Here is a 142,920-nt window from a genome sequence, read left to right on the forward strand (position 1 = left end):
TGGGCTCCTGTTGAGGTTTTGTCTTTTGCTGTTTCTCGGAATGCCAAGTACTAGCCCCACCTAGCGGCTGGGAGCCTGCCCCTAGTTAATTCTGATTGGTAAATAAAGATGCCAGCAGCCAATGGCTAGGGAGAAGAGAGATAGGCGGGGTTTAAGTCCCCCGCCCCGCCCCACAAACCTTGAGGAAGAGGAGACAAAGAGCTGCCACAGAAGAAGACCGTGTAGGAGGGAGGAGAGACGACATGTAAAAGGGTCAAGAGAACATGGCTGAGAGGGGGCTGCTCAATTGGGTCAAGAGTAGCCAAGATGGAACATAGAAATTAGTAAGAAGTAACTCGGAGTTATCGTTAGGAAAGTGGATTCTAACAGCATGGAGGTTAGGCAGTTGCCCAGCTATTGTGCTGCTTACGGCATATTAAAATATAAGGCCGTATGTGTGTTTCATTCAGGAACATGAATGGTCAAAGGCAGGGAGGAACCCGGCGCCGGTATTTATTAATTATTTAACTACAGACGCCCACTCCACCACACTCTGCACACCCTTGAAAGGGTCCACTGCTTTCCCACTCCTTGGCTTCCTCATCACCGGGTAAAAGAGTTCAGCCATATTAGTCACGGCCGCTTGCAGAGACCACTGACTCCCTCCTATGTCCCAATGTCCCCTGGAGACTCCGAAGCATAACCAGCTGTACTGCTTGGACTTAGGACAGCTGGTGGCGATGACTGGTCAGTTTCATTGAGTTCCAGACTGACCAATTCATCCCAGATGGCTGGGGCTTTCCCAGTTCTCACTGGAAGTTCTATACTCCAGGAATACAAATGGAGGCAAACCAAGATGGCAGACCACCCGGGTGGTCAATTCCTTTTTAAAATTCTATAATCATCTGTCCGGGCTTTGCCATTCATTACCACCTTGGCAGATTTTGCCATCGTTGGTGTGGAACTTCTTACTCAAATACATCTACTTACAAAGTTTTTTCACAGTATCATGTCAGTGGCCACTACAAGCCAGGTCAGCTGAGAAAGATAAATACTTCCCATAAAACAAAGCTAGAGGGTTTGGGAGATGACTCAGTCAATCAAGTGCTTACAGTACAAGCATAGAGGCCCGAGTTCAGTCCCCCAGAGACTGCGTTAAGAGGCTGGGCACAGAGGGGTTTGTCTGTAATGCCAGCTTCAGGGAAGTGGAAAGAGGAGGAACCAGCAACTCCCAGGGGCCTATCTAATCAAAACTGATCAGCTCTCAATTCAGTTGGAGGCCCTGTCTCAAAATTATAACACGGGACTGGAGAGATGGCTCACCTCATCAGTTAAGAGCACCGATGGCTCTTTCAGGGGTTCTGCGTTCAATTTCCAGCAACCACATGATGTCTCACAACCATCTGTAATGGTATCTGACGCCCTCTTCTGGTGTGTCAGAAGACAATTACAGTGTACTCATATACACAAAATAAATAAATCTTAATAAATAAATCAATAAATAAGGTAGAGGGGAAAGTGAAGCCACCCACCGATTTGGAGCTAGGCCCACCCAGGAGGCTTCTGGGAGCAAGGCCCACCTTCCCTACTGAAGAAATCTATGAGCAAGAAATTAGCAATGTAGTAAAATGGAGGCTAAAGAATCTAAGGAGTGGTGTTAGGCTTTGATCCCTTGGCGAATCTTGTGATTGATGAAGGTATGGGTGTGGCAACTCGTGGACAGCCCAGTTAACACTGGAATGGTAGTCAAACAAGGAGACAGTGAGTCACGTTTAGAAGCCTCAACACAAGCTTAAATGAGGCCTGATCAGCAGAGAAACCCATATTCCTCCCCGGAGGGCTTGTTTTACTAATGGCACCAAATGGGGTCATATACACTTTATATGAAACTTTTTTTGCTAAATAAACCTTTATAATACTCAAAAACTGAGAGCTGTGGTGGCTTTATGTTTAATCCCAGCACTTGAGAAGCCTGTACAGGCTCTCTGTGAGTTAAAGGCCAGTCTGGTCTGTGTGGAGAATTCCAGGAACTCTAGCGCTACATAAGATGCTGACTCAAAAAAGAAGGTAGAGAACAGTTAAGATACCTGATGCTGGCCTCTGGCCTCTGTACATATGTGTATGCATAGACTCCCACACATGTGTTTACATACATATGTAGAAAGGGGGGAATGTGGCTGGACTAAGTATCACAAGTCTAGAGCGAACTGCTTCCTCTACACGGCCTGGCTAGCTTCTGTTCATTCTTCGATATTCAGCTTAGATAGCACTCCTCTGGGATACTAAGATAGAGGCCTTCACACACACACACACACACACACACACCTGTAAACCCCATTGCACCCCAAGCCCCTGTTCTTTCCATTTCAACATTCGGTACAACAAGGCCTCACTTCATGAGGCAGACTCAAGCAGGCTGCAGCTTCCCTGGAGACAAACAGTCACGAGTGTCCACACACCTCCTGCACTACCCAAGGGTCTAGCTAGCAGTGCCACGTGAATATTATTGGGAGACCAAGCAATAACCAGGAGAGCTACTCCCAAGCAGTCACCAACCCCAAGACCAGGGTCACACGCCCAACCCCAAGTGATCCATTTTCATTCGCTCCAAGATCAAGGCCTCCTCCCTGTCCGCCTTCTCCAGGAAGGCAATAGTGTGCCTTCTGGCCACAGGGAGAACGTGGTATCTGGTGACACTACTGGGAACACTGACAAAAATGTGGCCGTAGTGGGCTCCCCGGGCTCTCAGGAAGGACTCAGTATCAGTCACACTGCCTCACACACAGGAAGAACATGAGCTGGTGCCGGCGGAGCAGGACGGCCCGAGCCTTTGGTCTTGGCTTTCCCCTCCTGAAGTATTTTTATCCATCCGGAGAGGCCTGCTGGCCTTGTCACCCATGAGTGTGTGTCTACCCAAAGTAGCTATGCCCTGAATATGTTCAGTACCGAGCCTTAGATGGGCATTCTTTGCCATTTCAAAAAGACACATGACGTCAAAGACTCAGGTGAGAACATCCAATACTATCTGTCTCCTCAGAGGGGTGAGAGCCTGGTTTTGTATATTGTTTGGGTTTGGGTTTGGTTAGCAGCCCTGAGAATTGAACCTAGAGCCTCTTACACCCTAAGGGCGCACTGTGCCAGTGAACTCATACACACACACACACACACACACACACACACACACACACCCCTTTGGGTTTTCAAAGAAGGATTTTCCTGGCTTTCCTAGAACTCATTATACAGACCAGGCTGGCCTCAAACTCAAGAGATCTACCTGCCTCTGCCTCCCAAGTGCTGGGGATTAAAGGCGTGCGCCACCACAGCCTGGCTCCTAGTCCTTTTCTTTCTTAATTTTTAAATCAAGGTCTTGCTAAGTTGCTCAGGCTAGCCTTGAACGTGGGATCCTCCTGCCTCAGCTTCTTGAGTAGCTAGAATTACAGACCCTCACCAACAGGCCTGGTTTGCATTGTTGGGTTTTTATGGAAACATCTACTTTGCAAATGAAAAAAGAGGAAGGTGTAAGACTCTCAATAAATGTAAAGGGACAAGCTACTCAGAAATGGCAGCAAAGACTGCAGATTCTATGTCTAGTGTCTCTGAAGACCCAGGCCCCTGTGGCCATCTTTTCAGGCCAGGCCTGAATCCCAGCTCTGACTCATCCTTTCTCTCCAGAGAGCTGCAGCCATCACCCTAGCCTTAGGAGCTTAGTCTTTGTAGGGAGAGCACGGAAAGGTTCATAGGATTTCCAGCCACACAGGTGAGCGTGTGTTCCATGCAGTATACAGAATGCAGGTGCAGCAGAACTGTCCCAGAAGGGAGAGAGCTGCCACATGATGAGAGGCCAGGTGCTTGCCAGATTCTAGAACTGGAGGTCTATCAGTTACCCCAACACATACCCAGGCTCCACCCCCCAGTCTATAAAGTGATCATGATGGGAAGATGGAATCCTTGGCCGGATCTCCTGGTATCCATATGAAATAAGAGAAAGCAGAGAGAGTCCAGTTGATGTGGAATTCACTCGGTATGCATTGGCCAATAGTTGCAGTAGAGGAATTAAGACTATTGTTCTTTAATCTTTTCATCTATATTTCTATTATCGTTATTGTTGTGGTTGTTGTTATTCCCTACTGCCGATGAAAATGTATCAGGCATCGTACCTGAGATACAAAGAAGAATGTGGCAGGGCTGGAGAGATGGCTCAGCAGTAAAGAGCACTGACTGCTCTTCCAGAGGTCCTGAGTTCAATTCCCAGCAACCGCATGGTGGCTCACAACCATCTGTAATGGGGCCCAATGCATTCTTCTGGTGTGTGTCTGAAGACCGCTACAGTGTAGTCATATAAATAAAAATAAGTAAATCTTAAAAAAAAAAAAGAATGGGTCAGCCTAGCCAGTCTTCGGGTGCTCACTGTATGTGATTCAAGTTCAGAGAAAGTTCACTGTCAACCCAATGGCAGGCAGGTGGAATTGTTAAAGAACTAGAAAAGATGTGATGGAGGATGATAGAGAAGCCGAGGCAAGGAGACGGCTTATCCCTGTCCCACCTGGCCAGCGGTTGGACTCGAGGATAAAAATCAACACAGCCCAGATTCTGTGTTTTGTTCCAAGCTGGTAGCTCCGGCCCTGAAGTCTTATTTCCAGAGGCCATTCTTGACAAAGGGATAACTAATTGCCGAAACGACACCAGATCAAAGTGGATAGTTTTCTTTTTATGCCCAGTGATTTGGCTAGTTAGCCAGACTGGGGATAAAACCGAATCTGTCACTGTACGGAGATACCAGAAAGTGAAAGGCGAGGGAAGCTCGCTCGAGGCAGGAATTCTTATCCGCCCTGCCGCCCCTTCCAAGCGTCTCCTCGGGTGGAATCCTGTAGTCTGTCTCCTGGGAGCGGTTCGCTCTCCAGAAAATATGACACTATTTCCTGCCCTTGTTTGTTAACACACCCCGTCACCATCCGCCTCGGTTTCATGTAACTGCCAAGCGGTATTAACACCCTCCTCCTCGCTGAGGCAGAAAATAGAAAAGGAAGAATTCAACAGACACCCCCTTCCCCCGTGTCATCCTCAGAGGCACCAAGATAACCAGGCCAGAAACCACAATTGGAGCTATGCTCCCTCCGCCCAGGCACGCTAAAGACAGACGGTTTAACCACCTTCTGCATTTTCCTTCAAAGAGAAAGTGTATTATTTAGGCTATATAGACTCTCTTCTTTGCAACAGAAAAAGTTTTTCTGTTGTTGTTGTTGTTGCTGCTGCTGCTGCTGCTGCGGTGGTGGTGGTGGTGGTTTTTTGTTTTGTTTGTTTGTTTTGTTTTGTCTAAATACAAAGCAAGAGGGGGAACCATCAGCTGGAGTCTGCAGCAATCAGGTGAGCCGCCCGCCGGCGCCTGCAGCGGAGACACACTGACCCCTAGTGGCCAGCCGAGCCCTTACAGCCCTGGGCCCACCCTTGCTCAGTAAACTAGCCCTTGTCACAGGCAATCCCCTTGAGTGGGCGTGGCCCGTGCTGTGTCTCCACCACCTGGCACAGCATACTCACGCACACGTGCACTCACACACACACCTTTTCCCTTTTTCCTTCTGAACAATAGAAGCAATTTCCCCTCCAGAGAACAATTTCCTAGGTACCTTGGGAGTGGCTCCTAGGCTCAGCAGATTTCTAAGTTCTGGGGGAGTTCATAAGAAAGATAAGTGTGAGCCGGGCGTGGTGGATGCCTTTAATCCTAGCACTCGGGAGGCAGAGGCAGGTGGATTTCTGAGTTCGAGGCTAGCCTGGTCTACAAAGTGAGTTCCAGGACAGCCAGGGCTATACAGAGAAACCCTGTCTCAAAAAGACAAAAAAAAAAAAAAAAAAAAAAAAAAAAAAAAAAAAAGAAGAGAAAGATAAATGTGTGTCCCCCACCCCACCATCACCACCCCACCACCCCACCCCACCCCCATATAACCTGGGGCTGGAGAGATAGTTCAGTGAATTAGAGCACTTCCTGCTCAGGCATGAGGATCTGAGTTCCAATCTCTTAGCACCCATGTGAAAACCAGAAAGAGTGCTGAAGAAACGACCCAGTGGTTAAAGCACCGGCCGTCCAAACATAAGGGCTTGAGTTTTGATAAGGTAGAACCCACGGAAACGCCAGGTGGGTACCCCACTCTACCACCCCACCCCACCCCCTGTTACGGGTGACCTCCAGAGGGAGCTGGCTAGCCTGTGGGTGAGCTCTGAGTTCAGGTGAGAAATCCTGCCTCCATTAATAGAGTGGAGAGCCTCTAAGGACGTTTCTCAGGCTTCCACACATGCAAACACCCATGTACACACAGATGCATACATTAAAAAGATAATTTTAAAAAATAGGATCCAGGTGCACCTGTAAACCCAGCATTAGTGTGAGGGGGGGAACCACAGGTATACATCCACACACATATACACACACTTTTTAAATTATCCATGTGCAATCTATATGGAGTTAGAACTATGCCACCATTTCACAGATGAGCAAACTGAGACCTAGAAAGGCTTAATAATTAAGGGAGGATGTGTCCAGCAGTAAACCCAGGTAGCCTATCTCTCAGCCACTGCACTTGCCTCTATGATTTGTGGGTAGATACCAACAAAGAAGAGATCATGGCAGGGTGTGGCAGGGCTCTAGATTCCCAAGCTCTTCTCCGTGTGTCCCCTTTAAGCCTAAGGAGTAAGGACCAGAACAATGCAGGATGAAGCCATAGAAAGAAGTGATATGCGGGAGGCAGTGCAGTGGGTTCCTTGGCTTCACAGAACATCACTCATTTTCAGAGCCTCAGGCCTGGCAACGTAGGGTGTTCAATCAAACCTGAGCTAGACAGATTTTGAAGAGAAGGTTCTAGCAAAATGGAGGAGCAAGGGGGGGGGCTGAGAGCTCCGGGAACCATAATGCTGAGGGGGAAACAGACCTCATACTCTGGGGAGTTGGGGGGTGGGGTCAAGCACACCCTCAGTATCCTTCATCTTGGAGCTAGTACGAAGGAGGTGAGGGAAACCTCAGCTCAGCCCGCACACTGCCCTGAGGCACATCTGAAACCAGGATCCATTCTCCTTCATTTTTCATTTCATAGAAGTCTTACTACACAGAAGTAAATAGAACCACTAGGGTTTTTATTTTTTTAATGTTTTCACCATGTACTGTATGTCTCTGTGGAGTAGGGGAAGGTATGCGTGTGCTGCAACCCACATCTGGAGGTCAAAAGACAACTTGCAGGTGTCTGTCTTTTCCTTCCACCATGTGGGTCCCAGGGATTGAACTCGGGTTGTAAGCCTTGCCGCAAAGCCCCTCGGCCCACTGAGACAACTCAGAAACCCACCAGCCTTGGGTTTTTTTTTTTCCTTGAAAAAAATGCAAGTCTCTACCAAATGGGCTCAGTCAGTGCCTCAAGGTTCCTGGGTAATGAGCAGAGCCTGCACATCCTGAGCCAAGCAAGCTGTCTGCCCTTTCTGTGACTGTCAGTCAGGCCCCTCACAGGGTGGGAACCCAGCTACCTGCTCCCCCCACACACCCTCTAGCTGTTCTATAAGGCTTGTTCCTGTCTGCAGACCTTTACCCGAGCCGTTCCCTCAGCCGAGAGTGCCCTTCCTGTACATGGATCTTCACGAGGTTGGCTCCTTCCTGTCATTCCGGTGTCAGCTCAAGTGTCACCTCCTCCGAAAAGCCTTCCCTGTGCAGCCAACCTAAAATAGCCTTCCAGTTACCCACGGTTGCATCACGGCAGTATCGCTTCCCAGCAGTTATTAATCTTGGTAGTGTCCAGTCATCCTTGGTCGCTTCAGCTCGTGTGTAATAAGGGTGTCTGTTACACAGCAAAAGCCTGCCATGGGCCATGGGGGGATCCTAACGCTTCACCCACCGGGGCCCATGACAGTAGGTTCTACCATTATCCCTACTGGATAGAAGAGGAAAACAAGACAGAGAACATTCTACAACTTATCCAAAATTCTGCCCTTAGTAAGCCTTGTTCTCCCCCACACACACACTTTTTTTAGATTTATTTATTTATCTTATGTGTATAAGTACTGTCTTCAGACACACCAGAAGAGGGCGTCAGATCCCATTACAGGTGGTTGTGAGCCACCATGTGATTGCTGGGAATTGAACTCAGGACCTCTGGAAGAGCAGTCAGTGCTCTTAACCATTGAGCCATCTCAAGTAAGCTGAGCTAGCCCCAAATAAGCTTGCTCTCAGCATGACAGAAACATTAGCCCATCAACAGCAAAAAAACAATTAAAAATTTTAACAAGCACAAAGCTTGGAGATTCCTCCCCCCTAAAAGATACAGAATTGGCCAATAAACAAATGGAAAGGCGCTCAGAATTATTATTAGTCATTAGAGAAATGGAGATCAAAATCCCCAACAAACTCCCTTTCACAACCACAGAGAGTGCTTAATTATTTTAAGCGGAAAATAGTAAGTTATTGGCAAGGTCGTGGGGAAGTCCCCGTGTTCAGGGGTTACTGTTGGGAGGCAGCTGCCCTACAGACGAGTACTTCAAAAAAGTTCAATATACTGCCGGGTGGTGGTGGCGCACGCCTTTAATCCCAGAACTTGGGAGGCAGAGGCAGGCAGATTTCTGAGTTCGAGGCCAGCCTGGTCTAGAGAGTGAGTTCCAGGACAGCCAGGGCTACACAGAGAAACCCTGTCTCAAAAAAAAAAAAAAAAAAGGTTCACTATAGGGCTGAGGAGAGGGCTCTGACTGAAAGGTGTTTGGTTTGCCTTGCAAGTCTGAGGACCTGAGTTCAATCCCTAAAACCCATTAAGAAAGGTTTTGGGTTGTTTTATTTTCAAAGCTGGCTGCAGGGCGGTGGCACACTCACTTGTAATCACAGGTAGACAGGTAGAAACCGGTGGATCCATGGAGCTCACTGGCCAGCAGCTCTGGCCTAATAGGAGAGACCCTGACTCAAAGCAAGGTGAGTGGAGTTCCTAAGGAATCACACACCAAAGGTGGGCCTGTGGTGGCAATCCATTGAGCACACACAGGTGTGTAGCTGCGCGTGCTTGTGCACACACATACTCACACACACACACAATTTGCACACATAGAATATCAACAATGCTCAGTAGAAATCACATATGACCCAGCAATGCCCACGCTGGGTAAAGACCCAAAGAAAGTGAAAACAGTTACCCAAACAAAGACATGTGCCTGAGTGTTTATACCACTGAGGAAGGCTAAGAAGTGGGAGGAACCCAAATGCCTGTCAATTAATGAACGTGGAATGGGATATACAGCCATGCAGTGGAATATTAGTTGACCCCAAAACGGAATAGCAATACATGCTACAGCAATGATATCCTTGAAATCATGCTATGTGTAAGAAGTCAGTCAAAAACGATTATAGGAGTCGATGGATATGAAATATCCAGAATAGACCCAACCCATACCTAACAACCAGCTAGGTGTTGCTGAGTACTGTAAAGAAGGGGAAATAGAGAGTCATCACTTAAGGGACATAGGGTCTCCTCGGGGTGTCAGAATGGTGGGAACGAGACAGTGATGCTGGTAGGAAACACCACTGAGTTCTGTTGGTTCCAAGAGGGCTACGTAGAAGTCTCAGCAGAGAAAAGCCCTTGACAACCTGTGTTCAGTACATGGAGGCCATGTAGTAGAAGAAGAGAACCGACTCAGGCAAGCTGTCCTCTGACTTCCAGGTTCACAGCATGACATATATGCAAGACAAACAGACAGACAGATGGGTGGATATGGATGCATGGATAGATAGATAGACAGACAGACAAACCACCCTTCAGATGAAGGAAAGACACCTTGAACAGTCAATCCCTTGCTGCAAAGTCATGAGAACTTGAGTTCAGATCCCCAGCAGCCATATAAAAAAAGGCAGATATGGCAGTGCGCACCTGTAATCCCAGCTCTGGAAGGTGGAGACTTGGAGGTTTGATAGCCAGCCAGACCAGTCCATCAGTGAGATGGGGGCTCAGCAAAAGACGCTTCCTCAAAAAAGACAATGGCAAACTACTAAAGAGGGTTTAGTAGTTTCTGGGGTGTGTGTATACACACACACACACACACACACACACACACGCAATCTGCTTTGCGTATTTTGTTCATCACATCCCTGGACCTAGAGCAGTGTCAAGTATATAACATAGAAACCATTTCCTAGGATGTGAATGATAGAATGAGCATCCACATCCCCCAACACATTCAGTCCCTTTCATGAAGTTCCAGGAAGCTCTGGGTCTATGGTTCCCAAACTCCAAATGCTACTGGAAAACCCCACTGATTCAGATGACTGGTGAGGCCTGGGAGTTTGCATGTGTGACTCAACATCTGTCCTTCCCCAGGGCCATGCCTGAAGAACATGGCTGCATGCATTACATCCAGCCACAAAAGAAGAGTCTCAGAGAAAAGAGATATCTAGAGGAAGAGCACAGCCCAGAAAGTGGGGGGGGGGGTTCAGTTTCATACTGAGAGATCTCAAGCAGGGTCTTAAATTCTGTATGTTACAGAGGGAAGTTACAGGCTCAGGAAGGGGCAAGACAACCAGATGCAGACTCCAAGGGCCTGCCCACAGTGACCCACTTCCTTCAGGTAGGCACTGACTTCTAAACTTGTGCCACTGGCTGTCAATCAAGCCTTTCATTCCATGCTGGTGGTACTGTTTTAAACTATGCTTCAAACTCACTGTGCAGCTGAGGATGACCTTGAACTTCAGGTCCTCCCACCTCTAGCTCCTGTGGGAGCTACAGGCATGAGCCACCACACCCAGTTTTATGGAGGGCTAGTGGCCATATCCAGGGCTTTCTGCATGCTATCTGGTCAACTCTACTAGTCCACCTCTGAGTCACCTCTCCAACCCAGTACAGAAGTCTTCTGGGAACATCTCACATCCAATAATACCATGCTTCTGTGTTACCAGGGTAAAGGTTTGCAATTCAAGGCTGAGCTGGGGTGGGACAGGACAGGGAGAGGATTCACAATTGAGCAGATATTTACTGTGTGCCTCCTCCCACTGTGACAGAGTGTTGGGGCCCTTCCCAGAAATGTCTGCCAACGCCTGACCTATAGTACAGCTCTCTGAATGCATATATGTCTCTCCCAGTGTGTAGTAAGATCATTTGAACGGGGACCATACTTATCTCTAAGCATCTAAAAGAGCAAACTCACTTCCCGGCTAGAGGCTGTGCTGGCTAAATGGAAAATGAAATATGAAAGGCAATTTCTCGCCGGGCGTGATGGCACACACCTTTAATCCCAGCACTTGGGAGGCAGAGGCAGGCAGATTTCTGAGTTCAAGGTCAGCCTGGTCTACAGAGTGAATTCCAGGACAGCCAGGGCTATACAGAGAAACCCTGTCTCGAAAAACCAAAAAAAAAAAAAAATAAGAAAGAAAGAAAGGCAATTTTTACTTTTTTCTTACATCTTTGTGTGTGTGTGTGTGTGTGTGTGTGTGTGTGTGTGTGTGTGTGTACGTGCATGCGCGCATGATTTCTCCTGGATTGAATTGTCATGCTGATTCGTGTGTGGTGTCTGCCAAGTAGACTGAACTACAGCTGCCGGTTCATGTTTGGTGTTTGCTACTGGACTGGACTGAGAATAACAAAGATTGGAATCGCCCCCAAAGAACTATCTCTAAACAGGTCTGCTTCCCCCATATCCTAATAACCTTTCTTTTCCACTACCTCTGGTGGGCGGTGGCTAGAGAGGAGGTTGAACTCTTATTAAAGTAGGTTGTGAAAAATATAAGCCTACAACACCCACTCCAACAAGGCCACACCTCCTAATAATGCCACTCCATATGGCCAAGCATTCAAACACATGAGTCTATAGGGGCCAGGCCTATTCAAACCACCACAAGAACTTCCTGTGTACGGTTTCAGTGGCCTTTGTCTGAGGTCTACTAGATTTCTTCATGACAGTACTATCAGGCGATCATGTGGGAAAACCCTGCTGAACAAGCTACCAGCTTTATTTACTATTTTGTCTTTGTAGGGCTGACACAGGGGACTCCATTTTTGTCCTGCCGGCTTTCTTTCACATTGTTATTCCGAGATGCAGTAACTCTCTTCCTAAAGAGGCCCACCCCTGACACCACTCAAGGCAACTCCCCTGCCCTGCTTCAGCTTTCATTATTTAGTCTCTAATTCTGGGACCGAGGTACAGCTGAGGGCTGTGGGGTACAGAGCAGCACCCCGCTCTCCACAGGAAATGTCTCCCCTGCAGGAGGGCTAGGTTTGCATTTAGAGTTGTCTGATGGTTCTTTTGGGATGACCTTGGGCAAATATTTTCTTTGGGGAGGGGTACAGAAAGTAGCCCTTTGGAGTTCATGTTCCCCTTCATTTTCCACCTTCACTACATGTTCATTTATTCCGTGTGCATGCCTATCCTATCTGTGCACATGAGTGGGAGTATGCATGCCACAGGATGCTTGTGCAAGATGAGGGATGATCTACAGGTGTCCATTCTTTTTCCCCATGTAGGTCCTGGGGATCAGACTCAGGTCATCAGGCTGAGCAGCAGGCACACTTACCCACCACCTCACCGGGCCCATTCATAGACTGAAGAAGAGGATAGGGGCTGGAGAGATGGCTCAGTAATTAGGAGCACCTCCAGCTCTTGCAGAGGACCCAGGTTCAGTTCTCAATGTATACACACACACACACACACACACACACACACGGTGGCTCATAATTATCTATTACCCCCGTTCTTGGGGGTTAACATCCTCTTTCTGGTGTCCCCCAGTACATGGTGTACATACAGTCAAACACTCATACACATAAACTAAAGATAAATTAGTCTTAAAAAATAAAGATTAGTATGCTATCTGGACCTGGGTTTACAAAGATGAGCAAGGGAAGGCACTCTCCAGTACTCTCCTCATAGGAAAGAGATGCACAGAAAGACTAAGCACCAGCCTTTATTAGTTCAGCAAAGAAAGGAAAATGCAGATGACCCAAAACTCAGCAGCCCCACGTGAGGCACTTTCCTCTTCTAAGGAAGGACTGGGTTCTGCCTACACTTGTGAACTGGCAGGAAGGCCGTCAGGAGCTTCAAGCCGTTAGTTTTCACAATGTAAGCGGGTTAGTAAAATGGAGCAGAATACATGTTCATCATTTCTCCCCAAGGCAACTTCCGGCCTGCTCACTAAGGGCCACGGGTTCTTGAGGTCAGAAGGCATTGTTTCTAAGGCTTCAGATTAAATAGAAGATAAGCTTCTCTCTGCCCCAGCAGTCTCTGGATCACTGCCTGTCAGCGTGCTTGCTGGAAAAGAAAGGAATGAGAAAATAATGTTAGAATAATGGTGGTGGTGGTGGTGGTGGTGGTGGTGGTGGTGGTGGTGGTGGTGATGGTGGTGGTGGTGGTGGTGGTGGTGATGGTGGTGGTGGTGGTGGTAGTAGTGATGTCGGTGATGGTGGTGATGTCGGTGGTGGTGGTGGTGGTGGTGGTGATGATGATGGTTGTAGTGGTGGTGGTGGTGGTGGTTGTAGTGGAAGTAATGGTAGTGGTGGTGGAAGAAAGAGGAGAAGAAGCCACCAGCTGTTATCTCCTAAAACAAACAAACAAACCCCGTGTGTGAACCAATTTTTAAAGATTTGTTTTATTTATTTATGTATTTGTGTATCTGTATGTGTACACATGTGTATAGATCAGGTGTGCCAGGAGTCCAGAAGAAGGCATCAGATTTTCCTGGAGCTAGAGTTACATAGGAGATTGTGAGCCTCCTGCCATGGGTGCTGGGAACTGAACCCAAGCGGTCTGGGAGAGCAGCAAGCCCTCTGGACCACTGAGCCATCTCCAACTTCTTGGATCCTTGGGACAACAAAAGGAGAGGCTGCCACTCTCCGCATCTCACAGGGGAAACAGAGAGCAGTCAGGCTGGCTTTTCACTACTACACTCAGGATCCACAAGCTGTTGATTCCAAATTCCAGACTCAGCCACCTGTGTCCCTACTGCTTCCCACTCTCCATGTATGTGGGAGCTGTCTGAAATGACACCTTTGTGGAATCCCATGATTTCCTTTAAGAAGTCAGTCATTGCCAGGTGGTGGTGGTGTACGCCTTTAATCCCAGCTCTTAGAAGGCAGAGACAGACAGATCTCTCTGAGTTCTAGGCCAGCCTGGTCTACAGAGTGAGTTCCAGGATAGCCAGAACTACACAGAGAAACCCTGTCTCAAAACAACAAGAAGAGGAAGAGGAGGGGAAAGGGGAGGAGGAGGAAAAAAAGAAGGAGAAGGAGGAGGAGGAAGAGGAGGAGGAGGGGGAGGAGTCATTCACTGAGGACCAGGTCCAAAGACAACATCATCCCAATGTGTAGATGCAGAAACAAGGGCTGGAGAGACTGCTCAGCGGTTAAGGGCACTGGTTGTTCTTCCAGAGGTCCTGAGTTCAATTCCCATCAACTGCATGGTGACTCAATAACCATCTGTAATGGAAATCTGATGCCACCTTCTGGTATGTCTGAAGTCGGTAACAGTATATCCACATACATGAAATAAATAAATAAATCTTTTTTAAAAAATAGCCGGGCGTGGTGGTGCACAACTTTAATCCCAGCACTTGGGAGGCAGAGGCAGGCCGATTTCTGAGTTTGAGGCCAGCCTGGTCTACAAAGTGAGTTCCAGGACAGCCAGGGTTATACAGAGAAACTCTGTCTGGAAAAAACAAACAAACAAACAAACAAACAAATAGATTCAGAAACAGAAACTGAAAGAGAAGTAGCTTGCTACAGAGTTAAGATGCAGAATGGTCAGCCCACTCTAGCCAGAGTCTAAGCCCCTAGGCACCCCACAATTCTGTTTCCTTTTTGGAATTTGTGTGTGTGCTCGTGCGCATGCGTGTATGCGTACTGTGTATGTGTGTGTGTGTGTGTGTTTGTGTGTGTGTGTGTGTGTGTGTGTGTGTGCATGTCGCAGTATAGATGTAGATATCAAAGCACGAGAGTACATTGTGTGGGAATCCTCTCCTACCCTGTGGGTCCCAGGATTCAAACTCAAATCATCAAGCTTAACGGCAAGTGTCTTAGCGTTAAGTGTCTTTGCCAGCTGAGCCATCTCACCTGCCTCCACAGTTCTGTTTTCTAGAAGAAACCAAGAGTTTTCTGTGATGGAAGACGAGGCCCTTGATCTAGGAGGAAATGGCAGCCTGGAAGTCATATGCAGCCATCCTGGCAGAAATAAACATTCTACGGAGACACTTGTGGAGCTGACGATAAAGCTCAGTGGTTAGAGCACTGCCCAGCATGCATGAAGCCCTGTATTTGGTCCCCAGAACTGCACAGTCCTATAATCACAGTACTTGGGAGCACTGGAAAGATGGATCAGAAGTTCAAGGTCATCCTAGTCTACATACAAGTTCTTCGAGGCTGGAGAGGGAAATTGAAATTTCTCTAGGATACCATGCTGGGAGAAGGAAGGACTGAAGCCCAGTGCCTGCGAGAGGAGGAACTGTCTGCAAGGAAGAGATTTCACAAGGTTTTGTCCCCTTGTCACCTTGTGGCAGAGACTGGAGCTTAGACACGGATGATTGACAGACCACACTTTGACCAAGACCCCTTAGCAAAGCATCCCTCTACTTAAACTAGACCTCAAGTCAGGACCCTAAAAGTGAACACAGGAGTCACGGGAGTCACCACTGTGCCCCTTCCCAGGGTGCTCCCATGGTAGAAGTCTCATTTTCCTGCCTTTCTCCATTAATTGTGTCTTTGATTGGCCTATTGAAAACAAGCAGCTTGTGGAAGCTGCCAAGGCCCGAACTCTGAACAGAACAACTCTAGTTAACCCCAGGCACATCAGAGGAAGCCGACTCGGAATAGGGCTCTGGTGCCAGAAAGAATGGAAGAGGGGAGTTAGCCCAACCCTTGATCCTCCAGAGTAGAACTTTGCTCTCTTCCACATCCTCTTGCCCTCTGCAAGGCTTCGTCCCAGGAACATCTTGGACAGGACCAAGCAACAGTCTGCATTCATTCCATACCAGCCCTTTCTGTGCCTGGGTGCTCCATAATACCCAGTCAGCTCCTCCATAAAATGGGGTCAAAGTTCACGCCATCAATGACACCAGGGTAATAAGGTGGTAGGGAGAAGGTCTACAAACTACCAGGTGATATTCTGAAGGGAGCATTCCTGTACCATTACAGTAGAGAAGGGGCTGGGAGAGGGAAAGAGATGGTTCAACTGTTAAGAGCACTGGCTGATAACTCAGTTTCAATTCCCAGCACCCACATGGTGGCCCACAACTGCTCTAACTCTAGTCCTAGGGGATCTGATGCCCTCTTGTGGCCTCTATAGGAATTGCATGCACAGACAGATCTTACCTAGCTGGTAAATAGGGTATCATCCCCTCCCCATCTGAGATCTCTTGGTGACCAGTAAGTTCCCTGCTTTCCTCCTTGCCTGGCTCCCTTGACACCCCCTAAACAACACGCAACCGACACACTGACCTCTGAGCACACTGCCCCCCCAAGAAACCTCCCTACCATGAACATATTTCCAACAGTCACCGTCTCCAACAGAAGGCCTAGGACATACCGAGCTGGCCCCAGGTCCTTCACACAGGATGGACAATGTTCCTGTCACAGTGCGGCTTGCAGTGAGGATTCAGCCAGTGCTCCAGAAACTGCTCCTCAGCACGGTGCTCCAGGGCCAGGAGATGATGCATATACTCCTGAAGAGACAAACACACGGCATTGAGAGGCTCCTGGATCTCACTACATAGACCAGGCTTTGCCTCAAGCTCACAGAGATCTGTCTGCTTCTGCCCCCAAATGCTGGAATCAAAAGTTGTGTGGCACACACCCAGCTGGCCCCCTTCTTACCTCAGGCTTTCACACAGTCCAATGAGAAGCCAGCCAGCAAGGGAACCAAAGGGGGACAGCCTGCAGGGGTCAACCCCACTCAGAAAGGACCCTGGATGCTATAACCATGAGGTGTGACTCACTCCAAAGGGTGTGTGAAACAGAACCACAAAAATATTTTAAAGTAACGCTAAAAAAAAAAAAAAAAAAAAACAGTGGCTGTTAACCAAAAAAGTGGTATTTCACCATGGGAGAGAGTGGACATATTTAGTAATATAGTATTTGTGACGAGATTAAATGCTTTTGATACGTGTCTATATCAGAAATATCTTAAGCCTTCCTACAGCACTGAAAAGCCTTTAACAGAGGGTACAATTTGAAGTTTTGATGTTTTGAAAATGTCCTCTAGGAACTCTACAGCCAGAACTAAACAATTCTTAAAAAAGAAGAAGGTGAGCTGGCTGTGGTGGCTCATTCCTTTAATCCCTGCACTCAGGAGGCAACGGCAGGTGGGTCTCTGTGAGTTCAAGGTCAGCCTGGTCTACAAAGAGAGTTCTAGGAGAGCCAGGACTGTTACACAGAGAAACCCTGTTTCAGAGAGAGAGAGAGAGAGAGAGAGAGAGAGAGAGAGAGAGAGTAAGAGAGGAAGAAGAGAGGGAGAGAGGAAGAAGAGAGGGAGAGAGGAGAGGAGGGGAAGAGAGGAGAGGAGAGGAGAGGAGAGGAGGGGAGGGGGGAGGGAGGGGAGGGGAGGGGAGGGGAGGGGAGGGGAGGGGAGGGGAGGGGAGGGGAGGGGGGAGGGAGGGGAGGGAGGGGAGGGGAGGGGAGGAGAGGAGAGGAGAGGAGGAAGTCCTGAGTTCAAATCCCACAACCATGTGGGGAGCGGGTGTGGCGGCAATCCCAAAGGCGCCAGGGACTGCAGCTAAGTCGTATGACTTGCACCTGACTTCCTCATATAAGCCACAAACATCGAGAGAGCTGCGCAGGTGTACCAGGTTACTGGCGAAGCCATTTTGGTGGAGATATGCCCCTGCTGCCCTGATTAGCTGAAGCTGCGTGCCTGGTGAGGTGGCGTGGCCTGCTGTGCATGGATGAGAACTGATAGTATATAAGAGAGGCCCAGGGCTCAGGGTCTTTCGCCTACACAGTCAATGCGCAGCCCAATAAACGTATGCAGAAGGATCCTATTGTGGTGTCTTTCTTGCTGGCGAGTCAGGCGTCCCACACAACCACATGGTGGCTCACAACCACCAGTAATGAGATCAGATGCCCTCCTCTGGTGTGTCTGAAGATAGCTACAGTGTGCTTACATATATATAATAAACAAATAAATCTTTTTTTAAAAAAAGAAAAAAGAAAAGAGAAAAGGGGATGAAGCTAGAAAATAGCTCAGTTGGCAAAATACTTGCCATACAAGATTAGGACCCGAGTTCAGTTCCCAGCCCCTGCACTAAACAAAAACAGGCATGATAGTGCATGCCCATAATTCCAGCACTGATGGGTCAAGGACAGAAGGATCCTGAGGATCTCAGAATAAGTGAACCCTGGCTTCAGTGAGAGCCCCTATCTCCAAAGCACAAGGTGGCGAGCAGCTGAGGACCTCTGGCTTACATGTGCACACAGCTGTCCAGGCATAGCTGCATAGGAAAACATTCGCGCACGCACATCATATAAGTGAACACACACTCATAGAAAAGCCAGCCGTCGTGGCTGTGTGCTGTATGTAAACCCAGCACACTGCAAGCCGAGACAGGAGAATCACCATACACTCAAGGCCAGCCAAGCAACAATAGATTCCAGGCCAGCGTAGGCTTAATGTGAGGTCCCACCTCAAAGAAAAAGAAAAAGAAATGAAGTATTCTGTGGAACGAGATGTTTAACATTCCTCTTGACAGGGGCCTAAGGCACACACACACAGATAAACCATTCCCACCCACTTTGTAGCATCTACTGCTTTTTCAGAACCAGAAAAATTTACACTGAGTGAGGTTACAACCCAGACTCAGAAAGACAAGCAGCGCATGTTCTCTTTCATATGCAGATTAGATCTATGTTCTGGCCTCTAGGAACACTGCACACACATGGTGCACATACATGCATACATACATACATGCATACATACATACATGCATACATGCAAGCAAAACACCTCTATACATAAAATAAAAAGAAGTCCATAGAGTAATTTTTAAGTAGGGAGAGGGCTACAGAGAGAAACAGGGTCTCAAAAACAAACAAATCCCAGGCTCCGAGGATTCTCTACCTTGGTCTTCTGAAGAGCTAGGACTATGGCACATGCTACCCAGCCCAGGATAGGTTTTATTTGTGCATTTTTTTTTAGGACAACAGCCACGGTACACCGAGTGTGTGGTTTAGTGCCTGGTACACAGTAGGGCCTCAGTACCACTCGCTGAAGAGATATATAAATGAATTTACATGAAGAGGTTGCTTTCTGTCTCACTGATGCCTCCTTGGAGGGTCCCTCGCTGTCTGTGTCGATTGTCTTTGCTGTAATAGCCAAATCTACATAAAAGCAAAAGTCAGTGTCTGTCTCACAGCAGCTGAAGTCATCACTGAAGAAAAGCCACCAAAATAGACACACACTGAGAACAAGAAAGAAGCCAGCCCCGGTTTCCATGACACTTCAGTATTTATTTTAAATGTTGGGGAAATGAATCTGCCACAAAGGCCTGAAAGCAGTCATTAGTCAAAGATGAAAAGCCCAACTACAAGTCAGCTAAAAACCACAAATTCAACAATTGCATTGGCCGAGTCAGAAGTGACCCAGTACTAATGACCCTCTCAAATGTTCCTGGACTAAGAAAGGAGAGGGAGATGGAAAACAGGTTTTCATTTCTTTAGATTCCCTTCTCCAGGGAGGGAAGAAATTAAACAAAAACAAAAACTCGTATTTGTGTTCCATGTCAAATGCTCATTGTAATGATTTAAAGTGAATCTTTTCCCAGTAATTGGAATGGAAACTACACTTAGACCCTCCCTGGAGTGGCATGATAATGAAATGAGAAGCTCAGCAGAGCCTGACCTGACCCAAGAATGACATAGCAAACAGCCTATCAAGGCATGAACTCTTTCCAAGATGTCTCCATCCTTTCCTATGACATTTGGGCAGGATTACAGGCCCATTGACATTCGGGAGGATTTATTTTGCTCATTAGTCAAAGGTAATCACACAGGCTGGAGGATGGCTCAGAAGTGAACTGTCCTGGATTCCCCTGAAGGCTCCGCGTCCCAGGAAAGCCAGTATGCGCTGACATCTCAGCTCTTCTGAACCATCTTTGAGATCATGGGAATAAAGGGGTGGTGGAGTTCCTGGGACAGTCATCATGGTGCTAAACATGAAAGCATATATACAAAGGCCACTTACCTTAAAGCCAGTGTGATTTATCTGCACCCAGTAAGAGCACACCTGAAAGGAAGACAAGCCAAAGACAGCCCAGCTTCCCAGAAAGACAAATCCCCAGGGCACAGGAGCACTTAAAAACAGAGATGATCACAAAGGACATGGCAGAAGCCTCAATGTCATCCTTCTTAAGGAATCTGCCTGGTTCTGCCTGGCAATGGGCAAACAAATTCTTCCCTAAGATTTGGCAAGATGAGAGGATCTTAATGAGTTTAATTGAGGCAACTGAAGAGATTTCCTTGAGATTCACTCAAGGAAAAATTCTATCCTGCTGAGTACACACACACACCCCAACCTCCCCAGGAAGCAGAGACACGGCTAGCATTTACTAAACACCGATCATTGGCTTGGTTCTGGAGGCTCAGAAGTGAAACAAACTGTCCATCTCCTAAAGCGATTTAGAACAATCTAATAGGACAACCAATGTCAAAATTGAGGGCTGGGGTGGCTCAGTGATTAAGAACACATAGTGTCCTTGCAAAAGACCCAAGTTCAGTTCCCGGAACTCAGATATATACACATGTATACACATACACACACATGCATGCATACCTACACACAGACAAGCACACAAAGGCATAATTTAAATTTTTTTTAAATAATCTTTTTAAATAAACAAAAATTTAAGTATTAAATATAAAGATCACCAAAGCACCAGCTTCAACACTCAGCGAGATGGCAGGGTTGACAGTTAACCCATTATCTCTCTGAGCCTTTTTCTAGAAATCCGCTTTCACGCGGGTGTGTTTAGTGAAGTGTACAGCATTGTTTTGTAGATGAGTAAGACAGTCTCGCGATCCACAGGAGATATCTTCTCAGCGCCCCCTAGTGGATGTCTGAAAACGCAACTGGTGCTGAATTTCCACAGACCGTATTTTTTCCTATTCGCAAAGGCCTATTAATGAAGTTTAATTTACAAACTGGACCAAGCAAGAAGTCAATGACAATACTTAATTATAAAATAGAATAACTCAAATGTTATGCTACAGAGCTGGAGAGGTAGCTCTTGTCAGCAAAGCCTTTACCTCCACTCGGGGAAGGGCTTGCCTCAGGAGAGGCTGGGTGGGTCTGGGTCTGTCTGTGGAGAAAGTTACTGAACTTATCCATAATAATAAAATAGAAAACTGGCAGATCAGAGAGTTCCATTGGTAAAGTCCCTGCCTCGAGAGCATGAGATCCTAAGCTCGCTCCCCAGAAGCCACATTTAAAAACCCAGGCATCATAGTGTATACTTTTACTCCCAGTGCTGGGGACACTAAGTCAGGCAGACCTCTGGGCTCACTGGCGAGCCTGTCTAACCTACTTGGGGAACTCCAGGCCTACAAGAGCCCCTATCTCAAAATGCAAGGCAGACAGCTCCTGAAAAACGATACTCAAGGTTGACCCTGGCCTACACACACACACAAGAATACACGAAAAAGTATAAATGTACACACACACACACAAATAAAACAATATAATAAAAGCTTTGTAGATGCAGTCTGTCACACACATTCGTGCATGCACATGTACAGATGCACAGACACGTGAACATGCACACACACGCACACACACACCCTCAGCTCTCAACATAGCTTATTGGGTTGTGCTTTCCCTTCTTATTATGAGAACATAAAATGGTGTAATGCCTGTGGGGTAGAGAGACACCGTGACCAAGGTAACTCTTATGAAAGAAAGCATTTAACTGAAGCTTGCTTACAGTTAATCTATGATAACCATGGTGGGAAAGAGACAGGCACAGCCATGGAGCAGTAGCTGAGAGCTTTACATCCTAATCTCTAGGTATCAGTCAGAGATAGACAGATGGACAGGGAGGGGGAGGGGGAGGGGGAGGGGGAGGGGGAGGGGGAGGGGAGGGGAGGGGAGGGGGAGGGGGAGAGGGAGAGGGAGAGGGAGGGGAGAGTCTTGGCCTGGTGAGCGAGCAGAGGTCCTCAGTTCAATTCCCAGCAACCACATGATGGCTCACAACCATCTATACAGCTACAGTGTACTCCTATGCATTAAATAAATAAATAAATAAATCTTTAAATAAATAAATTGCTACTTTACCACAGTCCATTACAGCAGCCCTAAGAAATAGATACACACAGCCGGGCAGTGGTGGTGCACGCCTTTAATCCCAGCATTTGGGAGGCAGAGGCAGTCAGATTTCTGAGTTCGAGGCCAGCCTGGTCTACAAAGTGAGTTCCAGGACAGCCAGGACTACAACAGAGAAACCCTGTCTGGAAAAAAAAAAAAAGAGTAGAGGAAAGTGGGCTACCAAGATGCATCACATCAGAGGGGAAAGGTGCTTGCTATACAAGTTTGGTGACCAGTGTCCAATCTTTGGAACCCACAGAAAGGTGGAAGAGGAGAACCAACTCCACAAACTCTGACCACCAGATAAACACCGTAGTGCACCCACAGACACTCGTCATGAACAAGCACAAAAATAATAAATAAGTTTTAAAGGAGTATAAGATGCTGGGTGTGCTGGCTGGTTTTGTGTGTCAACTTGGCACACAGAGAAAGAAACCTCCCTTGATCCAACTGTAAGGCATTTTCTCAATTAGTGATCAAGGTGGAAGGGTCCATTGTGGGTGGTGCCATCCCTAGGCTGCTGGTCCTGGGTTCTCTAAGAAGGCAAGCTGAGCAAGCCAGGGGAAGCAATCTAGTAAGCAGCATCCTCCATAGCCTCTGCATCAGCTCCTGCCTCCAGGTTTCTGCCCTATGTGAGTTTCTTTGGTGATGAACAGCAATGTGGAAGTGTAAGCTAAATAAAACCTTTTCCTCCCCGACTTGCTTCTTGGTCATGATGTTTTGTGCAGCAATAAAAACCCTGACTAAGCCACTGAGCATGGTGACGCACATCTTTAATCCTAGCACTCAGAAGGCAGAAGAAGGTGTATTTCTGGGTTTGAAATCAGTCTGACCTACTTAGCAAGTTCAAGACAGCCAGAGCTACATAGTGAGACCCTGTCAGAGAGAGAGAGAGAGAGAGATCGAGAGATCTTATACACACTGAGGGCAGACCTTGTTACAATTTGGCAGTACCTAGTATAATGGAAAGCATATGAAACTCTGAGAAATTTCTTTTTTTTTTTTCACTGAACCTGAAAAACACACAAGTGTACGATGAGTTTTATTTCATTGCCTTATATGTATGTTTATTTGCCTGCATGTATGTCCTGCCCCATGTGCATGCCTGGTGCCCTCAGAGGCCAGAAGACAGCATGGCAATGAATCCCCTAAGATTGGAGTTACAGACTGCAGACAAGTGCTCTTAACCTCTGAGCCATTTCCCCAGCCCCATGTGTGGGGAGTTCTATCACATAGGGTTGATACCTAAAATGCACTTTGTTCAGAAAAAGAGCAAGTAAGTTGTAATACGGTTCTAAGGCACATCACTTACTATTTAACGAGCTGGAATACATTGTGTTGAATGGAAACAACCACACTGCAGAAAAAGCCTAAGCACGACCTAGTTACCACCCCTGCAAGCAGGTGAGCTGGCCAAGGAGTGTCCTTCGGATGACATGGTGGAGGCACAGTACAGCAACCGGCAAGGCTGGAGCAGAGTCAGGACAATAATGATGAAGGACCAACAGGCCTCTGTGCTTATAGATCCTCAGGAAACTAAAGGCTGGAACGAGAGGACTCAGTGGGGAGGCACGAATGTCATACACAGGGCTACTGCTTGTTCTACTCATAGCTGTCACGAGGACAATGGAGGATGAGGAGCCGGGCTCCAGAATTGGGGTGGTGCCACGCACCCCAATGTGGAAGGCTAGAGCCGTAGCCATTGTGAGTAAAAAAATCAGAAATTCCTTTTGGAGCTGTGACATCAGAGATGCCTATTAGATATTCAAGCACAGTTAGGGAAGTTGGATTCAACCAGTCCAGAGCTCCTGAGAGAGGTCAGGCGGCAGGCAGAAGCCTGCTGCCATCTCTTTGGTAAAGAGGTAAGAGTCAAGCCACAGGACTGGAGAACAGGGAAGGCAGAGCCCAGGATACTCTGGCATCTAAGCAGCATAATGCTAAAAATCTGACAGGGGGAACCCAGCTGCAGAGCCGTGAAACAGAAGGAGAAATGGGGGGTAGGGGGGTGGGAAGTGCTTGGTATGGAGGTCCTAAGAGACTTAGCAACCAGAGCGCCAGAGCCAAACAGAGAAGCCAGGTGTGCTGGGAAAGAAAAGGAAAAGCCAACAGGGCTATAACCCCTCTCCTGCGGGGCAGAAGTCATTCCGTGTTGGTTCCTCTCACATCATTGTGACCTCAGTACCTAGGAATGATATAGGTTGGACAGACAGCCCAACGGTTAAGAACACTTACCACTCTCCCAGAGGACCAGAGTTCAGTTCCCGGCGCCCATGATGGGTAGCTCTCAACCACCTCTTACTGCATCTCCAGGGGAATCTCTTAGCTCTGACTTTTTGGGGGCACCTGCATCCACATGCACATCACCCCACACAGGTACAGGCAAATACGAATGACTGAAAATATAGATAAAATCTTTTTTAAAAGAAGATTTAGGGGACTGGAGAGATGGCTCAGTGGTTAAGAGCACTGACTGCTCTTCCACAGGTCCTGAGTTCAGTTCCCAGCAGTAACATGGTGGCTCACAGCCATTTGTAATAAGATCCAATGCCCTCTTCTGGTGTGTCTGAAGACAGCTACCGTGTATTTAGATATAATAATAATAAATCTTTAGGCTGGAGCAAGCAGGGCCGACCGGAGCAAGCGGGGCCGACCGGAGCGAGCAGAGAGGTTCTGAATTCAAGTTCCCAGCAACCACACGGTGGCTCACAACCATCAGTACAGCTACAGTGTACTCATACACATAAAATAAATACATAAATCTTTAAAAGACCTATGGAAGATTTATTTTGGCACACAGTTTTAGAGTTTATTTAGTCCCTCTCGGTGGGGAAGACATCGCCGGTATCAGTTCAAGGCAGCCAGAGTGTGGGACAGTTCCTGTCATGAGGAACCGAGGATCAGATAAAGCAAGGCAGGAACCAGGGGCCAGGTCTAACTTTCAGAGGTATACCCCTTTTGTTTTGGGGGTGTTTGCTTTGTTTTGCTTCCACCACCAGCCGGGTCTCAGTGCCAGCTGAGGAACAGATATTCAAAACATGATCCTGTGGGGACATTTGGGCTTCAAACTGCTTTCCTGTTCTGCTCTCTCTTCCCGTAGCCCCATCTTCATACCTGCTCTCTCTTCCCATAGCCCCGTCTTCATGCCTGCTCTCTCTTCCTGTAGCCCCATCTTCATGCCTGCTCTCTCTTCCAGTAGGCCCATCTTCGTGCCATTGTCTTCAAACAGGGTTGGGTTATGGGGTTGGTCTAGGCCTCTGTAAGCTCCATGAGGCTCCATTAGGCCCCCAAGTCCTCTGACACAGTAGAGTCACCGTGACAACTCAGTCAAATCTACCTGTCTCCGTGTGGCATGTCCCTAAATGAACTGCCAGCCCTCGGGGAGCTCTCACCCCATGTTCGTGAAGTCCAGACCCTACTCTCCCAAATCTCCAAAAATCTGGAGGCGAGTTAATGATAAACAACCGTCACAGCCAGTCACAGCCTGTTGCTCTACGACAGCAGCTTCTAGATTCTAGGGGTGACTTTCCTCTCTTGACAGCCACGATCACCCCCATTGTGTATCACCTGCCAGTATCAATTCCTTCCAGAAACCCGCTAACACGGATGGCTTCGTGTGGTTGGGGATTGCGGAGGAAACAGCACGCTGCGAAACTAGCTTCAAACCCAAGGCCAAGTGTGTTCAGACCCGGGTGTCAGCTGTTTCCTAGACCAGGGACCAGCCACCTGCCCCTCTCTCTGGCCTCTCTCTTTATCTTCCCCACACAGTGGTCCTTATCCACTTGCATCCTGGCTGCCTCCATACATTTAAAGTCTCCCACCTCACCCAGGGCCTTCTCTCTCCCTCTTAATATCTGTTCCTTTTTCCCTCCAGGCCCCCAACTTCCTCCATCAAGGGTCCTGTTCCCCCTGCTTCCCCCAGGTAGGCACTAGCCTGAGCATCACTAGCGCGTGGTCAGGGGCGGGAAACACACAGGAACTGCTTCAAACAGTCAAGGCCACGGTGTGCATGGGTAGTTTGAACCTGTGTCCAATAAGCCTGTGACTCTGCACACGCCAGCCTGTTCAGTGTTGAAGCCAAGGGTCACAATGACAAACACCGCACCTGGCCCTTCATGAGGAAAGACTGCAAATCTCCACAAGTGTTTTTCTTTTGAATCAACACACATCCCTAAAGCGCCACCCATTATCTTCTTCCATGGTTCTCTGTTCTCTGAACCAGTTTTCTTCTAGCTAGTCACTTAGCAAGAAACAACATAAGACAACCCCACTAGTCAACGTTTCAGCACCATAAGTTGACAGTAAGCATAGGGGTCTCCAGGCTTAGTTTCCAGGGGCACATGCCTTCCCCCGCCCCAAAGCTGTCAACTGTACTCATGTGCCCAAGTCCACCAAGTCCATGACGAGGAGATGTAATATATGTCCTACAATCTCCCTGGCTATTTCCCACGTACAGCATCTGAAGGCCAGCATCTAAGAAGCTCTGTATTCTGAATCTCTGATTCACTGACCTAATCATTATCAGAACCCTGCTCGAAACCCCTGGATGGTTCCACCATGTGTGCAACACCAAACCCCAACCATGTTGCAATGATGTCCAGGGGACACCCAACCTGACCCTGAGAGAGCCTTCTGTGGGCATCATTCCAAGTAGCCCAAGGGGCTCCAGTCAAGGCCCAAAGAGAAACATGGAGAAAGGATAACAGATAGTCTGACACATATATTCTGCAAAAGCCTTTTTCAGAACCCATAGGTGTAAGCCAGACATGGTGGCACAGACCTTTAATCCCAGAACTCAGGAAACAGCGTCAGGTAGATCTCTGTGAGTTCAAGTTCAGCCTGATCTACAGAGTGAGTTCCAGGATAGCCAAGGCTATGTTGAGAAACCCTATCTCAAAAAAACAAAACAAAACAAAAAAACACAAGAGAGAAAGAGAGAAAGGGAACATCGGAGAAAGGGGACGTCGGAAGGAAGCCATGACTCTTCAGGAGCCAAGGGCCCGTGGATGATGTCCACCCACTGTACAGCTCTGACCTCCAGCCCCTGACCCTGCCTGGCCCTGGGACCTCACTGACATTCCCATGGCACGCTGACAAGCACAGGGCCACTATGCTTTGCTCTGAAATCCAGTGTGTGTGTGATCTCAGGGGTTGAGGCAGGCCATGGCCCCAAGCCAGGAAGAGGCACAGTGTCAGCAAAGGAGTGTGTGTACTCAGAAGCTTCTAAGAGGCAAGAGGACCACACAATGCAGAGTGCAGGGCCAAGGGCCACACCGTTGCAGGAGACAGGAAACTGAGCTTCAACGGTCCAAACACCTGCACATAAAGGCCTACGGAGAGCCCTCAGGAAGGGCCAAGGCTGTTTCCCCACAGAGTTCAAGATGAGCCAGGTGCAGGTGCTGTCAGAGAAAACCTCAGAGATTGGGATGTTAGCTTATGGGTAGAATGCTTGCTTTATACATGCAAGGCTCTCCATTCGATCCCCAGTGCAGGAACGGCAGCTGCGGGTAATGGTGTATAGTAATGTAAGGAAACTTCCCCCATACACACTTAGAGAATCAAGAGATTCAAGCTATGTGCAGGGCTCAGCAGGTAAAAGTGCTTGCTGCCAAGCCTGATAACCTGAGTTCAGGCCTGAGCCATACATGATAGAAGGAGAGACCCAGCTCCTACAAGTGGCCCTCTGCCTCCGTGTGCACACGCGCATCACTAAATAAGTAAATATAAAACAAACGAAGAATGAGAGAAGAAGCAAAGTGAACAGAAAGATTCAAATCTAGTTTGACCGTCTTTTTTTGTTTTTCTTTCAATGCTGGCCATCAAATCTAGGACCTTGGTTCCAGACAAGCATTCTACCACTGAGATACATTTCCAGCCCAGTAAAAGTCTTGGGAGGGCAGTGGGGAGCAGGTTGTATTTCTGTATTTGTGTGTGTGTGTGTGTGTGTGTGTGTGTGTGTGTAAGAACAATTAAAGAAAAGTAGAGCATGGTAGCCCATGCATTTAACCCCACTTTAGCAGGTAGATCTCTGTGAGTTTGAGGCCAGCCTGATCTACAAAATGAGTTCCAGGACTGTTATACATAGCACAGGCTGAAACCCTGTCTTGGGGAGGAGGGAGAAAGAAAGAAAAGAAGGCCATGAAGTTGAGAGAGAGAAAGGGGAGGTATGTGAGAGGGGAATAACGCAATTACATTATAATTGCAAAAAAAATTAAAAATATATACAATTAAAAAATAAATAAAAGCTGACGCCCAGATTAGATTACTTTCTGGGTTTTTTTTTAAGATTTATTTATTATTATAAGTAAGTACACTGTAGCTGTCTTCAGACACTCCAGAAGAGGGCGTCAGGTCTCATTACAGATGGTTGTGAGCCACCATGTGGTTGCTGGGATTTGAACTCTGGACCTTCAGAAGAGCAGTCGGGTGCTCTTACCCACTGAGCCATCTCACCAGCCCCCTTTCTGTTTTTCTTAATGGCTGTCTAGAACCAGTCCATTTAATGGTACTGCTTACATTTAGAATGCGTCTTTCCCCACCTCAGTTAGCTGAGTCTTAAAACTCTCACAGACAAACCCAGAGGCTTGTCTTGGAGGTGATTCTAGATCCTCTTAAGTGGACAATATTAACTATCACAGATGCCCTGGGTTCAAAAAGATGATTTGAGAAAACAGCATAACCCTGCAGGGCAGAGCTGAGGACAAAATCTGTAACCAGGGGCAGCTGCTATGAAGATTCTGCCCAGGGAGGCCATTGCTGGTGAGGATGCTAGTCTAGTTGGCCTGGGGTCCAAGAGGCAGGCAGTGGGTTAGCATCGGCCAAAGAGAGCAAACAGCTCCTAAGCAAGCAGATCGGAGGAGGGAGATGCAGGGCAGCCCACTCAGGACGCTAGGACACACGCTCCACATTCCTGTAGATCCTGCTATTTCTGTGTTAAGTAGGTGGGTAAAGCCAGCATCTCCAGGAGTAAAGATCACACGTCTTACTCCTGAGTCTGTAACAGAACGGTCCATCTCATAGCCTACCCTGCAACCAGCCCCGAATGAATGCCCATTTAGAAGATAACGTGCTCTATAAAATTGCCCAGGGCCAGGCACTCACCCGCATGGGCTCGTCCGGGAATCCAGGTTTGTTGGGCCTGTCCTGTCGCCTGGACCTCAGGAGCTGTTTCGCCTGCTTTTCTGTCAGAATCGGGGAGGCTTCTGGAAAAAGCAGGAAAAGCATTTGAGAGATTCCACACTCCACCTTAGTATTCCCGAGAGGATTTACAAGTCTAATCTCCTTTAAAATACAAAAAGAAGTCTGTCCCAAAGGATGTGGCATTTCTGAGGACTCAGAAATTTTACATTGTTTCTATTCTAGTTAACTCAGAGCAAAAGCTCGGGGGTTTAGATCTACGCACTCCCTGCAATAACCCATTTATTTGAAGTGGACATTTATGTAACACGCGGTTTGATTTTTCTTTGTTTTGTTTTGTTGTGCTGCTTGCTTGCTTGCTTCTGTGTGTTTTGAGACAAGGTTTTGTGGCTGGCCAGGCTTGAACTCCATGTCTAGCTGGGAGGAACTTAACCTTCGGATCTTTCTGAATACTACAGTAAATTACAGTTGTTTACCACCGTGCCAGTTAATGTCATCCTGAGACTAAGCTCAGGGCTTCTTCACAGATGCTAGGCAAGGACTCTGCCAACTGAGCTACACCCCCAGCCCTGAATATGGTTTTAAAATATATATATATATATATATTTATTTCCTGTTCTATTGTCTGTGGCAGTTAAAAATGCGTTAAACCTGGTCTTCACACATCGCACTGAGAAGGTATGGTCACAAAATTATTAATGAGGAGGGGGTAATCACATGCAAATATTAAAAGATATTAGCACAGTAAAAGAATATAAAACTTCTGTGATCTCACACGAACTTTAGAAGAAGACGCAATTGAAAGCTTGTCAGCGTTTTTTAAAATAGTTCTCAAACACTCTTTAAGACTTAAGGGAATTTACCTCCCTTTTAACAAATAATAATTCTACAAGCTTGCTCTTACAAAAAGAGAGGGCAGGAAAATGTCAATATACACTATATATCATTATGTCAGTGTAAAAATAGGTCGGGCCCTTGGGGAGAGGAGAACCTACCTGAGGAGAAAGCCAGCAGGGCGAGAGCAGAGACCAAGACAAACAGCTTCTCCATGATGCCAGGCTCCTCTCCGCTGACTGCGCTCTCCAGACCGGTCCTACCTACTTGAAAGCGGGGGCCCGTCAGATCCAATGCTGTGTAGTTTTCCGCTAACACAGTTTGCCTTGTGAGGCTAAGCACATCTGACTCTGAATTTGCAATAATGACTGCTAAAATAGTTCCCTCCGAATTCCTGCGAATTTTCATCCTGAGACAGGAAATGTGACCTCCTGAGTGCGGCTTGGAGAGCATTCATTTCGTGTAAACAGGTCTACCTAGCGCATTCTGTAATCATTTCTGAAAGGGGTGGGTTTTTTTTTGTTTCACTGAGATAGCATCCATCTCTCTTTTGACATTTAGTTATTTTGTGTGTGTGTGGGCACTTCCATGCCTCCATGGAAGAACATAAGTCAGGGGCCAGTTTGTCCTCTCCCTCCACTGTGTAGATCTTGGGGATTGAACTCAGGTTGTCCAGCTTGGCAGCAAGCACCTTTGCCCACTAAGCCATCTCACCAGCCCTAATTGTCTCTTCTATTTGCATATTTTATGACATTTTCCCAAAATCCATCCATCTAAGTTCTCACACACACACACAACACACACACACCACACACACACACACACTGATAATTCAGATGTAGGTAAGGAACCAAGCAAGGAGCAAGATGAAGGGAATAAAAAGATTTTCCACTTGACTTTGGAGCCAAAGAGACCAACCATTGAATCCTGACTTAACCTCTCTTTCTCTCTCTCTCTCTCTCTCTCTCTCTCTCTCTCTCTCTCTCTCTCTCTCTCTCTCTCTCTCTCTCTCTTGGAAAAGAAGCCAACAAAACCCATGCCCTCATAGGGTATGATGAAGTATTGGTGAGAAGTCATGAGCTTCACACTGTAGGTGTGACCACTCACTATTAGCCATCTCTTCCTTAAAAGTAAGGGAATTAATTAAGATCCAGAGATGATAAAATCTAGTCCAGGTTCATAGGTAAGTATCGAGGGAGAATCTAAATCTGTCTTCACACCTAACGCTGCGTGTTCTCATGATGCTCCATGTTGTAGCTTAGATGCCAACTGCTCATAAAGGCCCATGTGTCAAAGGTGTAGACCCCAATAGGCCAGTCCTGGGGGGAGGGAACAACCTTTAAAATGTGGAACCTAGCCCAGATATAGTGGTGCATGACTTTAATCTCAGAACCCAAAAGGAAGAGGCAGGCGGATCTCTATGAGTTTGAGGCCAGCATCATGAGTTTTAGAGAGCCGAGGCTTTTGGTAGGGAGGAATTCTGGGACCTGGCTCCACTCCTCTTTCTCTTTTGCACCTGGATCATGACAAGATCTGTTCCATTCTGTGCTCCTGCCATGATATACTGACTCACCACCCACGTGCCCAATCCAAAGAGGGACAATGAGTCACCTGCTAGAACCCCCTACACTGTGAGACCAAAGGTACCATTCCTCAGGGCCAGAGCAGTGTCTCAGCAGTCACGAGCACCCACTGCTCTTGGGGAGTACCCAGATACTGGTGTCCCTCAGTTCCTGGTACCCACATTCATAACTCCAGTTCCAGGGCATCCAATGCCCTCTCCTGACCTTCCCAGGCACCAAGCACACACATGGTACCCATGAACACATTTAGACAAAACACTCATATATAAAACAAAATAAACATTAAAAAAAATTTTTTTTTTAAGGAAAAGAAACCATGAACTGAAAAGAGACCAAATCAGGCAGATACACAGGAAGGCTTAAGGGGGTCAGGGAAGGGGAAATTATGTAATCACATTATAATCTCAAAAAAATTAATTTGGGGGGGGGGGTTCGAGACAGGGTTTCTCTGTATAGCCCTGGCTGTCCTGGAACTCACTTCATAGACCAGGCTGGCCTCAAACTCAGAAAGCCACCTGCCTCTGCCTCCCAAGTGCTGGGGTTAAAGGTGTGCGCCACCACGCCCGGCTAATAATTTTTTAAAAGCAACCTTTTGTCTTTATAAATTGATCATCTCAGGTACTCAGTCACAAGGACATAAACTTGACTAACACAACCATAACACACTTCTTCCTTCACAGGGCCTCAGGAACTATCAGTAAGACCCTAAGCAGCTTTAATTAGACTTAAGGTTATCGTCATAAAGATCAGAAAGCCTGCTGGGTGTGGAGGCATACTGCAGGGACCCAGCTCCTTCCAGGGAGAAGCCAGAGGATCGGGGGAGCTTAAGGTCCTCTCCACCACGTAAGAAGCTCAGTGCACACCTGACTCTTGTGACTCTGTGTCAGCCAAAAAAGAGGCTCCAACTTGGTACCGTGGTTCTCTGAAAGTCATCAATAAACATCATATGAAGAAATCATCAAATACGTAACAAATGAAGGCCGGAGGGGACGTGCCATTTCTTTGTATAATGCTCTCCATTCAGAATAATGGCTGTTGTCCTGTGGTCACTTTGCCAGCTCCAAAGAAAACAGAACCTGAGCCACCGTTGTCGGAGGCCATGCTAATGCCTGGTAACTGATATTAAATTGAAATATCCCCCAAAAGAAAAGACAGAAGAAAAAATAAACAGAGTTTTTAGACTGAACTATCCTGTCACTGGTTTAGTATACAGAGACTCTCCCTCTCTCTCCCTCTCTCCCTCCCTCTGGGTCTCACTGTCCTACCTGAAACTCACTCTGTAGACCAGGCAGGCCTTGAACTCACAGAGATCCGCCTGCCTCTGCCTCTGGAGTCCTGGGATTAAAGGCACACACCACCACTGCCGGGCTTTGTTTTGTTTCATTTTGTTGGTAAAATGAATACTAAGCCTGACAACCTAAGTTCAGTCCCCAGGATCTACAGAGGGAAAAGTCTGAACCAGCCCTGACCTCCCCACAAGTGCCAAGGCACTCTTGTGCCATATGCATTTGTATCTACAAAAACACACAAGTAAATAAATAAATAAATAAATAAATAAATGTAATAAAGTATTTAGGTATCTTGTCTTTTATCCACATACCTATTTTTTTTTATTTCTTTTGTTCTTTGTGGTTGGATAGAACACTGTTGTTTTGTGCTATCAAATAAACTTCTTCCATCCATTAGAGAAAAAAAAATCTATACTTAGCTAGAAATTGCTAAAAATGTTCAGTATGGACTCACTCTGAAAGCACCTCTCTGACCTAGTAACTTCTGTCCAATAAAAACACAGGGGGCTGGCTGGTGATGGGGTACACTTTTGATCCCAGCGCTCCGAGGCAGAGGCAGGTGGATCTCGGATCTCTGAGTTCGTAGGCCAGCCTGGTCTACAGAGTGAGTTCCAGGACAGTCAGTGCTACACAGAGAAACCCTGTCTTGAAAAACCAAAACCCAAACAAACAAACAAAGTCACAATGTGAACCAGCCACAGATATAGCACACAGCCGTAATTAATCCTCCGACTCAGCAGACTAGGTAAGGAGAATTGTGATTCTTCAAGTGGATACATAGAGAAAGAAACTTTTTTCACCCAGCCTCTGTCCCAGGTCCCCAGTGGTCCCCAGCATCCTACTGCCCAGGTCAAACTATCCTCCATCAAATAGAAACTCACCCAGGTAACGGGGCACACAGCTTTGAAAGGCAAAGGCAGGTGGATCTCTGTGAATTCAAGGCCAACCTGGTCTACATAATGAGACTGTGTCTAAAACATTATTTTTAAAAATTGAAAAAAATAAAAATTCTACTACCTTCCCAATGGACTCAAGACAAAATCAGGGTCTTTAACTTGTGCTGCATGACCCTGGACTATATGCATATATTTTTTGCAACCCCACTCTCACCACCCCTCCAACCCTTCCCAGTCATGAAGTATTCATAAAATATATTCATATTCACTTCGTGTTGAAGGCCCCCCAGTGATTACCACTTTTCTGCCTCAGGACCTTGGCATGTGCTCTTTTCCTGACCACCTCCTCATCTTTCATGCGTTATTAATTTGAAATTTCTCCCATTTGGGTAACTCTGCCCCTTGTAGCCTTCTCAGTAAAATCCCCCCGCCTCCTACACCCACTTCTGCCCCACAGTTTATCAATATGTTTATTTGTTTGCTTTTTAAAGGCTGTCTCCTCCACTGGTGGGCTGTAAGCTCTAAATTAGTGTGTATTTTCTAGTGGACTGGAAAAGTGAGTGCCAGAGCCTCGATCACACCCTGAGATGCTCTGGTGGAAAGGACCTGGTAAGTGTAGCGCTAGGAGAACTGAAGCTAGGTGAGCTATTTCAGTTTCGCCTCTCAGAAGAGGATGCAATTCCAAATATGGCCGCAAGATGGCAGGATAGAGAACAAGACCCCACAACTAAAACCAGAGGGAAAATGAAGCAAGGACACAAAACTTTCTGTTCTTGATGTACCTAGGCTCCCAGGAAATCATTGGTCACAGGAAGAGGTGACACTCCAGTGCCCAGGACTATTTCTCTACTATCTAGTCAATGTACTACTCGAGGTCATTTTATTTTATTTTTCAGTACTAGGTCTCAAACCCAAGGCCTTGAGCATAGTAGAAAAGTTCTCTACCACTGAGCCCCACCTCGGACCCTTACTTGAAGGTCTTCAACAGATGCTAAGGGCTAGAACAACTCAATTACCCATTTTACAACGTCTTAGGACATAGGAGAGTGCCATCCAGGCTTGGAGGGGCACACTTGTATTCCCAACACTCACAAGGCTGAGGCAGGAGGATTGTGAATTACAGACCACCAGAAAGCAAGACCCTGCCTCAAAATAGATGATAGATAGATAGGTAGATATGATGGACAGAGATATGATAGATATGTAGAAAGATAGAGAAATAAAGAGATATGATAGACAATCAGAGATGTGATAGATATATGATTAATAGAGATAGGTGATAGATAGATAGATAGATAGATAGATAGATAGATAGATAGATAGATAGATAGGACGGAGATATGATAGATGATTGATAGATAGAAATATAGATAAATAGATAGATAGATAGATAGATATGATAGACAAACAGAGATGTGATAGACAGATATATGATTAATAGAGATAGATAGATAGATAGGTAGATAGATAGATAGATAGATAGATAGACAGACAGACAGATAGATAGATAGCACCCACCACCCATAATCTCAGGACATTCACCTAACTAATGTTTTCATGGGAGTTCTCCATTTTCTTTTGGAAGTGATTCTAAAATTACCCAGATATTTAGGACTCTTTGATAGAGCCAACACTATAGAGGTCTCAGCGTCCTCCTGCTACATGATATTTTAATAGCAAGAGAGATTTTAAAATTCCAGGAACTAAAACAATTTCTAAGACACAGGAACTCTATTTGGGTTTTTGTTTGTTTTATTTCAGAAAGACACTGAATCTAACCCAACCAAGAGAGTTAACATGTGTCCAAATTGTATACGCCCAGGGTCGGCCACAGTTCTTTTTATTTGTTTGCTTGGTTGGTTTTGTTTTTGTTTTCTGAGACAGGGTTTCTCTGTGTAGCCCTGACTGTCCTGGAACTCACTCTGTAGACCAGACTGGCCTCGAACTCAGAGATCCGCCTGCCTCTGCCTCCCGAGTGCTGAGATCAAAAGCGAATGCCACTATGCCTAGCAATATAGACTTCTTCTAAGGAGTGGTGACAGCAGTGTTATAAGCTGCAGGTCCACACGTACCCACATTGGTCAGCAGCTACACTGTGCGGACAGATGTCAGGTTTGAGTGGTCGTAGGTAGGTTGAATTACTAACATCACTTCTTCACCGTTGACACCTGGACTCCCGACTGGACCAGGCCTTCATCAACCTTTTGTAACAGGGACCACTTCTCACTCAGTACATCTGTACAAGATCCAGCTATACAAATCAAATGGTTACTGAAAATAAACCATAAAGGAATTTATTTTAAAGCATTTCTTTCATATACAAATGATTTTAGCAATAATATTAAAAAGTGTACACTAATTATGTAAATGTTATGTGTTTTTCAGGGTGTATTCAACAGTTTTCAGAGATAATAGATATTTTGATTTCATAATTGTCAGGGCTAAGAACATTACTCCACATAAATTCACAGCACCAAGTGATACAGTGTGCTTAGGCCCACTTCGGAAATTGTTGGAAAGTATGCCCTAGTAACAAGTCAAATTCACTGAGCATTTAACAAATTCTTTTATTAGTAGGGCAGTGGTGGGGCTTGCCTTTAAACCCAGCACTAGAGAGATAGAGGCAGGCAGATCTTTGAGTTTGAGGCCAATGTGGTAGACAGAGCTAGTTCCAGGACAGGCAGAGCTATGCAGAGAAACCCTATCTTTAAAAAAAAAAAAAAAAAAGAACAAAGTAGCCAGGCAGTGGTGGTCCACTCCTTTAATCCCAGCACTTGGGAGGCAGAGGCAGGCATGTTTCTGAGTTTGAGGCCAGCCTAGTCTACAAAGTGAGTTCCAGGACAGCCAAGGCTACACAGAGAAACCCTGTCTCCGGGCGGGGATGGCGGGGCGGGGGGGGGGGGGGGGAGTAGCATAAAAAGAACAAAGAAAGAAAAAAATTTTTCATTAAATAGTTTATTTCGGTGGGGAGTCATACACCTGCCAAAATATATAGGTAGATGTCAAGTGGTTAGGCATCGTCATCGTGGCAAGCATCTTTATCAGCTGAGACCCTTTACTGACCCCAAAGCGGAGACCTTTGCACGTCCAGTAAAAACACCGCGCTTGCCAACATTTCAGTGTCCAATCCGAGCGGAGGGGACTCTGGCAGCTGTCCTTGGTGTCTCGCAGCGTGACACATGCTTGTGTTCAAACCGAGTCTACAGTGACGTGGGACCTGAGCAGTGCGCGGAAGCTCAGCCAGAAAGGCCTCGAGTTTATGACACATTTGATTCTGAGTCGGTGCTTTCAGAAATGTTTTACTGTCACCAAATTTTCCACAGCCTGATATTCAGATGGGAATCACAGCACCCACTTAAAGGAGCTAAGGGATGGACCAGGTCTCTTTGGGCAATGTCTCTTTGAACAATGGGACCACCGCCGATATGACACAAATGAGGTATGCAATATGTTTGTGAAGCTATTCATTCAAGGAGATCCACCTGGGTCAGCCAACCCTCCCCCAACCCACAGAGCCGGGCAGTATATTAACACTATTAATAAACCCTTGGCAGAATGGCATCCAAAAGCAAATGAAAGCATCGGGGTAGGCAGGGTGGTCTAATGGCTGCAACTGTGGCTTTTGGAATCATCTCCAAACCCGGGTTTAGCTAGGTGTGGCGTCTGCCTGTAATCCCAGCAATTAGGAAAGAGGAGAGTCCCAAGCTTCTGGCCAGCTACATGTGGTGTGACCTTGTCTCCAACACACACACACACACACACACACACACACACACACCAGGGAGGAGAGGGTTGTAAATGGTTGCTCTTATGCTTCCTCTTTCTCTGTGTGAAGCCATTCTTTCTTGCTTTGCATACATGCATACATTCTCAGACTCCAGACAGAAGGACAGAAAGTCGCACAACCAGCCAGGAATGGCAGGGCATACTATGCGTGGAATCCTAGCACTTGGGAGGAGGGGACAGGAAGGTCAAGGTCATCCTTGGCTACTTAGGAAGTTCAAAGTCATCGTGGAGAACTTGAGATCCTGTCTTTAAAAACAGAAAGGGGGAAAAATGAGCCTGTGAAACCGTTTCTGAGGACCAAAGATGCGAGCGGAGGTTAGTCACGCATATCAGGATACAGAACAGTATACACTGTTTATTAGAAGAGACTGTGGCCCCTTTTTAACTCGAGATTACTTGCCACACTTACATCCACCTCAAGTTCCCTTTCCTTTGCCCAAGCACACCCAGGTTCCCTTCCTGTTTGGAACTGGAAAACAATGGTGTGGTGTTTTGGCCTTGGACAGAGGCCTTCCGGCCTCCTGAGTACTTCCACAAATGGCCTCTAATTTCTCCTCTGGGTCCAGATGTTGGCCTCACTTTTGTGTCTGCCCAGCAGGTGAAGACAGCCAAGGTCAGCAATGGTTCTGATGGCCAGAGCCAGCCTGCTATCCAAGCTAAACAGGAAAGAGCGGCATGTGGGCAGAGGGGCAGGGATGTAGGATGCAGAGGGATGTTCAAAGGAAAGTGCACGGCCTGGAACTGGGGGACACAGCATTCATTCTGGAAGAAACACCGAAGTAGACATAGTTCTTCTGGTGGTATCACTCAAGAAGTCAGGCTGACAAAACTTCTGAGACCAGGGGCCCCCAACAGTGCTTCCTCAGCATCTGACACACTCTGATGGAGAAGACAGAAAAAGAAAAGAGATGTAGATGTGGTGTGACCTGGTCTCCAACACACACACACACACACACACACACACACACACAAAAGAAAGAGCCAGGGGAAGTGGTGCATGCCTTTAATCCCAGAAGAGGGAGGCAAATCTCTGAGTCTTAAGGCCAGCCTGGTTTATAGAGTGAGTTCCAGGACAGACTGAGAAACCCAAGTCTAGAGAGAGAGAGAGAGAGAGAGAGAGAGAGAGAGAGAGAGAGAGGAAGGAAGGAAGGAAGGAAGGAAGGAAGGAAGGAAGGAAGGAAGGAAGGAAGGAAGGAAGGAAAGAGAGAGGAAGGGGAAGAAAGGAAAGAAAATTCTAGACATTAAACCAAAGGGCTGGTGAAAGGGCTTAGTAGGTAACAGCTTTGAACTTGATTTTAATCTCCATATCTATCTTGAAAGAGGAGAGCTAAATCCTGAAACATCTCCCCTAACCTTCAAGTAAACACTTTGGCTTGTGGGCACATGAGAGCGCAAACATACATACACACACACATACAGACATACATACACACACATATGCACACATACACACATACACATACACGCACATATACACACATATGCTCACAGATATGCACACACACACAAATTAAAAGATTTTTTAACACAAGAGCAGACATTGAAAACTTAATAAAAAGGATTTAAGAGAAAAACTAAAGAAATCTTTTTAAACTAAGGCAGGAATGGCAGGGAGGCTTAAGAAAACAAGAAAAGTATGTTTAAAAGAGAGGTGTCTACCCACACGAAAAGCTGCACTCAGATGCTCACTCATCCTTACCACAGCCTGGCAGCCTTCAAGAGGCAGATGGGCAAATGATCTGGAAGAAAGACAAAACGGAACAAAGAGGGAAAAGAAAATGTTAACAGTAAGTAAAGAAAGCCGGGTATAGTCAGAGTGCCTCCTATACCTGCTACCACAATGCATCTGGACACCCAGAGCTGTGGGGGCCCCTGATCCCCAGCACCTCACCCCACTACCAGAGCCACATGAACATACTCAGTACCCCATAGCATCCTCCCTCGGAGAACATATTTTTGTCAGACTATACCCCTACCTGGAAATTTCCACCATGATGAGCTATCTTCCCTCACCAGGTCTTCCCTTGACTTCCCAGGCTGGAATCTTCTCTGGGAAGCTGAGTCCATGCTCTGTCCCCGAGAAACTCAGCTTAAATCCCCCAGGACTCAGCTTAAATCCCCCAGGAGTTTCACAGAGGAGGGCTTTATGGCTACTCCTGGGTAGAGCTAAGTTGGGGCTTGTTTCACAGTTTTTCAAAACGAAACTATATTGTTTAGAGATATTGGGCGGGGTGGGAGGGGTGGTCAAACCAAAGAAGAGCAAAAGAAATGAAGACCCCAGGACAGGTGTTTCCTATGACAGGGACAGAGGGAACAATACACACAGAACTGCTGTTCCTGTACATTATGCCCATCTGGGTAGTAGCTTCACTCGTGTCTGTTCTATGACTTTTCAAGCTGTACGTCTGTGTGTGTGTGTGTGTGTATACATAGAATCATATGTGTAGAAGCCAAAAGTTAACCTTCGGTGTTTGTTCCCCAGGCTCTGTCCACCTATTTTGGTGAGACAGCCAACTAGCCAATGAGCCCTAAGAATTCTCCCTAGCACTGGGATTACAAACACAACCCACAACACTTAGCTTTTATTAACCTTAGTCATTATTTTATTTTATGTGTATGGTATGTTTGTACACCATGTGCATGCAGTACCCTAAGAGGCCAAAAGAGGGCACCAGATTCCTCTGGGACTGGAATTATAGCTGGTTGTGAGTTGCCTTGTGGGTACAGGGAATTGAACCCTGGTTCTCTGAAAGAGCAATGACTTCTGTCCAGGCCCAACGCACTCAGCTTTATATATGGGTTCTAGGGATCAAGGGCAGGTCCTCGTTTTTGGACAGTAGGCACCGTACAGGTGAGCTGCCGCCCCAGCCCCCTGCAGCCTGTAGTTTTAAATTCTGATATATGAAATATTTAGGAAATTAAACGAGTTATTTGTTTTACAAGTTATTTTTTTGAATAGATAAATGAAAGAATGACCTGGATGGAGATCTTGTAGGGAATGGAGATGCCTATCTCTGCCATAATCTGGTTAAGGGGACCTGGGCAGGAACTAGGGAACCCAAAGTTTTAGATGATATTACAGATAGCCTTCAAAAAGAAAAAAGAAAAAAAATATCACCAGGTGGTTGTGGCACGCGCCTTTAATCCCAGCACTTGGGAGGCAGAAACAAGTGGATCTTTGAGTTCAAGGCTAGCCTGGTCTACATCTTGAGTTCCAGGACAGTTAGAGACAGAGAAATCCTGTCTGGAAAAACAAAACCAAACAAAGGCTAGCTAGGTTAAGAACATCATAGCTTTGGTGTAAGACAATCTCAGGGTCAAAGCCCCCCTTCAGTTAACTGGGACTGTGTAATAAGGACAAAAATTCCTTCACACATAAAATGAGGATGACGAGCCAGGTTGTGGTGGTGCACACCTTTCATCTGAGCACTTGGGAGGCAGAGGTAACTGGACGTCTGTGCGTGAGGTTAACCTGGTCTACAAAGCAAGTTCCAGAACAGCCAGGGTTGTTTACACAGAGGAATCCTGTCTCGAAAAACCAAAAAGAAAACAAAAACCAAACAAAACGACAAAAATAACAACTAAGAATAATGATGATGACGGTAGGACGATGAATGCGAAGTGTCTAGACAGCAGTCAACACAGTTGGTTATGGTGATAATAAGTAAGGACTAGGGTGTGGCTCAATGGCATATCTCAGTGGAAGTACATAGACAGCACACAGGAGACTCTTGATTCAGTCTCACAGGAACAAAGTAAAATTGCTTTGAGGTGGGAGTTTCTGTGAAACTTTTCCTGTTTGGGCATAATTATCAGATAATATTAACTTATCAGAGACTACTTTCGTTTGGTTAAGCCAGATTCAAATTGGCCTTGATATCACTAGGAAGCCGAGGCTGGCCTCAAACTTGAATTAATCCTCCTGCTTCAGCCTCCCCAGTGAGGAAACAGGTGTGCACCACCACACTCAGAATATTATTCTTTAAAGCTTTTTTCTTTAAGCATTAATCTTTTCACCGCCTTTACATGCATGTGAGAATCTAAAGAAAGCATGTGGGACAGGGGGATGTCTGTAATAGCACATACTTGTAGTGACAATTTGGGGATTTGGGGTTCTTTTAAAAAACGCAGAAATATTATAAGGAGGTGTTTTTGTTTTAATTTCAGGTGTGGAGATATGGGCTGCTTCGGACTGTCTGCAGCAGCCAACTATGATTTGCCTCGTGCTCTAGCAGAGGCATAGTTTACCCAGCTGCAGAGAGTTTCTGCATGCGTGTGACGTTTGGAATTCTGGTGGGAACTTTTCAGAGAGTATGCTGTTAAAGCCTGGGTAACTGCTGTCTAGTTAGCCATTTTGTGCTGTTATTATTGTTACAAGGAAACTTTCTCGTGTGCTATTACTACTGTTGCTAGGAAACTTTCTCATGTGCTATTACTACTGTTGCTAGGAAACTTTCTCATGCCTGAGTTGATTGCATATTCTGCTATGTTCTGTGCTTTGGTGTTCTTGGAAATCAATCATAATAGAGGTCCGTTAAAAACTACTTTCTATAGTTAGCCACAATACGCTTGGACCCAAACCAACCACCCAGCAGCACTTCCTGCACCTGTGTAGGAGAGTTTTTTTGTTTTTGTTTTGTTTGTTGGTTGGTTGGGTTTTTTTTGTTTGTTTGTTTGTTTTTGTTTTGTTTTGTTGGTTTTTTGATACAGGGTTTCTCTGTGTAGCCCTGGCTGTCCTGGTACTCGATCTGTAGACCAGGCTGGCCTTGAACTCAGAAATCCGCCTGCCTCTGCCTCCCAAGTACTGGGATTAAAGGCATGTGCTACCACTGCTATGTATGAGCTTTCATGGTTTCTGCCTTTGTAAGCTGCTCCAGGAATGGACCCCAACATAAGAGAGTCCTGCACCAATATAAGAAGCTATTTGGAATAAGCTTTCCATTTTGAGTAGGGGGTTAAGTAAAGTTTTATGTTCCCAAGACCTCCCTGGGAATTGACATCCTACTTGGCAGAGTCATGTATGTGGGTAACTAGCATTCTGGTTAGCAAGTTTAAGACATGAATGTTAAGCAAGACAAGTCTCCGCTACCACATTTGAATATCCCAACCAATAGGAACAGGATAAGTGTTCCACAAATACGTGTACCTGAGGAAATCCTATCCATAAGTCCTGATTGGTGAAATCATTTGGCACAGATGTTTGCGGACTTCAGGCTTAAAAGCTCTGCAGAATCCTGGCTTATCGTAGCAGTCAGCTCCTGCGTCTGCTCTGCGGCCCTGATCAATCAGTCCTGAGGCAAATGCTCAATAAACCATCCCTGTCTGACTGAGATCCGTGTTCTTGTGGTTTGTGGGGTGACTCCTGGACCCCAACATATATCAATGCTAGTGCCCCCTCGGTGGGTCTGGGTGCTTGCTGGTCATTTAGGGAAGCTGTCTCAAAGAGAAAATAATCTCGGGTCTCTTCCTTGAGAAAAGGGGGATCAGAGCCTGCATTTTACAGAATTATAGAATCCTAGCATAGAATGGTAGAACAAATTATAGAAACTCGTTCATGACCTAGATAGACTAGATCTAGATAGAAGCTAACCGGTATGCCCAAAGTAATTTTTTTAAGATTTATTTATTATCATATGTAAGTACACTGTAGATGTCTTCAGATGCACCAGAAGAGGGCGTCAGATCTCATTACGGATGGTTGTGAGCCACCATGTGGTTGCTGGGACTTGAACTCAGGACCTTCAAAAGAGCAGTCGGTGCTCTTAACCACTGAGCCATCTCTCCAGCCCCCAAAGTAATTTTTTTTTTTTAAACAAGAAGTTTATTTAAACAACAAGACGCTTGACTTGAAGGGAAAACTATCTAGGATCATTTTGTTCAAGAGTAATTTATCCCTACTTAAAGACAGATTGCCCTACATGTAACAGCTACGTACAAAAAAGTTATAAAATTGTCCTTGGTTTTACAATGATAAATGAAAAACATTAAAATTCTCCAATCGAACAAGGTATGCAAGGATTTGGTGTTGTTGGGTTTTTTTGTTAAAACAATGAGAGCAAAATAACTTACTGGAATATAAAGATAAGAGCTGAATGAGCATGCCACTAATGGAGAAGGGGGTATTTTCACAAACCCAGTATTTTTCCCCAGACCATCTCCATCTGATGTCAACCAGAAAAGAACATCGGCCATTTAGTTTAAAAAAGGAAAAGAAAAAAAAAAAAAAGAGCACTATTCGTGTGCACATACACCAGTTACTTTATGTACAATAAAGAAATGGGGACAGGGAAATGAAAGAAGAGAAAACTATACTGTAGTAGTCAGGATGTGGTGGGACCAAATTGTGGCTTTCTAATTGAGAATGTATTCTTGGTCTATAACAAAATTCTGGAGTAAAGTAGCAGGCTCCCTTTTTAGTAGACACCTCCAGTCTGCTGCTGGAACACATCAATCGTATCTTCATCCTCCATTTCCAACTGTGCAGGTGTGTCTGTTTCGTTGATTGGCTGCCCATCAAACCGGAATCTGATCTGCCTCATTGACAAACCCTGCCGTTCACAATAGGCTTTCATTAGTTTACTAAGTGGTGTATGCCTCTTAATCTTAAACTGCACCACAGAACCATCCTGTCCCGCCACCTTCAAATTAATATGGTCGTTCTCAGTCTTGACTCCTTCCTTGGGTTTCTCGTCGGCCATGGCGAGCGCCGGAGTCTCCTCAGCTGCCGCTTCACAAAAGAGGCACCGGGTCCGCACTGAGGGAGCACACAAGCAGCACCCCAAAGTAATTTTTAAAATTATATTTACTTATTTATGTCTGTGTGTGTGTGTATGTGTGTATGTTTGTGGGTGCTCACATGCCACAAAGAGTGTTTGGGTCCCAAGAATCAAAGTGAGGCTGTCAGGCTTAGCAGCAGGTACCTACTGAACCATCTCTCTGGCCCATGAATGGCCAAAGTAAAACGAAGTGATTTGGGTTGTGGTGAACTCTTATCCCTGGGGTTGTTTTGGTTCGGGTTTTTTTTGTTGTTGTTGTTGTTTGGCTGGAGTTTTTTTGTTTGTTTGTTTTGTTTTTTGTTTTTGTTTTTCAAGACAGGGTTTCTCTGTACAGCCCTGGCTGTCCTGGAACTCACTTTGTAGACCAGTCTGGTCTCGAATTCAGAATCTGCCTCCCGAGTGCTGGGATTAAAGGCGTGCGCCACCACTGCCCCGCTTGTTTGGTTGGTTTTGCTTTGTTTTGTTTGTCTGAGGCGTAGTCTTACTGTGTTACAGTAGTCTTAGGCGTGAACTCGTGTTAATCCCGTCAGTAGAGAATAAGACCACTACCACAATTTAAAGCCAAATTTAATGTAAGCTTTAATTAAATACTGGCCAGGGTGATGGGCTCTCAGGCCAAGTTCATCTTGGGGTTCCCAGAGAATGGCCTCAAGTCGATATTTGCAGGGGCTTAAAAAGGCAAAACCCAAGCCGGGCGTTGGTGGCGCACGCCTTTAATCCCAGCACTCCGGAGGCAGAGGCAGGCGGATTTCTGAGTTCGAGGCCAGCCTGGTCTACAGAGTGAGTTCCAGGACAGCCAGGGCTACACAGAGAAACCCTGTCTCGAAAAACCAAAAAAAAAAAAAAAAAAAAAAAAAAAAGGCAAAACCCACAATTCACTGCATTTCCCGTCTGGTTCAATTAGGGGCAAGCGTAAATCTTGATGTATTTTCAGCCTACATGTGACCCTGATTTACTTCCGGTCCACATGTGATCAAGCACATCCGTGCAGATGGGTCAAACAAACACAGGACAAACAGGAACTTATCCTTAAATACAAACAGAACTCTTAACCTGTATGCTTTATTTTTCCTGTTTTGGTCCTCACACTACTTAGATCAGGCTGGCCCTGAACTCACAGAGGTCCATCCACATGTGGGCCACATGTCCAGTTACTTTATTATTTTATTATATTTATATAATACACTGGTGACTTTTGGCAGTCTTTGACTTGTGTTCTGAATGAACATAACACCTTCAAAAGAGCCAGTTTTCTCCATCCAGGATTCCCCGATATCCAATAATCATGCCAATCCCACCTTCTCCTTTGAGGAAGGGGATCAGGCTAAAGGTCAAATACTGTTAAGTCACTTATGGTGGAACTTCCTTTGGTTCTGAACTTATGATAGTCGATCATGTACACTAACATTATTACTCCGCCCCTGATTTCCCTAAGCCATGCCTCGTTCCACACCATCTTATCCGTTCCTCTGCTCATCCTTTCCTAGATGGTCCAGACCCTTGAAGTCTTTCAACTTTCCAAGCCACCTCTTAGCCTCCGCCCCGCCCTCATACCTGACCCGCTCCCACCCAAGGGGAGCGCCGCCGCGAGCCCCGCCCTACACCTGGTCCCGCCTACAAATTTTATCAGCGCAGACCCCGCCTTTTCTCTAGCCCCGCCCACCATCGGAAAGCGCCGCCATTGGCTTTGTCCTACCTGGCCCCGCCCATGTTGTGGGCGCGTCAGGCCCCTCCCAGCCCTCGCCGAGCTGCCGGCCGGCGTGCGGACTGCGCAGGTGCGCTCCTCAAGCGCGGCCTCCTCATCCCACGCAGATCTCGCGGCCTGAGGGTGGGACGGCGGCCGGAGGCTTGGCTGTAGGTGGTACCCGGACCGCGAGAGCGAACTGGGAGGGTGGGGTGGGGGGTCTCCGGAGACTTCGCGAGAGAGGCACGGGCGAGGCTCAGCGCGACAGCCGTTGTGAACGCAGTGGCCGCGAGCCAAGCCTGTACTGCACGGAGCCCGCGAGTGCGACCTGCGTCTTTCCCGGGGCCGAGGCCACGCGCAGCCTCCGGACGAGCCGCAACCCCACGCAGTGAATCCGAAGGCAAGCTTTCTGGACCCGACGCTCTGTAGGCCACGCCTGGGCCTGAGAAGATGGAGGGGGACCAACGGTCCGGCCCACCCGCCCAGAGCCTGCTCCCCGATGGCCACTTGGTCCTATGGACGCTGTGCTCCGTGCTGATGCCGGTGTTAATCACCTTATGGTGTAGTCTGCAGCGGTCGCGCCGGCAGCTGCACCGCAGGGACATCTTCCGCAAGAGCAAGCATTGCTGGCGAGACACCGACCTGTTCAGCCACCCCACCTACTGCTGCGTGTGCGCGCAGCACATCCTGCAAGGAGCCTTCTGCGACTGCTGTGGGCTCCGCGTGGACGAGGGCTGCCTCAAGAAGGTCGACAAGCGCTTCCCGTGCAAGGAGATCATGCTCAAGAACGACAAGGCCGCAGATGCCATGCCCCACCACTGGATCCGCGGCAACGTCCCCCTGTGCTCTTACTGTGTAATCTGCAGGCAGCAGTGTGGCAGCCAGCCTAAACTGTGCGATTACAGGTATGGCTTTTGTGGGAGGCAGGATTGCAAACAGTGGGTGGTGAGACCTAAATTCATCTCAGCAAATGGCCCAAACTACTCACGGCATCCCTGGCGTTTGAAGCAAGTCTCATGTAGATGTTGGTTGGTTTTGTTTTGTTTTGTTTTGACCCTTTGTGAGACAGTCTCCCCTGTGGCCCGGGCTAGCCTCAAACTCACTAAGGATAGCAGATGACCTTGAACTTTTAAAGCTTCGCCTCCTCGTGCTGAAAATACAGATGTGCATCTCCTGAACCAGTTCATGAGGTGCTGGGTATCCAACCCAAAAGCCTTAAGCATGTTATTCAAGCTCTCTAACAACTGAATTCCACCATCACCCCTAAATTCCCACCCCTGCCAGGGTTCTTAATTTTCATCAAAGGCCTCTTTAAGTGCTGCCTGGCTCGTGGCTACTCCGTAGCATCCCAGTTTACATAAGGAAGAATGAAGGGTACACAAAGAACCTTATGCCAGTCACAAAACCAATTGGTTCTTCTTGGTTTGGAACTATGAAAACAAGGGTCAGCCCAAAGCAGGGCTTTAAATTTCTCTAGCTAACACAGCGATTGGTGTCATAGTCAAGTGTTTGACACACAAGACGGGAAAGGAGATTTACGTTTTCCACTCATTTATTTATGGGGGGTGGGGGTGCGTTTGCAATGTATGTGGAGGTCAGAAGACAAGTTTGTGAAGTGAGCTCCCTTCGAGTTCTGTGGCTTCTAACTCAGGCTCTCTCATCAGCCTTGAAAGGACATTTCTGTTGTCAGATCGTTCAGGACTAAGTGTCTCAGATGAGTCACCGGAGTTAACCTGAGAATGTTTTCATGGCTTCAGCATGCACACTGAACAAGGAATCTTGCGCGGTGAAATGCTGTGTGAAACAGGCTGCCTATTGGAAGCTGATGGACAGCAGAGCTGCCCCGCAGATTATCTCCTCACTTGAGAAAGCTGAAGATAAAGTGGGGCTGGTTCCCCAAGACTTCCAACACCCAGCCTTGTCAGAGACTTGTCTGGTCTTCACTGCCCAACAGGTTTTATTTTGGACAAATAGAAACTCCCACACACACTTTTAAGAGCCAAACAGAAAGGCAGTAATAGCTCTGAAGCTACTGTGAGTGCGTGCGCGCGCGCGCGCGCGTGTGTGTGTGTGTGTGTGTGTGTGTGTGTGTTGATGTTGGTATCTGTACACAAGTGCAGATACCCACAGCAGCCACAAGGTATCGGCCTCCCCTGGAGCTGATGTTGTAAGCTTCCCAGCGTGGGTGCTGGGGATCAAAGGGCCCTGTGTGAGAGCAGGTGCACACATTTATAACCATTGAGCCATCTCTCCTTTCTGTCCTCTTTAAGAATTCTTGTGTATGAACTTACTGTCCATGCTGGGACACATTGAGAGCATTATTAATGATGATGCCAGAAGATTAGCTAAAATCAAGGTGATCACAGTCAAGCAAAGACTCTATTTCTGAATGTGACATTTTTTAAGGTTTACCTACAAGTTTATCTGCAGTGCATGTACACATGGAGGTTAAAAGAAAGCCTCTGTTGCCCTGGAACTGGGGTTGCAGAGGGCTGTGAGCTGCCATGCAGGGGCCGGGAGTCAAGCCTAGGCTCTACACGAGAGCATCCAGTGCCCCTAATCACAGAGTCATCCCTCTAGCCTTAAAAAATGCCTGGATAAGCTAGGCAGCGGTGGCACGAGCCTTCAATCCCAGCACTTGGGAGGCAGAGGCAGGCAGATTTCTGAGTTCAAGGCCAGCCTGGTCTACAGAGGGAGTTCAGGACAGCCAGGGCTACACAGAGAAACCCTGTCTAGAAGAAAAAAAACCAACAACAAAAACAAACAAATAGCCGGGCGTGGTGGCGCACGCCTTTAATCCCAGCACTCGGGAGGCAGAGGCAGGCGGATTTCTGAGTTCGAGGCCAGCCTGGTCTACAAAGTGAGCTCCAGGACAGCCAGGGCTATACAGAGAAACCCTGTCTCGTAAAAACCAAAAAAAAAAAAAACAAACAAACAAACAAATAAAATCATTAAGATTATATACAAAGCTGGGCGTGGTGGCTCACGCCTTTAATCCCAGCACTTGGGAGGCAGAGGCAGGCAGATTTCTGAGTTCAAGGCCAGCCTGGTCTACAGAGTGAGTTCCAGGACAGCCAGGGCTATACAAAGAAACCCTGTCTCGAAAAACAAAAAACAAACAAAAAACTTAGTAAAGAAATTCATGAATATATTCTAGTTTTTAGAAACTTAACTGACACCCAAAAATAACAGGGTTAGAAGTTCATGCCTTCCCAGCCTTAGTCTTGTCTTCCCAGAGGAAATTATTATGAAATACTTGAGTGGATATTTTTGCAGATTATGTTCAGTAATAATATACTATTTTTAGGTTGCAGTTCTCTTTATAAGGCCACCGCCATGGGTAGCCCTATCAGGAGGTTTGGAGAGGTTCTTTGGGGCCTTAGAGTTGTTTTATATGCACTGGTGTTCTGCCTGCATGCATAATTATGTACCCCATGCATGTTTGGTGTCCCCAGGTCCCTAACTAGAGTTCTAGCTGCTTATGAGCCACGGTGTGGTTGCTGGAAGTCTAACCCAGTGCTCTGCAAGAGTATTAAATGCGCTGGGTGTGGTGGCGCATGCCTTTAATCCCAGCACTCAGGAGGCAGAGGCAGGCGGATTTCTGAGTTCAAGTCCAGCCTGGTCTATGAAATGAGTTCCAGGACAGCCAGGGCTATACAGAGAAACCCTGTCTTGAAAAACAAAAAAAAGAGTATTAGATGCTTTTAACTACAGAGCCATCTCCCCAGCCTGTGCCCTTGCTTTTTCTACACTATAGGTTTTTGTTTGCTTGTTTGTTGGGTTTTGTTTTTATTTTGTTTTGTTCCAAGAACAGCATTTTCTGACTAGGAAACTATGTGGCTCTCCACAATGTATCCCTTACTGCTTATCTCCCTGTGACAACAATTTACATGCCAAATCACATTAGCAGTGCAGGCGTGACACCAAGGAGGTAAGTAGATCAGAGTCGCATAGTCTTTTACGCAGCTTAAAAACCGGTAGTGAGAGGGACTAGAGAGGTGGCTCAGTGATTATGAGCACTGACTGCACTTCCAGAGGACCTGGACTCAATTCCCAGCACCTATATGGCAGCTCCCAACTGTAACTCCAAGAGCTGACACCCTCACACAGACATACATGCAGGCCAAACACCAATGCACATAATAAATAAATAAAATCAGGGTGAGATTTGGCCCTTTTCCCCACAAATAAATGTGGTATATGGGGAATATAAAGAGAATACACTAGTTATTAGCTGAGCTACAGTCGTATATATGTAGGTAATCAGTAGAACAGTAGAATAGCAGGGACAAGTCCTGGGTTGCATCCCTAGCACTGGGAGGGGAATTGACCCGAGCCCAGGGTGGTACCACTTGCCTATAAGTGTAGTACTCTGGAACCTGAGGCACTGGGACTTCAAAGCCAAAGAGACAAAAAGCAGAATCTGATCTCAAAAACAATAATATATACAGTGATTGCAATAAAATAGTAATTAGCTGTAGGCCACCAGTAGGTGAACTAGTTGCATCGGCTGTGCAACCATCTGTTACAGTTTCTGAGATTAAAGGCCAATATTTATAAAGGTCATGAGCAAGCCCTGTTAGAATTGTCTCTAACACATTGTTCAGGCATCTATTTTTAGTCATCAGTAGAACTCTTTGAGTAAACAGCAGTAAGTACTTGACAAATCTCAACATTCGAAAGGAAAAACCACCTTTAAAATAGAAGACCCGAGTTAACATCCCCTCCTTTTAAAACTAGTTAGTTCTGTCCTTCTCAGGTGGCCTGTTTTTGCTAGTCAGATGTGTCTTATCTGTGAGTGGATTAAATAGTTTAGCAGATTAATAATAGAAAGCCTGAGTCTTGCCAGCACTAATCCCTGCCTGCTGCTGGCACTGGCACCCAGAACAGAGTGAATCTGGATGCACGAGTCCTCTCTTTGTTTTAGACCCAGACATTGAACTATTTATCAGCTCCTAAAGGAAGTGGGATGTGTGGGGGCTGGAAAGATGGCTCAGCAGTGAAGATCACCGGCTGCTCTTCCAAAGAACCTAGCACCCACATGGCAGCTCACCACTGTCTGTCACTCCAGGAGTTCTGACACCATCACACAGACACACATGCATCCGTGCCATAAAATAAAAATAAAGAGTTTAAAATAAAAAGAGAAATGGGCTGCTTTCTTTCTTTGTATGTAAAAGTTGAAAAGTTTGCAGAGCAGGCCTGCGGAACTCCAGATATCATAAACAGGTTCCAGCTGACGCGCACTCATTTCTGATGTACAGCTGCTGGTCTAGGTTGACCTTTTTAGGAAGGTTGTACCTACAGGTGTTACCACATTACAAAATTGCCCCAAGAAGTTACTTACTCATTTTAAAAATCATGATAATATGTAGTATGTTTTTGTAGAAATTTTTTTATTACATCTATTTGTGTGTGGATACACTGTTTATAGCTTTTGATGGAATGTGGTTTGTGGATTGGGACACTGGTTTGACATGAGTTGGCAGCATTTCTTCCTTCCTCAGGTGCATTTGGTGCCAGACGACAGTGCACGACGAGTGCATGCGAAGCAGCTTAAAGAGCGAAAAGTGTGACTTTGGAGAATTCAGAAATCTCATCATCCCGCCAAGCTATTTAACTTCTATTAACCAGATGCGTAAAGACAAAAACACAAATTATGAAGTGGTAATTCATTTATTTTTTTATAAACTTTTTCATTTAAAGTTGACATATAAGGTAGTTAATTCTGTGTATTTGAGAAAAATTGGGAATTAAGTAACTAAGAGGTTACGAGAGATAAAATGTTGTTATGGTAAATTATAAAACCTTACCCAAGGTTCCAGCATGATGGCAAACATCTTTAACAGCACCACTTAGGAGGTAAAGGCAACAGGACCAGAAGTTTAAGGCCAGCTTAGTCTGTATCGCAAATTCTGGAATGCTTAGCCAAATCTGGTTTCAAAAACTAAGAGCCAGAGGCTAGAGAGGTGGCTCAGCAGTTACGAGCACTGACTGCACTTCCAGAGGATCAGGATTTGATTTCCAGCTCCTATGTGGAGACTCAGAACCAGCTCTAGCTCCAGTACAGAGGGATCCAGTGCACCTTCAGGCCTGTGGGCCTTGCTTTGTATAGTACACAGGCATAAATGCAGCCAAAACGCCCATCCATGCATAAAATAGTAAAAGAGCCTTAAGTCACAGTACCCGAGGCAGAGGCAGGAAACAGAGCTCTGTGAGGCCCTGCCTCAAAGAACCAAGCAAAAAACTAGGAATCTCAAACAACTAAATCTTGCAAGCTGATGTATCCTCAGATACATCCAGAAAAGGAAAACAAAGAGATAAGAGAAAATAAAGTCCAGTTTGTCGGTGGCTAAAAGAGCATGAGCTGTATTAATTGGGGGCAGACTCACAAGTGGAAAGGTGGAGCATCCCTAATCCAACATTTTAGGAGCCATCAAGACACCACAAGTAGAAAATCCTCCTAAAACCGGGTGTGGCGGTGCACACCTTCAATCCCAGCACTTGGGAGGCAGAGGCAGGCAGATTTCTGAGTTCCAGGCCAGCCTGGTCTACAGAGTGAGTTCTAGGACAGCCAGGGCTATACAGAGATACCCTGTCTCCAAAAAAAAAAAAAAGAAAGAAAAGAAAAGAAAAGAAAATCCTCGTAATTTCAGGACAGGTTATGGTTAAAATGTCAGAACACTAAAAGATGTCCTTAAATTGTCTGTATGCTATGTTTGAAGGTTCATACATAGTTAATATAAATCAACTTCATATTAAAATTGGATCTAATTTCCAAAACACCCCGATTATGTGTGTGCAAACACTCCACACTTCTTGCCAGGCATGGTGGCGCTCGTCTTTAATCCCAGCATTCGGGAGGCAGAGGCCAAGTGGATCACTCAATTTGGGGCCAGTCTGGTTTATAGAGTACAGATTTCAGGGTATCCAGGGCTACACAGAAATTTTGTCAGGGTGGGGGGAAACGACATGGGATGACAAGAGGACACACAGGGACAGACACGATGACATGACCTACCACATGTGGCTAACCTGCTGGCAACTGTCCTGTAGAGGGGAAGACATGGTATCTGTTTATAGATCACTGGTGAGTCTCCAGGCTCTGATGGATAGCTACAAAGTCAGGATCACACACTGCCTCTGATTACAATCTCTAGGACACCAAACAAAACCCAAATTAGTAACTCTGGGGGCACAGTGCTTTGAGAAGATGGACAGGAAATGGGAGGGAAGACCCCCAAGTGAGGAATATGAAAGAACTGAATGAAGCCATAGGTTGGGGGTTGCGGGGGAAACACTCGGCATTTAGGGTCCAAGCACTTCTGATAAGGGACACTCAACCTCTATCATTGTGTGGTAAATTTTGTGATGACTTTGATGATTTTAGAAGTCAATGAAAATTATTAACCCCACTTTCTAGTTGTTTTTATACTAATGTGATTTAGCAGTAGAGTGGACTGCTTTATTAATGCTCTCCTTTAAATTATTTTATATATTTCGTGTTTATACATGTGTGCATGTACTATGAGCACATGTGCAAATCTGTGGGGTCCTGCACTCACAGTGCACATCACACATAATTGAAAATGAAAATGTTTCTTAACCGCTTATTACATTTACTTATGTCATGGTGACCGCACAGGTGACCCGTGTACGGAGGTCAAAGGTTAACTTGTGGAGTTGGTTCTTTCTCTCTGCCAAGTAGGTTCCAGGGATTGAGCTGAGGTGTTAGGTATAGCAGTGAGCACTTTTACCTGATAACCCATCTCACCAGCCCCTAAGTATTGGAAATCATTTAGGACATGCTTGAATATTCATATTTAAAAGGATAAAGGGGCCGGAGAGAGAGCTCTTCAGTAAAGAGCACTGGCCACTCTTCCAGAGGCCCAGTTTCAATTCCAGCACCCACATGGCAGCTCACAGCTGTCTATAATTCTAGTTCCAAGGAATCCAGCACCTCCTGGCTTCTGAGGACACTGCATGCACATGATGCATATTTATGCAGACAAAACACCCACATAAAAAAGTAAGTGTAAATTATTAAAAGTTGATTAATTTTAACTGCCAGGTGGTAGCGCAGTTCTTTAATCCCAGCACTCAAGAGACAGGGACAGGCAGATCTCTGAGTTCAAGGCCAGCCTGGTCTACAGAGTAAGTTCCAGGACAGCCAAGGCTACACAGAGAGACCCTGTCTCAAAACAACAACAAAAAAAGTTAATTAGATTTTTTTTTTCTTGGTTTTTTGAGACAGGGTTTCTCTCTGTGTATCTCTGGCTGTCCTGGAACTCACCAAGCTGGCCTCAGACTCAGAAATCCACCTGCTTTTGCCAAGTGCTGGGATTAAAGGCATGTGCCACCACTGCCCAGCTACATTTGATTTCTTAAAATGGATGATGTGGAATGAATACTGTAGAGATGGGAAGTGGCTCAGTCAGTATGGACTTGCCATGCGCACATAAGGAGCTCCATCCTCAGCATCTCTGCAGAAGGCTGAGTGTGGTAGCATCTGTTGGTGACCCTGACCCGGGAAGACAGAGCTTCTGGGGCTTGGTGGCCGACCAGCCAAGCATAGCTGACAAGTCCTGCCTGACCCATGGGGAGACCATATCTCAAGAAAGAAGTTAGCCTCTCTGCTGAAATACTTTTTATCTAGTTGAGTGGAAGGTCAAGTTGGACGGTCCTCCGCCATTGCTGGGCTTTTTATTGTGTTGATAGTACTGCATAGTTCTTAGTTCAGCAAATGGCAGCACCTCTGTTACTAAGGGAAGGTTTATGCTTGCCATCTCTCACTCTAACCCCATTTTGTTCTTGGTCATTTTTTTAGCTTGCTTCTAAGTTTGGAAAGCAGTGGACCCCATTAATAATCCTGGCCAACTCTCGTAGTGGAACTAACATGGGAGAAGGTCTGTTGGGAGAGTTTAAGATTCTGTTAAATCCAGTCCAGGTAACGAAAGAGAAAAACCTTCCTTTCTAAGTCTCCTTATTTTTAGCTTTTATTTTCCCTGAAATGCAACAGTTATTGATGCCTCAAATCACTAGTCAGTCACAGGAAAGAATAATAATTATAAAAGACTCGTGCCCTTCAAATAGAAAGTAAAACAGAAAACATATCACCTAGCGATCCTGTTTCAAGGGAAATGAAGCCTTCTGTCCCACAGCCTTGGGAGCAAATGTTCAATGGCAGCATTATCCATAATTGCCAGACAGTAGACTGGGCCGGCTGTCCATTGGCTGCTGAGTGGATAAACAGACTGTATATTCATAAAGTGGAATACTTTTCAGTGAATGAAAGAAACAAACTATATGATAGTGAGTGAATTTTAAAAAGACACTGCTAAACCATTCCAGTCTGAAGGGGTCATACTGTATAGTTGCATTCCTGTGACCTATCCAGAAAAGGCATAGCAGCAGAGTCAGGAAGTGTAGACTCGTGATTGCCGAGGCCAGTGACTGTGGGACACTGTGGCATCTTACTTTTAAAAAAATGTTATAAACTGAATTATGATAGTAGTTGCACAAACTAAAACCATCCACTTGTTCATTTTCAGAGATAACTTTTTTTGAAAAGTAGATTATACCTTGATTTTTAAATGGGGGAGGTATGCTATAAAATTAAATGTATCCAAGTGTAATGGTACACTGCTATAATCCCAGTACACAAGAGACAGAGACGGGTGGATCGCTGAATTCAAGATCAGACTGGACTACACAGTAAGATCCTCTCTTAAAAACAGTCCACTTTGTAGCTATCTGAAACTTAATTGCTGTTTTTTCTTCCAGTTTATGCTTTTTACATCTTCAGTTTAGAGCAATAACCAGCAATAACCATTAATAAATAAATTTAGTAATTTCTAACATGTAAGACCCCAGATTCAGTCCATAGCATCAAAGAGGATAACTGCCTTTAACAGTAAGATGCACAAATTTGCGTTTCCTCAGCATTTTCTGCCATTGCAAATATATCCTCATAATTTCAAACCTAATGACTAACTAGTAACTTGACAGCTATATGGTGATTTATCAAGTTTCCTACCATTGGAAATTAAAATTGCCCTTCCACTTGGATTACTATAAACTATACCACAGAAGCCCCCATACAGAGGCCATTAGTCTCTAAGTATTTCCTGTGTCAGTACATATTTGTAGATAATCAGTGTCCTTACATATTAGGTCATTGTGTATTTGTCAGAATTATTTTTTAGAAATTTGCACTAGTGTGTTGTTTTGCTTTTAAGGCATAAAGAATGGAACACTAGCTAAAGGTGAGCTTAGCCCTCTATAGTGTGGTGTGAATGGAAAGGAGTCAAACAGTGTCATAGACTTGGTTTGGATTGTAGCTCAGCATCTGCAGATTCACCAGCAACTGACTAAACCTCTTGGGCCTCAGTGTCCTAGTCAGTGGAACGAGGCTGGTTCCTCCTTTGTAGGTCAGTATACAGGGTGAGCCGCAGTGAACAGGAGGTGTGGCCGTATCTCTGGGAACTGCGAAAGGGAAATAGGTAACAGCGGATAAGGTGAAAGACAATAGTGGGTAAAACTGATTTTTTTCTTGTCCTCTCGTTTTTAGGTGTTTGATGTAACTAAGACCCCCCCGCTCAAAGCTCTGCAGCTGTGCACTCTTCTTCCTTACCGCTCAGTTCGAGTCCTTGTTTGTGGAGGGGACGGAACTGTGGGCTGGGTCCTCGATGCGATTGATGAAATGAAGATTAAGGTATCTGTCTTTGAGAACTACTGTCGGGTGGCTGATGATGCGGCTCGGGTAGGGTGCGTGGCGCTGATTAAGTAGTTAGCACACTTGGAGTTGTGTTTGTGTCTGTGTTACGTTAGTCCTTACATTTTACAGTTGCTGTTATCTACTACCAATCTAAGGAGCAAAGTCTGCAGTGTGCCGTTTATGTTCTAGGGACAAGAACAGTACATCCCAGAGGTTGCGGTCTTACCTCTGGGAACAGGCAATGATCTGTCCAATACCCTGGGTTGGGGTACAGGCTATGCTGGAGAAATTCCGGTTGCACAGGTCTTAAGAAATGTAATGGAAGCAGACGGAATCAAACTAGACAGGTAAGCTACATTGTGCTAGCAAGTCTGTTATTTGAGCTTGGGGATATTATTTTTATAAATGAAGACTTGTATAGCTATAAAATGTAATGAAATTGGCCAGGTGTGGTGACTCGAACTTGTAATCCCAGCACTTGGGACATTGTGACAGGAGAGAATTGCCATGAATCTGAGGCCAACCTAGGCCATAGCGTTAAGACACTGTCTCAAAAACCAAAAGCAAGTTAAATGTAATTTAAATAAAAAGAACTATGTTTGCTGTACTAATTTATGCCAAAATTTGCACACTTGCTTAGTGTGAATATGTTCTCAAATACTTTATAATAGCACTTATTAAAATAGAAATTTTTATGTCAGGCTACTAGAATATAGGTTTTTTTGGTAAAAAAAAAATACTCTTTTTTTTTTTTTTTTTTTTTTTAACTTGTGTTTTTTAGATGGAAAGTTCAGGTAACGAATAAAGGATACTACAATTTAAGAAAACCCAAGGTACGTGTTTAGTGCTTCGGCTGTGAGCTGTTCACAAGTGCACACAGAATGTCTGCGGATAGGATGGAGAGGTCTGGTCTAAAGGGGGCTGGGTACAGAGCAGATCGCCAGAGTACCTGCCTTACTCACCGAGCTATGACTTCCGGTTCAGTTTTTCCCCATTGGCTTGTATTTTGGGAGGTACTAGGTGAATACTCCATTACTGAGCCCCCTATCCCAGCCCCCAAGCTGGACTGTATATAGTGTGCTGTGGAAGAGAGTATTGCCCAAGTGCCACCCTAGCAGAACAAGTTAATTTGGGCCAGCAAAGAAACACAGAATTTCCCACACAGAGCTGAAGCATGCCAGCAAACAGCAAATAAAACAGAGCTAGCAGAGTATTTGTTTACTGGGAATCAAGTCAAGGTTTCACACATGCTGCCAAAGAACTCACCTCTGAGCTCCCACAGTCCCCATCTGTAGTTAAGAAAAACTGTAAAGACAGTGTGACCATGGCTTACAGACATAAGGAGACCTTGAGGACCATTTTAAAGTTAGACTGATTGAGACTTGGCAATTGATGTCCACAAATGAAGAATACAGAGCTACTAGATTTCTAATTTTCATGGTAAGATACATGGAAATGATGTTAACTGAGAAAATAAAAATACGGAACCTTAGGCTTTCAGTGTAATACAGTGAGTCACTTGTCGTAGCAACTCAAATGACTGTTGGATGTTGAACAAGAGCCTGGTGGTTTGTGCTTTTTGCTTAATAATGAGAACAGAGATAGACATTAGACAGAAAATTTTAGGTAGAATTGAGAGTACAAACTAAGGGAATAAAAGGTTAAGACCCGCAGAGTCTGAAAGTTGCAAAGAAGGTACAGAGCACGTGGTACCATGAGAACACAGGAGCACAGAGCACGTGGTACCATGAGAACACAGGAGCAAAAGGCCTGCAGACAAAACTCAGAGCCGTTCCCGATGAAAGTTCTGAGGTGTGCTGTGCCAAGCAGAAACAAGGGAGTCCTGTCCGTGGCTCTTAGCCCACAGTTTCACCAGGCAGTGAATAGAGTCTGCGAAAAGTAAATAGAGAAACAGTGCATTTTCTAGAAGAGTGCAGACTAAAATTGACCTTGTACAGCACAGCTGGTAGAGTCGTTGTCCATTCTTCTCTCCTAGGAGTTCACAATGAACAACTACTTCTCTGTTGGACCTGATGCCCTCATGGCTCTCAATTTTCACGCTCATCGTGAGAAGGCACCATCTCTGTTTTCCAGCCGAATCCTTAACAAGGTGTGTTGGATAAAATAACATTTCCTGCTTATCAGCGAAGGTACAGTAAAAATCAACAGTTCAATTATATTTAGCACTCTTAGATTCAGATCACACTGACTTACAGAAACATTTATATGCTCTGCTTTGTATAGGATTTCAAATTAAAATCTATAAATATATTTTGTTAACTGTAACAAGAGTTTTAAAATTAACCGTTGGGATATATTACTTATATGGAAGTTAATGGAATATTTTGAAGTTTATCTTAAATAACTGAAAGAAATGCTAGGGAAAATAAATTTTTGGTTATTTCACTAGTAGAGAAAATATATTCTGTTGATTTTGAAAGCCCCATAAGGCAGATAGTTACCAGTGGCACTTAACGGAAGTCATTTTCCCAGTTCCTAGCGTAGCTGCTTCCTTATGTAGAAGGATTGTTTGGTTTTGTTTGGTTTGTTGTTATTGTTTTGGATTTTTTTTTTTTTTTGAGACAAGATCTCTCTGGGTAGCCCTGAAACTTGCTATATAGAATAAGCTCGTCTTGAATTTGCAGGGATCTATGTGCCTCTGCTGAGATTAAAGGTGTGTTCCACCATGCTTGGCTCTGTTTAGGAATTTTTTATTATTATTATCTTGGCTGTGAAAAATAAATGGAAATTAGTTGTATCCCTATTTCTGTTTTACAAATAGTTGGTATTTCATACGCGGTTGCAGAGGGTAGAGGCTGTCTTTGTGACCTTCGCAGACAGCAGAGTGATGAGCTCTGGGAAGCAAGAAGGTAGTTCTGCTCGACAGGACTCAGTAGCCAGTGGTGGTTCAAACTTCAGGAGTCTGACCCCAAGTAGATTACATTAGGCATATTTAAGCACAGGACAATTTGGTGAAATCTATTCTGGTGATAATTAACTCAATCCTACATGCACAACTAAGTATATATGTGTCTCCTTGAGGAACAAAGTACACTAAGTACAGATCAGAGGTAACTTCTTTAGAAATTTTTTCTCTAGTCCATAAAGATAGGTTCCATAGATGGGCTGAGGGGAAGGAGCTTACAGTGAGGATGGGGGAGGATCGGTGCCAGGAAACCTTTGCACACAGAGTGCAGAGGGCACCATATTAGAAAGCTCCAGCCTTGTTTTTTTTTTTTTTTAAATCAACATTTTCTTTTTTTTTTTTTTTTTAAAGATTTTATTTATTTATTATATGTAAGTACACTGTAGCTGTCTTCAGACACTCCAGAAGAGGGCGCCAGATCTTGTTACGGATGGTTGTGAGCCAACATGTGGTTGCTGGGATTTGAACTCTGGACCTTCGGAAGAGCAGTCGGGTGCTCTTACCCACTGAGCCATCTCTCCAGCCCCGAGAACAGGCTTTGCATCCTTTCCTTGAAGGAACAATCCCATGTGCACGTCTGTGCCCACAACAGCTTCTCTCTTGTGTTGTAATAGAGACCAAGGTTGAATGCAACTTGCATGGCTAGTCTAGCTATTGTGGGCAGGCATAGCAAGAGTGTAAGAATAGCTCGCAGAGTACCAAGGAGAGGGAAAAGCCATCCTAACCATGACAGCTAGTTAAAGATCACTTGAGAGATTTAGTTTGTCTCTTCATGCAGATCATCAATTCAACCATTGATAATATGAGAGAAATCTTGATACATTAAAGCAACACATGTCAAGAAATTATTGGCTAGATTATGCTTGAGCAACAAATAATCTACAGTAGCTCTGTTTTGTAAACTGTGGTTCTCAGCTTGCTCGTGTCTTTGTTCCTGCTAATGTTTGTACTGTTGTATTAATAGTTTTACTAATCAATCATACACGCCATTTTTGAGATTTTTTTTTTCCAGTAATTAGTCCGAGGACTAGTAATTTAAAAAGCCATTGTAGCAGCAGCCATTACAGGATCCAATAGATGCAAAGAACCATCACAATGTTCAGGGACACAAACCACTAGTATTTAAAAATAAGATTACTAAGATAACATGGACTAGAGAGATGGCTCAGCGGTATGGGCACTGGCTGCTCTTGCAGAAGACCAGGGTTTGATTGCCAGCACTCACATGATGGCCCATATCCCTTTTAAACTCCAGTTCCAGGGAGTCAGGTGCCCTCTTTAATTTCTACAGTTACTGAGCATACATGTGGTGCATAGACATACATTCAGGTAAAACACCCATACACATAAAATAAAAACAACTCTTTTTTAAAATAATGTTGCAGCCGGGCGTGGTGGCGCACGCCTTTAATCCCAGCACTCGGGAGGCAGAGGCAGGCGGATTTCTGAGTTCGAGGCCAGCCTGGTCTACAAAGTGAGTTCCAGGACAGCCAGGGCTACACAGAGAAACCCTGTCTCGAAAAACCAAAAAAAAAAATAAAATAAAATAATGTTGCTAAGACAATAAAGATCGCTATTTGTGTAGCTAGCAACTTTAGTTCTTCTATCAACCCTTCTACATTCAAAAGTGTTTACACAGTGTTCGCTAGATTTGTATGACTTGTTTTCCTTAAATACTCTGGAGTACTAGGAAAAGGTAGAATTTTCTTACACCAACATAGTCTTATAAAATGTAAAACAGGGCTGGAGAGATGGCTCAGTGGGTAAGAGCACTGACTGCTCTTGCAAAGGTCCTGAGTTCAAATCCCAGCAACCACATGGTGGCTCACAACCACCTGTAATTAGATCTGACGCCCTCTTCTGGTGCATCTGAAGCCAGCTACAGTGTACTTACATATAATAATAAATAAATCTTTAAAAAAAAAAGATTTAAATAAATAAATAAATAAAATAAAATGTAAATCAGAGCCGGATGGTGGTGCCGCATACCTTTAATCCCAGCACTTGGGAGGCAGAGGCAGGGGGATTTCTGAGTTCAAGGCCAGCTTGGTCTACAGAGTGAGTTCCAGAACAGCCAGTGCTATACAGAGAAACCCTGCCTTGAAAAGAACCAAAAAAAAAAAAAAAAAAAATGTAAATCTAAGCCATATCCCACACTCCCTCTGAAAGGCTAGTTAAACCACAAAATAATGGGGCTTGTTGTCACCTACTAAAGAAAAGGATGATTCTATAATTCTAACAAAATAGAAGGCCTGAGGAAGGAAATCAAGGCCAGTCTAGACTGCATAGAAAGACCCTGTCAAAGGAAAAAGAGAAATGTTACTCAATTGGTAGAGTTCATGTGTAGTATGCATGTAGCCCTGTGCCAAGGACCTGCCTCAGCTTGGTGAGGGATTCTGAGGAAATGATGTTCAGGAGCTACAAAAAGAAAACTCAAAGTCAAATCTCGGGTACAGGCAGACAGCCTGTGTTCTGCTTGAGACATCTCCAGATAGCTCAGCTTTCAAGACCAGAGTCCAGTCTTTTATTTACATATCAATCAAGTCATTTATTCCAGGTCCCATTTTGACTGTCCTACAAACTTTCCTTGACCCCAGCTCCTTGTTAGAACAAGCACATTGGGGGGGGGGGGTTCAAGACAGGGTTTCTCTGTGTAGCCCTGACTGTCCTGGAACTCACTTTGTAAACCAGGCTGGCCAGAAATCCGCCTCTGCCTCCCCTCCTGAGTGCTGGGATCAAAGGTGTGTGCCACCACACCTGACTCCTTTTTGTTTTGTTGTTTCTGTTTTTGACATTTTTTTTTAACATTACAAATGAATTCAGAGATCTGCATTTGTAAGTAAGCATAGACAGTAGGGGCTGGAGAGATCGCTCAGTGGTTAAGAGCACCAACTGCTCTTCTGAAGGTCCTGAGTTCAAATCCCAGCAACCACATGGTGGCTTATAACCATCTGTAACAAGATCTGATGGCCTCTTCTGGAGTGTCTGAAGACAGCTACAGTGTACTTACATGTAATAAATAAATCTTTAAAAAAAAAAAAAAAAGCAGCTCATGCCTTTAATCCCAGCACCCAGGAGGCAGAGGCAGGCGGATTTCTGAGTTCGAGGCCAGTCTGGTCTACAAAGTGAGATCCAGGACTGCCAGGGCTACACAGAGAAATCCTGTCTCAAAAAGACAAAAAAAAAAAAAAAGCATAGACAGTAATGGGTGGGGGTCCCATCCTGAATTACCATTCCCATCCTGCCTAGGTCTAAACTAGCTCTGTCCCAGGCTGACCTTGAACTCAGGAGTCTTTTGCCTTTGTATCTTTCTGGCAAAGGTTCATGAAGCCCCTCATATAATTCATATTGTATCCTTATATTTTGCACAGTTGAGAAATTACATATATTTTTGAACTCATGTTTTTAGAGTTCTTTCCCACAGCCTTAAGGCTGTCCTGAAGGTCGCAGTGTTTATCATTTTTACTGAAGACATAGACACACCCTCGCCTCCCAGACTTGTGCTGTGTCTCATTATCATAGAGTCATTAACCTTGGTGGAGAATACATTCCCGATAGCCTGGCAGGGAAAATATTCCCCAAAGGAGAAACATGAGGTAAAATAAATATTTTTTATACAAACAAGCCTCGCCGGGCGTGGTGGCGCACGCCTTTAATCCCAGCACTCGGGAGGCAGAGGCAGGCGGATTTCTGAGGCCAGCCTGGTCTACAGAGTGAGTTCCAGGACAGCCACGACTACACAGAGAAACCCTGTCTCGAAAAACCAAAAAAAAAAAAACAAGCCCCAACTGTCAACACTTTAAAGACCTCCACCCCACTGGCTCTGTCCGGGGGCAGGAACCATGTCATGCCGTCCCTTCCATGACCGTGCAGGACTTGGCGCCCTGGGCTCAATCCCAGCACCCCTTAAAACCAGGTGTGGTGACAGCCAAGCAACTGTAATCTCAGTACCCAAGAGGTAGAGGCAGGAGGATTAGGAGTTCAGACTAAGTATCAAAAAAGAGAGAGGGAAGGCTCACATTTCACGTGTCACCGGTCACCTAGAATAACTGCAGTCACCAGATAAAATGAAATGCTGAATGAGTGTTAAAGGATGTGAAACTGGGTTGCATACCAGAGGCATCCCTGATCTGTGCCTTAGTGTCCAGGCCACATTGAAGCAACAGCTTGTGCCGAGCAGGCTTTGCTGTTGTGCTTTCTTGATGATTTAATGTCATAGTGGCTTCTTAGTGCTGTAAGGTCAGATTTACAGTGTCTTCTTGATGTTTTGATGGCATAGTTTCAATGTCTTATTAATGTTTTAATATCTTTTGTCCATTTTTCACAGGCTGTTTATTTATTCTATGGAACTAAAGATTGTTTAGTGCAAGAGTGTAAAGATTTGAATAAAAAAATTGAGGTAAGCTACTAATGTCTTGATATCTACAGGTTTGGGTATTTTCTGGATTCTGAAGTTCTTTAACAAATTTCAAATTTTCTGCAAACATACTTTGTTCGTGGATGTGGAGTGTTTTTATGCCAGGCACTTGGCTACAGTATTCTTTGTTTTTGTTTTATATATATATGAGTGTTTGGCCTGTATATACAGTGTTGGTAAATGCACCAGCTTTGTCCCTGGTGCCCTGGGCGGCACCACATCCCCTAGAGCTACAGTTCAGGTCAGTTGTAAGCTGCCATGTGGGTGGGTAGCTGGGAACTGAACTGGACCCTCTGTAGGAGTAGCAGGTGTTCTTCACCACTGAGCCATGTCTGCACCCTCCACTTCCCTAGGGTTTTTATGTCCATCATTCCTCTACATTGTCACTACAACCCTCTCTGCCAAGTGTTACTATATGCCCAGAGACAGTAAGACTATTTGAAATTAGGTAATTTTTCCAAGTCACATGGTTGACAGCCTCACGAACTAGTAGTCATAACTTAATTTGTTTTAGAAGCTGTTTAGCTGGCTGATAACAAATCTAAAGTTTCTAACCCAGTGCTAACTCATCTGAATGCTCAGGGAAATGTGACAGATTAATTCATGTTTTGTATGATACCTCTTTTGTACTAAAGCAAATAAGAGTGTATGAGCAGTAAGGATAGGACATTGTTGTGTGTTGCTACAGAACCCACACATCATACATAGCAGTCTTGTATATCTTACTTGCTTCTAGATAGAGTCTGTAAAGGTTAATAACAACAAAAATATTAGAGGAGCCCAAAAGCATTGACAAATAGGAAGGGGAAAATGAGAGCCGGCTTGGCAAGAGTGGAGAGCATGAGCACGTGGTGAGGAGCCCCAGCAAGGAAGGAAGTGCAGGTTCTCCAGGGAAGGCTTACTGAGCAGTGCTGGGGACCAGGCCTGATACCTGCAGGAGAGCTTCAACGCAGAACATGGCTTGCAGGGAGGAAGAGGGCAAGAGCCAAGGCCAAAGGCATCCAGACAGAGGCCAGACCACAGTATTATGCCAGCCTGTTTAGAACTTGAACTCTGGAGCCGGGCGTGGTGGCGCACGCCTTTAATCCCAGCACTTGGGAGGCAGAGGCAGGCGGATTTCTGAGTTCGAGGCCAGCCTGGTCTACAAAGTGAGCTCCAGGACAGCCAAGGCTATACAGAGAAACCCTGTCTCGAAAAACCAAAAAAAAAAAAAAAAAAAACTTGAACTCTGCCCCTGCCAGGGTAATAAGCCAGTGAAGGCTTATAATGAGGGAATGCTGTGTCGCTTTGTGCCTGTTAATGTGCTAGTGTGTTTGAGAGAATGAGACTGGAGTGCATAGCCTGTTAGAAACGTGTACAGGGGAAATAGGAGGTTCTGCCACAAAATACTGTCAGAAATGCAGACACAGACACAGTGTCGTGTGGTTTCCTACTGACTCCATTGTAGGGAATACAGCATAGATAATGCAAGTTCCTGGTCTGGGAATGTGGGGCACCAGGCTGCTCTCCAAGGATGGGAGGTGGGAGCAGGTTGCAAAGAGGGTTTTTCTGAGCATCTTATTTTCTTTTTTGTTTTTTGTTTTTTGTTTTTTGTTTTTTGTTTTTCGAGACAGGGTTTCTCTGTATAGTCCTGGCTGTCCTGGAACTCACTTTGTAGACCAGGCTGGCCTCGAACTCAGAAATCCGCCTGCCTCTGCCTCCCGAGTGCTGGGATTACAGGCGTGCGCCACCATGCCCGGCTGCATCTTATTTTCTTATGTGTATGGGGGCAGGGGTTGCACACAAGTGCAGGTGCCTAAGAAACTAGTTCCAGGAAATCTGGTGCCATCTTCTGGCCTCTCTGGACAGCAGGCATATAGATGGTGTATAGACATAAGCAGGAATTCACACTACACAAAAACTATTTTAAATATGTAAAGAAAAAAGGGCAAGGTGACGGCGATTGAAAAAAAAAAAAAAAAAGGATGATGTTGATACATTGATTAAAAACTGTTCCTCTTGGCTGAGGGACAGCTCAGTTGGTGAAGAGCTTATAGTCCAGTCCCCAGAAACCAAGTTTAAAAGTAGTAAGAGCTAGGCAGTGACACTCAAAACCAAGACAGACAGCGTGGATCGACCTCCACACATACCAGGATAAGCCAGTTAATTTTGTGTGAAGACAAAGAAAGGCCAGGTTGCCTTGAGTGAGGTAGGAAGTCGTCTTCCCTCAGGCATCTCTCACGTCTCTGAGCATGCTTATTAAAGTTTCAGTTCCCAGGAGGCAGCTGTGGAGACAGGGTGCCCTGTAGTAACTAACTACTTCTATTTCTTTAAAGCTAGAACTGGATGGTGAGCGAGTTGAGCTGCCTAACTTGGAGGGCATAATTGTTCTGAACATTGGATACTGGGGCGGTGGCTGCAGACTGTGGGAAGGAATGGGAGATGAGACTTACCCTCTAGCCAGGTATGTACAGTTGCAATGGAGCTGGCTCGTTGGGGCGGGTGGTTTGAAACAAGGTCTGTAAATCAGGGTAATCTTGAACTCAGTGCCCCTGCTTCAGCCTCCCTAAAGCTAGGTTATAGTTGTTAGTACCACAACTGACTGCAGTATATGCAGTTGTCACTTTGTTTAAAGTGCTCTGAGTTTGTGTTGTGTTGTTTTGCTGTTTTCAAGACAGGGTGGTACTGTGTAGCTCTGGTGTACTGGAACACAGAGCCTCCACCTCCCAAAAGTTGGAATTACAGGTGCACAGCACTACACCCAGCCTTCTGCCTTTTTTTATGGTGTGGCAGCTTTGTTGTTTTATTGTTGTTTGAACTCTTATGTTTCCCTCAGATTTTCACTGCTGTGTATGTTAATAATATGATAGTGGATGGTTGGTGACACCAATGCCTTTAATCCCATAGATAGATAGATAGATAGATAGATAGATAGATAGATAGATAGATAGATAGATAGATAGATAGATAGATAGACACCAATGCCTTTAATCCCATAGATAGATAGATAGATAGATAGATAGATAGATAGATAGATAGATAAAATTGATGGCCCACCTATATTAAAAGTGTTTTCTATGGGTAATTGGACTTTACTGCATTCTGTAATCCACATTTTCTTTTTCTCCTGTCAGACATGATGATGGCTTACTGGAAATCGTTGGCGTCTATGGGTCTTTCCACTGTGCTCAAATCCAGGTGAAACTGGCAAATCCTTTTCGAATAGGACAAGCGCACACAGTGCGGGTAGGTGACAGTGGTTGATGTGCAGAAGACAGCATGCATGGCTCACTTTCCCAAACTTTATAGCTTGTACCAGGGGCTCGCAGGAAGCTGTCCAGCTAGCGAAATAAAATGCCCACTGGGAAGGAATCCCTAGACAGTCTATTAAAAAGCTATCTTCAGATTAACTCTTGTTAATGTCAAAGGTTCAGGAACACTTTGCCTGTTGTTTCTAGAAGGGACACTTTTCATTTTTCTTTTTTTCTTTTTTTTTGGGGGGGGTTTTTTGAGACAGGGTTTCTCTGTATAGCCCTGGCTGTCCTTGAACTCACTTTGTAGACCAGGCTGGTCTTGAACTCAAAAATCCACCTGCCTCTGCCTCCCAAGTGCTCGGATCAAAGGCATGCGCCACCACTCCCAGCTAAATATTTTTGGGTTTTTTTTTTTTTGTCTTTTTTTTTTTCTTTTTTTTTTTTCCCCCAGAGCTGAGGACTGAATCCAGGGCCTTGCATTTGCTAGGCAAGCGCTCTACCGCTGAGCTAAATTCCCAACCCCAAAGGGACACTTTTCTAATTGTTTCCTGATTTCAGCTGACTTTGAAGTGCTCCATGATGCCGATGCAGGTGGATGGGGAGCCGTGGGCCCAAGGGCCCTGTACTGTCACCATAACGCACAAGACACACGCACTGATGCTGTACTTCTCTGGAGAGCAGTCGGATGATGACATCTCAAGCCCTTCGGATCATGAGGACGTAAAGGAAGCCGAGTAGAATGAGATGAAGCAGCACCTGTGACGTGTCTGTGACATGTCATCCACAGGGTGCACGGTTGGCACCGCAGCCGCCATTTCACTCCTAGTATTGTGTGTGTGAGCCACCTAACCAGCGTTTCCACAGCTTGACTTCAGTGTCACAGACACAGGCTCTTCTGTCAGCCACACGCTCTGATCATTTGTGTCACTATTTGGAAAAAAAGGTCCACAAAGACAGAAGGCTCCTCCTGGCTGGACACTTTACGGCTGGCCTCGCGCTGCGTTATGCACTGCCCTGGTGGACAGGACGTGGATGGGAAGATCCTTCCCTTTGCTCTGGATACGGTGACAGCACGTTAAATGTTGAACGTTGGCTTGCTTTTTGAACTGCTGTGGTTAACCCGGGCTTCCTCCTGCAGTGTGTTTCCTAAGATAGCCCACACCGCAAACCAGACGGACTCTACATTCTGATTTTTAGGAGCACCTGAGGAGAAAAGTGAAAGAAAGATGGCACTTAGCATTTTCACAGTAGTATTTCCTGTAAGGCTTCCAGGTGTGTCGAAACCATGTAGAACTGAAGTGCAAAGTCTTTTTGTTTGTTTGTTTGTTTGGGCAGTACTAGGGATTGAACCTTGGTCCTCTGGAAGTGTAGATGAATGCTTTATCATTGAACTACACCCCAGCACTAGTATGTGTGCACATGTATATATGTACACACGACTAGATAGGTAAATAGGTCTAAAGGAAGGTTTAAAAAACTTTGGGTTGGAAGCTCTACAGTTCTCCAGCTTTTCTGTAGACTAAAAGATATTGTTGACTGGAAAAAATACACAGGTAAGGGAAGCCTCCAAGTCAGGTGAGTTACTCAGACAAACTCCAGGCTGACTGCCTTCAAGTCACTGCAGGACTGCTGAAGCGCTACCCTCGGAGAGGGAAGCTCTGCTAAGATGTTTATATCATATTTATTTCAAAGTGAGAAAGAGATATATTTTTAACTTATTGTTCACCTTGTGGCATGATGCTTCTGTTTAGCTTTTACATTGTACAGCTTTATTTAGTAAAGTGGTCACAAAAATCTGCTGGTCACAGTCACATAGAACTCTCTCTCTCAGTTACCATGGCACATATACTCACTCACCTGTGCTCAATCTGCAGACCTCAAAAGGGAGAGCACATGATGAAGAACTTGGGGTTGCAAGGTGTCCCTCCACCCATCCATTACCAATTACCAAGTACTTATTGAAGGCAGGTCCATGGCTTCCCATTAGAGGGCGCTCTTCTACTGCTGTCTGTGGCCTGCCTCTGCAGTTAGCCCCACCAGTGGGCATCTAACTTGGTGTGTTTCTGACAATGACACGTTTCCACTTGGTGGTCTTATACGAATTAGTTTTGAAAAACTAGACTCTATTCCCAAAACCACCATTTATCTCCCTCTTAATAGTTTATTATGAATCTACAGTCAGTGAATTGCCATAAACTTCAATTTTAGTCACCTCAGGCCTAGACCATGTTTTTGAAAGGACAACTTAGTAAATAAAATATTAGCGAGTACATTATCTAAAGTAATTTTACTCTGCTTAATTAACCTCTTCCACCGGGTCCTGGGTGATGCCAGACTCTACCACTGAAAGATGTTCCACGGGTTTGTAACAGCTTCTGCCTTCACCCTGGGTAGCTGCAGCTGAGGTTTGAGATAGCTGTGAAGGTTTGCAGCTTTTTCCTTGTGGACTGATCCTGTTTGGAGTGTAGTGAAATTCATCCTTAGATTCATGGTCTGAGGCATACTGTTAGATTTATTGTGGATGCAGTTTACATGCCTGTAATTCATAATGCTCTATTTGTGGTAAAACAACTTATTAATTCTGGGCTATCAGTCAAAATAGAGTAGCTACTGAGATACTCCAGGCAGAGCAGACTTGGTGTCCCCTCACCACGACACACCATGGTGTCTCTCTGATGCCTTACTCACATTCCATTATGTAACTTCTCACACTCTGAGTCACTAGTTACCCGGCATTCCAGATAAATGAATAGGCACGTGCCTTGTTTGAATACAGTTTGTAGTGCTTGGTGTTTGCAAGTTATATATTAGATGGTGAACTTATTACCAGGCCTAAATACTTCACAAAATGATTCACTATGAGATCCCTCCGATCCATTTAAAGTTGTCTCCATAGCAACACCACCTACACATTCTCAGGAAAAACTCTGAACCATCTCTTTACCTGTTTCCACATCGCTCGTCTCTTCTGCTCTTAATACATTCCTCATGCCTCGTGAACTTACTGGCGTAAACTCCGAATAGATCCTTAGGCAGACAGTTTTCAATGCTTTATAGAGTCGGAGGCATTTCTGTCTCAGCATAGACGTCGTCCAGTAGTAAGGTAACTGTAGTTAAATGTTTTAGACTCTGCAACTTAGCTGTGAGCCTGTAATGTAACTGATATTTATAACAATTTTATACAGTGGAAACTATTTATTTTATTTTTTTAGAGTATGGAAATCTGTGGCAATTGCCTTTTGAGTATTTGTGTGCCTGGTTGTGACTTAGGCTGACTCAGAGAAGTTCTTCTTGTGCTGTGTAACTTTAGTACGTCTACCAGCATGTCAGAAAGTAACTTTTATCTGTAACGTAAAGTAAAATATTTCTAATGTACACTGTGGGATTTTTATTTGCACTAGCTAGAAAACTTGAAAGGTTATATTAATTTGCACATTAATGTGGACCTAAATACATAATCTGACCAGAAAGGTCAGTAGAATAGGTGATAACGTCAAAATAAAAATATTGAAGCAAAAAGCCAGCACTTTATATTCAGAAATGAGGTGGGAGGGAGTGTTAATTTGGTTTCTGTGACTTTTTTTTAAACTTCTGATGGTTTAGGACAGGATATTAAGTAGATTATTTTTTAAGATGTATTTATTTGCCGGGCATGGTGGCACACTCCTTTAATCCCAACACTTGGGAGGCAGAGGCAGGCAGATTTCTGAGTTTGAGGACAGCCAGAGCTACACAGAGAAACCCTGTCTCGAAGAGAAAAAAAAAAGATATATTTATTTTATGTGTATGAGTGCTCTATGGACACCTGCAGGACAGAAGAAGGTATCGGATCCCATTACAGATGGTTGTAAGCCACCATGTGGTTGCTGGGAATTGAACTCAGGACCTCTGAAGAACAGTCAGTGCTCTTAACCACTGAGCCATCTCTCCAGCCCCCTAAGTATATTTTATTTATAATTATTTTTTTAAGTCTAGGAATTTTAGAGGAGAAATAGTTTTGTTGCTTCGTGCCAATCCTCATGAAGTCACATGCTCAGCATCTGCAGGGACTCCTGCTTGGCTCACCTTTACAAAGCATGTCCTGGGCTGCAGACCTAGCCCTGAGGGCCAGGAGGGCCACAAGTGTGGTTGAAGGGTGAATTCCTACTCAATTTTGGATCAAGTTGGCTGTGTGTGCTATTATAATCCCAACACCTAGAGGCTGAGCTCAAGGGCAGCCTGGCTATATATGAGGACCTTATCTCAACAATTGCTTACGTTCTAACCCAATTGATGACCTAGCTGTTAGAAATTGATAGTTCCTGGAGTGACCTAATCGGCTGCATGGAATCCCGGAGGACAAGGAGTAGAGCTGGTAGAGCAGAAACGAGCCTTCCACCTGTCACTGTGGCATATTAGACTGTACTGAACTTAACACTGCACTGAACTACTGAGTTGTGTATAACACCCGTAGGTAAAGTATTTCCACTATTTAAAAAAATGACCCTCAGTGGGGCATGGTAGCAATGTCTGTAATCTCAGAGAGAGGCAGGAAGATCTCTTGAGTTCAAGGCTGGCCAGGCAAGGCTACTTAAACCCTGTCTCAAACAGGGCTTTTATGTGTATGGCTGTTTTGTCTGCACGTGTCTACACCATGATGGTGTGAGTACTGGGAGCTGAACTCAGGACCTCTGGAAGAACAGCCAGTGCTCTTCACCACTGAGCCATCTCTCCAGCCCTGAGATTGTAGCTTTGTAAAAGGGATTTGGAAAAGTACTATCGTTGATCACTTTATCACATGGTTGATTTTCTAATGATTGGGTTTTGTTTGCTTAGTTGGCTTGGTTTGGTTTCTTGAAACAGGGTTTCTCTGTGTAGCCCTGGCTGTCCTGAAACTCACTCTGTAGACCAGGCTGGCCTCGAACTCAGAAATCCACCTGCCTCTGCCTCCCAAGTGCTGGGATTAAAGGCGTGCGCCACCACCACCCGGCCTAATGACTGTCTTTAATGCATTCAAAACCTCATGTTTTTCTGAAAAATGCTTTTTCGGGGGTCTTAGTTGCCACTTGGAATACCCTTCCTTGGCTGTCTCGAAGCTTTCGATGGGAGGTTTGTTGCATAGTAAAATACCAAACTTAGCCTCTATTCCTCGTGTTGTGATCGTAGTGTGGAAATTGTTTGTGTATTCAGTTACTTTATATAAATACACCTAAGTGTTTACTCTGATGCCCCTGGCTGTGTAACGAGTATGAGGCTTCTTGGTCTCAAAGGGTATCCTATGATTCTTGAGAGTATATTAATTAAAGTGTCAAGTTTTAATGCAGACACTGGCAAGACTTAGCCCTCTAGAATGGCTATAGAATATCCAGAAAGTGTGTAAGCATTATGCTGGCAGTAGGCCAAAAAACATTTCCTCAGTCTCTATAAGGATAACCTGGGCTCCTCATTAAAGGAGCCAGTACAGAATACACTGGACAGGAAAGGAACGCTGACCTCTTTGGTGAAGACATAGGATGTTGAAACAGAGAGTTGGGAAATTAGACTGTTTCCTAGTTCTTTCTGACACCATCCAAGGATGATAGCATCCTGATTGGATAGGCAGATTTGACAGGCAAAGAAAAAGGCAGGGTTAGAAAGGGCAGTGCATGATGCTCTTAGGTGGTGATCGCCTCCTACACCCTTTGTAATTGCTGGGTTCAGGACTCCTTACAACTTGATCGTCCTGCATGACCCCTATGGATAGGAGGGCCCTGTGCTCTGTGATTCTGCTCTGTGCAAGTTTAGAGCAGCCTATCTGAGTCCTCAGTTCTCTCACAAGAGAACCTCTACTCATACCTCTTAGCCCACAGCACTGAAGACACTCGGCAACCCCCACTGGAGCAGCCGCTCGGCTCTTGCACATTTACCCCTCTCTGATCACAGTAATAACATCTCCCACTGTTAACTATTCTATGTTAATTGCATTATTGAGTTGGGTCTGCATCCTGTGACCAGTGCCTACAAACAGAAATGTAGATGAGAGCATTTGATATGTTGAAGATTTGTTTGCTTGTTTTGAAATAAAATGTAAAATATAGCACTTAAAAAGTATGGTTGGGTGTGTGTTTGTCAGACAACAATCACATAAAAGCAGCCACAAGCTCCACCGATGGTCAGTGGTCTTCAGCCGGGCAGACATAATTTGGAGCAAATTCTAAGTCAGGTATTTTTGGGTGTGAGAAGAAAAACAGAAAAATTATAGTGCCTCCAGGTGTGGGGTCACACACCTTATGCTCTGATAGAGATTAACCTCCATAGATTCATATCTTATGATACTTGGTCCCAATTGGTGGAACTTCAGGAAGGATTAGGTGTGTTCTTGGAGGAGGTATGTAACAGGAGGGGCCTTTGAGCCATATAAATTGTGTGTGTGTGTTCTATATATGTGAGTACACTGTAGCTATCTTCAGATATACCAGAAGAGGTCATCAGATCCCTTTACAGATGGTTATGAGCCACCATGTGGTTGCTGGAACTTGAACTCAGGACCTCTGGAAGAGCAATCACTGCTCTAAACCGCTGAGCCAAGCCTCCCTGCACCTCCAGTGTGCTCTCTGTCTCCTGTTTAGGGTTTGAGATGTGAGCTCTCTGCTGTTCCTGCTACAATGCTTTTGCCCCTCTTGTATTAGAATTGTAATGAAGCTGGGCAGTGGTGGTGCACGCCTTGACTCCCAGCCCTTGGGAGGCACAAATCTCTGAGATTGTGAGCCTACGGAGCAAGTTCCAGGATAGCCACAGGTGCACAGAGAAACCCTGTCACAAAAATCCAAAATGAAAACCAACCGTTGTGATTGGCACTAAAGAGATGGCTCATCGGTTAAGAGCATTTGCTCTCAACCATGAGAAACTGAATTTAGATCCTGGCACCCACATAACAGGCTGGTGTGGTCTCTCAAATTCCTGTAACCTCAGCATTCAGGAGATGGAGACAGAAGGACACTGGTACTTGCTGATGGCCAACCTAGGAAAAACAAAACCTGGGCCATACATGGTGGCACACACCTTTAATCTCAGCACTTAGGGAGCAGAGACAGCCTAATAATAACTAATAACTGTGATTTCAGGGCCAACCTGGTCTACATAATGAGTTCCAGACCAGTCAGGGCTACAAAGTAAGAACCTGCCTCAAAAACAAAACAAAACCCCACCTGTTGAACCCAGGTAACAGAGGTAACATGTGGACTGGAGCCTAAAGTCATAGCATATGTCCCAGGTAAGTGGTACAGTAACATCCATCCAACACCTGTCATTTATAGAGCAATTTCAATCAAATATTTTATTTATTTGTTCCTTTCAAAAAATTAAATCGAATCAGCAGAACAGATACCATTTCTGTTGCCCAAATCTTGACATTCATTCAGAAAGGTAACAACATGTTGAAGTCCTGACTCCGTTTTACATCTGCTTAGACACTTGTTAGCCCTCTACCCCCCTACTCCCCAACAGCCAGATCTGCCTTGGCAACACCCTGTTCTACTACCTTGACCATGGTCCATCTGTATGTATTAACCAAAATAAGTAATAATTATGCAAACAAAACATAAGCTTAAATAACTAGGAAAAGTATAAATCAAAATTAATTGTCATGTTGTATCTGAAATACTTAGGTTCTGTCGATACAAATGTTGCAAGGCTACTGGACCTCATCTAAGATTGATGTAATTGTGGATTTTTGCTTTTAAAACAAGACCAAGAGCCTCTGAAGCATCGGCTCACTCTCAGTTGCAAGTCAAAACATTAAAGGATTTGTAATCTTAAGATTATTGGCCTAGCCGGCCAGTGGTGTTGCACGCCTTTAATCCCAGCACTTGGGAGGCAAAGGCAGGCAGATTTCTGAGTTCAAGGCCAGCCTGGTCTACAGGACAGCCAGGGCTCTACAGAGAAACTTGTCTTGAAAACAAAACAAAACAAAACAAAAAGCTTATTGGCCTAATCGGTATGGTGGTCTGCATCTTTCTCATGTGGATTTATTTCAATGCCGGTGTTGCATGGAATGAGGATGCTAATCTTTGGATTCTGAAGTTGGGCCTCCCTCCCCACCAACTAAGTTGCACCATCTTCTAGTAGGTGAGGGGTTTCTAGCCTCCACTGGGTCACAGGCAGACTTCCTTATGCGGTTGGCTCTTGTTAACTTTTAGGGTTTCATTCTGTTGCTGTGACCAAAAGCAAGAACAGGGTTAGTTTCCGCTTACAGGATGGAATTCATTTGTGGAATTCAGGGTAAAAACTTAGGCTAGGTTAGAGGTAGGCCTGCTTGCTATTCCACAAAGCATTACCTCCACTCGAGGAACCCACTTCCCAGGCAAACATACAGCAGAGATGGAAGAGGGTTCTTGCTAACTTGCTCACAGACCTCAGCTTAGACTCAGATAGCTTTCTTAGGCGGCTCTGGGGGTGATATTGCTGGGCCCTCTTGCATCCATTAATAAGATAATCTCCCACTTTGCACCCAAGACGTGCTCAGACCAATTCTATGGACAATCTTCCCTCAAAGAGTATGCCCCCCTTGGGCCCTCCACATTGTCGAACTGAATGTTGAAACAAATTGAGGCAGGGAGGGCTAGAGAGAGGGTTTGGCCATTAGGAGCAGGAAATTGCAGAGGACCAGAGTCTGGTTCCCAGCACTGGGATTGGGTAGCACAACATTGCCTGTAACTCCAGCTCCAGGGGAGCTAATGCCTCTTGGAGCCTCCAAACACGTTGCAGGCTTCTGTACACACCCATGCGCACACATACATGTTTTGTCCCCACCCCCACCCCCCTCCCCACCCCACCCCACCCCCGGAGCTGAGGACCGAACCCAGGGTTTTGTGCTTGCTAGGCAAGCGCTCTACCACTGAGCTAAATCCCCAACCCCTCACATACATGTTTTTTAAGTTAACAAAAACAGTAAGGGACTCCTTTTCCCTCTCTCCACTGTCTCACAGCTATGCCACAAACCAGATATTTGTGTTCATATGTATGTGTGCATGTTCATGTGTGTGCAGGTGCAACCTGTATATAGGCACGTGTGTGTAGAGGCCGAAGAGTAAATTCAGGCTCAGGTATCATTCCTCAGGAAGTGAGGCAGGGTCTCTCGCCTACCTGGGAACTCACCATACCAATTAGGGGGGCTAGCCAGCAAGCCTGGGGGAATCTGTTGTCTCCACTCCCCCACTGCTGGGTTTATGACTGGATGCTATCACACCTGACTTTTTTTTACATGATTTTTGGAAATACAATGCAACTCACATCTTCAGGTTCACATAGCAATCACATTACCAACTAAGATATCACCTCAGATTAAAAAGAATTTTGTAAGGACCTCATCAGAACTGGCCTGGCAAGATGGCTCAGCAGGTAGAAGACACTTGCTGCCAAGCCTGATGACCTAAATTTGATCCCCAGGACCCACAAGATGGAAGAAGAGTATAGCCTCCATAAGTCCATAAGTTGTTCTCTGATCTCCACATATGTGCTGTGGCTTGTGTACACACACACACACACACACAAACTACATACATACATACATACACACACACATACCTGCATACATATTCTTATAGCCTGGCAGGATAGTACAATGGTACATACTTTTTAATTCCACCTCATCCAGAGGCAGGTGAAGTTCTATGAATTTGAGGTCAGCCTAGTATATATATCAAATTCCAGGCCAGGCAGCAGGGCTACAAAGAGAAACCATGTCTCAAATAACAAAGACAACAAAACCCAGCAGTTCTAGCTCTGGGTGCCGCATAGGGTCAATATACACTGGCAGTATAGATGAACTTGCTCTGACTGGTCAGCTGCTGCCTCCAGGCGATTTCAGCTCTGACTCATCTCCAAGCCCACAGAGAGACAGCTTGTGAGCCTACAAGTTCAGAAGAGTTAGCAGGAAAAGGAAAGTGATACTAAGCCTGTGCCTAGAAAGAGTTGACAACCTAACAAATTCAAATCCAATAATGTTATTATGCTGGACAAGAGGGCGGGAAGAGCAGGGCTGGAGGATGGGTGGCACCACAGAGGATCAGTGGGAGATGAGTCTAAAAGAGCAGCAAATAACCGCAGAAAAGAATGTTTTAACATTCATTCATTCATTCATTCATTCACTCACTCACTCATTGGGGAAGACGTGTGCTTTTTAACACCTGTAGCCTCATGCGGCCACACTAACTGGGTTCCTGAGTGGGAGGCCGCAGCTGTATGGGAGAGAAATAATGGAGGCCAAGACACGTTTCTGTTCAAGGCCCCCAAGTTTACTAAGAGTCTGTGCTTATAAAGGGGGAGGCCCATCTCCCGCCAATCCATTCTTGGTGCCTGTTGCCAGCCTGTAGGCGATCTGCTGGATGCTGTCTCCAGAATATCTCAAGGGCCTCTGAGCAGGTTAGCAGTGTCTTGGAGAAGAGCAGCAGCAAGTGACAGAACAATAGAGCCATCTAAGTCTCAGAAGGCTCCACCCCAGGTGGTCTCATACTCAGTGGCAACAAGGTCAAAGCCAGCCTACTCAAGGCTGAGGGAGGCTACAGTGTGCCACTGTGCTTGTAATCTCTGCACAGGGAGGTAGAGGCAAGAGTTCCACTGCATCCTCACAGTACAACCCTTTGAGGACGGCTTTGGCTACTTGACTCCTTGTCTCCAAGAGGGAGTAGGTGGGGCTTGAGCTTTGGAAGACTGAATCCATTCAATAACTGTGGTGCACACTCTTATGTGGATGACAGAAAGAGAAGCACAGAGAGGCCAGCTCACACAACCAGAGCCAAGGGCAGGTCCTGGCTGATTGAATCTGTATGCTTACAAGGAGCTACTTATGGGCTGGTGACATAGCTCAGCATGTCAAGGTGCTTGCCATCGAGCCTAAGGACCTGAATGTGAGCCCAAAGATCCGTATAAAGTAACAGACTAAAAGATTCTATTACCAAGGCAAGAGCCAAGCCAGGTTGTCGGGTGATGGTGGGAGCCTTTGAGCCCACCATTCAGGAGGCAGAGTCAGGCAGATCTGAGTTCAAGGCCAGCCTGGTCTATAGATTGAGCTTCAGGATAGCCAGAGGTAAACAGAGAAACCCCCATCTCAAAAAACCAAAACCAAACAACAAACAAAGGTGAGAAACAGCTTCCAGATGTCGTCCTGTGACTTCTACAAGACTGTACAGGCCCAAGTATACACAGTAAGTAAAGCAGTACAATAAAAAGAAATGTACTGCCGGGCTTGGTGGCGCATGCCTTTAATCCCAGCACTTGGGAGGCAAAGGCAGGCGGATTTCTGAGTTCGAGGCCAGCCTGGTCTACAGAGTGAGTTCTAGGACAGCCAGGGCTACACAGAGAAACCCTGTCTCAAAAAACCAAAAAAAAAAAAAAAAAAAAAAAAAAAAAAATATATATATATATATACACACATATACATATACACACACACATATACTATTACTTATATAGACAGCAAAAAGAATAATCGCAGGCTGGGGGTGTAGTCAAGTGGGTGAGTACACCAGATGTGCTAGCACATACCTATAATCCAGCAGTGAAAGCTGGAGGCAGGAGAATCAGAAGTTCAAGGTCATCCTCAGCTACTTACAGAGTTTGAGGCCAGATTGGGCTTCGCCCGAGACCCTGCCTAAACAAAAGGAATAAGCCAAAAAAGTTCCAGGTTCCCTTGATTTTTGTCACATACACCAGAAAGTGCCGCACTGAAATTCAAGAGGCCTGAAGATCTCAGTGAGCATGGTTGAGCAGGGGACTAAGAAGCTGCCTCTAGGCTTCTGGTATTCTAAAGCTCTGCTGTGAGGGGGTTGGGCAGGAAGCTCCCCCTCTTCTTCCCACCTTCCCCCCCTCGCCCCCCCCCCCCCACCGCCCCAAGCCCTGAGAAAGGAGAAACTGTCTGAATGCTTCTCTAGACGGATAAGATATCTATCAGCACTCCCGGCAATTCCGTGAAGTTCTCCCACATCCAGGAAACATCACAGGATGTTTTGCCAAAGACACAGATAAGCTGCCTTTCAAGTGCACCCCAGTACGTGCAAGCTCACCAAGAAGCCATGGTGAATCCCTCCCCACATGTAGGAGGTGGGCTTTCAGACTCTACAGATAAGCTTGGTTTTAGACGCAGACACTATGCAGATAATGGGAACATTTATGGGGAAGCCTCTGGGGCTGGTCAGGCCTGTGTGTCCTCTGGGGCGTCGATGGTGGGGGTGGGGCGTCGATGGTGGGGGTGGGGCGGCGTTTGAGAGCCCTCTCTCCTGAGGTCAGGTCTTGCCTCTCTGATGCCTGTTGTGGTTTCTGATCTGAGATGTACCCCAGGGGTTCCTGGTTTGAATATTTGTTCTCTGGCCTATGTCGCTATTTTGGGAAGCTGTGAAACCATTAGGACAGGAGGTTCCTAGCTTGTTAAAGTCACTAGAAGCAAGCCTTTGAAGGTTCTAATCCAGCCCACTCTACTTCCTCTTCTGCCAAGATGTGAGGGGTCTCTGCCAGGCTCCCACCATGAAGAATTTCACCATGTCTTTCTGGCCTTCCTGAAGTGAGACCCTCTGAAACTGGGAGCCAGAATGCACCCTCCCTTAAAGTGTTAATGTTGCGTATTTTGTCATAGAGACACCAAAGTAATAGAGACAATGGTTGCATTATTAATAATCTAAAATCTTGGTAGTTACATTTTTTGAGGGGGGAGGCATGCTTTTCAAGATGAGACTTCTTCCCCCAGTTCAACCCAAAGGCTGGGGGTTCACATAGGTGATACTGGCCCTCCCTTGATCTCTCTGGAAGGCCAGTGTGACACAGGGTCTCCTGAGGTTCTGTCATAAAAGGTGGACCAGTTTCTGCCTGGTTCTGCTTGGACAGCTGCCCTTGGATCCCAGCCTTTTCTTCAATCTCACATAGATAAAACCTTCCTACTGCGGGGAAACACAAACAGATGTGTGGGCGGGTCCCAGTTCATGTTAACATCTGGTGCAAGGGAGCAGATCTAAGGACAGCTTCAAACTACCCCCAACAGATGCCAAGCGGAACAGAAATGAGCTGTCCCTCCCAAACTGTCTACACCACAGTCTCAGAAGCAGAATACACCTGTTTTCTTCTCCAAGTGTGCTTTCGTTACAGAGTTGACACGGGCTGAATCAACCCTGACACGCCCTGCCTCGAGACTGAGAGTTCTTGAAGTAAATAAAATATTTCCTCAGTTTTGAAAGTTGGGTTTTCAAGCAAGGCATGGTGGCTCAAGTCGATAATCCCAGCCATCAGGAAGCTATGGTGGGAGGTTTGTCTTGAGTTGTGTTCAAAGCCCACTAGGGCTACAGGGTAAGACACTATCTCAATAAAACAAAACAAAACAAAAACAAACCAACAACAACAAAACCAGGCTGGCAAAATGCTCATGCAGATACTAATCCCAAGGACCTGAGTTGGATCCCCAGGACCAATCGGATGGAAGGAGGGAAACTTACATATGTTTCCCTTAAGTTGTCCTCTCACCACATGTGTGCCCTGGCATCACCCCCCATGCAAATTAATATAATTAAAAAATATATGAGGGGCTGGAGAGATGGCTCAGTGGTTAAGAGCACTGGCTGCTCTTCCAGAGGTCCTGAGTTCAATTCCCAGCAACCACATGGTGGCTCACAACCATCTATAATAATGGGATCTGATGCCCTCTTCTGGTGTGTCTAAAGGTAGCTACAATGTATTCACATACATAAAACAAATAAATAAACCTTTTAAAAAATATTTTTAAGGAGGGGAAGGCTGGAAAGCTGGCTTGCAGGCAAAAGTCCTGACTGCTCTAGAGGAGTTCCTGGCTTTGATTCCCCGGCATTTATATGGCGGCTCACAACCGTCCACGTAGTTTCAGGGGATCCAAAAATCCTCTTCTGCCCTCTTCAGACTTCAGACATGCACATGGCACACAAATGTACATGCAGCTAAAACATAGATACATGTAAAATATAACAATAATAATAATAATAACAATAATAATTAAAGTTGGGTTCATTACCACAAGCTGTGTCATGGTATCAAGTTCATTCGGAGTGCTGGGTTAGATAGCCCGGGAACACGGGAAAGCAGAAAGAGGAAATGCATTATCAGCTACTGTTATTATTCTGGAATCGCAGTGGTCACAACAGCAGTTGACAGGACTCCCCCCGCCAAACTAGCAGTGGAGATGGTGGGCCAGGTCGCCAGAAGGACAACCAATAAAAGAAAGCGAAGTCAAGTTGGTCTGAATATAAAACCAAGGAGCTAAAACATCAACTAACAAGGAATCATCAGTCCTGCAAGACAAGGGCCACAGCCACACTCTTCCTTCACCTCAGAGAAACCTCAGGGGAGCCATGTGTGGCACTACAAAAGCTGATGTCCTCTGACATCGAATTCTGAGTGCAGTTCTCAGACACTAGCTAGAAAGGTGGCATCCAGGATGCTGTGGGTGGAGAGAGGGATTCCTTAAACCCTGGGGTAGGTCAGAAGTCACTAAACCCTAAGCAGTGGAGAGTTTGTCGCCAGAGGCTCTGCCTGTTAAGAAAGGCCTTGGTGGCATGGAGGACATTAAATCGTCAGCAAAAATGATCCCTATTGGTAAGGCAGCGTGACACCTAGAGAGGGAAGATTTCCTCCACAAGAAACTGAGGCACTGCTCTTCCCGTTACTGAAAGGTGGATGCAGTACAGAGAGCCTGGGCTGTGGACTAGCAACTCCACTGAGGATCTTAACTTCCCCTTTCCCCTAGGACTCTAGGTAGAGTCATACTGAGCTTCAGGGTTGTTAACAGGGTCTCACCATGTAACTCAGGCTGGCCTTGACTCAAGACTCCCCTGTCTCAACCTGGAGAGTGCTGTGATTTCAGGAATGGAAGCTGTCTTCAGATGCTCCAGAAGAGGGCATCATATCTCATTACGGATGGTTGTGAGCCACCATGTGGTTACTGGGATTTGAACTCAGGACCTTCGGAAGAGCAGTCAATGCTCTTAACCACTGAACCATCTCTCCAGCGCCTCCACTCAAGTTTTTGTTTTTGTTTTTTTTGGTTTTTCAAGATAGGGTTTCTCTGTATAGCCCTGGCTGTCCTGGAACTCACTTTGTAGACCAGGCTGGCCTCGAACTCAGAAATCTGCCTACCTCTTCCACTCAAGCTTTAAAGAGGATGATAATTATATGTTTGCATAGGATTGGGGTGTGAGAGAGTACAGTCATCCCTGAAGGCCAAAAGAGAATGCCGGATGGAACCCTGGAGCCGGAGTCACAGACAGATAAGAGCTGCAGGGTGTGGGTGCTGGGAACTAAATGTCCAGTCCCCAGCAAGACAGGAAGCACTCTTAACAGATGAACCATCTCTGCAGCCCAAGGCATAGGCTTTAAACACACACGCATGCACACGCACGCACGCACACTTCCAAGTTTTCATACTTTCCCCCAGTTTTGCCTTCTGGGGACTAAAGATCTCACCCTGGTGTTTTAGAGCAGCACACAATGTCTGTTTATTATACCACAGTCTTGCCTGTTTTCTACATTCCCCACCCCACATCCCTCTGTAGGATATAGGACCCCCTTCCCACCCACCCCCAGGCATGGATTTGGGGGTGGGTTTTTAGTAACCATCCCTGGCATGGTTACAATGCCTGGCCCATGGCAGTCTTCCAGACAAACATTCTGGATGAGAAGGTCACCCTTCTGTGGATCTGTGCAACAGCAATGGCACTGTGTGAGAAGACACTAAGGCAGAGTTCACGGCAGGGACTCACAAAGGCTGGCCAGGCAGTCGAGGAGTGTGACGTGGACAAGCAGCTGTTCTAAATGCAGCAGCTGACAGTGAGCTGTAAAAGTTGGGATTTCCTCTGGGAAGTGTCACTTTAAGGACTAGAAGGGCCATCGTCTTAAGTCCCTGTTCTCTTACTGTGAAGAGACCTGAGCAACAAAAGCAACTCTGATAAATGAAAGCATTTCCCTGGGGCTGACTTGCAGTTTCACAGGCTCAGTCCATTATCATCATGGTGGGAAGCATGGCTGCTTACATCTGGAACAGTAGGGAAGAGCTACCTCCTGATATGAAAGCAGAGAGAGAGAGAGAGAGACAGACAGACAGACAGAGACAGAAAGAGAGCCAATGGTATGTGATGGGCCCACTCTCAGTGAAACACTTCTTCCAATGTGAACAAAACCCCTAAACTTTCTAATCCTTTCAAATAGTGCCACACTGGTGACTAAGCATTCAAATATATGAACCTATAGCCTCACTCATATTCAAAACACCACAGCCATCATTAGCAGCAGGGAGGAGCTGAGCTGATGGGAAGGGAGAAATCACAAAGATAAATGGAAGAATCAGGCATGGTGCACTATCTGCGAACCCTGGAAACTGAGGCAGGAAGTTTACAAGCTGTCTGGATTAGAGAGTGAGATCGAGGCCTGCCTGGACCACAGAGTGAGTTCAAGGCCAGCCTGGACGAATCAGTGAGACTCTGTCTCAAAAATAAAACATCCCGGGCTGGAGAGATGGCTCAGCGGTTAAGAGCACTGGCTATTCTTCCAGAGGTCCTGAGTTCAAATCCCAGCAACCACATGGTGGCTCACAACCATCCATAATGAGATCTGATGTCCTCATCTGGTGTGTCTGAAGACAGCTACAGTGTACTTATTTATAATGATAACAGGGCTGGAGAGAGCAGAGGTCCTAAATTCAATTCCCAGCAACCACATGGTGGCTCACAACCATCTGTACAGCTACAGTGTACTCATATACATAAAATAAGTAAATAAATAAATCTTATAAATAAATAAACAAAGCATCCCTGGAATGCCATTCAGTAATAGAGGATGCTCACCTAATATGCCCAAGCCCCTATGTTCAAACACCAATATGAGAAGGCAGCAGTAATCTGGAACTCTAGCAGTGACTTCTGACCTACTTTCAGTGTCCAGAGGCAAAATTCTCTTTTCCTCCCAATCCTGTGGCATCTGGACCTCCTGCTGCTTTGCTGGCTGCCTTCCAGGCAAGTGACAGAAGAAGTCACTCCCGGGCACTGCTGGAGTGTGCTTTAATAAAGAAGTCTATCTTGAGGTCTATTAAACAGACTCACTATGCGTCACTAGAAAGAAGGAAGAAACGGGGAACTAGAAACTGATCCACCCAGCGCAGATGCCATTGGCTCATAGGACAAAGTTCAGTTATCCAGCAGCCACAAGCATCCAGGGGCAGGGCAACCTTTCTGTTGACATTTCTTACAGGGTTACTCTGGGAGGGACTGCACAGTTAACACTTCCTGTTTCTGTAGTAAATTTAGATGTTTGTGCGTCAGTGTGTGTGTGTATCCAAGAGAAAACACACCCGAATCTACTCTTAATCTTATATTTAAAAATTTTTAGGCAGGATTTACATTATTATGTTCATGCGGCTGTACATCTGTGTATACACAGTTGTGTGAGTGTCAGTGCAGGTGCCCTAGAAGCCAGACTAGGGCTTTAGATTTTTTTTAAGTTCTTTTTTTAAAAGATATATTTATGTATTTATGAGTACACTGTAGCTGCCTTCAAACACAACAGAAGACTGCATCCAATCCCATTACAGATGGTTGTGAGCCACTATGGGTTGCTGGGAATTGAACTCAGGACCTCTGGAAGAGCAGCCACTGCTCTTAACTGCTAAGCCATCTCTCCAGTCCTGGGGTTTAGATTCCTTAAAGCTTGAGTTTCAGCGTTTTGTGAGCTGCACACCATGGATGCTGAGAACTGAACTCTCATGCTCTTTTGTTTGTTTGTTTGTTTTTTGTGTTTTTGAGTCAGGGTTTCTCTGTGTAGCCCTGGCTATCCTAGAACTCACTCTGTAGACCAGGCTGGCCTCAAACTCATAAATCTGCCTGCCTCTGCCTCCTGAGTGCTGGGATTAAAGGCGTGCGCCACCATGCCCGGCTTCTCATGCTCTTGATTAAGCAAATGTTCTTAGCCACTGAGGCAGCTCTCCAAATCAGCCTTCCCCACCCCTTTTTAAGGAATCATTGATTCCCTTTTATATTTTTATGGATTTAGTTTCTGTACCTTTTAAACTATGTCATTATCGATTTGTGTATACGTGAGGGTGGGGAATGTGGAGGTCAGAACAAAACTTAACAGAAGTCATTTCTCTGTGTTGTGTGGGTGTTCAGGATTGAACTCAAGTCAGCAGGCTTGGACGCAAGTGTCTTTACCCAGTGAGCCATCTCACCAGCTCTGCAGTTTTCATTTTTGCAAAAATGCCTACTGCATTTCTGCCATTGCGGTTTGATTACTGGTTTGCTGTTCTCCATTCTGTGTTACTAAGAGAGTAGGAACTTAAATGTTATATCTAGAGGTGACTAACGTTAGATGAGCTGGGGGCAGAAAGAATGGCTCAGTGGTTAGTAATATTTGCTGCTCTTTGCAGAGAATACCATATGTGTTCCTAGCTCACCTATGATGACTCACAGCAGTCCATAGCGCTCCAATTGTAAGGGATCCAGTGCCCTCTTTCGGCCTCTGTGGACACCAGGCAAACATATGACATATATACATACATTTAGGCACTCATACACATAAAGTTATAAAATACATTTTTGTTTGTTTGTTTTTTGTTTTTTCGAGACAGGGTTTCTCTGTATAGCCCTGACTATCCTGGAACTCACTTTGTAGACCAGGCTGGCCTCGAACTCAGAAATCTGCCTGCCTCTGCCTCCTGAGAGCTGGGATTAAAGGCATGCGCCACCACACCTGGCTCAAAATAATATTTTTTAGACGTTAGGTGAGGTCGTTTCTATGGATCCTCTCACAGTTAGTTGAATACAAGTTGCTTTAGAAGAGGTGAGAGAAAGGCCAGAAAGAAGACATACAAACGCCAACGCCCTGACTCTGGCACTCTGGAATGTGGTGTCCTGAGTTATCTTGGAACTTTGCCAGTAAGGTTCTGCTAGCCTAGTAGAACGGTGTCTTAGTCAGTGTGCTATTGCTGTGAAGAGACACCATGACCACCGAGGCAACTCTTATAAAAAGGAAGCATAGAGCCGGGCGTGGTGGCGCACGCCTTTAATCCCAGCACTCGGGAGGCAGAGGCAGGCGGATTTCTGAGTTCGAGGCCAGCCTGGTCCACAAAGTGAGTACCAGGACAGCCAGGGCTATACAGAGAAACCCTGTCTCGAAAAACAAAAAAACAAAAAAAAACAAAAAAAAAAAAAAGGAAGCATTTGATTGGGGGCTTGTTTGTAGCGTCAGGATTCCTCCATTGTTGTCATGGCAGGGAGCATGATATCCTGGAGCCTGATCCAAAAGGGAAGAGAGGGAGGGAGAGAGAGAGAAAGAGAGAGACAGAGACAGAGACAGGGAGGGAGACAGACAGACAGACAGACAGACAGACAGAGACAGAGGGAGAGAGAGAGAGAGGGAGAGAGAAAGAGAGAGAGAACCTGAGCCTAGTCACACATGTTGATCCTTTCAAACAGTTCCATTCCCTAGTGACTAAACCTTCAAATATATGAGCCTGTGGAAGCCATTCGTATTTAAACCACCATAGAGGGCATACATCTACAGTCTCAGCACTCGGGAAATTGAGGCAGGAAGATAGTGAATTTGAGGCTATAACATGGTGCATCAAAAACCCATTTTTTTAAACAAAGCAAAACAAGTCCTGTTTCTATTGTGAAATTAAATATACTTTTCACGGGCTCCACAGATGTTACCTATGACTCCTAAAGTAAAAGCTCTGCATTAACCCCACTAGCTCACTGCACAGCCAAGGATAATATTGTATTGTGTTGTATTGTATTCACCATCCAAGCCCTGGAATATAAGCAATATCATGCCAGGTTTAGTTCTAAGGGTTTAAATCTTCTTACTCTTTTTTTTTTCTTTTAAAGGCAATATTTTTCTGGATAGCAACTCTGTCTGTCCTGGAACTTATTATGTAGACCAGGTTGGCCTCAAACTCAGAGAGATCTGCCTATCTCTGTCTCCAGAGTGCTGAGACTAAAGGCCTGCGCCACCAGGTCCTTTTACAATCTGAGCACGCGATCTGCTAAAGGAGCTACACACACCCTTATTTTTCTTGCCTTGCCTGCCTGTGTAGGTGAGTGCTCTCTCCTTCTTCCTCTCTCCCTCCTCCCCTCTCCTTTTTGACAGATCTTGCTAAGCAACCAAGGCTGAGAGCGTAGTCCACGAGGGTGGGGCACGAGGCACACACAGAAGTCAGAAGACAACCAGCAGAAATCAGCTCTCTCCTGCCACGTGGGTCACAGGCTCCGCAGGCTCAGCAGCAAGCATCGCTTCCCACTGATCCATCTCACTGGCCCTCTGAGTACACTTGATCTAGAGAGATGCCCTGTAACATCCTTAGACTCTCATAAAGATTATATAAGCTTTGTTTACTATCCCTTGCTACCCTTTACCGCTCTGCCTTATCTCTGCCCAGTGCCCTTCAGGACTTTCCTATGCTCTGATAATAGCTTCCTTAGAAACACTTTGAATGATAACTCCCAGAGCCACCAAAACAGTATACTTGGCTATTGTTGGCAGGTAAGAACAGGTCTCTCTTGAGCACCCACACCCAGGACTTGGGTGTGTACTGTTTCTTTTTCCAAGGCATCCTTCTCTCCACTAATGCCTTGCTTAAAAGCCTATTTTCTTCTTTGTAAGACTGATATCCACTTATCTGCACATTCCCATCTCTTTCCCAGGGAGTCCAGATGATAGTTGGATCTCCCGGAACCGGAGTTACCGGTGTTTGTGAGTCCATGTGGGTGCCAGGAGTGGAACTCCAGATTTCTGCAAGAGCAGCAAGCTCTTTCAATCTGTGAGCTGAAGTGTCACGAGCCAAGCTCAGCTAAAGTAGACACTCCAAGGACAGCCAAGCGGGCTGCCAGAAGGCGAGAAGCAGCTTCCTCGGCTCTGTGTTGAGGATTGTAAAGACGTTTCTGATATTTATTTATTCATTTTGTGTGTGGGTGCACATGTGGAGGTCAGAGGATGGATTCACCTCTTTCTAGCTCATGGCTCCCAGGGATGGGACTCTGACCATTTAGGCCCGAATACAAGTTCCCTCACTCTCTGAGCCATCCCCTCAGCCCTTTAAAAAAGTTGTCATGAATATTTATGTGGTGGACAGCATACTCGAGACCCTTTTCCCTTTATTATGATGAACCTTTTGAGGTTGACCTTGAATCTCTCCTTTTGAGGGTCCTTCTTCCCTATCTCTACAGAAGGGAAGAGGTATCAAAACCACATGTAAATGATTTAACAATGTCTTTTGCGGACATAGTTCCTAGTGTAGCAAAACACGCCTATCTATGGCTGCAAGGATGTTTAATCACCAAGGGCCTGACCACCTGGGGATAAAGGTGCCAAGAAGTGGTTGTGACATTACTTGGTTTTCTCCTCTCTCTCCTCCTTGGGGTGATCTTCCTGGAATGGGGGAAGGCTTTCTTTTTTTTTTTTTTTTAAAGATTTATTTATTATATGTAAGTACACTGTAGCTGTCTTCAGACACTCCAGAAGAGGGCACCAGATTTCGTTACAGACGGTTGTGAGCCACCATTGTGGTTGCTGGGATTTGAACTCCGGACCTTCGGAAGAGCAGTCGGCGCTCTTACCCACTGAGCCATCTCGCCAGCCTGGGGGAAGGCTTTCTTTGAAGGTGTTCTAACTCCTTTTGTGAAAGGCCAAAGGTGCTTTGTGCTTTCCATAAGGATTCCCCAGGCAGCTGGAACTGGCCAAGACCGGCCTTATTTGTCTGTAGCATCCCCACCCCACCTCCCAACCCTGTCCTTCCTCTTATCTGGTCAGCTTGGCTGCCTCATTCCCTGCTACAAGCATCATGCACCTTCCCTCCCAATTCTCAGACAGGCAGTGCTAACTTCAATGTTCATTTTAACACACACTGTTTCCACCCTGACACAATCTCCACCAGGGGCCACTCTAATAGACCACAGACAACTTTAAAGTTGTTCCCAGCGTTTGGGAGGAGGAAGCAGGGGGATGAGGGATTTTAGGTCACTTGCAGGTTCAAGCCTGGGTTAAAGGAGACTGTTTCAAACAAATAGCCCTGCCTTTGGGGCTGAAGAGCTAGCTCAGCAGTTAAGCTTTCCCCTCTTGCCAGTACCCGTGTAGTGGGGCTCTTCAGCACCCAGAGCTCCAGAGGACCCCAGCTCTCTTCCAGACTTCAGGGTGCACCTACACTCACATGGACACATTTCCATATTCACACACATGGCTTGCCTTGACTGAGTTACCACTCTGAGTTTTATCTGAATGACAGTGTTCCGGGACAGATGAAGTGGCATCTCTAAAAAGTCTCTGACGTTGCGGGGCTTCCCAGGCTAAGGGAAGAAGCAAATCTAAGGAGTTGTTTGTTAAAAGAACTGATGCAAGCAACCAGCTGTTCAATCCTTGCAGGTCCCTCTGTCCCAGCAGCACCGCTGTACTGCACAGGGAGAATACGCCAGCCACTTAAGAGTTAAATGTGGGGCTGGTGAGATGGCTCAGTGGGTAAGAGCACCCGACTGCTCTTCCAAAGGTCAGGAGTTCAAATCCCAGCAACCACATGGTGGCTCACAACCATCCGTAACAAGATCTGACTCCCTCTTCTGGTGTGTCTGAAGACAGCTACAGTGTACTTACATATAATAAATAAATAAATCTTAAAAAAAAAAAAAAAGAGTTAAATGTGGTGCCCCAAGTTAAGGGACACAGTACCTCCACCCCCTAACCCCACCCCCTCCCCCATGCCTTGCCTGACCTCAGGCACACACCGCGAATACCTGCAAATCCTGGGAGAGACTGTGATCTGCCTCCCACCCATTTTGTCGTTTGCAGAAGGCAGGACAATGTCGCATTTATGATTTAAACTTTATTCAAAAGAAAAAGAATCAGAAGCAGTCAAATAAAGACACAAACAGGGCAAGGTCTAGATGGGTCTCGAGCACACAGCCTCCCTGTCCTGCCATCACAGGACACGAGTGCATCAGCCTAAAGCACAGCTACGTGTTCCTAGTGCACGGAAATTGCACTAGGTCTCAACTGGGGCTGGAATTGAACCATTATCTGTAGGCAGGATTCACAGAGGTCTTGGGCTGACCTCAACCCCTTAACCCTGTAATCAATCACCAGGCTGGTAGTGGCTAGCTACCATCCTGGGTCATCTCTTGACATAAATTCCGCTGTGTCAGGCACAAGGCAGACAAATAACAATGGCACTCCATCCTGTCAGGAAATTAAACACGCACTCACGCAAATGAACACACGCACGCACACACACAAACACACAAGCCAGCGACAAAGGCATGCCTAATTCTTTAACAGCCAAAGAGTCCTATGTAGAGATCATGAATAGGGTTTATCTATGGTCAAGACTTTTCCATTTCACTATTTAACTTATGATAGAAATGGTCAAGTCTATGCAACCGCAAGAAAAATATGCAAGCAAGCTGTGGGTTCCCACCGCAGTTTGCTGGTTACTCAAGTAGGCTTACCCCTTATCAGTGTCCCACCCCGGCACTGTCTTGAAGCTAAGTCCACACATTCTCTCTTGAGTGTTCTTTATCCAGTTTCATGTGATCCAAGCTACGCTACGGCGGGCTTTTGGAGCAGGGCCTGAGCACCCAGAGGCCCTGGGCAGTAGCTCTTAGGGGGTGGGTACCTCGACAGTGGATTTCAGCTTGAGTGACATCTTTCACCCACACCTCAATCCAGAGAGGATGGTGGACGCTGTTTGCATACAAAGTAAGGTACAGCAGCCAGCCTTGCCCTGTACAATGAATGATTATCTTAATGATGAGTTACCTCTAAAAACACTAAGTTCAAGACGTCAGAGTGGAAACATTAGTAATTAATTATCAATTAAAAATCAATAGTATAAAATATAAAATATCGCTATTAGTAATAGGTAAAAAAAAAAATCAATTTCTGCGTGATCAGAAAAATACAAAGATTCCACCTTTAGTTTATCACACCAGAGTGACTGAGACAGTCCCCGGTACCTTGATCAACGGACAGGATTTTACATCAACATTTCTGGAAATTTCTGTAATGTCTACAGGGCCCTGGGGTTTTCTTGTCACCCACGTTAGGAGTCTCTTCCATGTTGGAATGACAAGAGGATTTGAGCAGAGCCATCCCCCACCTTCCCACCTGCCTGACTCTGCAAAGAGCTAAGTGAGATGGGCACTCTGATGAACTCTTAGTCCACCTACCCAGAAATGCTTATGGTTAAGGTAAGGTCTTACCACTGCAAACAGAAAAGTACCAGACAGCAAGGGCACACCCCTCCACTCACAACTCCAAAGCATCTTGCACAGCTCTGGGCTTTGGTTGCCTGCTTGGCTCTCTCATCAACAGAGGGACACATGCCTTCCTAGCCTGAGCTGCACACTGCCTGGGAAAGAGTCCTGACTGTCCCGCTCCTTTTCTGCAGAAGAGCCCATGGCAGGACTCCTGAGTTAATCCTTGGCGTTCCACTTCTCTGAACCTAGTTGTTTCCCAAGTCTGATCTGGCCTCAAACAAGGCTCAAAACAAGGCCGCAAAGAAGCTTTTTGGGCATCTTCAAAGTTGAAGAAGCATCGCCAAGAATTTGTGTGGGAAAGGAAGAAACCTTTCAAAGCCCACATACCATCTACAGGGACATGTTCCCTGCCAAGATGCTTAAAGGGAATAGAATATCCCTCTGGGAGAAGACACAGATCACACGTCTGTCGGGAATGCCAATAGTAAGAGCCTGGAATTCCATAAAGACCTGAGATGTGTTCTCAAATATCCATCAAATGAAAAGGTCTAGGGCCTACCTTCCCTATGGTGACCTCACTTCATAAGAATGCTTACAAGCAGGAGCTCCCCACTTAGGAAAGAGAGAGCTGGACTCCTGTCACAAGAGGTCAAATCCTCACATCTTCTGGATTTGACATCACGACAGGAGGTAGGGAGATCCCAGTCAGTCATCCATCCCTGCCCTTTATGGCCTGGGCGATTTTCACTGTGTGAAAGACAGCAGAGAAAACAGCCACTGCCTGGACTCTCCTTGTTATTTATTTATTGTTTCCTCATTCTTCAAAGTCTTCCTAACCTGTAGTTTGGTCTACATGAGCATCTGGAATTGGCTCAAAAATGAGGAAGAGAGCAGAAAGGGTCAGGGCAGGTGATGGGTCTGACTCATCACTGGGCCTGTAATCTGTGGCTAGAGATAAACAGGAATCCAGCTATCTCCCGCGCATCTCTTTTAGGACGCTTCAGGCCATAGGCCGTCCACCAATAGGTGATCTAGCAAGGTTCCTGAAGCAACCACACACCTCCAGTCTCCATGACGGTAGGCTTTGGGAATGTGGTGTGGCTGTCCACTTAACTGTGACAGAAGCCACAAAAGGCAAATGGCGGCATTTATAGCCATCAGCCCAGTATCTACAATCCAGAGGAGGGGGACATTACTGTTGGGAACAGCTGTCAAGGCAAGATAACAGTAAGAGCAAAGCCATCAAGGCTCCCACAATCCAGCCAGGGTTCTGCTCCCCAACCCCCACCCCCAGCCTAGGCTATGGGACGAAAGGCCTCTAATTCCATGGCCCTTGAAGAGGGAAAGACTTCCGTCTCAACCAGGTCTGGGTTACCTTGACACAAATCAACACAGGCTGCAGCCTTATCTACAAAAGGTTCCTTGTGGGGGAAGGGTTATATGGAAATTCAGAGTAGGGATGCAGCTCAGGGGTAAAGGCCATAGATTCAGACCCCAGCACCAAAGAGATAATATATATATACATATATATATATACAGAACTCAAAAACTGGATTTTTGTTTGTTTTTCAGAGACAATCTGTTCTAAAACCCACTATATACATCAGGCTGTCCTCGAACTCATCAAGATGTGTCTGCTTCTATTTCCCAAAGGCTCTCGGATTAAATGCATGCACCACTACAGCTGGCTTAAAAAAAAAAAAATCTAGGTCATAATCAAAACACAAAGATCTGAAGGCTACCCCAGAGAGTAGAAGAGGGTGGACATCTGTCACCTGAGAAAGAACATAACTAATAGCTATAGATTTTTCTGTAAGAGAACAGGAACACTAATAATTTCGCTCTTTGAGGCTCAAGTAACTTGCAGCCTGGAGATTTCCCAGAACACTGGCAGGAGGTCACCCTGCCCTCCGGGGCATGAGGAGGTAGATATGCTTCTCCACCCACAAGACAATCGCCCCACCCCTTTCTGAGCCTAACCCCGCCCCCTTTGATTCTTCCCACCCCTTCCCCAGCTCCCCTCCCAATCTCTTATCTGACAGGGACTCAGAAGTTCAGAGTTCCCTCCAGTCTTGGATGTTTCCCAGCAAGCCCAAGTGTCTGTGGCTAGCCTAGGGACCTGGCTACTTGGAACAGATAGAGAGGGTGGTACCCACTGAGAACACCCAGAAGGCTGGGTACAGAGCTTCAGTGAAGTCCACCTTGAATTTATACATCAGGTGCACCTTTTCGGTGACCGCAAAGAAAATGACAAAGCCGTGGTCACAGTTGAGCAGCACGCCAACTCGAGTGGCCTTGGTGGAGGGCAGAGTCTTCTCCACGTTGTTGTGCCAGGCGGAGATCTTGTTATTGAACCACTCCACACACCATGAGTTGGGGTTGCGGCCCAGCCGGCTCTCGGGGCCCTGCCGTTCCATGCTGCCGTAGCAGACGCCTACACCGCAGAAGTTGTTCTTCTGGAGTTCCACCTCCCAGTAGTGAATGCCTTTCTTGTAGCAGTGCAGCCCCAGGACCTGAGAGCAGTAGGTGAACCTCTGGGGATGGGTCCGGTAGTGCTGGAGCCCGTTGGACACAGAGGCGGTGGTGTAGTTGTCTGACAGAGACACTTTGTTGTGGGCGGTATTGTAATCGAAGATGACTTTCACGAAATCTGAGAAGACATCCCCCCCAGGGAATTTTGACAAGGAACCCAAGGTGCCTGCACTTTTAAAGCACTTTTATTTTGTCCATCCACACATCCACATACCCATCCATCCATCTACTCTCCCATTCACCCAATCATCTAATTACCCATCCATCTAACTAACCATTCATCTATCAGAACACTTACTCAGATACACACATCATCTAGCTACCTACTCCCCAGGGCATTGATCACCCATTCATCTATCTATTCATCCACCCACCTACCACCCAGGTATGCATGAAGCCACCCACAGAGGCAAGCTACTCACACTCCAGAAGCTCCGTTCTGGACTTGGTTAAGAAGTTTTCTAGCACCTTAGCCTTGACTCCTACAGAGCTTGGCTGTGCAGCACTGGCTTTGGGTGCGGCTAGAAGACAAAACAGAGAATAGTATTCCAGATGGGAACTCAGGACAAATGGTACCAAATTCCCTGGGGCTTGTCCACACCACTCACCATCAGGGGAAGTTGCTTTCAAATCCAGTGATTGGCCAGGAGCTCCAAAGGTGGGCAACTTGCTGGATGAGAAGTGGGATGGAGGGCTGGGAGCAACAGCTGGGAGGTGAGGAAGGACAACCATGGAATAGCAATACAACCCAGAGGACTAGATGATTTCTCTTCCCTTCCAAGATGACTCTCAACTTCCACAGACACATCTGACCAGCCAGGGCCACACAAGTGAGTCCAGACGAGGGCTCTTTATCTGCCCTACCCATTTACCATCCACCCATTCAACTATCTACCCACGCATCCCCATGCCCATCCTCCACCCCCTGTTCAGAGCTGCCCATCCTCACGGGCACACATTTGTAAGAACAGGTGCATTGCAGGACCCTCGTTAAAGCAGGTCAATTGTTGCTATCAATGTTAGCTCTAGACTCACGCAAGTCACGAGAACAAAAAGATACACAGATGGACAACTTACGGGTTTTCTTGGTCTTCTTGTCTTCTGAAAAGGAAAGATTTTCAGATTAGGATATTTTAAAGCATGTTGTCACACACACAAAAGACCATAGTAACATTCACCAGCATACATCTGACTCATACCAGCTAAGGACGGATGGATGAACTTGAACTATAAGGCAGCGGCTGAAAACACACATCGACCAAAAGCACAAGGTCACCAGGTGTTCCAGCCCTCAGAGGAACCGATACCGAGCAGCGGTTTGCTGAAGACAGCCCACACGATAAGACAAGGCACAAGCAACAATGCAACGCATGGAGTCCTCTCATCCTCCTGACACTCACTGGCACCAGGGCACCCTGATGCCATTTCATACTGAACCTTGGGGAAAGTCATAGCTTCCCCTTTAATAAGGGTTACGAAGAGCTCTCACAACCAGTCCCCATGGGAACATCACTTATTATCATAACATCCCATGGGCTCCAATGTCACTGTTTTCCAAATGTGAATGACAAGGAGACTCACACTCCTAACTCCATAACCACATTCTCAATGACGGGCACACCACTGTTGTTGGGGGGAGGGGAACAGGGGTAAAATCCAATGCTTGAAGCGTGGAATGTAAAAAGTCTTCTCTTCTCTTCTTTTCTTGAGGCAGGGTCTCTCTACATAGCCCTGGCTGTCCTAGAAGTCACTATGTAAACCAAGCTGGCCTCAAACCCACAGAGATCCACCTGCCTCTGCCTCCCCAGTGCTGGGATCAAAGGCATGCGCCAGCACAGTCTGCTTACCCGTTTTATAAATAAACCAATATACACTGTGCGTGTGTACAATCAAATTCTCACTGGTAGGGATAATTAGGGAAACATTTTCTATGGCTCACTGGGAGAGGGCAATACGGGGGAAGAGAGAGAAACATGGGGCTGGGAAGATGGCTCAGTGGGTGAAGCAGATGCCACGCAAGCCTGAGGACCTGAGTTCAGATCTTCAGATCCCAGATAAGGTTAGATGGGCTAGCATGCGTCTGAAATCCCAGAAGTCTTACAGCAAGACGATGGCTGTCTATCACAGGAGAATGCCCAGAAGCCTTCAGGCCAGAAAGCCTGACTTATACCATGGCACATAAGAGGCCCTGCCTCAAATAAAGTGGAGGGTAAGGACTGACGCCCAAGGTTGACTTCCAATTTCCACATGTGTATCACAGTGCACGTACACACCCACACACACCCCTGTGAAAACCTGAGATGGTCTGTGACCATCTAGAAGCTTCAGTAGCCCCTGTGACAGTTTCAACCATGCATCTGCCAGCCACAGCCACACGGACACCAGAAAAAAAAAACGAGGGGCTACTTACGAGTGGTCTTCTTCGAAGGGTGTACGGGTTTAAAAGTGGACTCTGTCTGGTCTCCCTTGTTACCTGTGCCAGAGAAAAGGGTCCAGCTGTATGTGGATCTTCCCCACCAACTCTAAGAGCCAGGTTTGTTGAGGCTGGGGCAGAACATCCACACAGACAGCCCGCCCACTGCATGTCCCATTCAGTCATTTGCATGAGATAGAATCAGTGTGAGGTGGACCAATTATGTTTGTTCCTTCTCTCCTCTGCTTAAGAAAAAGTCTTCCTCCATCAGCACCCAGCTCCGGGACTTCTCTGGTTGCTCTCTCTCTCTGGCCATACATCAGGGAGAATGTGAAGTTGATGGCTGATGGGACCCCTGAGTGAGATCAAGGTGTCTGGTGTGGAGTGGAGGCTAAGTCAATGTCAGGTTCTTGCCCTCTAGTCCTTTCCTCCCTCTCTTGGCAGTCTAGTTACTCATACAATCCATGTGAAGTACTTCCAGAACCTTCCACAAGGAACCTCATCTCTACCTGCTTCAGAAGCTCTTCTGCAAGGACACTGGGATGGCCACAGTGACGTTCAGGGCCATCACCTGCATCCCCAAAGAACAGAATCCTACTCCCAAGAGTGGAAATGACTCTGTCAAGATGGCTCTGTGGGTAAAGGAGCTTGCCACCAAACCTGAGTCCTATCTCCAGGACCCACACAGTGGAAGGAGAAAGCTGACTTCCATAAGTTGTCCTCTGACCTTAGCCCCTACATCAGAGTGCATATGTCCACACACATGCACATATACATACACGTATTCATACTGAATAAATAAATGTGTTTTCTCTTTAAAGGAGAAGGTTTTAAGGGAACCTGGCAGAAAAATGTAACGGTTTCATGATTTTCACACGGTGAGAGGAAAACCCAATGTGATGGGCCACGTTAAAGCACGTCTGGGGTGGGGGTGAGGGGTGGGGGTTCTCAAGATTCCATTGGTTGAGGTGGGAGGAGCTGTCCACTCTGGATGCTCTAGTCCTTGACTGGAAAGGTGAATTGTATAAAATGGAGAAAGCGAGCTGAGCACTAATGTGCAAACACGCCTTGCACTTTGGACTTCAGAAACCATGTGACCAGCAGCCTCAAGCCCTGCCGCCTGGCCTGTGGCACAGACTACGACCTGGACTGTGAGCGGAAACAAGCCTTTTCTCCCTTAAGTTGCTTTTGTCTGGATAGTTTAATCACAGCCACGAGAAAAGACGCCTAACACAACCAAAATGCCTAATGGCACATGGAATATGAATTCTCACTTAGGAGCCTGAGGCAGGAGGATTACAAACTCAAGGCCAGCCTAGGCAACTCAACAAGATCCTTCTTCAATGCCAGGAGGTGGTGGTGCACACCTTTAATCCCAACACTTGGGAGGCCCGTGGCTGGGGAATCTCGGTGAGTTAGAGATACTGCTTGGTCCACATGGCAAGTTCCAGAACAACCAGAGCTACAAGTAGAGAGACCCTGTCTCTAAACAAACAAACAAACAAACAAACAAACAAATAAATAAAACGTTCAAGGGGACCATGTGGTAGAGCACTTGCCTGGTATATGAAGGCCCTAGGTTTGGTTGGCAGTGGAGCAAAACCAAAAATACAAAGAAACAGTAGAAAGGGATTAGCTGGTGAAGAATCCCCAAGCAACGTGTGCCAGGGAGGATTTATACAAAGGGCCTGTGGCAGGAGGCATGGCACAGAGAGACTGAATGGAGAGAGGTGGTGGGAGGTGTTGCGGGGACCCAGAGATGAAAAGACAGCACCTATTATTGCTGGTCAGCCAAGGTCAAGGGTCTGGCCTGCCATCTTAGGTTAACTGGAAAGCTCCCGAAGGGGATACGAGGGAAACCCGGTGACATCTATATCCTATAAAACCTCCCTGGCTATAATAGCGGGCCTTGTAGGAAGCTAGCATGGGCATGGAGCAGGTGATGATCAGGCAGCTGACAGATGGTGTTTCACCAGGCTCAGTGGGCAGGGTCAGAAGTGAAAGGAAATATTTGACAGCTAGGTGTGCTGGTTTACACCGGTAATCCCAGGACTTGGGAGGTGACAGATGGCCTGGGCTACCTAGATAGATTTTGTTTCAAAAGCCAAGGGTTAGTTAGGTACAGGGGTCTGTGGTGGGGTACTTGTCTAGCACACAATGGGACCAGTCCCCCCCAGACCCCAGAATCGGGTGTTGGCAGTCAGTGGTGTGTGTGTGTGTGTGTGTGTGTATAAAGCTGAGAAACATGATGGTGGTTGGGATGTGGAGGAAGGAATGCAAAGGTAAGGAGGAATTTCACAGTTCTCTGACCCTGAAGCTAGCCCTCTGTCCACCAAACACACTGGCAACCCAGAGTCTACTCAAAGCCCATCCATGCTGGCCTCCAGTGCCCATCAGAATAACAAGCCTCCATCCTCTTCCTGGAAGAGTAGCTGTGTCGTCAGGACAAAGCAGAGACAGCTTCAGGACCCTTGAAATTCAAGAGCCAATGTTCTGCCTGACGCCTCTCCCACCCTAAGGCACCAAAGGGTTCATCATCAGCGACGGATGGGTCACCGTTGTTACCTGAGCCATTGTGCTCCTCAGCCTTCTTCTCCTGTAGCTTCTTAATGGAGTGCTTCAGCTCACTCTTGAGGTCCATCGCACCCTGGTAGATTCCCTTTATCAAATCATGATCCAGATCTATCTTAGGGATGTAGACTGGTTTTGTTGACTCTCCTTGCAATTTTGCAGCTTTCTGGAACAAGCCAAGGTGTGAAGCACAGGTGACTGGAGGAAAGCCAGGGTTGGGGATGCATCCTCAGAGACCCCACTGATGGTTCCTATGGCAACAGGAAATCCAACTTCCTGCCTCAATCACACGGCCAAGGTTACTGATCCTGAAAACGAGCTGGAGTGCTCTCTTAAGAACTTTAAGAAGGGGGTTCAGACAAGGTCTTTGAATCCTTTCTCACGGAACTCAGTAGTTTCTAGGCATAGGAATGAGCTTCCTGGAGTAGCAAAAAACCGAACAGAGTAAGTTCCACCATCCCTGTACTGAGCAGGGAATCTGGGTCCTTGGGGGACCAAACGAGGTAGTTCACAGAGATCTGGGCCGTGAACTAGACAGGTGAGGGAGAAGAGATAAGTGACAAGATGTGGCTTATAGCCAAAGGCTACACAGAACAAGCACATCTGAAATGACATCATCAGCACTATGGTGGTGGTGGTAGTTGGGGGGGGGGAGGCATAATCTGAAACACTAACACTATACAGGGAGTGACACAGTAAGAAGCTCCCAAGAGTCCCCCATAACCATCCCAAGTACAGGGCAGATGGAAAGGGCATTACTGCATGACAAACTACTAGAAACAGAGAGGGAACAATACCACAGGAACAATAAAGATTATCAACCAGTTGAATTAATAGAAAGGGTGATTATCCTGGGTAGACCAGACTTAACGGGGTAAGAGGCCTTCAAGAGGAATGTTTCTGCTGGCTTAGGCAAACACTGGTTGGCAAGCTGAAAGAAGGCCTCAGCTGACAGCCAGCAAGAAAATGTACACTTAATCTATAGCCCCGAGGAACTAAGTAGCCAGGTGCTCTTGGAAAAAAAAAAAAAACAACCCTGCTCTCCAAAATCAATACAGCCCAGCCTGTAGCTAGACCACTGGTGCTAGGGCAATAGCCTGGAAGCCACGCCCAGACGCTGAGCTGAGGGAACCTGGAGATAATCATCAGAGGTTCTCTAAAGCCCCTAAATTCAGGTAAGCTACTGCAGAGTGTAGACATTCAGTATGTCTCTGGGAGCTTTCCAAACTGACCTCTTAAAGCCCTGACTCTATGAGGTCCAGACTCCTATCAGCTCTGCAATGTTAGGCAGAACACGGGCAGAACACACACACAGCACCCGAGCCACAACTCACCTCCAGAAACTCAAACTCATCCCCTTTGTCCAGGATGAGCTCAACCTCTGCCTTCAGTTTCTGCATCTCAGTCTTCTTCTTGACAAGAACGTGGTAGATGGTGTCGAATTTTCCATAGACTCTCTTCTCCTCCTCCTTCAACTTGAGCAAGGAGCTGGTCTCTGCTGCATTGATGACAGCCTTCATTTCCATATACTCCTGTCTCAGCTGTTCCATCTTCCTCTTCATAGAATCCTACGAGGCCAAGATGAAGGGGCTCCTGTCAGACTGCTGATAACGCTAAGGTTGCACTCCTGTGTTGTGTGTGTTTGTGTGTGTGTGTATATGGAGCACCAGGAACTCTGTGACACTTCATGCTGCCACCCTGGGCAGCCACTTGGCAAACTCCTGCCCATCTGGAGGTGAACACACCTCAAGACCCAGCAACCCCAATTCCTAGGAAGGTACTTTAACTACTTGCCTAGAGAAATACACGTAAGAAGTTCACACGCGCCAGGCTGGTGGCAGTGCATGCCTTTCCTAACCCTTGGAGGCAGAGGCAGGCAGATATCTGAGTTCAAGGCCAGCATGGTGTACAGAGTGAGTTCCAGGATAGCCAGGGCTACACAGAGAAACCCTGTCTCAAAATCCAGCATCCAACCAACCAAAGAAACAGACAGACAGAGTGTTACCAAGCAAAGCCCGGTGTGGTGACTCATAACTCTCATCCCAGCACTAGGGAGGCTGCGACAGGAGGATGAGAATTTCAAGGCCACCACTGGCTACACTATATACTTGAAGCCACCCCAGGCTACATACATGTGACCCTTGTCTCCAAATTGGGATGGTGGGAGAGGGGAGACGACTGTTCACAAGCAAATTTTTTGAAACAGCAAAAAAGTGAGTTAGTCACATAATTTGTTATTACTCCAGTTCCTCCAGAGACTGAGGCAGGAGGGTCACTTGAGCCCAAGGATTTGTGGCTTTCCGGGAGGCATGAAACAATTTCAAACAAATTCCTAAAGATGATCAAAGACGACCATCCTTTAGAACTCTTCTTTTCAGTGCGACACGTGGCTTCTGAGCATTTGAAACATGTCAAGTCAGCTGGGCAGTGGTGGCACACACCTTTGATTCTAGTACTTGGGAGGCAGAGGCAGGAGGATCTCTGAGTTTGAGGCCAGCCTGGTCTACACAGCGAGTTCCAGGACAGCCAGGGCTACACAGAGAAACCCCATTTCGTTCTTACTCTCTTATTCCTTTGTTCCTTTACCTCTCACTTCTCTCTCCTGTTCCCTTTCTCTTTGTCCTCTCCTCTCCTACTTCCTCTCTCTCTCTCCCTTCTCTCTTTCCCCCTGCATTTCTATAATAAAGCTCTTAAACCATAAGAAAAGAAACCCCATCTCAAAAAAAAATTTAAAAAAAAAAAGGCCCATAACTTGAGAGTAGACAATGAATGGACGTCAAAGACTTAATACCCACCCCAAATTCATTAATACTTTTTTTTTTTTTTTGGTTTTTCGAGACAGGGTTTCTCTTTATAGCTCTGGCTGTCCTGGAGCTCACTCTGTAGACCAGGCTGGCCTCGAACTCAGAAATCCGCCTGCCTCTGCCTCCCGAGTGCTGGGATTAAAGGCGTGCGCCACCACGCCCGGCTTCATTAATACTTTTTACTGAGCTAGAGTCAGCTCACTTGTAGAGCACTTGACGGGCATGCACAAGGACCTAGGTCCACTCCCCAGTACCATCAAAGGAAAATTTATTGATAATACATTGGAATAACACTTTGGACACACTGAGATAAGTAAGTTGCATTACTAAAATTAGTTTCAGAGGAGGTTGGGAGCATAGCTCAGTGGCAGAGTGTTTACCTAGCATGTGTGAGGTCATGGGTCCAAGGTTCAAGGCCTGCCACCACACACGTAACTCAAATTCATATTAAATTAATCAGAGGTGGTCAGGATGTTTCTGGTAGACAGTGTGGTTTCAATAGAATGTTTGAACAGCTTTCTTGAGTAACTTCAATAGTTCAGAATCAAACACGACAAACAAACAAAAACTACACAATGCACACCAAGAGAGTGGAATTCACCTTTTTAAAAATTATTCACTTTGTGGGGCTGGAGAGATGGCTCAGCGGTTAAGAGCACGGACTGTTCTTCCAAAGGTCCTGAGTTCAAATCCCAGCAACCACATGGTGGCTTACAACCACCCTAAAAGACATCTGATGCCCTCTCCTGGTGTGTCTGAAGACAGCTACAGTGTACTTACATATAAAATAAATAATAAGTAAATATTAAAAAAAATATTATTCACTTTGGGGCTGGAGAGATGGATCGGGTTAAGAGCACTGACTGCTCTTTTACAGAGGACCCAGGTTCAATTCTCAGCACCCACATAGCAGCTCACAACTGTCTGTAAGTCCAATGTCAGACACTGACACAGATACACATTCAGGCAAAACAATAGTGCACATAAAATAAAAACAAATAAAAAAAAAACAAATCCTATTAAACTTATTATTACTTTTGTTGTTGCTGCTGCTCTCAGTGTGTGCATACACCCTCAGTGCACACGTGGAGGTCAGAGGACAACGAGGTCAGAGGACAACTTTCAGGAGTTGGTTCTCTTCTTCCATCGTGGGCCCTGGGATTGAACTCAAGCTTTCAGGCTTGTTCGGCAAGCACCTTTACCCGCTGATCCATTTCATTGACCCTCAACTCATTCTCCACTTAGGTATCCTTCCAGAGTACCTCCTCTTGGGAACACGAATATCTTTCTGTGTCACTTCCTCCTTTTCTTTCTTTTTTTTCTTTTGTTTTTGTTTTTTCGAGACAGGGTTTCTCTGTATAGCCCTGGCTGTCCAGGAACTCACTTTGTAGACCAGGCTGGCCTCGAACTCAGAAGTCCACCTGCCTCTGCCTCCAGAGTGCTGGGATTAAAGGTGTGTCCGTCACTTCCTCCTTTTCTTTTTCTTTCTTTCTTTCTTTTTTTAAAGATTTATTTATTTAATATGAGTACACTGTTGCTATCTTCAGACACACCATAAGAGGGCATTCTAGATCCTATTGCAGATGGTTGTGAGCCACCATGTGGTTGCTGGGAATTGAACTCAGGACCTCTGGAAAAGCCGTCAATGCTCCTAACCACTGAGCCATCTCTCCAGCCCACTTCCTCCTTTTCTATTTAGTAAGAGAACACACAGGAGAGTCACCTGGTATACAGCTTTCTAGACTACATTTTCCAGGCTCCTCTGCAACTAGGCTTGGCCAGGGTGGCTAAATTTCTTCCATTGAGGCAAGGCTAGAAGTAGTATGGGCAGCAAACATCACAGTGATTGCTTATAAAAGGAAATTGCTTGTTGCCAGTCTCTTCCATCTTATTCCTTTTTTTGAAAGCTAGAGAAAGCAGGTGAGGGTGACCTAGTGTCTGAACTACTGAGGTTACCCAAGAAGTTTGTTCAAGTGACCCATCCAGCTTGCCATGAATGTAGCCATCTTAGTCACAACTGCCAAGTGAGTCTACACACACATCCCAAGCCCGACAGGCATATGTTAATAGCCTATCATCATCATCATCATCGGTCTTCGAAAATGTACTTAAATTAAGAGTGAAATCCTCTGGGCACTAGAGAGAAAGATGGCATAGTGGTTAAGAGCACTGGCTGTTCTTCCAGATATCCAGGGTTCAATACCCAGCACCCACACGGTAGCTCATAACTCTCTGTAACTCCAGTGCCAGAGGATCCGACACCCTCACACAGACATGCACGCAGCCAAAACATCAATGCATGTGAAATAAAAATTAAAAAAAAAAAAAAAAAGGAGAGAGACCATCTTGAGTTAGCCAGGTAGGCCCTGAGTCCAATAGCAATGGTCTTATTGTAGATGGAAGAAAGGTACTGGAAAGACAGAAGCAGCAACAAGACAAGGAAGACCTGAGCTCCTGGAAGCTGGAAGAGGTAGGAAGGATTCTCCCCAGAGGACGACGACGTGACAACAATGACAATATCATTATTTCATCATCGTCGTTGTCATCATCATCATTTCTTCTCCTCCTCCCTTCCTTCATCTTCCGCTTCCTCCCCCTTCCTAGATCAGGTCTCACTATGTAGGCCTGGCTAGCCCAGAACTCACAGAGATCCACCTGTCTCTAGTTCCTAAGTGCTGGAATTAAAAGTGTGCACCACCATGCCTGGCATATTTACTGACTCGTACCACAGCAGGAATTTGGAGGTCAGAGGTCAACTCTGCGATGTCAGTTCTCACCTCCCACCTTCACTTGGATTCCAGGGGTTGAACTTGGGGGGTCAGGCTACACAACAATCACCTTTACGAACTCAGCCATCTTTCTAAGCCTTTTACCCCTTCATTTTTAATGATTCTCCCAAGGCCGGGCTTGCAGGGAGTTTTTTGATGAGCATTTATAAAGGCTATTTCTTGGACATATAGCTTTCTGAATGCTTTGCAAGGCTATTTTTTTTAAGTCAAGAGTTTCCTGCATTGGGGTGCACCACACCTTTAATACTTAGCACTTAGGAGACAGAGGCAGGCAGATATCTCTGTGGATTCGAGGCCAGATTAAGCCACACAGTGAGTTCCTTGAGAGCCAGGGCTAAACAGTGAGACCCTGACTCAAATACAAAATGAAACAAAAGCCAGGATTTCCTGTCCCCCTCCAGGCTGGTCTGGAACTGACTATGGAACCAAAGGTGGCCTTGAATTTATAACCCCACTCTACCACAGTTTTGTTTGTTTGTGGGTTTTCCTTTTTTTTCCCCCGAGACAGGGTTTCTCTGGATAGCCCTGGCTGGCCCGGAACTCACTCTGTAGACCTGGCTGGCGAACTCTGCCCAGAGTGCTGGGATTAAAGGCGTGCACCACCACGCCTGGCTTCTACCACAGTTTCTGTGGTATCAGGATGGAACCCAAGGCTTCAATTGAGCTACCTAAGCACTCTGCTGACCGCCCAATTCCCAGGCATGCCCAGGCCATGTCCTCCCTGAAGAATGAGGGGGTTTGGAGTTAGAATGGAGGAGGGTCACTCACCTGCACACTCTGCTGCTTGGATCTCACATCCTCCAATGCTTTGGTTGCCCCATTGATGTGGCTGTGCATGATAGCGAGTTTATTCCTCAGTTTGCACTGTAGAGAAAACACATAGGGTGAGAGAGCCCCTCCTTAGCCTAGGTCCTAGCCCCTCCCCCACACTGAGGACCATTCCCTCCCTAACTCCGCTGCTCCTTCAGGAAGACAATACAGAAACGTTAAGACTTGGAACCAGCCAGGCGTGGTACCTTTAATCCCAGCACTTGGGAGGCAGAGGCACGTGAATTTCTGAGTTTGAGGCCAGCCTGGTCTACAGAATGAGTTCCAGGACAGCCAGGGCTGCACGGAGAAACCGTCTCGAAAAACCAAAAAAAAAAAAAAAAAGACTTGGAACCAAAATGACCGTGTTTGTTTGAAAGCCTGTTCCCAGCCATGTGTCTTCTGTCTCTTTCTTTGGCCATGAACAGAAATCACTAGTTAAGTGGCTACAGGGACGATCAGGAAGACTAACCAAGGACTGTGCTCAGAGCCCTGCCTGGAGGATCTGTCATTCTAAATGTCAGCTTCTACTCTAATACATTTCTTTTTCTCCTACTCATTTTACAGCTCATGAAATCCAAACAAGGGGGACAGCAAGTGGCCCAGCTCACAGAGACGTGACAATCTGGAACAGCTGCATCTGTACCGGTGGGTGAGGTCACTCACCCTACCACAGCAAACAGCCTTGAAAGTAGACAAAATATCAAAGGCTCTGGAGAACTAAGAAAGCCTTGGCATTTCCAGGAGAAGGGGACCCAACAAAGGAGCCCAACACCCAAGGCTGTCCTCCCCCAGGGGTGACTTCCAGCAGGGGAAGGAAGCTGGGAGAGGCTTTGTCACCTCCAGCAAGGCAGGGACAAATGCACAGCTGTACTTGGCCACCCCAGGCCAGGACCACTGAGGGCTGAGAATCAGGGTAAGCTGGCCACTGGGGCTTGAAAGAGCTACACTGATTCAAAACTGTCTGGCTCTCAGCCACCTCCAGGAGCAAGTTTCCTATGTCCCTGCTAAGATAGATTGGTGGCATACAGAGAGGAGAGGGGACACTCCCATGAGGGCTGTTACGAAGGGCTCACACACTCTGCCAGCACCTGTCACCTACTAACTTCTACTGCAACTAGGAGAAGTAGACATCACTCAGACATGACAAAAGGATGTCGAGGAATCAGGTGACTCACCCAAGACCACATTGTTAGTAACTGGCACAGGTTAGGCTCTGGTACTAAACTTATAAACAAGTGACCAAACTGTGTGTGCTAGGAATTTCTACAAAAAAAATATTGTAGCTCAACACACAGTAGCTCTCTCTTCTACTTTTCTGCTTCCTCTACTCCATCAGAACCGGATCTAACCTTGGGGCTGGATTTGCACCATCCACTGGCACACATAAGGGCCGGACACAGAGATCAAGGCTGCGCAAACTGTAGCCAGAAAGCCCAGATCAGTGATATTTGGCTCAATCTCTGTGACACAACCCTTCCCCCACCTCAGGTCTCCAACAGTGGCTGAGATAGATTTGGGTCAAAGGGCAAATCCAGGCAAAACTACCTCCCGGGCTGGAAGAAACACACGGGTGCTAGCAACTGACTCAATTCCAGAATTGAGTGCACTATGAGCCCTCCACGCTAAAAAGGTTATCCACCATTAAGCAAGCACAGATAACAGTCCCCTCATTGTGGATGGGGGTCCACTGCACCCCACTCCAAATCAAAGAGGGGCAGCTCGAGGACTGGTCAAGGATACAGAACTTTGGGAAGTCTGGGAGAGCTTGTGGCAGACCAAGGACCTGGGTCCTTCATGGGGGGGGGCGGGGGAGAGCCTGAGTCTGTACCCCCAAACTTTTAGCCGTGATACTCAAGACTGAGCACGCTTGCCAGGGTCTGGCACCGAGACAGGAAGGTTGGGTTGAAAAACATATGGACACTAGGTTGGCAGGAGCAATCCTGATATTGGGATTAAAAAGTCAGCAGGAATGGCCGCTCACTCCTGGCTGGAGAGGCCCCTCATGCCCCCACTTACTTCTGCCTTGGTAAATACGTACTTATACAGCAGGGTACTACTACAGGGACTGATGGCAAGTCCACTTGACTGGGACAGAGACCAATCTGGACATTTTGTCCTGCCTGGGGCTGCCCCAGAGCACAGACCAGTGTGCCCAAGCCCAGTAACAGAAACGGTAGTAACCTATATGGAAATCTTGCAGAGAGTTGACTTATCCACTTTCGCTTCTTTTATCACATTCTTTTAGTTCACATGCACGATCACATGCATAGGGATTGTCAAGTCAAAGACCAGCTTGCTGGAGTTGGTTCTCTTTCTACCATAGGTCCCAGAGATCAAACTCAGGCCAGAGCCTTGGTAACAAGTCCCTTTACCAGCCAAGCCATCTCCTTGGCCACTGGTTATTTTTGTTGTTGTCTTTCTGAGACAAGAGTCTCACCCTGTAGCTGACCTGAAATGATGTGGTCCAAGCTGGCCTCAAACTCATGATGATTTATCTGCCTAAGCCTCCCAAGTGCTGGAATTACAGGCATGAGCCACTACACCAGCTTCACCCAAGGTTCACTGTAACTGGAGACCATCCTGTCCCCCATTTTGTTCTTTTGTAGCTGGAAGCTACTGCTGGGGGTCACGATTTAAACCAAAATCTTGGCATTGAATCTGGGAGGGGCCTCTTAAAGTGCCAAGCCTCCTGACACTGGCTCCTGCCTCTGCAGCACTTCCCTGGTGGCTCTCGACCTACCCAGAGATCTGTAGGGACTTGCCTCAAGCCAAACAGCTAGCTCGGTGGTAGCAAAGGCAAAGGCACCAAAGGCAAGGCAGACTTTCTCCCAGAACAGCTAGACTTGGAGGTATCCCGTACCCCATACCCACATGGGGTATACTGAAGAAGAGAACTCTAAAGACGTTACCTGTAGATCCAGGTGCCAAGACTCAGGGGGGAAGATATCCTAAGAAACCTGACTAAGACCCAGACAGGCAGGCAAGGCCAGGGAAGGGCTGTGGCAGGAGGGAGCGGAGCTGGGATCTTGGCACCAAGGCAAGGCTTGCCAACCTCACCCAGGTTTCCGATTCCTTCCACAATGTTGGGACAAGCCTCAAGTTCTCAGATGTTTGAGAGAGAAAGGAGATCAGATCACACTTTGACAAATGTACCAAAGAAAGGCAACGACTGCTTTGAGTCTATAATGGGGGGATGGGGACCTCTAAAGCCACTAAAATCATTGCAACCCCACAAGGCCATTAGGAACCCTGACTCCCTGACACACACTTCCAGTCTTTAGCAAGGTGGACCCAGGTCCAGAGGCCCAATTCCTGCTCAATTTATTTATTTTTTTTCTTTTCTTTTCTTTCTTTCTTTTTTTTTTTTTTTTTTGTTTTTTTTTGGTTTTTCGAGACAGGGATAACCCTGGCTGTCCTGGAACTCACTCTGTAGACCAGGCTAGCCTCAAACTCAGAAATCCGCCTGCCTCTGCCTCCCGAGTGCTGAGATTAAAGGCATGCACCACTATGCCCTGCACAATTTTCACACAGCAAGATGGACTATACCAACTGAGCGCGTGCCTTTAGTCTCAGCACTTGAGAGGCAGAGGCAGGCAGGTCTCTGTGAGTTCAAAGCCAGCCTGGTCAATATAGCGAGCTCCAGAGCAGCTACATAGTGAGACAGTAAACAACAACAACAAAAAAAAAAAAAAAAAAAAAAAAAGGGCTATACCACAGTGCCAAAGTCACAAGCAGGGATTCCTGAGGCTCTGTATTCACACTCCCTATCCATTCACACCCTCCACATCAACAGAGGCTTCTGTTACCCTTGACCTCAAGCTTCCAAGACTGCTCCATGCTCTGGACTCAACAGATCTGAGGTCTACAGGGGAAAAGGAAACCAGAAGCTGTGACTCAAAGCAGCCTGGTTCCTGCTAAGCTAACTTCTCTGGGTCTGTTTTCCTGAACTAAACATACACAGTCCTTTCGTGCTGCCAGGATCTGAAGGGGGTGGAGAGGTAACCCCCAGGGTTCCTGGTTAATATTCAAAACTACTGAACTCCACTGGACAAATACAGACTTGGGGCAGGCACTCTTACCTGTGCCTTCCATTGTCCTCTATGTAAAATAGAACTAAGAGGGTTGGAGAAGGCAGGCGATAATGGATGAGCTGGAGGCTATATAAAATCTACTTGTTTGGACTGTGGGGATGGCTACCTACTGCCCAACTCCCAGATTGCGGCCCACGGAGCCTAAGGCCATGAGGTCTGTGAAGGGATGGGATCTCTGGCCCAGCAAAGCCTATCTCCTCTAGCAACCCACTGTACTACAGGGATACCCAGGATGGCCTCTCCACAATTCAGCTTGTCCAGGTGTCCTCTATACCCTCAACCAGCCACTCCCTACCTCCAGGTCCTTGCTGGCTTGGTTTAGGGGCGTAGGGGAGCAGGTCTTGTGCTCTACCAAGCAGATATGGCAGATGCACTCGCCATGCTCGGGACAAAACAGTTCCCGAAGGCGGTTGTGCTGGGTACATTTGCGGCGCAGAAGGTCACGGATGGGCGGCTGCAGGGGGTGATCCTGGAAGGCCGGACTGTCGAAGTGAGGCCTCAAGTGCTCCTGGCAGAAAGAGGCCATGCACACGAGGCACGTCTTCACTGCGATCTCCGTCAGGCAGTGGTCGCAGGCCACCTGGGTGGCTGCGCTGGAGGCAGCGGAGCGGGCAGGGGGCGTCCAGTCGTCCACCGGGGTCCGCGCCTGCTCGGCTTGCAGGAACTGCTCCACCACGGCACACATTACCGTGTTCTTTTGCAGCTGCGGGCGCACCTGGTACACTTTGCGACACTGCGGGCACCGGTACGGCGGGCCCTGGACGACCCACGTCTCATCCAGGCATGACATGCAGAAGTTGTGGCCGCACGGGGTGGTGACAGGTTCCTTGAAGAGCTCCAGGCAGACGGAGCACGACAGCTCCTCGGCCAGAGGATTCAGCTCCGCCATCGCGCTCGTGGGCTCACCCGACGTGACGCGCAGGGACAAGTGCGCACCCTACCGCGCGGTACTTAAGAAGAGGCGAGGAAGGAATCGAAACTGAACAGGAGGGGCGGCGCCCTGGGGCTTCAGGAAGTCACGTGGGTCCCTGGGGGGCCGGACGGTGGGCGGGAGGCTTTCCCTCCTGGTGCTGGAAGCCAAAGGTGATTATGGGACCTGGGAAACTCTGATGCTCTCCACACCCCGCGGACCCGAGCGACGCATGACCCAAGGGCTACCAGGTGCAGTTTCAGAGGCACTCTGCAGATGAATTGTCGCAGGGGTTGGAATATCCCCACCTTCCTGGTCCGGGCCTATGTCCTAGCACAGTGCAGCAGAGCTTTGGAGAACATTTATCTGTGTCCCCGAGGTGTCACCAATCAACCCTCCAGAACAGGACCGGTCTTATTAAAACTCAAAGCCAAACAGAACAAAATACTGTTGACGCAGAGCATGGTGGCTCGTGCCCGTAATTTAGTCACTTAGGAGGCTGAGGCAACAGGAGTTCGATGCCAGCCTGGGATAGAGAGTTAGTGGCTGTCTCAACATCTAAAAATAGGGTTGGGGAGATGGCTGGACAAGAGAATATGAGACCTAAACACAATTACTAAAACCCTGGTTAAGACTGCACAAAATTGACCCCCCCCCCCCAACATACACATAATAATTTAAGGAAAAGAAAAGAAACAAAACACAATTCTATAGACTGTGGCTGTTTTCCCCTTCCCTTCCCCCTCCCTTCCCCTTCCCTTCCCCCTCCCTTCCCCCTCCCTTCCCCCTCCCTCCCCCTTCCCTTCCCCCTCCTTCCCCTTTCCTTCAGCTGTGCTGCCTTTGTATCTAGCTCCCTCTCCTTTCCTGATGGTGGGCTCTGACAAATCTCCTCCCAAGCCCTAAAGGCAGGACCCTATGGTCATCCATTCAGATTTGGTGTTCCTTTTATGGTAGATGATCTTTAAAACAACAACAACAACAACAACAACAAAACCTAATATTACAAAAGTTGGGTGTCACAACTTTTGCCCCAAGTCAGCTCCAGCCACCAGTCCTTAAGCCAATTAAAAGAGCCTACTTAAAAGAGGAAAACAGAAAAAAGAGACCCAGCAAACCCCTCAAGTCCACCTTCCCCGTTCTGAAGTGAGAACAGAGTTAAAACAGAAGGCAAAAATATTTGCATCTAAGTGCCAGTCCTGACCTGGTCCAGCCTACCAGTGGCCCATCATTGTCTGGGATTCAGTCTCATTTGGTAAGCTGTTCTGTCCCACAAGCTGTTCTAACTGTGAAATCTTTTCTTAGGAGACAAATTCTCCCTCTGGTCTCTCCCAGCATGAGATTCCAAGGAAATTCCCATTTCTCTGGGGTTCACTGTTTCAATAATGTAATAGATTGAGACACAAGTGTCTCTTAAGGATTTCTTCACCTAAGCCAGATTGGTTATAATACTTTTAAACTGGGTGAGGTGGGACACACCTATTATCCCAGAACTCTCTCTGGGGAGACTGAAGCAGGAGGATCTCAAATTCAAGGCCAGCCTGGGCTACATAGAACCCACCCTACCCCCACTTAAGTAATAAGGGTCTGGGAATACAGCTTGGTGGTAAAGTCCCTTGCCTAGCAATTTTCAATACTGAAAAAAAAAAAAAAAAGAGAGAGAGAGAGAGAGAAATTTTTACTTACTTGGGATTTGGGGACTCCCAAATTTAACAAATGTTTTCTCTCTTATATGTGCACATACTGCATTTTTAAAAAAGATTTATTTATTTTATGTACATTGTAGCTGTCTTCAGACACACCATAGGAGGGGTATTATATCCCATTACAGATGGTTGTGAGCCACCATGTGGTAGCTGGGAATTGAACTCAGGACCTCTGGAAGAGCAGTCAGTGCTCTTAACTGCTGAGCCATCTCTCCAGCCTTCACACACAATTTTTTTTTTAAGATTTGTTTATTTATTTTATGTAAGTACACTGTAGCTGTCCTCAGATATTCCAGAAGAGGGCATCAGATTTCGTTACGGATGGTTGTGAGCCACCATGTGGTTGCTGGGATTTGAACTTGGGACCTTCAGAAGAGCAGTCGGCACTCTTAAGCACTGAGCCATCTCGCCAGCCCCCTTCACACACAATATTGAAGCTTCAATTTTTTTTTTCTCAAAATCATTCATTTAGGCTTACATTGTTTTTTAGTTCTGTAAGTCAGTCCCGCAATCTGGGCTGAGTGCAGAACAGACAGATGGACAGGAGAATCCGAGTGTCCGATGGGAAATTCCACTGTGGGAAAGAGAAGCTCCTTGAGGGATTATGGGAGTTTACCTTGGATGACAATGTTAAGCAGCCAAAAGGACAAGGTAAATATCTCATGGTATCTAATAGCTATTGTTTATGAGGCACCTACGGTGTGCCAGACAAATGGAGAATATTACCAAGACTCCTTTACAAAGCCCTAAGAGGGGCATCCTACATCCATTTTTATTGTGAAGGTCAGGATACTGTTACAAACAGAGCTGGGATGAGCTTGGGACTGCCCAGCATAACATCCTAAGCGCTGACTGATTCCCCTGTTTCATCACATAGACTTCTGTTTTCACAAGACTTATCATCCCATCTATTCTGGTTCGTATTTTGGTGGTGGTAGTTCTCTGCATGGAAAAAGAAGAAAAAATTCTTCTGGGGTGGAAGGCTGGGAGTCCTTACAACAACCTGTGAAGTAGATAAAACCATCCCACGTTACAGAGAAAAAAGAAACAAAAAGGCTTAGAGAAGCCAAGCAATCCGGCCAAGACAATGGATGCTGGCACACGCCCTATCTGTTTCCAGAAGGCAAGTATTTCCTACTACAAAATGCTGCCTGCCTGCCTGCCAAGGGAGGGAGGAGACAGTTTTCAGGAAATGACCAGCGTAGAATCCACCTCTAACCTAATTATCGTGGGTGGAGTAGTCTGGTGACTCATGGCAAAATGTGGAATTCTCTTTCTAGGCTGAATCGTTGAGAAAGGCTGGTTGAACAATGAAGATCATTTGGAGAGCCGAGCCACACTCCGTGTTTATCAAATTCCAAGGGGGAGATAGTCACAAAGACCTATTACACGGCAGGTGTGCCACAGAGCAAGAGCTGAAGGAGTCTGAGGCAAACAGATCTGCTTTCTAATACAGAGATCATTGAAGAGGAGTGTCCTGGGAGGCATGGGTTTCTCATCTGTGAAGCCCCAGAGCCCCACACATCTCCCCCACCTTTTAGTTTATATACACACAAGGCAGGTGGTAATGCGTAGGATGGCCCCTAACCTTTACTGGGATCGGCTGATGGGAGACCAGGGACTGCTCTGAGCTGGCTGGGTATGTTTGTTTTTCGATATAGCTGATATCTTCTGTCCAGCAATGTTGCAAAGCCAAATGGGACCTGGTTGGTCAAGAGGGGACTAAGTGCCTGGCCTGATCCAGGTGATGGCTGGCAATCATAATAGGATTCCTGCTCTGAGTCTAGAGGTTAGGAAAAGTAGGTGGAGGAAGAAGCCTCATTTACCTGTAAATATAACACCAATTATTCCCATCCATCAGGGCAGCCCTCATTAAACTTGAGCTATAGTTCCATCACACCCTTGTGAAGGATGCTGATCCTCAGCTGAGAGAGAGCCAGAGAGGCTGGGGATGGAGCTTAGTGCTGGAAAGTGTAGTTAGCCAGATCAAAGGTTAAGGGTGGGGGTGGGGGAGCCAGAGGCCTACTGTGTGAAGGCTCAAATGACCAAAGACCTACTATGCATTAGGCTTGTAACAGACTCAGCCTGAGCTCCAGATAGGAGAAGGTCCCAGAATCTAGGTCTCTTAGCTCAGGCTGGTTTTTTTTTTTTTTTTTTTAATTTTGTTTGTTTGTTGTTGTTGTTTTTAAATGTGCTGTCATATCTATGCCTCAAAACATTTAAAAACAATCTCCTACTGTCTCCAGATTTTGAAAAAGACCCTCATTATATAGCCCAGACTCACCTCAAATTCCTCCGGCTTCTGCCACGGTTATTCCTAACCATAAAATAAATGTAAAGACATCTGAGAAGCTCCTCTTTTTATTCCCAACCTACGAGCCTGTTTTGATGGAGAAACTCTCTCGTTGGCTTCATCAGCACTGATCCGGAGGGCTTTTCTGCCTTATTTGGTTAGCATCCCCACTGTATGAATGGAATGTACTCCCAACCTCCTGGAACAACCAAAGGGCATGTGTATTATCATTTTATATATTGCCGCATTTGATTTGCTATTTATTTATTTATTTATTTATTTTGGTTTTTCGAGACAGGGCTTCTCTGTATAGCCCTGGCTGTCCTGGAACTCACTCTGTAGACCAGGCTGGCTTCGAACTCAGAAATCCGCCTGCCTCTGCCTCCCAAGTGCTGGGATTAAAGGCGTGTGCCACCACCTCCCAGCTTCATTTTTTAAATTAAATTGTGTGCCTGGTCTACAAAGTGAGTTCCAGGACAGCCAGGGCTATACAGAGAAACCCTGTCTCAAAAAAATAAATAAATAAATAAATTGTGTGTGTGTGTGTGTGTTAGTGTTAGTGCACGCGTGTGTGTCCATGTAAAGGTGAAAGGAAAACCTGAGGGAGATGGTTCCTTTCAATGTGGATTTCGTGGACAGAACTCAGGCTGTCAGCCTTAGCTACAATCGCCTTCACCTGATGACCCATCCTACAGGCTTTAACCCCCTTTTTTTCTTTCTTTTTCTTTGTTTCTTTTCTTTCTCCTCCTCCTCTCTCTTTTTTTAAACAGGGTCTCCTGCAGCCCAAAATGACTATGCTGAGCATGACCTTGGACATCTGATTCTTTCCCCTCCCCCTCCAAAGTACTAACTATAGGCATGTGCCACCACACTCAATTTGTGTAACGTTGGGGATCAAACCTAGGGGTTTGTGTGTTTTAAGCAAGCACGAGATTGAGTTATAACTAGAGTCAGGAACTGCTCTTTTTTTTTTTTTTACAGAGATTATGTTAGTCAGCATCTCATGATGATGAATACCAGGGATGACAGAGTAACAGGAAAGGGTGAATCCTGACTGTTTTGGGGGTGCGACTTTATAATCAATTGGTCGCCTTTCTTCCAGTCTGTCGTGCAGAAGCACATAGTAGCAGGCATGCCTGGCCAAGCAAAACCTCACCACGCCTCTGGAAGCCTGTCAGTATGGGGTACCCCTCCTGTAACCACCTGGGGCCATACTAACTGGATTCCTGAGTGGGAGGCTGGAGCTGTATGGAAGGAAACGGTGAGAGAAATGATGGAGGCCAAGACATGTTTCTGTTCAAGGCCCCCCCCAAAGTTTACTAAAAGTCTGTGTTACTCCGTGAGTAACACTCGGGCCTTCAAAGGGTTCCACCTCTGGAGAGCGCCACCATGTGGACACAAACCTTTACCACATTTACCACAGGCGTGCTGGATGCTAAATGTCAGAGAAACACAAGCTTGCTGTGCTCCTGAGAGACAATGCTCTATACACCAATGAAGATATCTATGTCAGGCAGTGCTATCTAGGTCAGGTCACTTTCATAAAGGGAACTGAGAATGTCCTTCGCTCTCAAAGATCTTGTGCTGCTTCGCAGCCTCATGAAGCCTTCTTCATCAGGAATTTTCTCTAAAATAAAGCTTTGAATTGTCAATTACATTTCTCTTAACATTTTTTTTTCTTTTTTAGATTTGTTATGCCTATTGACCGTCATGCCTGTATGTACCTGTGCCCGTGTACGCCTGTGGGATCAGAGCAGGGCACTGGAGCCCCTGGGACTGGAGTCACAGATGCTTTTGACAGCCGTCTCTCCAGCCCCAGGAATCCAAGCTCTTCCGCTGCTGAAACAATGTTCAGAACGTGGAGCTGGGGAGTAGGCTCGGTGGTTAAGAGCACTTGTTGGTCCTGCAGAGAACGTGGAGTTCAATTCTCAGCACCCACATGGCAGCTCAGTTGTCTGTTACTCCAGTCTCCAAGAGCTATGGTGTCCTCTTCTGGCCTCTGTGGGCACCACCCGTGCACACCATGCACAGACATACATCCATACACATTCAAAAAAAGATCAATTTTTAATTTGTTCTTATGTATCTTTTATGTTTTTCAATGCATGTGTCCATTTCTTTATATTAATACACATTTTATCATGTGGCTGCTATCTTGACATGCTAGTATTTTTCCTATTTTTATTTGAGAAATAATTTTATTTATCATAAAAAGTGACTGGGGATGTGTCTGTGTGTGTGCGTAAAAAGGTCAGAAGTCTCCACTCTGCTTTTTCTGTTTATAGATTTAAAATTTTTTATTTCAACCGGCTTACACTCAGGAAGCTGAGACACGGGCAAGCAAATCTCCATGAACTTGAGGCCAGTTTGGTCTACTCAGCAAGAGTTCCAGGCTAGCCAGAGCTCGTTAATTAGACACTGTGTCAGAATTTATTAATGTAATGATGTGTATGTCTGGGTGGGGGGATGTGCTCATGGGGCAGGTGCTCAAGGCATCAGACAGAGATGCTGGGACTTGAACTCATGTCCTCTGCAAATGCAGAATGTGTTCTTAACCACTGAGCCCATTCCAGCCCTTTATAAAGAAATACACAAATACTTCATAGGGGAAGAAACCCAGTCAACACATGGCTGTGTACATAAATAAAGCCAAAGTTCCATAAAACAAATTTTAATTCACTGGACATGATACACGTATTTTTCTAAATGTTTGCATTTTTCAGAGCTGCAAATGAACCCTAAGGAGGTTTTTATTATCTTTTTTTTTTTTAGACAGGGTTTCTCTGTACAGCCCTGGCTGTCCTGGAACTCACTTTGTAGATCTGGCTGGCCTCGAACTCAGAAATCTGCCTGCCACTGCCTCCCGAGTGCTGGGATTAAAGGCATGCACCACCACGCCCGGCTAAAGATTATTTATTATTATATGTAAGTAGACTGTAGCTGTCTTCAGACAGACACACCAGAAGAGGGCGTCAGATATCATTACAGATGATTGTGAGCCACCATGTGGTTGCTGGGATTTGAACTCAGGACCTCTGGAAGAGCAGTCAGGGCTCTTTTTTTTAAGATTTATTTATTTATTATAAGTAAGTACACTGTAGTTGTCTAGACACTCCAGAAGAGGGAGTCAGATCTCCTTACGGATGGTTGTGAACCACTATGTGGTTGCTGGGATTTGAACTCCGGACCTTTGGAAGAGCAGTCGGGTGCTTATACCCACTGAGCCATCTCACCAGCCCGCAGTCAGTGCTCTTAACCACTGAGCCATATCTCTCTACCCCCATATATATATATATATATATATACACACACACATATATATATATATATTTTTTTTTTTTGAGATACTTTCTCACTATGTAGCCCAGGCTTTCCCTGAACTTGTAAACCTCCTGTGTTAGCCGCCCAGGTGCAAAGCAAGCCTCCTTGTTATGAACATGATTATAAACCAAGTTAACTATTGGCAGAACTAAAACATAACTCAGAGTGGACATTGACTTTGATATGATTTTATTTAAAAATTTGCAAGGTTGAAGGAGGAATCTGATTTTTTGTTCAAAGAAAGCAATTTTGCACTTTATATTCAGCCTTTAGCTTCATGCTGAAGAAAACAACAGAAAAGGAAATTTCTGTTTAAGATCCTCTCTTCAGTTATGAGAAGCCCAAGTTCCTTGGATTGTGCAGCAAGGTCCCTTGCCCCAGCCTGGTCTGAGGCTCACACGCAGCCTTCCGGCAGTGGGAGGCCAGCGCTGTCCACACGATACAACAAGGATGCCTCCCCACTGCGGGCTGCACGGGCTCCCAGGAGTCCTGTGTTTCACATCTGGAAAGTGTGAAAGGACTCTTTAACTCATTGCCTCCGACAAATCCAACCCCACTAACTCCCGAGGAGAGCAGGAAGAAACTGTGGAATGGGCGAGATGCTCTATGCTTCACAGAACAGCTCACATGTCAAAAATTAAGTCAAGAAACATGCCTTAGTACTTCACAATGTGACTTAAAAGAAACAAAGCAAGATGCACAGCACATTCTTGTGTGTGGTACTGTAAACTCCTACGGACGATTGCTACTAGTAGCCAAACAGGTGTGAAGGAGCCTAGCACACCGCCATTTTGGTCAGCACCCAGGTTTTCAAGTGGGTTACTGAATTTAGCCAGAAGGAAATAAGGATCTATAAACTAACAACTTTGTTACTCTAAATGATGAGGTAGATTTTTTTTTCCTAATATGGTAAAGTGAAGATAAACAGAAAGTCTACACAACATTTAGTCTTCTTTTTAAAATCTTCAGGCTATAACCATGGTCCCAAACAATGCGGTTATGGAGCGCGGGGTGGCGAGGCCAGAGGTCAGATCCAGACGCACTATGTACTTGAGATGCTACCTGAAGAGTCAATGATCAGCCTCGGATCGATCAACTCTTTCCAGAGCACAGTGATCTAAGGGGAAAATACAAAACACCACACTTAAGTCATTTTTGACTCCATGTAAGCTAAAAACTATAGATTAGTTAAGCAAGTTTCTGCGAAGAATGGTTAGATAATGAAAATACTTTCAAAGCTAATAAAACTGAGTTTAATCACTTTTGTTTGTTTGTTTGTTTGTTTGTTTTTGTTTTTCGAGACAGGGTTTCTCTGCGTAGCCCTGGCTGTCCTGGAACTCACTTTGTAGACCAGGCTATCCTAGGACAGAACTACCACATAGTGTACCAATAGAGAGAGACGCCCCTAGCACTCTGCAAGGGTGAATGATGAGAGCCATCTAGTGTCAAAAAGGGGAAACTACAGGTTTTCTGCTTGCATCTTTCTACATATTTTTTTAAAAGTATGTTTAAATACTTATATTTATATATGCAATCATAGAAGCACAGGAAATGAGGCCAAACCATCTGATGCTGCCACAAACCCTAAGAACCTGTTTCTAGGGAAAAAAAAAAACCCTGAAAGTATCTTATACCTTAAAATAAAAACACAGGCAAGCGCAGGGCATGATAGTGCAAGCTTTTAATCCCAGCACTTGGGAGGCAGAGGCAGGAGGAGAGCCTGATCTACAAAATGAGTCTGGGACAGCCAGGGCTCTGTAACTGTCTCTAAACAAACAAACAAACAAACAAACAGATAAATAAAAACACAGGCAAGCCCCAAGTCTGGTTGAGAGTTCAAACAAAATGTGAATTTTCAGCACTGAAATATAATAGCAACTAAACACAATGTTTCAAGTGCAAGCACAAGAGGGAGTGTTGCCTAACCATACTCAAGCTGCCCAGAAGTTGCCACCAGCAGCTGAGCTGGCTCCCAACACAGGGCACCATGTGCTTTCCAGGAGGTTAGGGCTGTCGAGATGGCTCATCAGGAAAGGTGCCTGCTGCCAAGTCCAAGCCCCGGGATCCACGCGGTGGAAGAACAGAGCAGACGACTGGAGGTTGTCTTCTGACCTCCACACACATGCGACCGACCGCACACGGTCACACACAAATAAATCTAACTTAAAAATTAAAATAAAATGGAACATCAGAGGGCAGAATCCCCATGTTATGTCATTCTTTATGCCATCTATGCTACTCCAGGTCAGCACTGGGGAACCTGAGGGCAGTAACCACTTGTCAGGCACACGGTGCAGGCTTCGGAGCTCACATTTCCTCCTGATGTTAGTCTGGTCTCCTGGCTAAGCTCAAGCTATAGCAATGGCTCTCCAAGTAGTGGGCACCATAAAGTCTGACACAAGTCAATCCCCTAAGGAAACCTACCTGACTAAGATTTTAAAGCAGTGCTGTGCTTTTAGACAAGGACACAGTGTTTGTGCGGTTCAGGTGGGCTCTGGGAAGTTCATGATGGCACCTACTTAGAAACTTGACACTTGTTGGCTATTCAAAGGAAGATGCCCCCAGTGCCCTGATGCAGTTCAGGAAGCTGCAATGTCAGCTTTTGTCCCCACCCCCACCCATCAAAGGAAAGTGTTAAGAGTGGCCAGCATGCCTACCCTCTTCTCCTGAGTCACAGCGTATTCCACCACCTCAGTTCCGTTTTCATTGTGATAGACCAAATCAAACTTCCCAGGTTCTTTCAAAGCTGAAACCAGAGGGTACAGACAGTAAGTCACTTCTCCATGGTTAAGATGTTCTTCCTGGGGATTTCAAACCACTGGGAGGCAGCTGTGTTACCTGGGGACATATAGGAAAGGGGAATATAATACAGCTATCAAAGACATGGCCGCCTTAGCATCTCTCAGAGATGAGACCGCCTCATCAGAATGAGACAGGCTTGATAAACACACTGGGTGCACCCATGGAGAATGTGCAACCACGGGTATTCCTCAGGGAAGGTACAGAACGCTGCTGTCATCAGAAATCATGGATGCCTAAACTTAGAAAAACGAGCAGGCTTCAGCCTTGGACAGTAATTTGGGATCAGAAAATGTTGATACAAGCCGAAACCATTCAAACAACCGGTAACTGACCGGCAAAATTATGAACGTCTGAAAAACATTATAAAAATATTCACCAAAGCACTGAAAACCTTGCCAGGGATGCAGTTCAGTTGGTAGACTTTCCCTAGCATGCAGCCAGCCCTGGGTTCATCTCTCTGCACCCCATAAAGCTAGGCGTGGTCATCTGAAACTCTAGCCCTGAGGAGGAGAATCAGGTCAAGGCCATCACTGGCTACACAGCAAGGTCCACACAAGGATCTACAAGACTCCAGCTCAAAACAAACAAACAGACAAGCAAGCAAATGGGAGGAGGAGGAGCAGGGGCTCAGCAAGCAGAGGTGCTTGTAGTAGAAGCTTTAAGACCTGAGTTTGATGGCCAAGTACCCACATGGTGGAAGGAGAAAACCAACTCTTGAAAGTTGTCCTGAACTCCACATGCCTACACATACACATAAGCCCATATATACATACATCCATAATACATGTTTTCTATAACAAAAACTGGGGGGAAGAGGGGTAAAAATTATGTGAATACAGTACTCATGTATGAAATTCTCCACACACAAAAAAATGGAAATTAAACACAACAAAACCCCCAAACTTTAATAATCTTTAATACAAAACAAAACACCAGCAAGGCATACTGTGTATTTGGATCTAGAAGAGCAGACACTGAGAAACCAAATGTTCCTTTTCTTTGTCCGAGGGAGAGCAGCCGCCTGCCCCCTGCAGCCTTCCTACTTCCTCCCTGCGCCTTGTGGGCGGCACTGCTCCTTCTGGGCTTGGATGTGCTGAGCTGTGTTGTGCTGCAAGCTACACCTTGCAACAGCTCTGTAAAGTGTCCTTTTTCACTTGGCAGGCTTTTTGGGTTGGTTTGAGCCCTCCTGCCTCAGCATCAGAGTGCTGTGACTTGAGCCACTTTGCAAAGCTTTGGGCTGGAGTCGCCTGACATCTTCATCCTGTTCATCACAGCCAGAACAGTCAATTCACTTCGGGAAGCTCACAGCAGGCACAGCGCCACCATTCCCACTGCTGGCCAAGCCACACGTACAACTCTGCTCACCTCAACCATGAGCCCTTCCTGCATCTATGCCCCTGTTTGTTGTTGTTTTGAGGCACAGGTTCTTATTGGGCCGGTTGGGCTGGCTAGTCACCGAGCCCCAGAACTCTACCTGTCCCCACTTCCACAGCACTAGGGTGGGGTCCAGGCACCCACCATCATGCCAGGCTTTTGTCTAACATGGGTTCTGAGGTCAAGCTCTGGTCCTGAGCATCCTCCAGGAACTCCATCATCTCCTTATTTATCCAGCTTCCTGCTTAGGTACCCATGCTATATACAGTAAGCTATATACAGTAAAAGCCCGCATTCAGGCTATAAGGATTGATGGGTGTAGCTAACCAGGGATAATGGAGAGAGGGCCATTTACAGTAATATGCCACCCTCTAGCACATTCCAGGCCCTGGGTCAACCAATCTCCAACATCACAAAAATATACGTAAAAGCATAAACTTATACATATAAAATGTCTGAAATGTGTGTATATTTAATACACAAAAGTATGTTCATTTGCCAACCTTCTGAGTGGATTTTGTTCACTGAAATGATGGAATATAATCAGTGCTCTTAATGTGTGTGTGTATATATATATATATATATATATATATACACACATACACACATGTGTATATGTATGTATATGTATACATACACATATATGTATATGTGCACACATATATACATGTATATATGTGTGTGTATGTGTATATGTATGTATATATATACATACATATACACATACACACACACACCCCATATCCCTATTATTTATAACTTTCCCTTTCTGGTTTATTTTAAATTTCTTTTTCTTCTTTTGTTTTCTTGTAGGGCTTTTTGGCTTTGCTTTTTTGTTGTTGTTGTTGTTTGTTTTGAGACATGGTCTTATATAGCCCGGGCTGACCTCTAACTTTCTTTGTGACCTCTAACTTTTTGACTGTAACTCTGAGGATGACCTTGAAATTCTAATCTTCCTGTCTCAGCCTCCTGGCTTCTGGGATTACAGGAATGTCCCAACAGTTTCAGGCAGTGCTGGAGCTGGACATGGGCTTCTTTGTATATGCTAGGCAGGCACGCCATCTCTAGTCTTCTCGCCATACATTATAGCTTTAGAAAGTATCTCACTGGACAGCTCAGGCTGCCCTTAAGCTTGCGATGCTCCGGACTCTTCCGCCCTTGAGGGCCCGGGATCAGACTTGAGTGAGCACAGCCAAGCTGAGAGGAGAGGACAGGGAATGCAGTACAGACTGGGCTCTATGCCCACCTGTCAAGTGGGCAGAAGCCATGAGTCTGAGCCCTAACACAAGACAGAGGTAAGAAAAGGACACCGAAGCGTAACGGTCCTCAGGGTGATCGGGGTGCAGAGTCTCCTCTGCACCCTTTATTGTAGCCTCCCTGAGCCCGCATTCAGTTTAGGTTTCTGAGAAGTAATTGCTTTTGCAGTTCACAGTCACTGGGGTGTAAAATCTTCACCAGAGTGTATAAGACAGTGACAAGAGCAGCCAGCCCAACAGCTCTGACAGCCAGCCCGACATCTCCATCCCAGGAGAAGGTTCAGAGGCCCCTGAGGCTACAGTGTGCTGGCGGTGGCAAGCAGAGAATGGCACCTAGTCCCAGGTGAGTGGAGGCTGAGGGAGAGCGCTCCTCTAGGAGGAAAGGCTGTGCGGGAGCTACTGTGGTTATGGAGTCTCCTACCCACTAGGAGATGGATAGAGTATGTGCCACACTCATGCTTAAAACACTCACCTGGTAGTGAGGAGAGGACTTCTATGTCCACTTGCTGGGTCTCTGGATCATGACTTAATATTTTTCCTTCCTTCCAAAAATAAATGACCACGTCAAATATCTCTATGTAAAACACTATATTAAAGGTCACTGAGTAAGTAGACTTTAAAATGGCTACTTTTATGTAATATAAATTTATCTCCATAAATCAACATGTTAGGGAAGAATAAAAACAACAGACTTATAAGCACTCTACCTGAATATACAGAAAAATTGTTAGTGGTAAAATAGGCACACGGTAGTCATGACTGGCAGATACCTATAGCACTCGACAAAAGGTAAAAGCTATTATAGTTCCCCAGAATGGATGAGGCATGGCCAAGAAAGCAGGCTAAAGCCATGTGTTTGAGTGAGGAGTAGCAAGACAGCTTTCAGTGGGAGAGCCACATATACAGTGGTGCTTCCAAGCTAGCACTGCTGGGGCCGCTCCAAATCCCAGGTCCCCAGGTTCCAAAGCTGGTTTTCAGATGCACGAAGATGCACTGAATCTAGGTGTGATGGTGCATGCCTGCAATCCAAACACTCCAGAGGCAGAGGCAGAGGGTTATGAGTTCAAGGCCAGCTTGGACTACACAGTTAAAACACTGCCTCTCAAAATTATCAAGTCAGGGGGAGAGACTGGAGAGATGGCTCAAGGGTTAAGAGCAATAATGTCTGCTCTTCCAGAGGACCTGGGTTCAATTCCCAGCACCCACAACTGTCTGTGACCTCAGCTCCAGGGGATTTGACACCCTCGAATACATACATGCAGGCAAAACCACCAATGAACACAACATAAAAATAAATGAACCATAAAAAAAAAGTTAAAAAGAGGACCCACTGTCCTGTGCATATGGTTGACAATGGGAAGACAAATGGGCAGTGGGGCCATATACTGAAGCCAAGCGATGAGATCTTTTTCCTTGTTGTACTTCAAGACAAAGTTTCTCCGAGTAAAAGCCCCGGCTGTCCTCAGACTCACAGAGATCCATCTGCCTCCACCTCCCTCCAGGGTGCTGGGATCACAAAGGTGAATGCAACCCCACCTAGCTTCCAATCAGCTCTTTTTTTTTTAAAGATTTTATTTGTATGTATGTATGTATGTATGTATGTATGTATGTGTGTGTTAGTGGGTGCACCTGCGTGCTGGTGCCTGTGACCAGACAAGGGTGCTGGATCCCCTGAAGCTGGAGTTATGGACAGGCTTTTGAGCCACTTGACACAGATGCTGGGAACCAAACACCCGTTCTAAGAGCAGCGAACAAGCCCTCCTTGAAGCTGAGGTGTCTCTCCAGCCCCAGCATCGGCGCCTAACCTTACCCTTGGCACAGACAAGAAGTGTTCTCTTTCTCACTTGTTTTGCCTTTGCAGAACTGTGTATTTAATTCTTGGGACAGGCCCAGAGTTTGATCCTCAGAAGCACAACGGTCGGTCCCCTGTCCCCCACACGGAGCTCCTCATTCTGATTCGGTCCCCTTCTCAAGTATCAGCGGCATTAGCCTGGGAGACTTCATGATAAACGTCCATGAGCCTCGCACCTTCACTTCATGACATTATTTACCAACAGTGTCTACATTACCCACGCAAGTATTAAGGTATTATATAAATACGTCAGCACGGGCTGGAGAGATGGCTCATTGGTTAAGAGCACTGACTGCTCTTCCGGAGGTCCAGAGTTCAAATCCCAGCAATCACATGGTGGCTCACAACCACCCGTAATGAGATTTGACGCCCTCTCCTGGTGGGTTTGAAGACAGCTACAGTGTACTTATTTCTAATAAATCTTTGGGCCAGAGCCAGCGAGGTTGACCAGAGTGAGCAGAGGTCCTAAAATTTCAATTCCCAACAACCACATGAAGGCTCACAACCGACTACAGTGTATACTCATATACATAAAATAAATCTTTGGAAAAAAAAAAAAGCTTTTGAAAAGGGATCTATGTTAGCCCAGCGGGCTTCATATCCAAAACTCCGGAGTGCTAGGATTATAGGTGGGTGCTATGTTGGACAAGTTTCTGATATACTGAATTTAATCTTTTTTTTTTTCTTTTTAAAGAGACAGAGGCTCATTATATTGTCCAGGCTAGCTGTGAATGGTTTCCTGCCTCTGAGTCCTGGGTGCCTAGGACAACAGATGCACCCCACCACCAACTAAGTTCATTATTTTCATAGAAACAGGCTTACCTTGTAATCAGAGACATCAGGAGAGTAGTCGGATGTGAGTTCCAAAAGCTAAAACAGAAGAAAAAAACCCTTCAGTCTCTTAGGACTCCTCCTTCCTACCCCAAGAACTTGGGCGGTGCAGAGGTGGCCATTCCCACCCATCTGAGGCCCCACCATGACTCCTGACAATTGCAGGAGTCAGTTGTCTTTGTCAACATTACTTAATGAGATTCACTAAGGAAGTGTGTAGGGGGGTAACCTTGTTTTTGTTATGGTCAGTGCTGTTTTAAAATATACCTTAAATGCAATCTTTTCTCCGACTTGAGGGGCAGCTGCCAGCAGTGGTAATAGACTATAGTCCTTCTTGGGGGGCTCTACTGGATTCTGGAAAACAGACATGTGCCTTCATTACTGGTGAGGGAATGAGAGCCCACGCCATGCCACAGGGTTGAGAAAAGCTGCTTGGGGAACGGGGGAGGGCAGCTCACAAACATTACCCGCTTACCTGGATCACCACAGATGAGTTTGTTAGAATATCGTTTAACTGTCTCTGCTTCTGACTCTCAGAGCTTCTATTAAAGACACAGGAGACCGCTTGCCCTCGCCCTCGCCCTCGGCCCCGAACACCCCGGCCCCTCAGTCCCTTCCCAAACAAGAAGTCCTCTCCTCGCCCCCATCCTCTTCCCAAACTGGTGGGGACAGGCGCACTGGGGGGACCAGGAGCTTGTCTGCCTCTGTTTGAGTCAGAAGGCTTCCATCCCATAATACCCGGAGTCTCCAATGACAGCCCCGGACCGGAACACCCTTGCCCGGCAAAGAGGCCAGTTGGCTTTAAGAAGCCAGATGCGCCCTCAAGCATGTTCTTGGACACCAGGAACTGGTCTTCCGACTCTGAACTGGAGTCTGAACTGGATGACGAGGTTCTGGAGGCCTTGCCCTTGCCGGAGCTGAAGGTAAAGCCAGGCTTCGAGGCCTGCCTGTTGGCAGCTGCAGGCTTGGTAGCAGGTGCATCTTTCAACAGCTCAGCTGACAGCTTCTCTGAAAAGGTGACCTCCTGCATCATGACACTGCAGTGGCCATCGCTGACTGACTCTGGGCAGGACTCAGACCCTGACAGGTGGCCTGAGCTACTTTTTAGCCCCGTGCTGCTTCTCCTCCGGGCTTTACCGAGGCTTTTGGGGGAGGCCCTGGGGAAGCTGCAGTTCTGTGAGGCCCCCTCTTTAGGTGTCTGTTGTTTGGAAGACTTGGAGGCCCTGGTCTGCTTCTTCTGTTCACACTTCTCCTTTCTTTTCGAAGACTTCTTTTTGGTCTCTTCCTCGTCCTCTTCGGCTGGGCTGCCTGTCACTTTGCTCTTTTTCTTGCTCTTTGTCCGCCCCATCTCATCTGGGAGGAGTTTGGTTTCCAGGTCCGAGGCCTTCTCATTCTGGCCACTGTCCTCCTGCCTCTTGCAGTGCTTCTTCGAACACTTGTATCCCTGATCTGTTTCCTCATCCTCCATCAACTTAAAAGCCCGTTTCTTTGCTTTCCTGCATGGGAAACTAGAGTCGCCACCATTGCTTACTATCAGGTTCTCAGGGAGTCCTTGGTCTTCTAACTTAACCCTGTTGGAAGAGGAGAGAAGGCTCTGGTGAGCCCAGGTCCGACAAGCACAGGCCTGGCGTGCACTGGTGCAATGCCAAGACTGCAGACTGTCACAAAGCTAAGGATGGAAGACGCCACAAAATCACCCACACAACACAGCTCTTTCTTTCACGTGGCTGCTTTGTTTTATCTTTGTTGTTTTGAGTCAGGGTCTTGCTATGTCACCTTAGGTGGCCTGGAACTCACTATGGACACCAGGCTGGCCTCAGACTCACAGACATCCACAGTCTCTTCTTCCTGAGTGCTGGGATTAAAGGTGTGTGTATCATCATGCCCGGCTCACTGGGTCTAGTTTTATTAACTTCATGTAGACTGGGGCCCATGTGTTTCTCTCTAACTTATACATTAACCACAAACTAGGTTATCTTTCATTTCTGAGGTCCCAAATTACAACTCAAATAGGTAACTTGCTAAGACCCACAGCTGATAGATTAGTTACAGGAACGACAGTCTGACCTTGGTTTGCCTAACTTCAAAACTCACAATCTTTTTTTTTTTTTTTTTTATACAATATAAATTTTTAAAAATTGAGAATTTCATACATACAAAAATTTATTTCAGTCACACAAACAAACACCAACTTCCATCTTCTCTCAGATGCCCCAACTTCAGGCCCTTTTTCTTAACTAACAATCGTCTTCTTATATGTGCGTTAGCCATCCTAAAAGGCGAACATATTAACCGTCGGGCTTTGTGTTAGAATGAGTAAAGACATACAATGACTCTGAGTATTAAGTAGGGAAAATGTGCTGCACATATTCATAATGGGCTGTTACTCAGCTGTAAAGGTATATAATTTCCATCAGTGTGGAGGCAGTGGGAGGGCAGCATGCTATAGGGAGACAAATGCCACACATGTTCACTTACATGAAGACTTAATAAGAAAAAAATCACAAGAAGTAGAAAATAGGTAGTAGTTATCAGAACCTAAGGAGGCTGTGGGGGAAGGAAAGCCACTCCTGTACACTCTGATAGAAAGACTAAATTCTAATGTTCCTCTGTAGTATAGGACAGCAGTGGTGGACAATAATTAACTGTCCTCAAAGAGCTCCACAAGAGGCTTCCCACTTTCTTTCTTTCTCCTTCCTTCCTTCCTTTTTTTCCTTCCTTCTTTGGAAGACACTGGTTATCTTTACCTGGCTTGAATTCAGTGATCAACCTGTCTCTGCTAGCCAAATGTGAAGATTAAAATAGGTGAGTCTGAAAAAGGGCTTTCAGGGCTAGAGAGATGGCTCAGCAGTTAACAACACTGACTGCTCTGTCAAAGGTCCTGAGTTCAAATCCCAGCAACCACATGGTGGTTCACAATCATCTGTAATGAGATCTGCTGTCCTCTTCTGGAGTGCCTGAAGACAGCTACAGTGTACGTACATATAATAAATAAATAAACCTTAAAAAAAGGAAGTGCTGGGGGCTGGAGAGATGGCTCAGTGGCTAAGAGCACTGTCTGCTCTTCCAGAGGTCCTAAGTTCAATTCCCAGCAACCACATGGTAACTCACAATCAACTGTAATGAGATCTAATGCCCTTTTCTGGTGTGTCTGAAAACAGTGACAGTGTACTCACATATATAAAATAAATAAATCTTAAAAAAAAAAAAAAGACAGTGATTTCACTGTCCCCCAAATAAAAAACAGTACGAGGAGCTGGGCAGTGGTGGCACACGCCTTTAATCCCAGCACCAGGAAGGTAGAGGCAGGTGGATTTCTGAGTTCGAGGCCAGCCTGGTCTACGGAGTGAGTTCCAGGACAGCCAGGGCTACACAGAGAAACCCTGTCTCGAAAAACCACCACCACCACCACCACCAAAACAAAACAAAACAAAACAAATAGTATAAGGAGAGAGATATGCCAATCAATTCTGATCATCACCATGTATGTATGTATATGTATGTATATATATATATATATATATATATATATATATATATATATATATGTGTGTGTGTGTGTGTGTATATATATACATATATATGTGTATATATATATGTATATATATATATGTGTGTGTGTGTGTGTGTGTGTATATATCTGGAAATGGCACACTGTACCCTACAAATATGTATAATAACGATATGCTAATTAAAGCACTTAAAATAATAAAATACAATGTTTCCCTATTCCCATTTGGGTTCTGAATTGTTTCAGCTGTGATGGTTATATTTATGTAAGCCTGGGAAGGTCACGGTGCAGGGCGCTCAGTGTGTCTATGGCTCAGCTTGTCTATGGCTTGTCTAAAATGGTTCCAGATGAGAATCCCACTGAGATCTCAAAACTGACAAAGGGCAACTTGATTTTGAGAACCTTCTCCGCTCCAGGTAGCTGGGACTCTCCCATGTCTCTGCTTATTTGATTTTGGTTTTTCCTGTGTAGCCCTGGCTGTCCTGGAACTCACTCTGTGGCCTCAAGATCAGAAATTCACCCACCTGCCTCTGCCTCCCAAGTACTGGGATTAAAGGTGTGCACCACCACTGTCTGATGGCTCTACTTCTCTCTCAGCTCTGAAGAGAGGTGTGTGTATGTGTGTGTGTGTGTGTGTGCAAGCGCCCCCTCTGGGAGCAAGAGAGACCGTTGGATCCCCTACAGCTGAACATAAGGTAGTTGGGAATCACTGTGTGTGGGTGCTGGGAACCAAACTCAAGACCCTGTCCCCTACAGAGCAGGCAGAGCTCTGCACTACTGGGCTGTCTCCCCAGCCCCTCTCCTTCTTTCTCTCTCTCTCTCTTAAATTTATTTGTTTTATGTATGTGAGTACACTGTAGCTGTACAGATGGTTGAGAGCCTTCATGTGATTGTTGGGAATTGAATTTTTAGGACCTCTGCTCGCTCGGGTCAACCCCACTCGCTCCGGTTGTCAACTCCATTAACTCAGTTCCTGTTCGCTCTGGCCCAAAGATTTATTTATTATTATACAGAAGTACACTTTAGCTGTCTTCTGACACACCAGAAGAGTACATCAGATTCCATTACACAGGTAGTTGTGCGCCACCATGTGGTTGCTGGGATTTGAACTCAAGACTTTCAGAAGAGCAGTCAGTGCTCTTATCCGCTGAGCCATCTCGCCAGCCCCCTCTCCTTCCCAATATGTGTCACTGGCCATGGTCCACTGTCCTTGCTCCTCTGTCCTCACAATGGCGAGATGGTGAGTTTAGTGATGACTCAGGAGATGGCTACCATGCTCATCTAGTGGCAGGTCTACTAAAACTACAATGACACCAGAAAGACTCACAGGATTCCTGTACCAGGATGACACACAAATGTGTTCTATCCCCGCCTCCAAGGCTCAGGGGACATCCGAGAGGAGAGGGGCGAAAATAATACAAGAGCTGACCTAGCCATTGTATGCATAGACTCACTTACAGGAGTGGCGGTCTGCAAACGAGCTACACAGGGCTGGACCTCTCAAAATCAACTGGGATGTGAGAAGGGTCTATGAGAGGCCTCTCCCCTTACCTGAGGAACTATTAAAAATAAACAGGACTAAGTAAAGTAAATTGCTTCCCTCAGTGCTTCAATCAATAGAGCACTAGCTGGGCAAGCCTGAGAACCATAGTGTGCTGGTGTGTATCTGTGATCCTAGCACTGGGAAGGCAGAGATAGACAGCAATAGACAAGACGCCTGGAGCTCACTAGCCAGGCCAGCCTAACTTTGCTCCAGGCTCAGTGAGAGACCGGTCTCAGGAAACTAAGGGGATTGAGAAAGACACTAGGCATCAACCTCTGGCTTCCACACTTAAGTTTACACACATGCCTGCACACCCAATGCTATGAGCACACATGCATTTAAGATGCAGACATACATACATACAATGAATCTGTTAGGGGAAGACAATTATAAGGAGGAAAAAAACAAACATAAGTAAAAAACCCTTAAATACTTAGTTGCTGTTTTTCTAAAATATTTTTTCAGATTTTATATATTTTTTTCTTTGTACGGCTGTTTTGACTGCGTATGTGTGCTATGTGTGCGCAGTACCCATGATGGCCAGAAAGAGGGCATCAGATTCCCCCTGGGACTATAATGAGCTATCTATCAGGAGGGACCTGAACCCTGAACAGGGGTCCTCGAAAAGAGCAGTCAGTGTTCTTAACCACTGAGCCGTCTCACCATCCCTCACATGTAGTTTTTTCCTATGGTCTACACCATTTACCACCAGGGCTAGCTGCAACCCACCTCTCTATCTCCCTGGACTGAACCCAGGGCCTCAGGCATCCTAGCTAGGAAGGCACTCATTCACTTACTGAGTGACATTTTCAGGCCCACAGAGGTCTTTCCAGGCGCAATTGTCCAGTTGAGGCATTTAGGAGAAACTTCCCTGTCATCTGCTGCAATTACTGCTTGTAACAGCTTTCACCGTTGTTTTTTTTTACATCATTAGCCATCATTACAAGAGTGTAATTCATGGGTGATTCATTCATTTAAGCATTAACTGTAGCCAGCAGCAAGTTATTAAGTCATTAGGCAGGGTACCTTTCAGGAGGTGAATTTAACAGGTGGGGACACAACCCCCTCTCTTGTTTAAATAGCCTTTAAAGGGCACTGGGAATGAGCTTGCTTCTGTCAGTAAGAAGGGAAAAAGAGGCTTGGCTGCCTGGAGTCAGCAGCAGGCAGACCTCCAATCCAAAGCTCAAGGCCCGCCTCCTCGTCTACACTAAGAGAACTTGCCTCAAAAAAGAAAGGGGGCGAGAGAAAGGGGAGGAGATGGAGAAGGTGGAAGAAGAGGGGAAGGGAGGGGAGAGAAGGGGAGGGGAAGAGAGGAGAGGAGAGAAGAGAGGAAGAGAGGTTTTAAATTTGGACTATTTCAAGTTGTCACCTGAAGCAGAATGATTAACAAGTCATAGTATTCCTGACAAGTATTCCTGATACAAAGATATGGTCATTGTTGCTAATTAATTTCCCTGATGTTCCGAAGAAATTTTGCAAATGTGGCACGCTCGACAGAAAGCAACATTAAACAAAGGCAAGCAAGAAATAGCCTGCTTTATAATTCCAATTTTTTTTTTTGGGGGGGGAGGGTTTTTGAGACAGGGTTTCTTTGTATAGCCCTGGCTGTCCTGGAACTCACTTTGTAGACCAGGCTGGCCTCGAACTCAGAAATTCGCCTGCCTCTGCCTCCCAAGTGCTAGGATTAAAGGCGTGCGCCACCACGCCCAGCCTATAATTCCAAATTTAACTCTCCGCAGCTGAAGCTTAGAGGTGTGTCTGGAAGTGGTGGGGGCATAGACAAGTATGTATGTATGCCAACTGGTATGACCAATCGCATCAGCCCGCCATCTGAGACAACTAAGTCACCTGCCAACTAGTCACACTACAGTGACTCCTGGATACTCACTTCAATGACAACAATGAAATTCTCCTTCTTGTTGTTTTGAGACAGGGTTTCTCTACCCAGCCCCCAACAGGCTCACTATGTGTAGATGAGAGTGGCTTCAAATTCAGAGATCTGCCTGCCTCTGCCTCCTGAGAGTTAGGACACAAGGTGTATTCTTTCTCTCTCTCTCTCTCTCTCTCTTTCTCTCTCATATTTGTTTCTTTTTGTTTTCCAAAACAGGGTTTCTCTGTGTAGCCTTGGCTGTCCTGGAACTCACTCTGCAGACCAGGCTGACCTCAAACTCAGAAACCCACCTGCCTCTGCCCTCCCAAGTGCTGGGATTAAAGGCGTGCGCCACCACTGGCCCGATTTTACCTTTTTTCTTTTTTAAACAGCTCTCACATATGCCAAGTATCCTATGTATCCAAGGATACTTTGAACTCCTGATCTTCCTGTCTGTCTTCACCTCCTCAGTGCGGGGATTCCTGGTTAGCCAGCTGGGAATCAAATCTAGGGCTTTGAGATAGGCAAGCAGTCAAGTAATGGAAACACACAGCCTCTGTGTGACACGTGAAATGCATTCCAATACCAATTGGAAGGGACCCAATGACACCTGAATGAGACACAGAATGACACCCACCAGAAGTGGACATTGCCAAGGCGCTAAGGTGGGCCATTCCATACATTACTCAGAAAACATCTCTGCTTCCTGCCTGCAAGTGCAGCCCAGAGAAGGCGGGTCTGTGGCATATTTGCGCCAGTGCACACTGCACACACAGCCTGGCAGAGTGAGCACTGGCCCTGCTCTTGAGCACCGGAGCTGCTCCAAGTTTAGTCCCCCTGAAATGAGAAGCGTCCCGGGGAACCCGGGGAAGGATGCTGCATCCTGGGCTGATGCTCCATCCTGGGCTGGACCACTCAGGATCTCGCGCACGTGCCTTTCCGCAGCTGGCTAGCTCGCTACCGGGATCCTGCATCCTGCGGTCCAGCAAGCGCCCCCGACCCGCACCCGTACCCCGAGCCGCGCGCCCCCACCCCCACCCCCGCGCGCTCCCGCGCACCTGAGGCTGTCGTTGTCTCTCACCAGGCGCGCGCTCTCGGCAGGGGGCAGCAGCCCCCCTTCCAGATAGAGGCCCAGGAGCGCCCCGGAACTGAAGCCGAAGCGCTGGCGGATGAGACTGATGAGATCCGTGACAACTCGACATCTGTTCAGGTCCACCAGAAGCCAGAAGACCGTGCAGTGTGGAGTGGCCGGCGGCGGGTAGTCAAATTGAAGCCGTAGCCTAACCGTCTCGGAGGCTGCCATCTTGCTCATGCTCGACGGAAGCCGAGAGGTTCCAAGGGCTTTCGCAGCGGCGTGCTCCGGCGGCCCGCCCCCGGCAGCAGCTAGCGTGCGCCGCCTGGGGGCGCAAGTAGGTCTGCAAGGCTCCCCTCGCGAGCTCCCCATTCTTTCCCAGGGCTGAACATACATGCAAGTTGACTGTCAGGATAGCTGCTACCATATCGGTTCGTGTAATTAAACAGAAACAAACCAAAAATCTATAAAATTAGTAAGCAGCAAGCCTGACTCGAGCCCCTGTAAATACGTTTTTACTTTTCTACCAAAAAGGTCAGGAAAGCACCAAATTGTGGTGTGTGTCCAAGCAGAAAATGAGAGAGGCTCGTGATGCGAGACTTAAAGTTGTCATAAGACTGTTTAAAACTCACACACACGTCCTTGGGGGCCTCAGGGGGTTCAGTGGGTCCTCTGTCCCTGACCAGATCAAGTGCTTTCCTTATCTTGACGCAGAACAGTATTCTGAAAGTGATGAAGGTCCAGAGAGTCAGAAAGCTAAATAAATACGAAGATTTTTTAAAAATTTTATTTTTAGGTTTTTCGAGACAGGGTTTCTCTGTGTAGCCCTGGCTGGCCTGGCACTCACTTTGTAGACCAGGCTGGCCTCGCACTCAGAAATCCGCCTGCCTCTGCCTCCCAAGTGCTGGGTTTAAAGACTTGCGCCACCACGCCCGGCTTTTTTTTTTTTTTTCCTTATATATTAAAAGCAAGGCTTGTTTTTTTTGGAAGCGATCAAGAAGCTAGAGGTGGGACTACAGCACTGACAACAGAGTGATTTCCTACCATGCACTAGACCTTGGGCTGTAGCCCCACCACAAAGGTATAAACTAGGAGGATTTTTAAAAAATGTAATGTTTAGAAAAGTTAAGAAAATCCCCCCAAGGTCACTAGAAGATTGAATGGAAGGGACTCAGCAATCAGTAAATACACTGGAAAAAAGTTCTCCTTCTGCTCGGCAGTGGTGGCCGCATGCCTTTAATGCCAGCACTTAGGAGGCAGAGGCAGGTGGACTTCTGAGTTCTGAGGCCAGCCTGGTCTACAGAGTGAGTTCCAGGACAGCCAGGGCTATACAGAGAAACCAAGGCTTTACAGGGAAAAAAAAAAAAGTTCTCCTTTAATTCTAATCCTGTAGATCTTTGGGATTAAATCACTGCTACTTTCTTTTGGTGTTAGGGTCAAAGTCAAAGACTTGTGTCATACCCAATAGGGAACTGCAGTACTCCACAGCTGAGCTCTAAGCTCCAGCCCTACATTACCATTACAGTTATCAGTGGTGCACAGCTAATCAAAGTAGCATAGAAAAGGGCATACATTAGTAACACGGTAATTAAATCTAGAAATGGACACAGACTTATCTATTAAACAAATGGACAATCTCTTTTTTTTTAAAGATTTATTTTATTATTATATCTAAGTACACTGTAGCTGTCTTCAGACACACCAGAGGAGGGCATCAGATTTTTTTTAAGGATGGTTGTGAGCCACCATGTGGTTGCTGGGATTTGAACTCATGACCTTTGGAAGAGCAGTCAGTGCTCTTATCCCCTGAGCCATCTCTCCAGCCCATGGACAATCTCTTGTGTGAGGATATTTAATCCAGGTACCCAGAGTTGAACCTCACTAAAGGGGATACTGACCCATAGTAGTTTGGGAGAATTTTGTTTGTATTTATAGATGTAAACTTCTGAGAAATTCTTCAGATGCATAGATAATATGGAAGGCTTTATGTGTTTGACTATCAGGAATTCCTTACACTCCAATTTAAATGCTAATATTAAAGGTTTATTTTTTAAGTATCTTAGGGGGATATAGAGATGGCTCAGGAGTTAAGCCGCAGATGCAACTTCCAGCACACACCTGGCTGCTCGAGAGGGTCTGTAACACCAGGTCTAGAGGATCCGACTCCTTCACACAGAAATAATTGCAGGCGAAACTCTAAGGAACATAGAATTAAAAAAAATAAATTTAAAAGAAGTATTTTTATCACCCTAGAAACCAAAAGCACAGGTTCTTCTTTCATCCTGTTAAAAACAAAGAGCTTTGGGGCTGGGGAGATGGCTCCAAGGTTAAGGATGGTGGCTGCCAAGCAGGACAACCTGAGGAAGGTCCCTGGGATTCCCATGGTAGGAGAAATTCAGAGCCAGCAAGCTGTCCTCTGACTACCAAGTGTGTCATAGCTTGCACATCCCCCTACAAAAAAAAATGCAGTTAAAATTATTTTTTTTTAAGTTTTTAATGACATTTCTTTATTTGTTAAGACAGGGTTTCTGTGTTTAGCCCGGGGCTGTCCTAGAATTCTTGTACACCAGGTTGGCTTGGAACTCATTGATCTGCTTGCCACTGCCTACAGAATGCTGATGTCACCTCCTCCAGCTCCCCCCCCCCGCCCCTTTTTTTTAAAGAAAGATTTTTATTTATTTAATATATGTGAGTACACTGTTGTCCTTCAGACACACCAAAAGAGGGCCTCAGAATCCATTACAGAGAGTTGTAAGCCACCATGTGGTTGTTAGGAATTGAACAGGGGACCTCTGGAAGAGTCATCAGTGCTCTTAACAGCTGAGCCATCTCTCCAGCCCTCCTCACAAGCAGGTCTTGGGACAGTTTCTCTCAATGGCAGTGTGACTACAGGTAGAGCACAACCACTCCAGGTAAGGCAAACCAATGTATGCATGATGGAGTGAAGACTAGCTAGCAAAACAAACCAATGCTCAGTGCTCATCTCCCACTGTCTGTGGGGCCATTATTTATACCCCTTCACCACAGGTCATTTCATGTGTCTGCTGTACCGAAAAGCATCATTTCACCCGGGTCTGCTTAAAGAAAACATTCTTTCACGTTTGTCAAGACATCCTTCCACCTCTGAACCCTCACCAAACCATTACACATAACTTTTCAAAGAAACAAGAAGTTTCTAACATTGGAGGAATGTTCATCTTTGTTTTCCACAGATGCAACAAATCTGCACAAATTCATGGCTCTATTAGCCACACATGGCTTTAAGCTACCTATTTCCCCTTAGGCCCCATACACATGACCCATTTTGCACATTTTTTTAGCTGAGATAAAGTTCCAGTCCCTAAAAGCTAAGCAATTTCCTCCTGAAGAGGCCAAGCTAGAGGCCAAGGTTTGGGTGAGATTGTTACATCTGCCCCTGCATCTCTTCAACATGCCATCTCAGCTCCTTTGGTTTGTATTTACTGCTCAGGTCTCTGACCATTTATAGCAGTTTGCCAAAATATATGTTTTCTAGTTTCTCCTGAATTTGAATTTTTCTGCTCATGTACTGAAACTGCTCTGACCTTAAACACATCCAGAGTGTAGGGAATGTGGGACCAAGATAGCCAAGAGGCATAAGAACTGTCAAGCTGAGTGAGCTCAAACCCTTGGAACCTGAGATTTGAGAACTGCAAGAACAGAGCCACTTCCAACTTGTCTCTATACCTGCTCTGCAACACAAATCCAAGACACCCAAGGGAGAGGACACCAGCAGGCACTCAGTCCCTTAGCAAGCACCAGTTCTTCTCCACACTGAGATCTCCAGATGGCCTTAGCCTTCCTAGGTATTCTCACTCCCTCCCCCCAAGAGATATATAATCCCCAGCTGGCCCCAATACAGTATGTGCCCACATCCATCCCCTACCCCCTCCAAAAGCAGTATTAACAAGCAATGACTGAGAACTTCATTAAAGATCACCTTGAGGAAGGACTGTCACCTATGGGACATACATAAGGCTTTTCTCCCACTGCTCCTGTACTGGGCACTGGCTCCCAATCAGACCCAACCCTGCTCTTCTCACCCTCTGCTTCCCTCTTCCTGGCTGGCAAACAGACACCCCATTCCCGACATCCTCTCCAGGTGGTACAACAGCAGTGCCTGGGTACCCAGAGAAGACACTCGGAACCACACCATTCACTCCAGACCCTGCTGTTCCCGACCAGTCCTGCCTGTAGCAGGCCCTATCATCCCGAAGGCAATCATCCCCTATGGACTCCCTGTTCTGGCTTTGTTCCTTCTCCTCAGGGATGGCATGCTGCTGGCTGCTGGACACCTCCAGCTGAGAGGGCAGTATGACACAAAAGCAGTTATGAGGTTTTTGGGCTTTTTTTTTATTTAAAAAGACAGCCAATTTATTTATTTTTAACTAGAAAATGGGTCTCTAGGTCTCTAGGAGTTGGCCGTGGGGCCCTCACTGCACATCTTGTTCCTTAGCACTGTTTCCAGAATCCTTCCTCACGTCTGGAAGAGGTGGAGGAAAAAAGATTAGGGGTGGATCTCCAGGCCTTCAAAGACATCTCCTGTTCTGAAGGCCAGGCCCACTGTGGCTGGGGTCTCTGGCCTTGCTACCTGAAAAGTGAAGCCACATTCCCTCAGAGTTTTATTCTCATCAAGGAGCTGGTTGTCCTTGAACAGCAGCTGCTCCTCAGGAGGCCTCTTCATGATGCCCTCAATGATGCGCTTGAGCTCCCACACTGTGCTTGACTCCTTGGCATCAGTGAAGATGGTGGTCTTCTTGTGCCGGATCACAAGAAACACAAACAACCCTGTGTCTGTTTCTGGCTCCATGCACCTCACTGGACTGAGAAGTGTCAACAACAGGCATTAAGTCTTTTCATTGCTCTGGGGCTGAGTTTCTCTGACTCTGACAAGGAATGGCTGGATTCAATTGGATATCTGCACCTGCAGGAGGCCTCTTAGGGTGTTGTTAATCTGAATTCATTAGTCTAATGCTGGTCTTTGCCCCATCTTATGCATATTGCAGAGGGCTGAGGCCTTCTGGATTATTTCTACGAATAAACTAAACAGATTCTAGGAACACCTACCCTATAATCCCTTTCCAAATGTCCTTGCTTACCACAGTTAAGACATCTGACAGTTTGATTTTTTCTTAAGACTTTTAGAATTTACTATCAGATTAGCATCATAAATGTGAGATCCAATATCTCTAATCTATTCTTCTATTGGTGCTGATGGTACCTTTAAAGGTCTAGTCATCCTTTTGCATTCTGAACTAGCATTTTCAAAAGCCAAGGATTCAGTTAATATTTTTCTGATTTCTGAATCTGATATGATTCTCTTTACAACTGAAGTCAATCTTTGCAAAAACCAGGGAAGGCTGCTTTGGGGCCTTGTGTATTTTAAGGAAAGGACTCACACCTTTCTGGTTCTTCAACCTCATCTCAAGCATTAAAAGCTGCTAAATGACATAGCATAAAAGTGTGTCATCAAATTCAAGCATCCTTTCTAAATCTTTTGTTGTTGTTGTTGTTGTTTGTTGTTTTGTTTTGTTGGTTTTTCTCTGTGTAGCCCTGGCTGTCCTGGAACTCACTTTGTAGACTAGGCTGGCCTCGAACTCAGAAATCCTCCTGCCTCTGCCTCCAGAGTGCTGGGATTAAAAGCGTGCACCACCACGCCTGGCTGAGGTTGGTTTTCTAATAACCTTGAACCAGCCCCTTTCAGTTTCATCATGTGGCTGGCAGAGTGGCAAGTTCTCTCCTAAATTCCTCAATCTGTGTCTGACTGTTTTTCCTAGGTCTTTCTAAGGCTTTTCTAAATTTCTGAGTCTGTGTCCAAGTATTTTTCTTATTCTCCTTTTCAGTCTAATTTTCCTGCTTATGCTTGGATCTTATCAATCCAGTGTTTTTTTGAGCAGGTACAGAAAGCCATGATGGCTATTAAGAATATAGTATAAGGGGCTGGAGAAATGGCTCAGCAGTTGAGAGCATGGACTGTTCTTCCAAAGGTCCAGCAACCACATGGTGGCTCACAACCATTCGTAACGAAATCTGGAGTGTCTGAAGACAGCTACAGTGTACTTACATATAATAAATAAATCCTTTAAAAATAATAAAGTATGAAATACCAAAATGCTAATAATGATAACTTGTTTTGAGCCAAGCGGAGCTTAGTTAGCTTTCTAAGCCTTCTCAAGTAACACTGGGCTGGGTCCTAAAGTCTAAAGTCTTCTTTTTTCTTTCTTTCTTTTTTTTTTTTTTTGCTTTTTCGAGACAGGGTTTCTCAGTGTAACCCTGGCTGTCCTCAAACTCAGAAATCTGCCTGCCTCTGTCTCCCAAGTGCTGGGATTAAAGTGCTGGGCACCACCACTGCCCAGCCTAAAGCTTTCTTTTATACCTCCCACCCCTAAGTCTCTCCTTGAGGACTTCCCAGGTGACTTACCAGATCTGATGGCTTCTCAGGTAGGTTGTCCTCAGCGGGAGTGATCACTCAGTGTCCCTGGGGCCCCTACCACAAGTCAGAGAGCCAAAATGTTATTTGAAAACCAAAAATCCCAGCCATTCAGTTATACTCAGGGGCCAGATGCTGGGGTAAAAGCCTGCCAGCTCAGAGAGGCAGAGAAAGCACCCTGCTGACCTTCCAACTCAACTCACTTCCCAGAAGGAAACAGCTCCTATCTGCCTCCCCAGGCTGTCTTAAATACCTTCGACTCAAAGCCCCTCCTATCTGTTCACTTCTGTTCATGCCTGGCTGTCAGCTGGTTTCTTGCTCTGCCTCTTGACCTTGGGTTGACTTTCTTTAGCTCTTGGATTAAAGTGTGTGATAGGTTTGAGCCACAATGAGAAACAGGGTTTTTTAAAAAAGATTTATTTATTTTTCCTATTTATATGAGTACACTGCTGCTGTCTTCAGCCACACACTAGAAGAACGTATCAGGCCGGGTGTGGTGGCGCACCCCTTTAATCCCAGCACTTGGGAGGCAGAGGCAGGTGGATGTATGAGTTCAAGGCCAGCCTGGTCTACAGAGTGAGTTCCAGGACAGCCAGGGCTATACAGAGAAACCCTGTCTCGAAAAACCAAAAAAAATAGAAGAAGAAGAAGAAGAAGAAGAAGAAGAAGAAGAAGAAGAAGAAGAAGAAGAAGAAGAAGAAGAAGGAAGAAAGAAGAAGGAAGAAAAGAAGAAGAAGGAAGAAAAGAAGAAAGAAGAAAAGAAGAAGAAAGAAGAAAAGAAGAAGAAAGAAGAAGAAGAAAGAAGAAAAGAAGAAGAAAAGAAGAAGAAAGAAGAAAAGAAGAAGAAAGAAGAAGAAGAAAGAAGAAAAGAAGAAGAAGAAGAAGAAAAGAAGAAGAAGAAAGAAGAAAAGAAGAAGAAAGAAGAAGAAGAAGGAGAAAGAAGAAGAATAATCAGATCCCATTACAGATGTTGTGAGCTACCCTGTGGTTGCTGGGAATTGAACTCAGGACCTCTGGACCTGGAAGACCTCTGGAAGTGCTCTTAACCACTGAGCCATCTTACCAGCCTGAGAATTTTTCAGTTCACATGCTCAGGGTTCACAGTGTGATCAATCAGGCAATGACTAATTACATTTTCAGTTGCTTCTCCTGTTAAAGAATTAGCAGTGGTAAGTACAAAAGGAACAGTTTCAAGCAATTGCAAACCATGGCTATAAGTAAACATATTAAAGCTGGATTGTTGAGCATTTCAAAAATAGTAGTTACAACATTAATTCAATTATTTGTGCTGAGTGCAGAGGACTCAAGAGAATAAACATGTGCTCCAATTATATATGCTGCCTTCCCATTAGATGAGCCACCTGTAAATACAGCAAGTTTATTCTCTATGGGATGCATGGGCAAATTTACAGGAGATGCATCCACAGAGGCAAATTGTAACTTGTCTTTTGGAAAATGATTATCTGTTGCGGCCCGCCCGCGGTCCACAACACGAACGGTTCAACTGAAAATGGCAGTTCAGGCTGAAAGAGAGGAAACTAGACGGGGCGGAAGAAACAATGGAGTCAAGACAACAAACATTCTGATCAAGACTCAATTTTATTAATTCCAGACACTCAGTTAATAAAGGAAGGGCGAGGGAACCCAATTTCCCGCCAAGTAACTCAGGGCCCAGTAGCAGGACGAACACGTGTGTGACTCCAGGCAGCAAAGGCAGGTTCCAGCAGTGGGCGTGGCAGGACGAATGAGCCGGTAGCTCCACCCTTGAGCAGGCAGGTTCCAGGCTGGGGGAAAGGGAGGCCACATTTCCCCCCATTAGATAACAAAACAAAAAGAAACGTGCTCATAGCACCTTAAAAAATTGGCTTTTTAAAACAAAAGAGGGGCATCTATATCCCCCAAGGTCACCAAAGGCTCACCTTGCCTTTACCTTATTTGTCGTAAACTTTTTGCAAACTGACATTAAAGGTCAGTCTGCAGCGGAACGCCACTGACACCCAGTTACTTCTAATTCTTATGCATTGGTAAAATGGAAAGATGCCCTGACTAATAAATGGAAGGGTCCAGATCCAGTTCTAATCTGGGGAAGAGGCTCGGTTTGTGTTTTTTCACGAGATGAAGATGAAGCACGGTGGCTACCAGAGAGATTAATTCGTCAGGTAAACACAGATTCTGTCTCTTCTCGTAAGTATCATTCTAAAGACTAAAATTCCTCTTGTGCTGGGAGTGGAAGCTCTCAAAAAACACTGTTTTCCTCTGAGCCAAATCCCCTACAGGAGGCCGGAGACTAGCTTTAGCTTTACAATTTGCATCTAAATAAAGTACCTTGACTTCTCCGAACAGAAAATTTACATTGCTACACTCTCATTGTTTAGAATTCTTCCTTCTCTCAAGCAGG

The 142,920-nt window shown here is 46.0% G+C and overlaps 4 protein-coding genes, 1 long non-coding RNA gene and 3 pseudogenes across 6 annotated transcripts; 2 read left to right on the forward strand and 6 right to left on the reverse strand.

Annotated features, from left to right (window-relative positions):
* Positions 1-12,882: 12,882 nt before the first annotated feature.
* CUNH17orf67 (chromosome unknown C17orf67 homolog) lies at positions 12,883-30,544 on the reverse strand. The gene is made up of 4 exons (XM_021175432.3): positions 30,381-30,544; positions 29,350-29,450; positions 16,489-16,624; positions 12,883-13,224 (listed from the first exon to the last, which is right to left on the reverse strand). The coding sequence occupies exons 1-3, from the start codon at positions 30,433-30,435 to the stop codon at positions 16,508-16,510; spliced, it is 273 nt and encodes a 90-aa protein (XP_021031091.1). The 5' UTR covers positions 30,436-30,544; the 3' UTR covers positions 12,883-13,224; positions 16,489-16,507.
* LOC115032718 (U6atac minor spliceosomal RNA) lies at positions 18,607-18,710 on the forward strand (annotated as a pseudogene).
* Positions 30,545-38,502: 7,958 nt separating the features above from the next.
* Positions 38,503-46,335, reverse strand: LOC110306001 (uncharacterized). Its single transcript, XR_002379216.3, has 3 exons — positions 46,246-46,335; positions 39,473-39,512; positions 38,503-38,652 (listed from the first exon to the last, which is right to left on the reverse strand). It is a non-coding gene; the product is annotated as an uncharacterized LOC110306001 (long non-coding RNA).
* Positions 43,987-44,545, reverse strand: LOC147001421 (small ubiquitin-related modifier 2 pseudogene; annotated as a pseudogene).
* A 1-nt stretch (position 46,336) lies between the features above and the next one.
* Dgke (diacylglycerol kinase epsilon) lies at positions 46,337-73,576 on the forward strand. 2 transcript variants are annotated; one of them, XM_021178189.3, is made up of 11 exons: positions 46,337-47,138; positions 51,741-51,900; positions 55,061-55,180; positions 56,804-56,947; positions 57,140-57,297; positions 57,732-57,783; positions 58,947-59,060; positions 64,204-64,275; positions 66,609-66,736; positions 67,407-67,518; positions 68,085-73,576. In XM_021178189.3, the coding sequence occupies exons 1-11, from the start codon at positions 46,684-46,686 to the stop codon at positions 68,262-68,264; spliced, it is 1,695 nt and encodes a 564-aa protein (XP_021033848.1). In that variant the 5' UTR covers positions 46,337-46,683; the 3' UTR covers positions 68,265-73,576. The 2 variants fall into 2 exon arrangements, with proteins under 2 accessions (XP_021033848.1, XP_029339739.1); XM_029483879.2 differs by lacking the exon at positions 55,061-55,180.
* A 16,758-nt stretch (positions 73,577-90,334) lies between these two features.
* On the reverse strand, positions 90,335-110,701 carry Trim25 (tripartite motif containing 25). The gene is made up of 9 exons (XM_021177555.2): positions 110,032-110,701; positions 105,604-105,699; positions 100,577-100,810; positions 99,237-99,408; positions 96,669-96,731; positions 95,336-95,359; positions 94,867-94,965; positions 94,681-94,779; positions 90,335-94,376 (listed from the first exon to the last, which is right to left on the reverse strand). Exons 1-9 carry the CDS (start codon positions 110,623-110,625, stop codon positions 93,850-93,852), a joined length of 1,908 nt encoding a protein of 635 aa, XP_021033214.1. The 5' UTR covers positions 110,626-110,701; the 3' UTR covers positions 90,335-93,849.
* A 7,430-nt stretch (positions 110,702-118,131) lies between these two features.
* Positions 118,132-134,314, reverse strand: Coil (coilin). The gene is made up of 7 exons (XM_021176782.2): positions 134,061-134,314; positions 126,554-127,649; positions 126,346-126,432; positions 126,070-126,117; positions 123,868-123,937; positions 120,621-120,709; positions 118,132-119,080 (listed from the first exon to the last, which is right to left on the reverse strand). Exons 1-7 carry the CDS (start codon positions 134,312-134,314, stop codon positions 119,006-119,008), a joined length of 1,719 nt encoding a protein of 572 aa, XP_021032441.1. The 3' UTR covers positions 118,132-119,005.
* Positions 134,315-138,525: 4,211 nt separating this feature from the next.
* LOC110304543 (elongin-B pseudogene) lies at positions 138,526-138,902 on the reverse strand (annotated as a pseudogene).
* Positions 138,903-142,920: the final 4,018 nt, after the last annotated feature.

The sequence above is a fragment of the Mus caroli genome, unplaced genomic scaffold, assembly GCF_978045245.1.
Source record: "Mus caroli unplaced genomic scaffold, Mus_caroli_1 scaffold_13, whole genome shotgun sequence".
NCBI classification, from domain to species: Eukaryota; Metazoa; Chordata; class Mammalia; order Rodentia; family Muridae; genus Mus; species Mus caroli.

Coding starts and splice junctions, on each gene's coding strand:
- CUNH17orf67 (XM_021175432.3), bottom strand. CDS start 30,435: ATGGAGAAGCTGTTTGTCTTGGTCTCTGCTCTCGCCCTGCTGGCTTTC. Junction 29,451..30,380: donor CCTGCTGGCTTTCTCCTCAG/GTAGGTTCTCCT, acceptor TGCTTTTTCCAG/AAGCCTCCCCGATTCTGACA. Junction 16,625..29,349: donor TCCCGGACGAGCCCATGCGG/GTGAGTGCCTGG, acceptor TTGTCTCTTCAG/GAGTATATGCATCATCTCCT.
- Dgke (XM_021178189.3), top strand. CDS start 46,684: ATGGAGGGGGACCAACGGTCCGGCCCACCCGCCCAGAGCCTGCTCCCC. Junction 56,948..57,139: donor TTGATGAAATGAAGATTAAG/GTATCTGTCTTT, acceptor TTTATGTTCTAG/GGACAAGAACAGTACATCCC. Junction 64,276..66,608: donor ATTTGAATAAAAAAATTGAG/GTAAGCTACTAA, acceptor ATTTCTTTAAAG/CTAGAACTGGATGGTGAGCG.
- Trim25 (XM_021177555.2), bottom strand. CDS start 110,625: ATGGCGGAGCTGAATCCTCTGGCCGAGGAGCTGTCGTGCTCCGTCTGC. Junction 99,409..100,576: donor ATGAGTTTGAGTTTCTGGAG/GTGAGTTGTGGC, acceptor GGCTTGTTCCAG/AAAGCTGCAAAATTGCAAGG. Junction 95,360..96,668: donor CCCTTCGAAGAAGACCACTC/GTAAGTAGCCCC, acceptor TTTCCTTTTCAG/AAGACAAGAAGACCAAGAAA.
- Coil (XM_021176782.2), bottom strand. CDS start 134,314: ATGAGCAAGATGGCAGCCTCCGAGACGGTTAGGCTACGGCTTCAATTT. Junction 126,433..126,553: donor ACTCATCTGTGGTGATCCAG/GTAAGCGGGTAA, acceptor TCTGTTTTCCAG/AATCCAGTAGAGCCCCCCAA. Junction 119,081..120,620: donor CTGTGACTCAGGAGAAGAGG/GTAGGCATGCTG, acceptor TTTTCCCCTTAG/ATCACTGTGCTCTGGAAAGA.